Genomic DNA, 121,896 nt, shown 5'->3' on the forward strand with positions numbered 1-121,896 from the left:
AACAGTATTGGATGTATTTTATTATTTTTATGTTATGTGCTCTTGTTTATGTAATTTAAAAAGGTACTCAAAGGCACTTTACATGGTAAAAACACTACAATTACTACTATTAAAAATGATACAACACAAAATACATAAAACATTTCTGCTCATTCTTTTAAGTTACAGCGAGGTATCACATTTTTTTTCATAGGATGGATTTGAAAAAAATCATCCCTTATTTGATAAATATAGATAGATAAGATATTTCTTATTTAAAAATCTCATCCAGTCTGCATCATACACCGTGAGAATGATGCTATTAATGTTAATTGTAACATACATTACCCAGAATGATGACTCGGCAATTTATCAATTAATTTCCAAGAAAATCTGTTATGAGGTTTTCTTATCTGCTTTACACAAATAATTTGCTATCCCCCGACTGTGGCTCTGATAAACAAATCTGAAACCACATTTTTAAACAGGAGGACTGATGCTGCCAGCAGTCACCAGACCAAAACAGCAAGGGAGCTTGTGGATGATAATTTTAAAAACCCTTGAGGAACTAAGTCACCAGGGAAAGCCATGTGGTTTGTAAACAAGAGCAACAGGTAACACAGAGTTCGTCTTTAGTGCTGCCTTTACAGTTACTCTTTCTGTCTTTGCCTTCAAGCATAGTCAGGATGAACACACTGATCTCTGCAAAAATATTTCTGTCATGTGATTGACAGCCTCTGAAACCTTATTGCTTTTCATTTACTATGATGTGTCACCGTGTACGCAAGGAGCTCATGGTGAAAAAAACCCAGCAACAATGTGCCGTAAAGCCTCCGTCCAACACAAAGCTTTACTCACTCGGGGAGCGATGGAGGAGGGTGACGGCTGTGGTCGTCACCGTGAGTGATGGGATGAAAAACACTCAGGTGCATGCACAGCCTCATGTCTGAGTTTTGTAAGTGCGGTGGGATTCATTAACCCGGTCTAATAAGAACTAATAAAGTTGCTTCGCCGTTGTTCAGTATTGATTTCTTTTTTTTTGCCCTGCTTGATGACTGGGATGCCAGCCCTTGGAGAGGTGAGTGGATCCATATGTTGGTTCATATGTCTGATACAGCCGCAGCTTTCAGTGGTTTTTCATGGTGAGTTATTGAATGTGATGCACAAGGCTTTTATTAAGGCACCTGTGGTGTTTGGGGAGATCTCTTCTCAATTGACCTGTGGTAAGTTGAAGTTATTAAAACAGTCCCTTCACGCCTTTTCCTCACCAACCTTGTCCCTTCATTCCCATACCTCCCTCAGAGCCGCACACCTACTTGATCACTTTCTTTTCCGGTTTGACAGCTCCCTCCCACTTGCTGTCATTCATCATTATTACTCTTCTCGAGGTCTATCTCTCACCCTCTTTCTCTCCTGCAACCCACTACCCACACTCTCCCCAGGGGTGCTCTCCAACTCTCTGTAAACTGCTTTCAACTCATTCCCTTGCCACTGTCCTGTCAATTCACCGGTCTTTTGTTGCCTGAACTTGCCACCGCTTTGTAACAAGGGATCGTTTCCAAGGGCCCTGTGACAGCTAAAGTGAACACTTGTCATATTACTTTTGTGACAGAGTGACTTTTTCTGGCTCAGAGGTGTCGAGGGTTGCTCGTCTTTGTTCCGTTTCCCAGGGCGTTCCCTTCCGACTCTAAAGACTGCCCCCGAATTCACAAACACCTGTACAAAGACACAGAGTGTTCTCGAGAGTATCACTAGAGCGTTACCACACTTACATTACGCTCATTGTTTTTGCAGCAGAATCATCAGCATAACTGGATCGAGGAAGCAAAGATTGTCTATGCTTCAAGTGCAACACAATGAATTAAACTTAAGAGGCTTAGCAAGTCATCTGCAGAGACATGAATCAAGCGTTTTGGACTAGCTTTGTAAAGATGTCAGAGAAAACAAAAAAAACTACTTTCGGTGGTTTCAACTTTTTATGAAAGGTTACAGAAATAATCCAAAGTTTTCTGCTTGGGGAGGAAAACACTGCAGTCAAACCCGGGCAGTAAAAGCACTTACAAAGCACTAAACCTAATAGCTACATTAAGTAGCAAGAGTGCTATTAAATGGATCTAAATATAGTCGGAGGCATCATGTTCCCAAAATTATAAATGCTTCTCCATGTGTAAGCAGATATGTTAAGGAAACAGGGTGTAGTGCTGTTTTAGAGACTGGGAGCAATAAGATTACACTCACCATGTGTATTGTTCTGCTTAAGAGTGAGCTCTAGTGGCAACATGCTGAACCACAAAAGAAGTGCCAGGTTGTGTATTCCAGATATACATGGACAGTCAGATGCATCACACGACCAAATACAAAAATGGCGTCCCTTGTAGTCCACTTGGCTTACAGCATGGATCTCTTACTATTGATACCATTATATTGGTGGTGATTCTTTTTACAGATAATTGCACATTTGGTCAATTGGAGTGTTAACAGTAACAGAACATCCCTGCACTGTTTCCTGCCTGCAGCCTCAACACCCACTTGAATTTGGACGAGTAGGACCAAAAGACATAAACCCTTTCTGTATTCTTTGTGCATCTAAATTGTTTTATGAATAATATATGAATCTCTTTTGTATTCACCGTGCTCTTAAATTGTCTTAAATGACCTAGTATCCAGGGTTTATGTTTTTAACTCTGCGGCGAGGGCCGCACAAACTTTCTGGGTGATTTTATGCTGCTGTATGTTGCCTTGTCAGACTTAAATAAATGAAACTAACATCCATCCTTATTTTTTTTTCTCCTCCCGCTAGACTGCTGGATGCACTTTTCTAAAACTAGATTTATGTCTTAATAATTGTGTGTTAAAGTTGCTGGTGCAACCATTGCATGCATAAAGGAACATTTACAACCTTCCTCAACACCAAAACAAACACTTCATTCTCTGACAACAAGCATTAAAACATCCACTGACCAGAAAACACTCATTCAAAATGACTTGAAGAGGGATTCTGGTTAAGGAAATGGTACTTTAATGGCTCTCACAAAGTGCTTTGGAGAGCACAATCTTACAAAACAAAACAATAACCAGCAGTGTGGTAGCCTGGAGACTTTGCTAATGAGGAGAGATAGCGAGATAAACTATTTTACTTATATTACAGTCGCAGCTGAGAGCACTTTAACTGCTTTCACTTGGCGAAAATTGTGTATTCAATAACTATGTGTGACATAATTTATGATGTGAATGCTGCACTGTTGCCACTTTCTTTAAAGACAGACTCAGGAGCAATATTTGATAATCGACAAAAGTTAAATAAATCCACTTAGAACTGCAGTCTTGTCTGCTTAATGCGTTACATCTGGGTCTGACAAACAGAAAACGCTTTTCCTGATAAGTAATAAAGCAGAATTCAGCACGGACACCTTCACTTTGTCTCTCTGCCCACCCTTTTGGCGCAGAGAAACTCCGACTGAAGCAATTCAGCAACAGATCTCCTGCCGATACGACGCTGGACGCATCCTGATTGAAGCTTCAGAGGCCAGTCCCTCCCTACATACAAATCACTGTGGATGCTCGGCTCGCTCCTCTGCAAAAACCCTGTTTATTATTCATGTTTATCATCACACCAATTCTACTGTTTGCTACCAGTTTCATGGATGGACTGGCAGCAATTTAGAGTTGCTACATGAAACCCAGCTTTACCGTCAACACTGAAACGGATCCCACTTAGTACAACACAGCCAACCACATTGATGTGTGCTCGCGGAGAGGCTTGCACACACACACTGAGACCAACCACCCACCCACACACACACACACACACACACACACACCAAACATTCACAGACAAACACACTAACAGTTCTGGGAAATGCCTATCATAGCACCATTTGTGTTCATGTGTTTTCTCAACACCATGGGTTCTGGCTTCTCAGTCGCAGCCATCATTCAGCACAGAATGAGAAATGAGAGTAATAACGCAGCAAATCTACCGAGATGGTGGCTAATTACCTCACAATGACTTCCTGGCTTATTATAAATCTATTGAGGGCTTAATGCCATTTTCTTGGTGCTGATATACATGAAGAAATGAAACACACAAACAGGTGTGCACCATTACTCTGCACATTCCCACCTCGACTCAATGTTTCTGAACATCAGTTGAGCATCTGTTTTATGATTTTATAGCCGGCCATTCTGCAAACTTTCTGCAAAGTGTTCCACAGACTCTTGTGATTTAAAACATCCTAAATTTTGAGACAGGGCTCTAACTTTCCAATGAGACGCAATGCAACAGCAGGAAAAAGTCAAGGTCCTGTTCAGAATCCAGACGTAATCAAAAGTAGCCCTGATAACAAAAAGCCAAATGCAGAAGAGGAGACATATTTCATTTTGACATTGATTAAGAGAAGTCTGTACACAAAATGACTAACAGCATATGTCAACTGAATGAGATCATTAGATCTGATATTTTCAAATATAGACAAAGAAACAGTCTGAGGACTTTGACTAATGAAGGTCTGAAAATGTTATTATAATCCGTCTTCAATCAAATCTTTTCAAGGAGGATCGTGACTACGCTCAAAGCTTATCTTGTCCTTTCCCAACTTTGGGGTCAGGAGTTTAAAACTCATTGTTCCCTGGATTTAGTGCTCTTGCTGGTTCAAGCAGAATCAACATCACTCATGACATCACCCGTCGACTTTGGGCTGGATTACGACACGCAAAACCATCTTGTTAGACATCTTGAGTCCAAACGAGCATCAGTTACAACGTACTGCGCTTTATATCTCGTTTGTTTAATCCATCCAAAAAGTGTAAAAACAACAAGTTAGTGCAAGAGATTATGTACCAAAGGATTTCTTGGCCCGCGGTCAGTGAATTCCTGGAGTCTCCGATGGTTGCCTGAGTTTCTGAAGTGCTGGTAGGCCGAGTTTATTGTTGGCTAACGTGAAGTGCTAGCGTCAGCTAGTGTTAGCTAGCATTATGCGTTCGTTTACCATGTGATATTTGTGACGTTAGCCTGACTGTGATACTTCTTGCTACCCTCAACTTTGACTGAAATGGAACAAAAAAATATATTAAACTGTGTTTCAATTTGAATAGGCAGCAAGCCAAAACACAATGTTTATTAAAGATGTATGACTAATAAAAAAACACAGTGCTGAGCTGCATCTCAAATTAAATCCTCAGGATCAGAGCGTTCAGATGATTTATAACATTTCAATGTGGCATATACTGTTGACCTGCTATCTACCAAAAGATGTTTTGTCTCCTCTCTAAAAGACAAAATGGGTCCATGGCCGCGAGAGGGGGAGTGGACGAGCACAGGCTTAATGACTGAAGATCTTTTTTAGGGGTTGTAGAATATTAGGTAGGCCAGGACATATCTGAGAGAAGATCTGCATGCCAAAACAGTGCCTGGACTACAGGAATAAATGATTGGCAAGGACTGTCTAGAAAAATAAAAGAGCACAAACACACTCGCTCACATACCTGTTCGTTTATCTTTGGATAATGACCGCCGGACAATACATTATCCCTTACATATGGGGGGGGGCTCTCAGGGTTATTCTGCAGGGGGGCCTCATGTGTTTCCGTTACGGCACTGGTTCAGCCATTATGCATGAACACCGTCCAGCACAAGTCTGAACTTTAGCCACCAATCACCAATTCAATTCACATTGCAATAGAAATGGTGTCAGACTGGAGGAAAATATGCTGCTTACAGGCCTTGAAAACAGTGACAGGTTTGGTGGAGAGCAGTTGATCCATATTTACAGAAGTTTGAATAGAGATAGCGTTTTGATTTTAAGCAATCACATTCACATAAATGCTTGCAGGCTCACTGGGGATAAAATCTTCATCAAAACAAAAACACATTCGAGCTTGAGTGTCGCCACTACTCTCATCCACATAAACGTCATCATCATCATCACCAGAGAAGATGAAGTGGCAGTGATAACAGCATCACGCCTTTCAAAACTCAATAGGGCTGTCAAAGATATGGCTACATCTATAGCTGTAGCCCACGCTTGACCAATTGTGTCGCAGCCTGGGAGCTCAAAATAACCAGAGTAAATGAGTTGACCCTGTATGCAGCACGGTTTAATAATAATGCCACCTCTCACTATTCCCACTCAACAATAGGGAGCAGAATTGTACACACACACACACAGTTTTTGTCCAGCCTAAAGTAATTTCTTACTGGCAGGAATAAGGTTACTATATTCAGTAAAAAGCCAAATTAAAAGTGTTCAAGATAGGTCATGGTCTCTCTATGAAAGGGTGTTTTCGGAGTCTGAATAAATCCCGTTGTTGTTGTTGAATGGCGAAAGTTCTCCTGGAACAGGGCAGCAGCATCAGACTTTTAAATGATCCTCTGGGTGGGAGGAGAGATTTCATTTTCTATCACACATATTTATTTCATGATGCCCAAAGAGCTGGTGCGGATCTCCCCGGGCCCACAGCTCACATTTTTACCTGCAATCACCATTCACGGCACACCAGCCCACCCAGGACACACTGAGAGCCTGTAATTCCTGACAAGCAGTGTGTCTTACCAGCCGTCTCCTGAATCTGAGGACTTATCCACCCAACAATCCCTCACCCGTCTGTTACTTCCCCCTCTGTCTGGCTATCTAACGGCATCGCGGCTGCACCTCAAAGGCCCATGCCGCCGAATGCTCTCACTCCACCGAGGAGTATTTGATACGACCACTTTCCACCGCTCCGCGAGCAGGAAATGAGATGGTGTCATGATGAATGTGGTCGATGTCTATTTTACACTGATGAGCTCAAGGGTGACTGTGGCTTTACCGCTTCCCACATGTTGAGTATGATGATGTCTGAAACTTGAGCTCACAGCAAATAAAGTGCCAATCAAGGAGAGAGAAAGGGGTATTTAAATAGCACTTCCGACAATAGACATCACCGTCAAGGTTCAGCCTTTTCATCTGTTCACAATCTGTTCCTGTATCATCTGCGGTGTAACACACACACACACACACACACACACACGCACGCACACGCACACACACACACGGCTGTACTTTTTTACAAAATTGTCACTGGTGAATTAGCCCTCCTCAAGTACATTACATTACCCTTCCTTGCAAATCTTTGTTCCCATACAATTTATAACCCCAAAATAATAATTATGTATGTACCCAAAATGGCCTGCAACAGTATGAAGCTGTTTACAGTGGCGGACAAAAGGTATAGTAAACAAACAAGATGACTCACTACTCACAAAAAATGATTACTTTCACTATTAGTTCATCTTTTGGTTATTGTCTTCCTTAATCACGTCATTGTTTGGGTCAGAAAAGGTCACACAAGTGTATTCAGACTGACAGTATGAGAAGAATGTATTCTTTTTTAAATTTAAAGCACGTAAACAACTCAAAATACAAGTATGAACCTGAAAATGAGCAAAAGGTATTTCTCTATAACTGAATTTAGTAAATATACTTTTCATTCAGGCTGAATCATTCCAAATGTTACTCTTAAACTACTTTGTACCTTTAAGGTGAGTGATGAGATAGGTGAAAAAATAACTTTTCAGTACAAACACACAGCTATACACTCATGAGGTAGTGTGAATTATGATCTATAATATGCACCACGCTATTTAATGTAAGAGAGAGTGAGATGGTTTTGCAACACCACTGTCTATGAGAGGATTTCAAATAATAAATCTAAAGAGCCTTGTCCTCTCAGAAGTATATATTTCCCCTGCAGAGATGAGACAATCATATAATATAAAAGACAAACACACACCAGCACATTGTGATTATAAATTAGACAGTCACACATTGCATTGATGCGCTAATGCACACCCACATCTACACACTTACAGGCACAGAGATAGACACTCACAGAAGCCGTTTGAGACCTGCCTTAAAGTAAATCATTATATGATTAGAATTCTATTTAGCGAGTCAATATCTGTGAACTTGTTCCACATAATGAATTCATAATGGACAAAAATGTACAAACACATTAGTGCGAGCATCCTCTTTTGTTTCCCTTGCCAACAACTTGATTATCCGTTGGACGGTCATGGCACCAGAAATGCGTCGGTGAGCGTACCCCGCGGACCCATCCACCATGACACCACTGCTCCTCATCATTCTCAGCAAATTGGTTGCAATTGCATTAGGAATGTAAAGCAGCTTTCATTCAACCCATTATCCTTTTATCTCCTTGGTAATGATATGAACTAATCCTCACAGAACATGGTGGCAGGCTGGACAGGTTTCCAATGACCTGACAAAGTGAAGCAGGAACTTTTTAAGCGCCGATCCCCTTAATGCCGTTGTACTCTGTGGAGGAACATCTCTGCCATGTGCTTTGACTCCAACGACTGACTCAACTAACAAGAGAAGGAGGCCACCCTTTTCTTAATGTCAGCCGAAAAACCTTTCCCCAGAAACCAATTACTGGCGAGTGAGTTTGCCTAATTCGTCGCGACATGTCTGGCTGTGCAAAAACACAAGAAGCCAGAGACAGAGTTGTGATGAGGGATCAGAGGTTCGGGCCACTGTGAGATGAATTGTCTTTTTTTTTTCGTGCACCCCATTCCCATTTCTGTCACTGCGTTGTGACCTTAAGCTATAAGCCAACTGGGTCCGGTGCCTGACACCAGCAGCTTTAGTATTCTGCATTCAACCCGCTCATCCATCACATTTTTAAGGTCAGCTTCTATTTCTAGTCAATCTATCAAATGATACCACAGGCACACTTACACGTGCACAAAGCCAGTCACACACACACACACACACACACACACACACACACACACACACACACACACACACACACACACACACACACACACACACACACACACACACACACACGATAATAACATGCAAGCAGATCAGGATTAGGTGTAAACATCCACAGGCACACAAATGCTCAGATAAAGTGTGAAAATCCACACACTCAATACGACTCATAAGTGACGACGCAGCAAATGGTGCACAATAGGCTCTGGTTTAAATTGCATTCAATAGATGTCCAGTAAATGAGTAAATATTCCCATCACATATCGAGCACCTCCTCCTTGGACCTTTTTATGTGTTACTGAAATAATCATCAAAAAGAATATGTTTAATAAAAAAATATATTTTCAATTAAGTATTTTGATAAAGGAAATGCATAATTCAGATACATCTAATAAACTATCCACTGGCGTACTGTGGAGAATTAAAGATACAACATAATATGTTACGTTTCAAACGTAACTCTCCCGTAAGCACCTGCATTAATGGGGAAGTCTAGCACAATCTAACAGCGGCATTTTCCACATTCTTTTAAGGTGATAAAATTATATTATATATAATATATACTTCAATCAAAGCTCCCGAGTAAAATAATGATATCCGATGCAGCCCTAGTAATTACTAACAGCATGCGATGCGGGCTATTCTAGCAGGTTGATCATTTTTTTAATTAATTGATAGATTGATTGTTGATGCTAATTATATGGTAAAAGGTTTGTGAACTATTTGCAGATGACATGGTAAATACAGCCTACGCAAATAACCCATTTTTTTTGTTTTATTCCAGCTATTACGCCGGTAATTCCCTTAAATTTCTGTCAATTTCCAAAGAAAATTTCCACCATAAACATTGCCAGACTTTTGCAGCTCTACTCCTAACCTCTGAAAACTGAATTGCATGCAACATAACTGCTGTTAAGATAACTGATGTCGTTCAATCTGTCTGACAAATAGTGAAAAGTGTTACAGTTTCCCGTCTGTGTCATAGTAAAGAAATAAAAGTGTTATTTGCAGGACACAATCATTGGCAGATATCTTTTGAAAATTAGATGGTAGATGTTCTGCATTAAGGCGGAGAAAAAGGGGAAAAAAGTATTTTATGTCTCAATTTGATTCAGAATTGTGGGATATAAGCATAACTATGACATGTGTATTTGTGTGTGCACTACTTTATATACTTCATATAGACTGCAAACCATTTCCATACCTTACTGGGTTACTTGAGGTAGCAGCTGACGCTTCATCTTCCTCTGTCTCAATCTCACCTTGGGGTCGCCCCCGGGATATGCAACTAAAACAAGAAACCTGGATTCTTAGCTCCAGTGTGCTGCTGCTGGTGCTCCGTCAGTCAAAGCCAGCAAGTGTAGATGCAACAATGTAAAGTAGCTGTTAGGTAGTGAAGGAGACATTCAACAAACGTCTGCATGTTTGCAGAAAGGGTTTCTCCAATATGCCACGGATGAAGATTTGTTGTTTTGTTAATTTGTAATTATTTAGATTTGACTACATTGTGATATGCATCAATGTAGATTAAATCTGTGACAGAGGGAGGAGAAAGGGTATCGATGTGTCACAGCTGAGATGTTTCCTTGTTTAAAGCAAAGCAGGATAAGGGCATTAGCGACAAAGCAACATGATTGGAGGCGGATATGTCCGGATTAGTGTGGATATGAAGAAGGAGCGTGTGACACAGTGTTAGCATGCTCCATTAGAGAGCATTGTCATCCTGGTTATGTCCGTGTAATAAAGCTAGCTATTCAAACTGCTCGCCGTGTGTGTGTGTGTGTGTGTGTGTGTGTGTGTGTGTCTCCGTGTGACATAACAGGCGGTACACACAACTGCCATCCATCACCCACACACTGTCAGCAGGGGAGCAAAAGAGTACACACATATGCACACACACACACACACACACACACACACACACACACACACACACACACACACACACACACCGCCTGTGTGCTCCAGCTTGGACAAATACACAAACAGTCAGATGAAGAAAAAAAAGTTCTCATCATTTCTCAAGGAATGTTCCTCTCCTCATGGTCTCAGACATGCTATTTCTGTGATAAGTTAATACCCGCGACTGACTTCCAACTCTCAGGCCTAAGTTGTTTTAAGAATCAATTACAAAACGAATACGACTCTTGTAGCATTGGGAGTGTTGAATTAGGAAGAAAGTAACATTCTCTTGGTGAAAGTCTGGATCTCTGACATCAGGACACGAGGCAAAATTATTATTATTTTTTGTCACACTGAGCTGGCAAACCCAAAGATGAGGTCTGTATTTGTTATAAGCAGCGGTGAGTGTTGACTTCCCATTCAGCCATATCATGATCATTCCCCTACTTTTAATTGGATAAACTTTGTAACCTTCGGCTCGGACTGGCTGGTAATTTACTGCAAGTGAGATGTCTTTATTTAGAGGTTTGCTATTCCGTGCACAGAAAACGTTGCAATGGTGTCCTCAGAAAAGGGAAATAGATGGATAAATGAATAAATAGGTGGATTATTCATCTAAATATCACGCCGTGTCTGCAAAACGTCTCTTGGTATTTCACAGAGAAGCCATCGTGAGCACTTTTTTGGCTCTAATTAGACTCAAGAGTTCCTTTGTGGTTGTTGATTTCTAGGAAGCAGACAGGCATGAAAACAGGTAAAAGGTTGAAAAAAAGAAATGCTCTGTGTGGACTTTTCTGACGGCATGTTGTCGATGTCAAGCAAACAGATGAACATTTACTGATTATTAATATTGGCTATGCACATCAGGAAAAACACTGAAATGTCTCATGTGTAGTTTTATCTTATATGTTGGGAAGTCAGTCGTGTCAGTTGAGTCTTTCTTGGTTCACTAATCTCAATTTCACTGTGAGATATTATGATGCAGATCATCTTATTGATGAGGAAGTACTTGCTATATAGGAATATGTATTCTGTGGTGGTCTTCAAGCAATAACAACATCATGCAAGAAACTGAGGAGTAACACACTTGCACTGGGTGCAATACTCACACTTTTCACTTATAGGTCTCATTACCTTTCATGATCTCCTGTGCAATGCATTTCTTCAGATAAAGGTTGACTCTTGTTTCAGTGTCACAAGGTGGAACTTCACTTTTACACATATAAGTGAAGACAGTATCAACGTTTTTTACGGCGAAACAGTTATCCAGTAAAATATGTTTAATAATACATCTCAAAGATAACAAACAAGAATATCCACATATCTCAGTCCAGGATAAAAATAAAATAAAAACGTGTTAAATCAAAGCGATGCATAGTGAGAGTATATGGTGGATGCTTGCGTAATCAAGAGCATGAATTAATCCTGGAACTATTAATTCATGCTCTTGATTTAACACAATTTTTCAAATGAATTCAAAGGTTTTTATTTATTTTTTCATTACTTTTTTCATGGTTATTGTGTGATACGGTGGAATCAATGTTACAGTATGCAGAGCGAAAACAAAGTGTGTATTGTGTCTTTATTATCTGGCACCTGTTATCAGACATGCTCGAGCGTCACAAGGTGGAATTCTACTTTTAAGAGCAATGCCAATATTTCACCAATAAAAGAACTCTTAAATGTTCCCTTTCCTGCGCTAAATAAAACACATACCCCTCTTTAAAAATAAAAAAAGTGTCTTATCGCACTGGAAGGTAAAAGGAGTGCAGTGCATTGCCTGCTCCCAGGATGTATCTGGGCGCCCTGACACCTGTCAGAGTTTGGCCGTCTGACTTTTAGCCTTGCGGCAGCAATAGTCCCGTTTTTAATAAGCTCATTTGTGGCTAGCGATCTACACGGGGGTGGACTGTCAAGAGGCCATGGCAGGGCGTCAGAACATGGCCAAGCTTATCAAGACACAAAACCACAATCATATTCTTATTTGTCCTGGTCCCAGGTCCTTTTTAGATGTTTGTAAAATCCTCCAGGCTGTTCATTATCGACACATGACATCAATTGCTTCTGTCCGTCCGGGGAGAGGGATCCTCCTCTGTTGCTTTCCTGAAGGTTTCTTCCATTTTTCCCCGTGAAAGTTTTTCCTGATCCGATGTAAGGTCCCGGGACAGGAGTGTCGTATGTGTACAGATTGTAAAGCACTCCAAGGCAAATTTGTAATTTGTGATTTGGGGCTATACAAAATACACCGAATTGAATTGTTTTAATTCTGCTTACAGACATTTTGCAGCCGCCGCCAACAAAGAACTTGCTGGACATTTTTGTGAGGAGTTTCATTTAATCATCGTCATTTCATCATCTGACCACTGATCATGGGTTCTCCTTGCAATAGCAATCAGTAGTCATGACAACACCTCTGGTAGGCTGGATTCCAGCAGTGCATTCTGGTGGAATTATGATTGATGACAGGCCTCTCCTCTCTCCATCAGTTCTTCTTCAGTGTTTGATGTCTCCGCCCTGCCCCGGGCCCTTCCCCGAGCTCTCGCCTCGAGCAGATCATCTCATTGCCCGAGCAGGCTAAACTTAAGCCAGAGGGAGGCTGACATAGGAAGCACCAGATAAAATGCAAGCCACTGGCCATAACTAGTGTCCATGGTGTAACAGGAGATGTGATTAAACCAGTTGTGGGCAGAGCGGCGAGGTGCTTAAAGGATCAGAGCATAGGGGCGAGTGTTCGGAGGAAAATAAAAAAAATGGACTCATTTCACTGTTAAAGAGTGTGCTCTTTAATCTTTGCTTCCTGGAGGATGGAGAGAGTGCTCATCTACTGCCCTCATGCTGCTCAGCATGAGCAACAGTAGGTAATAAATTATGAAATATAACACTTATACAGTGCAGTAGCTGTTGAGTTGTCTTGTAAAAATGTAGAAATGTGCATCAGCTGGCAGTAGAAATATCTGAATTTGTCTCACCAGAAATTATACTTTTGGTTATCCAAACTTAAATCTACATCCAAGACCTTGGTTATATAAAACAAAATATGTTCTTGTGCTTTCAGGAAGACAGACAGACTGAGCTCTTAACATCCCGCTGAAAGAGTTGTGATTTGTTGAAGGTCAAGCCTTCTTGCCTTACAGGGAAGTCTTTGTCCCTGATTTCAATAGCAAAGTATTGATGTGACAACATGTGGTCCCCTATTCAGATGGAGGCGTGGATCATTTCTTTTCCTCTTAGTGGACCTGGCCAAATGAGAAGCAACAGCTTGTCCTATGAATAAACCCCAGTATGGTGCATGTGAGAATGTGTGATCACTTTATTTCTAAAACACACAACACACGTACCAACTCGCTTGCTTCTTCTTCTCCTCAGTATTTATTTATCTCTCCTCCACACCTTCTTCATTTTCTTCTCGTAGTTTATTCATATCATTATGTACACCTCGTGCATATATTAACATACTTCCACAAAACAAAGACATACTTGGCACTCAACAAATTAGGTTTTCGCTCTTGCCTTTGAGTTAATATAGGTGTATACTCTCGAGGGCCCTGAAACGGCAATACACATGAAATGTGAATTGTCATCATAGGTGGAAATGTTCTCGTACGCAATTGATCCGATTACTGCGATTCGTCCTCATGCCAAGACTGACATTTCATCATCCATTAGGGAAGATACAATTGTAGGGAAGCACTCTCATGGAATTTAATTAAAAGGCAACAAATATCACAATCCGTTATGTTTGGCTGAAGCTCAGAGTCCACGCAAAGGGAGTTGTCTTGTTGTTGAGAATCCATATAAAACCAGGAAAATAAAGCTTAATATATCATATTTCATTATTTGGAATATATATGTGCTACAATTAGTTGATTCATCAATGGGCATGAAATGTAATCAAATAATCGTCATGCATCGAGTACAAATACCAAGCCATACCTTTTCTCTGATTTATATTATTGTTCATTTAATACATTTAGGTTTTGGCTTGTTGACCAGACAAAAACAAGACATTTCAAGAAATCACGTTGGGCTTTGGGAACTTGAAATCAGCAATTTTACATCATTTTTGACAAAGATTAAAGGATACAGCTGCTGATATTCCCATTTTAAGCCGATGTCCAGCCAGGCGCAGTGGGCTTAATGTTGCCGCAGACAGGGTGCTGATTTCAGAGACCACTGGGAGACAGACTTGTTAGTTTTGGTCCTTTTATTTGATCACATAAAAAGAAATATCTAAAAACATCAGCCTCATCTTTTGAAGAAGTTTACTGATTAATGGTTACAAATGAAGTTACAACTCTATTGTATCTGCTGTCCAAGCACAAGTCCTTTGCGGTTGTGCTTGTATAATGTTTAGGCTGCCGGTATGCACTGTGAAGCGCGTCACGTTTTCAATATGTCTGAACGCCAATGTCACCAAGACAAACCTGTCCCTTATTCCCTCTCTGTGACTTAAGCACATCAATAAAAGGCAAAGGAATGAGAAGACACTGTAATCTGTGTCTGTACAGCATGTATGTGTTTGACACCTCCACAGCCAACTTCTCCTTTTAGATGAGCACCCACAGCTTCTTGGGGTTAGCCACGATCAGTGTGTAATTCGCATATGTGACACCTCTGACACATTCATAACAAAGAACAATGATCAACGTCTATGCCTGCCAGGTGAAAGCCCAGCAGGTCTGATATGATTGTTGACCTTTGGCTCTTTTAACCCTGCCTCAACGGGCACCTAATGCGGAGAGTGGAAGAAAGTTTCACAGGAAGATCAAACAAAAGTGGAAGATAAAATAATCTTTTTCTTCTTTCGTGCTTTTTGTTCGGCTCCAGTCGAGAAAGCAAACTCACCTCTGTGTGAGTGCGCCATTAAACTAGCAGAGATATTGGCATTTGAGCCAGCCAGCTCAATGAATCTCAGCATCAACCGACAAGTGTTCACAAAACAAACAAAGCCCGAGCTGCAGCCTTCAAGCTCTCTTGTCCCTTTTGGCTCACATCAACCTCTACTCAGACCCGAGAGCCGTGAGGGAGTCCGCTAATCAAGCTAGCCATAATGCTTTCAATCAGCCCTCTCACTCAGCACTTCGACTCATTTTCCTCTCTTCCCTCCCCCTCGTGGCTCCCACCGCTCAGTTTCTTTACTTGGCTCATTCTCTCCTGCCATCACTCCCACTTAAACCCAGTGCGCAGGAGGCATGACCGAGCGGATTGATTTCCAGTAAGGCGGTGTCTGGAGCGCATTCTGGAGCTTTCCGGATACGTTCATCCTCCTTTATTGCACTCTAATCTCAAGGGGCGACCGTGTCTGCTTCTTAGGCTTTGCTTAGACACACACACACACACACACACACACACACATACAATAAATAAAAACGTACACACATCCACGTGGATCCCACTGTACACTAATTTTAGTATTTGGCACTTCCCTCTAAAGGCCCCTGCTATTCTAAGCATTGTTATTGCCTTCTTTGTCTTAATGATTTCTATTGACCTTTCACAGTCGAGTCAGTCTTATTGAAGAATAAATAGGTATTTAATTTATAGAAATATATTACACCTACATCAGTATTAACGCTACAATACAGGAGGCTCATACTCAGGTCGAGTAGCCTAAGTGTGCGAGAGAGGATGCAGTCTCTTTTGACCCATGCACTGCATCCATGAACCCTCATCCCTCCGCCCTCCAGCTGTCGAGGATCCTCTCAACGAAAATCCCTCTCCCTCTCCCGGTGCAATCACCCACCAAGTCACGCCCAATTAACGCCGGGGTCAAAGCTTTAATACACCTGCCAAACGTAGTTGCTATTCAGTCCGGTACCCTGAGATCAGGAACCCAAGAAAATGAGATTTCATTGCACCTGGTGATTACACCGAGCAGCCAACCAGAAACAAAACCAGAGCAGGCCGGCAGGATATGTCCACTGATGGTTTTATTGCGTCAATCGACCCAAACAGCCTCGTTCTATTCTTAGCCGTGTTCTGTCTGCCCTTTCCTCCAGGTTCAGAGTTTTGGGGAAGTATCACAGAAGTTTTTTTACACACTCTGAACAACAATTATCAAGAATGCTAGAAAAAGAAGGAAAAAAAGGTTGACTACGCCTCATTTTCATTATTGAATCATTTTGATTGCTTTTCAGATTAATAAACTAATTAGGTGGTCAATACAAGATCACAAACGTTTTACGTCCGACTAACCATCCAAAGATATCCATCTGGAAGGGAATGTTTGGCAGTGTTGCATAATAAATTACTAAAACAATTAATAGTAGTAATATTGGTCTGGGATTTTTTTTGTTGGTTGAATGATTGAATAATTATTAGCTCATGTTTTCAGCACTTTAAACGTTAAAAAGCAGCAAAAATGGGGATCTTTCCTTTAAAATGTTATAGTAGTTACATAAGACCTCTTTGCAATAATGCAACACATCTTATACTAACAAAAAATGAGTGCTGCTTTCTAAAGTCCGAACCCGGGAGACACACCTCGCGATGGATTCCATACAGAAAGTGAAGAGGCTCTCTTCTATTGTCCTCGAGTGAAAATGCCTGCAGTGTGACTGATGGGATGGCGGTCTCAGCACCTCAATGATGAGATAGACGTATGACAGCCACTCACAGGAGAGTGTCAGCCTATTTGTCTCTCTGTCTCCGCAGAAAGATGGATGACCCTTCAACCCTGCACCGGTGGAAATATTCACAGTGCTGCCATGTCACAAGAAGCCCATCATCATCCCTCACCCGCACGGCAGTCGCCTCTCAAGAATTCACAACTTGTTAATACTGCATTAGTTGGTTTTGACGTCTGCTGTGAATTTAACCTGTGAGCTATACTGGCATTCAATGGATGGTGATCAATCATGTTGAACTAGTAAACCCAAACATAAAGACGAATGAAGTGATGTTTTAATGAAACCATTACATTTGACGATTTACATTACTTATTCTTTATGTTGTATATATTTTATGATATTGATTTATCGAACACAAAAAAAAAGCCTTTTTTTTTAAATCTTGGTTTGTTTGTCTATAATGCTTCTTTTTTATAATCCACATTGCACTAAAGAATACCTTACTGGACAACTTGAGGCCTCTGGTTTCTCCCTTATGAATTAAATGGAAAAATTAATAATTTGTCATTTAAAATAAATGTTTAAATGTACATTTTACTGTACATTTTACTGAATGTATACATTTGGTACAGTAACTTTTCCATATGAAATAATACACACGTAAAGTGTCATTTCTGACATTGTATTATTTTCAGTAACAGTATCATCTGCATGTGAATGTAATTCAGTAGCAATTAATTAGGATTATGTAGACACATCCTCTCTGTCACACACACACACACACACACACACACACATCCTCTCTCACACACACACACACACTAACACACACATCCTCGCGCACACACACACACACACACACACACACACACACACACACACACACACACACACACACACACAAGTCTCCGGGGATCAGAGGTCAGTCATAGATGGGACGCAGAGGACCAGGGCAGAGGGCCGGCCGGAAGATTGGAGGAAATAATTATCTCCATACATTTCAGCCCCTCATTTCCCTCGGGGAATGCATCACTCATGTTCCCTGCCCACGAGATCACATCAGCTGTATCGCCTTTCTACAGCGGGCGACCTCGTACACGTGAAATCCACCTTTGTTTAAAAGGACAATTCACTCCTTAACTTTCCACACGTGCAGCTTTTGTCACTCTGAGCAAAACACTCGGAGACGGTCATGTGATCGACTTCAAGGACGTGCAGCACGTTGTTTGGTTCAGACTCCTTTGGTGGCATTACACGCCGATGGCTCCCATGGTTACCTTGGTAACAGCAGGTTGTGCTGGGGAGTTCAGAGAAGGTGCGAATTGAGTTTGTTGATGCAACAGTTGTTAATGAGAAAATAAGTATGGGCGGGTGCGCTTCCTTGTCAAATCTATGGAGCCTTGGCAGGCTATCATGACATCCAGTACACCATATCCCACAAGGTCCCATAAGGATTACTTTCCATCGTTCCAGTTATATTTATTCTGTATATATATATATATATATATATATATATATATATATATATATATATAATTCAGTATTGTAGATTTTTACTGTTTTATTACTGTTTTATACCGTTTATTATTTATATTACTTGTTTAGATTTTTACTATGTCTCTTGTGTGCACTTTACCCTATTTGCTGCTGTAATCCTGCAAATGTCTCTACTGCAGGACTAATGAAGGAATATATAATCTAATCTAATCATTCTAAATCATCAAATATAGAATTATGCATAAAACGTATGCAGTTCATTCCATTACCTTAAAAAAAAAAGTATCCAAGCCATTTACATTTCAAAAGCATGAACAGTGACACTCTTAACCAAGACTTTCAGCACACAAGCCATTTAATCCACCTTGAAATTCACAATGCATTTCATCAGCCCACATTGAGCCCTTAAAGCTTGGGTAGGCAACGAGAAACTACCAGAAGAACGGTAGATCTTTTTTAATTATCCAAGAGAAAAAACCCATCCCAGTGTTGCCGACTCTTTTCCAATAAAAGTAGCAGCACGAAGCTCCGAAAGTTGCTAAATCCAGAGAGAAAGTCGGCAACTCTGCAACACTGACAGCACGTCCCTCCAGACCTTCCTTCAAAGCCACTCCCTCAAAATGATCATGATGAAAGTAAACAACAGAGATGGCTATTGTTAGTACTCACAGCCTAAGCAAGACTTCAGAAAAGCGCAATGAGCGCACGAGCAGAACACATGCAGTCGGTAAGGCAGACGGACTCACTAATCGTTCATTTTTATATTATGTTTGGATGATGTCCAATATATCCCAGAGATGTGTTTGTGTCTATACTGTGTTTTACAATTCAATGAAATGTAATCTTGTTATTGGTTACTGTGTGGTGAAAGTCCACTGAGTTACTGTTCTCCCCTTCAGCGACTTTTATAGACCACTGTGGGCTTGGAAAGATTTTGGTTTGGTTATGAGGCACATGTCGTCTCCTCCCCATCCTTACTTTTCAAGCCACTTCTAACGGTTGATTTTTTTTATCAATTTATTGGACTTTTGACTGAATTTTTAACACTTAGCGATACATAAATTACATTCATCGCAACCAGTAACAAAAAACTGTACATTTGATTTAATTTACTGTGACAGCCAAAGCGTACAAAAGCCCGTTCTGTGATTCCAGGGAACAGCAACCTCAGTGTTGTGTTTTAAAATGTTGCTGTATTTTCTTGTGGTGGATCCACTGAGGTATGCCCTTCACCATCCCCAGAGACAGCTTGATGGATGTGGGTTTACAACGGAATGGGATTTGCTTTACACTTCATGTGTGGTGTCACTGCCTGTGGAACAAGAGGATAAAGTTGTTGTTGAAACACACAACACTTTGGGAAACTGCCATGCAGGTCCTGATCAGAACCACAAGAAACAACTGTAGTTACCTTGTTTTTTTTACATTATTGTTGATGTTTGTATGGCTTCATACATTAACATTATTAACGAACTTTTGTGACAGAAAGTAGTCTCAAAATCTAACTTAGAGCAACACGCCTTTACATCAATAAAAAAAGTCAAGCTCTTATGCACAACGTTTTCCTGAAAAACCTGCACAAGATGACGAACTATATTGGCTGTGAGCTAATGTAGGTATCAGTGTTGGTTAGTTAGTTATCGAATAACATTTAGACAATAAAAATGGCATAATAGGACCTCTGGTGGCATCAGGCTTTAAGACACCTCCCATTAAATTCTCCCAAAACAAACAGAAACGTACTCACGATCGGACCCCCACCACTTCCACACTCTAAATGCTGTGGATAATGTAAGTTCATCAAAAGTCAGGACAAAATGACATGATTTAGAAAAAATATCCATGTCTTGTCGAGTTTTAGATTATTAAAAGCCATATCTTCATTTGACAAACGGAGTCAACATCACGTAACAAAGAGGTTGTTACTTACTTACCTCATAAACATAACATTCTCCAACTATTTAAGAATCTTTGTGCGGGTGAAAAATAGAATGTGTGAACCCTATTGCAAGGAACCAAATAACAGTGTCAATAGATTCTGCAAAAAACAACATTTTATATGTCCAAAGTTTTTAAAATAATCACTAATACAATATCTGTGTGTGGCAGCTGTGGTATGGTTCAGGTAACAGAAGGATGAAATCAAGTTAAATATGGTAAAAGTTTGGTTAGGGTTAGTAAACTTAAATACTTGGTTTTGGGAAGATGGTGATTATGTTGGCTAATAAACAGGCAAACGTCCACGTCATGGAGCTCCTGAGCTGGAATTTATTGATAAGAAAGCGACAAGTCACTGTTTGAATCTCTTGTCGGTATGAACAGAGTTCTGAAGCTTGGTCATCACAACATGACGGTCCATTTACACCAACATTAAACGTGGGTTTACCCTGGATCTCTGCTTTGGTCTGAGAGAGCCGCTGCTGCTTGTTTTTAATGAACGTAACATTTTCAAAGAGTAGTATTACTGACGTGGACTGGAGCTCCGGAGGATACACTGCTCATTTAAATACATAAAAACTAGCTTTTGCATAAGTGAAGAAATGAATCCTTCCATCCCAAACTCACTCTTATAAGCCATTGTACAAGTGTGAATCGTGGCAGTTCATTGTCTAGTAAACATTAAAGCTACATTTCGCATGAGAAATGAGTGCTTTGACAAATAGCTTCACAGTATTCAGCTACAACTCCAGAGACATTCAATTGTCACATGTCCACTTTCCTTCTCACAGTAATCAAAAGAAACCAGTGACACATGCAACAGAGTGATCGATCTGCTCTCAAGTATGCACCAAGGTACCTGGAACTAAAAATGTCTCAATGCTCTTGGTGATCATTTTAATTTTATGGCAGAGATTTAAAAGAATAAAAAGGAAGTGATGAAGTACTGATGTCACCTCATAATGGATCAAAGCACCAACAAACATTTCTTGTGTCACAGTATAGGTAAGAGCTGCTTCTCACACGAGTCACGGCAGCTTGTCATTTTCTGATGCCCGTCTTTCCATTAGAGATGCACCGATCGACCACAGGACGAAACTGATCTGTCTCGCACGTCCAAATTCTTGCTGGTTAAATTTACAAATATGCTTGCCGGTTTTACGTTGTGCAGACAGCGACACAGACAGTGACCTCACCGCATAGAATGGTGTGGAATAGCAATGCGCAGGTCGGGCCGGTTCTGGGTAGCGTGCTAGAAAATATCACAGGTTCGGACATTGTCTGCAATAATCCACTTTCCTTCTTCTCTCTCAAACACACACACACACACACACACACACACACACACACACACACACACACACACACACACCAAGTGCTCCTCCACAATATACTGTATATCTCCATATAAAAACTATTTTCCAAAAAAAATTGTTCTGGATAACGCCGTCCCATCTCTCTACTCTCTCTCTCTAGCGTTGCACAGCACCTAATCGTCCTGTGAGGGAATCTTTGGCATCCCTTCAGGCTGAACGTTGAACAAGACATCTATAAGGCTACAGTCAACCTTGTCTCATTTCTAAAGCCTGATAGATTTTTCTTCTACTATTTTTCTCGATACGATAAATAGATAAATGTCAGCCGAGGGACGCACTCTCTTCCCAAAGTATTTGATTCCAGGCTAACTGGGCAATTCAATAAAGGAGTTTGTCGCAGCTGGAGTCTTGCCAGACTTTTGTATTAAAATGCTATCCCTCTGAGTCAGAGGTGTTGCTGTCATTGCTGCTCCAATACCTTTCACATTTCCACAGCCCAAACAGCTAAACCAACCCTGCTGGAAGCTATGAAACTATTATTGGCAGCACTGTTGGCCAGAAAAGACATCAGTGATCAGAAAATGTATTTTACATTAACATTTACCAGCCATTGAATGGATCGTCACTCGTCAGAGGGAGGGCAAACACAGAAATAATTGGTTAGGTTGATTTAATAAAGTTTCTAAAAGTACAGCTTGGATCTGCTTGCAGACTCTGGGGAAATATTCTCTCATTATGCCGGCTGTGGGGGAGGTGGGATGCAGCAATAAGGTAGATTTCATCTGAGGCGCAGGAAAAAATTAAACCTTTCCGATGACAGTAGAGCATGTAATGTTTTCATTTGTTCCACCCATGGAGGAAAATTAAACGCAAATTACTGTTGCATGTTTGTTTCTTTCCTTTACTCACTCTACTCCGTGAGTGATTGTTTCCTTCACAACAGCGCAAATAAATGGTGATATGCTGTCTTTATCTTTATGGAACAAATATCTGTTGTGATTTTGAGCTATCCAATCTTCTTTGTGCACAGTTTGCTCCCATCATCACTGCAGTCTTTGTAAATAAGTCTGAGCTTTAGACAGCAAACTTAAGTGAGTAGCTAACATAGCTACCAGTGATTTCTCCAGGCTACTGCCAGTGAAATACTACATTTTAAAAGGAAGGTTGCAAAACTACGATATTATATTCACAATTGCTGACTGTTCAAATTAATCAGTAAACTGATTATTATTTTTTGGGGGGATTAATCAAATAACTGTTATGATATATAAGTGTCTGCAAGTAGGCACCAATGACCATCTCAAGCTCCTCAAAGTCACCCTAGGATGGTGTGAATAATAAAACTCCCTTTGCACATACATAAATCACATTAGAAAGTAATCTGCAGATGAAATCAATAATGAAAATAATATATAGTTGCAGACATAAAGTCATAAAGATCTCGGTTTTCCTTTTCTCTGGTGGCACCTCTGTCAATAAGCTTCAATTGCAGGTGAGTTTTTGGATCTCACTTCCCAGCGAGCGGCTGCTTGTGACCATAGATCAGTAATAATACTCAGTTCATAATACGGCACACACAAGGGCTTTCATCAGTGGGCCACAGGCTAACTCATTTGGCAATGGATAGTGACTTAGTTAGCAGACATTTCTTTAAATGAAAATCCGTGAGATTATTACTTTAAAAGTCAAACATTTCCAATTCAAAGAGATGCCAAACAAGCCAGTATACAACGTGTTATATTTGGTGTAGTTCATCGGAGAATGTATAATAGAAAACATCCTGGAAGAGAAATCAATTTGGTACAAAACTGAATGGAAGATTAATATTTTTCCTCCGTCTTAGAATGCGACGGAGTCCATAACTATTAGCATAATTTTATTCTGGCTTACACAAATCAAAGCAATCCATCCAAGGCCTCATCACACGGCTTCTACTGGCTCAAATGTATCCAGCCGATCCGACTGAGAGGCTTTTTTTAAAACATATTTTGCATATCAATATAGGCGTCCTCAAATTGAAATCCCTTTCTATTTCAGAAGATGGCTTTTTGACTGCGTCTCATTTCAGGGATGTTGGCTATGCCGTCAAATGGAAACGTCATCGCGGGCTGTTCCTCCCCGACACAGACAAACGTCCCTTTACAGTTTCACCTCCTCCCCGAGGAGAGGATGAATCATAGAACCCAGAGGACGAGGTGCACGGCGATGGGAGGGTGAACGAGAGTTTGACGAGGTGCCAGTCAACACGGTTGTGACAACCTTACACGCTTGCTGCGGTGTTGCTCACCAGCCAGAATCACTTTAGGTCAGAAGGTTACGCTCGGGCTCGTCATGCTTGCTTCTGTACAGGTTGCGTCCAATAAATGAAGGAAGATTGAGAGATACTTTGTTTCTTTGGCTAAGTGTAAAATGATTAGACGATTAATAATTGGGGGATTGAGAGAAAACATCAATGCAGAAAGTGAATCATTGAATCATTCAAATCATATACCAGCACAACATAAAACATTTCTGAAAAGGATCCCATACATTCATCTTTTAAAGAATGGTACAAAGCATTCACACTCGTTATACACTTCCATGTTGTACACTGTGTACTCTATTTACTTGTGTAGTTCGGGAATTTTGACAGGGTAGTTTTGTCTCAAATCGATCTTCTGAATAAAAGAAGCACTTTGATTCTGATCAATATTGATGGATCAATAGAATAAATTAACTGAAAACCGACAGTTGAATTGCATTATTGCAAATTATTATTATTACTTGCATACCTGAATAATAATAGGTAAACATAGCAGCTTCAATAAACAGCTGGAACCAGATAATACTATGGGTAGCACTTTATAATAACTACACACTATTTAGCATTAGTAAAGCATGAATAAACACTTCATTCATCATTCATAAAGCATCGTTCCAACATTAGTAACTTATTAGTATGCAATTCATAAACACAGTTATAAATGTTTCATTCTTGATTAATAAGCTTGACTATTATGCGTTTCATGATTGGGATTTCATACTTTATAAATGATGGAGTCCCTATTTGTAAATTAAGGACTTAAATGATTAATACGATCCTTTATAAAGTGTTAGTAAATGATAAAAAAAAAAGATTTAAATGTCATTTATTCAGGAATTTTTGAATTTAGTATTAAAACACGTTTATAAAGTGCATATCTAAATCATTATGTGTATAAATAAATTCATGAATAAATGACATTTACTAACACTTTATAAATGATCTTATTAATCATCTATCCAGGCACGTCAAAAACACAAAGCCCTGTCAGCTTGACTCTTTCTCAATCGGCTCGCTCGAGCTTCACACTTAGCTAAATCGGAGTCGAGGTTTAGAGTCAATACATTTCAGTGACTTCATCTGCGTCTCCGTGGAAACACATTGCTGTAACCTCAACATACACAGCTTCCTATTCCCATCCTGCTCAAGAACGCCAGTGTCTGTATCCTCCATGATATAGTGGAGACAGCTAAAAGCCACATTCAGACTTTATCACAAAAAAACACTAGTGCAGCCTAAAATGACTGATAACACTAATGAGTAAAAGTATGTAAAGTATGTAAAGTACAAGGTACAAAGAATTGAGTTTCTTTGCTGTAATAAAGCTGTCACATTTGGTCACATTTTCATTATCAAGCGGATGTATAACACAACATATAAAGATGAATCAAAATGGCCACTACATTTTGAGTTTAGGCAACCATCAAGTCAGTGTTGAGGCCTGAAAAATAAAAAAAAGTGAATATTGTCTTGATGAATCATTGCTTTGTCGTGTTCCTGTCATGATGGTGATGTTACATGAGAGCTAACAGAGCTTGGTGTTCACGCCGCAGCGGTTTAAGCCGCGGAAGGAGAGTTCGAGCAGTAACGAGCAACCTGTGGCGTCGCCTGAGTCTGCTTCTGGAGAGTCCATTCAGTAACAAGGTTTTATTCAGACAGAAGCCGCGTCGGGTGGACGTCGGCCCCTTTAGAGCGGACACACATCTTTCCGTCTCAATCTGTAAACCGTGTTTGTGTGTTTGTAACGATGAGCGGTCTTGGAAATGAGCCGGAGAGGAGGGGGTGTAATGAACAGGGAGCGATGCGGGGGCAGGAGTGTACTGTGTGTGCGTGGGTGGGTGGGTGGGCATTCAAAAGAGGAAGCGTGCAGTTGTTCCAATCACTCATTAATGAGATCATCGTACTTCTTGTGTGTCTGCGTGCGTGCGTGTGTGCGTGTGTGCGTGTATCTAGTATTTCTGTAGCTGAGGTCAGTGCTAGCGTGCTAATGCAGAAGAGGCATTAACCCCAATCTCTCTGGATGAGAGAGCGCTTGGTGAGCATCCGTCCCCAGAGACTGGTGGCATGCTTCTGTCTGCCTGCCAATCTTATTTCCCGGATAGCTTGCACACTTATTTCATTTTGGCCTGTTTCACAGCCCCGTATTGATTTTTAGAAACATCATGTTGGTGCGAGGATGAAAGGGCTCTGTAATAAGCTTGTTGTTGTTGTTGTTGTGTGTGTGTGTGTGTGTGTGTGTGTGTGTGTGTGTGTGTGTGTGTGTGTGTGTGTGTGTGTGTGTGTGTGTGTGTGTGTGTGTGTTTCTGTCTAGTAATCAATCGAACACATTTCTTTGTGTTAATGTTTGTATCATTATCACAAAGGGTCATGATATGCGGATATAAGGGAAATTCCTCATCAAAATCAGATTTTTTAACTTGTTTCTTTCCTGTTATTTCTTTGCTTTACCTTCTATAATATCTGTATGTTGTACTTCAGTGCTTTCAAACTCTTTTATCTCTATTTGTCTACCCATTCTCATCCCCAGCTTTTATTTCCCCTGTTGCTTTTCATACCTCGTGTGCTTGCTCTGTCTGGCTTTGTGTGTCGAAACCAGCGGATACGAGACGGCGGTTGGATATCGGAGACGTCACTGTCTGTCTGTCTGTCTGCCAGTCCCTGTGGTACATTAGCCGTCCCTTACCATGTATTATTGATTTCTCTCTCTCTAATCACCAGTCCAGTGTTTCAGATCAGCCATCACTGCCAGCAGTGCCTGAACTCTGAGGAGTTTCTGGCAGCAAAAATCCAAGCTGAGGTAAAACTCTGAAAGATACTGCGCTTTTCGAGTAGCAGTAGCCGCAACAACAAAAACAACAACAACAACAACAACAGGTGAGGTATCCTGAAATCACTTCTAATGCTGCGTTCACAACAAACGCGAAGCAAATTTTTGCGTTGCTACTACTCAAGGGCGTTTACCATGGAAACCGTTATCAACTAAGCCATTTAATTCCACCATCATCCATGGAAGAAATATCCACTATTTCTGCTTTATACATGTTGTGGAAGTGCCAGATATCCTGGGAAACTAAACGCCGTCTTGTCTGTGTTCATAACATCAAGCTGCATTCCCTGTATCTAGCAAGCCACATGTCGGCTGGTTTATTACAGCTATATGAACCCAAATTAAACTAATTTTGCCGTGATTTAGTTGCAATAAACGGATGAAAGAGATGAGTAAATATCTACATCATGATGCTGATTTGTGAAAAAAGTGTGAATTCATGTATTTTTATTCTCTCCCCAAGACAACAAGCAAATCACTTTTAAAATGCTTGCTTTCTCAATGGAGCTTTGATTGATTGGTGCTAGGTTTTGCTAACATTGCAGCAGCTCCATCAACACTCAAAATAACGCAATTTAGGCGTAAATACAGCAGCCTCGTAATAGTCTGTACCACATGGTTCATGCACATACATATACACATCTCCGGTCTCTATTAATATGAGGTATCATAGAGCTATGGCGACACAGAGTCACGCAAATTAGGCAAATTCCACATTTTCACGTAATTAGAGTTGCACCGTTCGCCTCAAACGCTCAACCCGGCACAATTTTGCGTCTACCTGTGTTCAATCAGGTCTTTTCATTGACTTTGTGTGTAACCTGTTCAATATCAAAGCCACCAGTCCGACTTTTACTCCGCAAATACTGATTCATCATTGCAGATCCAGGATCAGCTTTACACGGTCTGTATTGTAGACCACCTTTTGAATAGACAACCTTTTATGTTCGGGGGATCAATACGTGGAACTCCTAACATGCAAATCAGGTTTAACCAGGATATGGACCTATTAAACTCAAGTTAAAACTACTTGATTCAGTTGTGATCAAATATTTTCTAAAAAGTGTTTATTATTGTTAAGTATTTGTATTGTAACATGGTAATTGATATTATTCTGTACGTGTGTTCCTGTTTTCCTACTGCAAATAGCTCGCAATAGGCTATAAATGCTGGCATATGGGATGTTATCACTTAACTGATTCATGTTTATTGATGTCCCAATAAACATCAATTATTTACACAAAAGTTTCTCCAAAAGGACAGCTGTAACGAAGCCATGATAGACATAACACGGCCATGTGTGCTATGCTGCTATACTGTGCATTTGACAGGGATAAAACGGATATAGACAGAGCTGTGAGATAAAGCACAGATTGTCTCTGCCCTTGCAACTATTCAGTCAGCGTTTGTTCTGTGATTCTGAGAGACAGATTCCTCACAGCGGGAAATCAATTACATTCACACCAATATGGATAAGAGACCATTGGTGATCTGCATTACTCCCCCACCCCCTTCTTCTCTTCACTCCGTGTCTTACCGAAGAACAGAGAACTCGTAGTTTTTTTTTAAAGAGATGACTACTTTTGTGTGAATCCCTGCTGCGTGCTTTGGCTCAGAGTGAAACACTGCACACAACGGGGGTGTGCTACATGTGGGATGAAGAGTAGGGATACTGACGGAATATGTACAGTAAAAAGGGAGTGGTGATTGAACTCATCGAGATACAGGTCCCTTCTGACATCATGCTGACATCACCCCCCATGACCCCATCACTGGACACAAAAGAAGAGTCATACTGCGGCATTGAGTTGGAGATAAATACTCTTCTGATGTCACTCAGAATGATTTAGTTTCATATCGTAGCAACAACGTACACACTAAAGTTTGAGGTGAAATGAAACTTGAAAAAGTGCGTCAGATTTTTGGAAACCTGTATCCTTATCCAACAAACGCTGAGGCATTCAAGCCAAGGCTCAGGGTTACTTCTTTCTTCACACTTTGCACACAAAGAAAGCACAGACGGGGAAGTGTTTATTCAACAACAAAAGAGGGTTACATCACTTATATCTGATTCAGAGTAGTCCTTGACTAAATGATGTTACAATGGAGGCGACTGCTTGACACAGGAGTGAATAGAAAGATTACGACGTTTTAAAATGAAATGAAAGGGGAAAATCTAAAAGGGATGACACGTGGAAAGTTGAGATTGACTAATAAAGTGCTTCTTTGATTGATGAATAATGACCAAGAGAAAGATTTGATTTTACTGTGAAAGTTATTTGCAACATTTTAGTTGCCGAAAAAAACCCTCTGTTGTACTTAGCGCCACCCTCTTGCTCCACCCTATTTGCCAAAAAAAAGTTGGCAACTGCCAAAAACTAAGATAATGATTGCCAGAAATGGAAAACTCAAGGCTTCCAAACGGCTCTCCACAAACCAATGGGTGGACGGTGACTAGGTCCACTTCTTAAATACAGTATTGTTGAAATAAACCCATCGCTGAGTTTGTTAAAAAAAAGGAGCCGTTACATGCGCTCCTCAAAGCTGCATTGAAAGAAACATTGATTTTGCCTCATTGTAAAACACATTACATATTAACAAACATATGAAAACTCATCAAAACCCGTCTTTCTCTTACTCTGGTTTGAAAGTTTGAAAAAGAGACGGAATAAATACAAGATATACATTTAAAAAAAAAAGAAATACACGTAACATTTTTACTGTCTACTAACCTTATCTTCCAGTTTGTGACTTGACACACACCAGAAAAAAGACAAAGCCAATATTAGACTCATCTGGCAATGGGAAAATATAGTGCATCACCTACTTTTAGAAGGATTATAAATAATTTATCAATTTAAGAGTTGTCTTCTCTTCTGCTGATTGCATTCACGCTCCCCCAAAAAAATCATAAATGTGGTGTAAATTTGTGAAGATTATCTTAAGCTTTTGTTTGTCACAGAACTTTTTTTCTGCAACAATCCAAAATCCCATTAGCTATTTGTCGAGGGAACTAGCTTGAAGCTCACTTCCGGGGTCGGCCTAGAAAAACGCTTCATACCTGCAGCTCTCTGTTCGAATGGTGAAATAATATGTTGTATTAAGGGTTATGAAAGGTGTTGCTTTTTCTAATTATGTTAATCACACAAAAGTAAGAATATTGAGAGAGCTATTGTCCGTTGTTATCATACATGTACTTCAGTGGCGGGCCGTGCATTTTTTACCTAGACCCGCTGTCTGATATCGTATGCATAAATGACGGGATGCTGTTCGGCACGCAATTATAAAATAGCGATTACTTTGTGGCGGCCCACCACTGATGTACATACACCTGTGCATACTACCAGTAGTGTGCGCTGATCTTATGTCAGACTTCGGCCATCAGCAGCCAGCATGTGGCCATTTCCCCAACAAAGAGCCTTCAAATTCAACTACTGTGGGAAATTATACTATATCTGGTGAATGGAGTTGGATAGGTTCAAACACAACCATCCACCTGATAGGCAGTAACAGCCAAGGACATGTCAGCTATGCAGCAAATCATTCACTCACACACATCACACAAATCCACCCATCAGTACATGATGAAAGCCTAATGCTGCCACTGAGGGAAGCTGAGTGAGCTCAGCAGTTTAGATTTTTTTTTGAGTAAAGCGAAAGCAGCAAGGAGTCACACAGTCCCAATGCTTTGAGTGGAAACATTGCTGAAGCTGCTAGAGAAGTGTGTGAAATAAATGTGATCGTGATTTTGAGGTACAAAACACTCTCAAATTTGGGCTGCACACCATTTAAAAAATGAGCAGTACAATACTGTAATAACATTATGGTTACAAATAAACAGAATGAAAGCATAAAATGCCAAGAAGTAAGATCAGTCACTCCAAGGATTAAATCGTAACCCCGTATGATGATGATAAGTATCCTGATAAGTAGTTCAAAACAGCTCTAGCTGGACCAGCCACAACATTAATTATTACCAGGTAACTAGACTTCCCTCTCAGCAGGCACTTGGACTTTTCGAGCACAGGTGTATTTAATTCATAATTAACCGGCTCATGCACACCTGCATGGAAACGAGCGGTCGTTAATGTCACTGCATGAGCTTTTTCCACTGTGGCAAGTCAAAGCAGAGTTTTTTTTCCCTTCTTTTTTTTTCATTAAAGTTGCTAAAATAAAAGTCCCATTATCATTAAAGTGGCGGTGAAACCTCATTCTTTGGTGTTCAAGCTACCGTGCATGACCAATAATACCACAAGTTGCCCCACAGAACGCTACAGGAAGTCTGTACTACTCGTCTCTCAGTGCTGAACACCTCATTAATAATGATTTAAGAATAAATAACATGCACTATTATCATAAAGTTTTATATCTCATCTTAAATATAAAGGTAGGAGTTCTTTTTTCCATCAGTTTGAACAAGACGGAACAGATGTAGGCTGGGGGATAAAAATGGATTACATCCATCCCTCAATTTCACTATCTAACGGTTAATTCACACACATTCCTTAATTTAATTACTCTATGGCCCAATGGGCACGACCCATCTCAGGTGCCCCGTTTCTTATTAAAGCGTGTGTGGGTCTTGTGGATGCAGCTCATCTGTTGTATTTGCTCAGTAGTGCACCGAGACCTCTCAGACCCGACACAATCTCACCTCATTAACATTTTAGGTGACGAGTCTGTCGCGGCCTTAATTAACAATTCATGAGCGGGGGCTTATAGCTATATTAACATTTTACAACCAATAAATCAGCTCTAATCTGCTGTGTGTCTACACGCACAGGCCCATGTGTGTGTGCATGTGAGAGACTCAATGGGGGAGAGTGTGGGGGGTAGTTTTGAGTGAGTGGGAGGTTTGGTGTGTTATTTGTGTACATCCACAACGATAGCAAATCTCACTCGCCCTTTGTCTCCAAGCCTGTCTCCCCATCTGTCTCTGGCCACGACATTTCTTTGAACTTTCTCTTAATCTTATGTTCTGATCATGACAGTGTAGTGAATCATTCCCGTTGTGCTTTTTTTTACTTAAAAAAAAGAAGATAAATTCAATCTCCAATCTGATCCAGAGGAGGTCATTCACAGTGTTATGCCAATTAATGACCTAGTAAGATAAATCCGACTAAGCAAGTGTCACCCATAATGGAAAGGTCGACTAATTAGGGTGCTATTTTCGATCAGTCGGCTATTACAAAGCGACAGCACTACAAGTCAGTCTCTGTCAAGACTTTTTTTTTTCTGTGGGAAGGCGAAATAAATGAGAAGGAGAGACGGGGGAGTGTAGAGAGATAAATCCGAAATAATGGTTGAAGACAATCTGGTGGGGTCTATTCTCTGAGGTATCATCATTTCTGCTTTTCTTACGCCTAACACAAAAAGCCTCTGTGAGTGGGCGTAACAGCATGAAATGAGACCAAGGAGTCTTTAGCTGCTTCACCGTGCTATGAAATGCTATGAGTATGTGTGTGTTCCTATAGCATAGTATAGTATAGTATAGTATCTAAAAGGGACAAACAATTTCAGAAGCGTCACACCAGGAGTGATAGACAGGAATCCTAAATGTGTCGACGATAATTTAGGCCATGGGCCGTCGATTATTTTTTTCACTTCAGCTCAACTTCTTGCAATGACTGAATAAAGTGGAATATGTGATCAAAACACCACGTCTCATACTCATCTCTTTCAGTCTGTGGAACTAAAGGAGGGAGAGGTGAAACTGAAGTCACAATCCCACCACAGCACCCGTAGGCAGCCCCTTGACCCCACTTTGAAATCTACCTGTGTGTGGGCAGTGTGTGCGCGCCTTGGTTCCCCCACTGACTCATCAAGTGTAAGTGCAGCGCAGTCAAAAAGCCAGGTTTATTTTTCCCGGTGAGTTTACAAGAGCATGTTTACTGTAAGGAAGCCACAATACCGACAAAAATCCTCAGTGCACCCACATGAACAGCTAGCGATGGCTGAATTCGGTTTGATCCACATGATATGAAGCCGAGTGTACCGGGAAATGTGTAGCTTAATGACTCTTGAAACACAGAAACAGATCCTTTTAAAAGACCTCCTTTATTTTGCGTCAATAGCAACCTTGAACGCCCCTACCTCAAGGCACCTGCACATAAGTTAACATAAAGATCAGCGTCACTGCTTCAGGGGGAGCACATTGGATTCAAAAGCAGTCTTGGTGGGGGGTGGCCTTGCAAAGTTCATGTCTCAATGACAAATGCATTGTGTTCGGCAAAGGACCCACCCTGGTTCAGTGCAGGCTATTCCAATTTCACTCAATCCTCCAACTTCTGCAAAGTCGAGAAAGAAAAAAAGAAGAAAAAAAATCGATCCCACAGAGGTGAAATGAGGAAATGTCCCCTGGATTTATGGCAGAAATCAAAGGGAGTTTTTTTTGTTAAACTGAAAGATATTGCTGGGTATTTTCCTTCAGCCATGACTCATCTTACTCCCTATTCTGCATAAATATCAGGGCATATGTGAAGTTGATGTCTATTTTTAAATTGAGCAGGTGCCACAGGCGTCATGTCATCATGGAAAATAAGTACAGTGGAAGTAAAGAGCGAGGAGCTTGAATCCAGCTGCAGTGAAGAGCACTGAAAACAGATCGGGTGGCTTTGCTGGTGATTTTCCACACTGGTGACAATAATCACAAAATAATAATTGCAATGGTTCCAGTGACAAATAATGACAGAAATAGAGTTTGGGTGATGTTGATTTAGCCTGAGAGATAACATGATTCTAATTAAATGTGCTGTGCTTATCATAAGGGAGGATGAATTCAGGGTGCCATAACACATATAATTGACATGAGCAGAACATGGCAAGGTGATGGAGCTGTAGAATTTTGGGCGCTCATACTGCCTCAGTAATGAAATGTCCTTTTCTCACTCCAACAATTTTGGAAAGGAATTGCCATGACTACAAGAGACAGTTTTTTTTTTTTTGTTGCTTTCTTTACTGCTGCTGTGCTGCCCTCTTCTGGTGACTAAACAAGCAGCCGTTTACGCTCACAGATCTGGCTCCCAATAACCCCATTAACAACCAATTTTGGCCTTATGAATAGCCCGCAGACGTCTAGGTTTGCAGAATGTATAATATGAGAATTATGTGTAAATATAACGAAGTGAGAGGAAATGAACAAAAGGAAATCCATGGAATTGTCCCTAATCTCCTTAAAGGATCCTGTGGGTGGGAGGTATGGCTTGTATTAATGAAGTGTCAAGTTTATCTGATGCTCATGTTGATAAAACACTTGAAAATCAAATCCCAGTAGACATCATTCACTTCTATAACCAATTCCAGCATCTCTCATTTGGCCGGCCATCAATGCACGCTGCCTGAGGAAACAGTGCAGGCTTATTTTGGGAAGGGTTATCTCTGGTCTGACACCAGTTCAGATAAAGCTTGTTCAATGGTGAAATGGAGTTTCTTTTGGAGGAGGGTCCACATGTGTGTTTATACATCTCCTTCTCCCATAATGCTTTACAGCATCCCCTCTGATTCCCCCCCCCCCCCGTATTTATCTATAAAGTCTTGTTACGTTAACTGACAGAGTAAATCTGATCGGGAGAAAGTCATCCGGTATGCCCACAACGTGGGGGAACTGGAGAAAAATGGCTTAAGGCCATCTTACCAAGATAATTTCCTCAGCTCTACTGTGTGCTTGAGAACTCTCCCCTCCTTCTCTCACTGTCACACAGCTCTAAAGCACAGACAATAAATTCCTGCCTTGAGTGCTGTGAATTGAAGCTCTTGTGTAACTAATGTGCTACTTTCTGTCTCCCTTCACATTCAGATGTTGCTCAGCAAATTGTTCAGTTAGGCTTTGAAAAAAAAGTTATTTCTCAGGTCAAAAAAGAACAGACTGCACAATATATATATATATATATATATATATATATATATATATATATATATATATATATATATATATATATATATATATATACCTCCCATATCCCTATTCAGCAACAGAGCAGAATGCAAATCAAGACTGTTATCCCTCGGCATGAATATCATCAACACTACACACACCTCTTTCAACTCAGGAGGCTGCATCCAAAAGACATTATCCAGTCAAGCTCATCAGTGAGGTGTGAATTACTGGCTGTTGGCAGATAAAGAAGTAATCAATTCCCAAATCCTCTCTGAAGGCAGCATCCTCTACCACATTAATTACTGACTTATAAGCATAACTCGATTAAAGTCAAACATTACCACAAAGAAATGCCCTTTCTTTTTTTGTTTAAAGGTTAGGGGGAGTTTTTGGGAGAAGGGTGTTGGCCCCAAACGTCATTCCAAGGGAGTTGCAGTGAATGTGGACTTCCCCAAACTTGGAGTTTCATCAGTCACTGGGGGCAATCTGACTGTGGTTTCTGGGAACGTCGTGCATGATAATAACAGAGTAGTCTCTTTTTCAGTGTTAGGAGTATTTATTTGAAGGCGTTTGTTTAGTATGAAGTGCAGGAGTGGAGAGATGGACTGGCGATGGACGGTTTTCACGCTGTTTTTGAACTTTCAGTTCACTTACGGGGCTCCCTCCTCTTACGGCTTGTTCCAAGGGTCTGCTTACACTGGAGTGGTACAGAGACACAGAAACAGGTACGGGTCTTTATACTTATGTGGACAACCAGTTAGACTATTCTGTTTTTGTTTTTTTTGTTGAGAAAGTCATAACAACAAATTCAGCGCGGGCGTTTCTTTAATAATCCAACTTTTCCTGGAGGTTAAAGCTGCGTGGCTTTGTTGCGCAATTGCCAATAAAAACGCGATAAAGTCCAAATTGCTCGTTAATCGGACTGACCTCAGACCGGTGAAGATTTAGCCTCTTATGGTCATCTGTGGGCTGTTAACATCCACTGTGCTTATATCAGCCCGTGGCTAAATTTGGCTCGAGTTTGCTAAAAGGCGATAACATTTAGATAAACGCTGGAATGGCTGTGGATCACTCCAGTCTCTCGTTTAAAGGAGGCCATTAGTTCATGTGCAACTCTTACAGATAAACAAAAACAAAAAAAGTGTTAGGGAGAGCTCAGTAAAGCTATAAGAGCCGCATTTGTATGTTTTATTATGATCTAAAATCGCTCAAAACGCCATAACTCATATTCTATTTGCACAGTACTCCTCCAAAAAATGTTTTCTGACAGTTCTTGCTAAATGCATCTTATTTATTTCTGCCTCTCTCCTCAGGAACTGGTGTGCCTATGTGGTGCGCAGGAACGTGAGCTGCGCCGTGCAGGGGAGTGTGGAGAGCTTCCAGGAGCCCGTAGTGGCCCCCTGCCCAGACTACCAGACCGACTGCCAGCAACAAGTGACGTGAGCATCCGGGGGACGGGGCCATGGGGTCGAGGGTGCATGTTCAAGATGTATGAGATAGACTGGAGATCCGAGACAAAATGTTTCTCTTGAGGGAGACCTGGAGGCAGAAATAAGCACAGCATTTTATAGCAAGTTAAAAAGCCCACTGAAAAGGCAAAGGCTTGAACAGGAAATGGAGAGTAAAGCTAATGAGCACAATAACTCTCTCTATAAGCAGTTCAACTGGTTACCTGAAATAAGCTTCCAAGTTACACACTATAGTGTTAACAGACAATAGCAACCAGCGATCACCTGTGGACGGACACACTCCACCTTTGAACAACCCTCCTGCACTACTGCTATTTTCTTTCAACCATATGTTTCGACATGAAACTGTTCTCAACGAGGTCTGTGGATTATCTCGAGTAACAGGGCCATGATCGCTGGAGTTTTTCTAATTTATTTTTGGGCGCTTCGAGCACCACAGGCAGATTGCAGTTTTATAATATTGGAGAAAAGACAGCCATAGGGCTGATACCTCTCAAACTAGGAAACTCACATCAAAACAATCTAGATTGATAAAAGTCCCTGCAGCTAAGAGGAAAAATATGTATTATTTTTTCTTCTATTCATTTGGAAACCAGATCAAAAGGAATCTCATCCACATTGTATTCAGGAGCTGCAGAAACACAGTTGTGAGCAGTGCATGAGTTATTTATCAGGAAAATCTGAAACTGAAAACATAGTAATAACTTATAGAAAAGATCAGTTCCTCTGATGGAGTAATTATGTTTTGTAAATGGGAGTATCTACACCAGTAAGTGATCAGCAACAGATTATTTACTGGAACATGTTGTGTTGCAATTTAATACATTTAGCCTTGTGAATCATTCTTAGTTGTGAAACCACACATGCTATCTTTTGTTGAGCTTTGTGATCCAAACACATCCACAAGAGCCACTGCGTGGTGGAAAAGATTCCTGGAAACAGATCATTCTTAGGTCACGGGAAAAGGTTTCCAAGTTTCTGCTTCAAGCACGAAGAGCTGGCAGTGAGAAGAGACACCTCTGGATTTTTCCATTTCTCAGCGATCACATAATATATTGGCTTTATCTCATGTGCAGATTCGATTTAAAGTTGAAATGAAAAGAAAAATCCCTTTTTTACCCTTTTAGATCACATCCTGGGTCATATTGTGCACTTATTTAACAATGTATGCCAAAAGATGACGAAACATACATTTCTTTGTATTTTTATAACAAAATACAATCATCTTTTCTTCCAGTAAAACAAAATATGAGGTGGGCTTACGTAAACTTGTACCGTCTATATTCAACCAAAAATATCAAGACATAAATATTCCATTTCACTGAAGCTAAAGGCGCTTAAAGCTCGGTTTCATTGTGACTTTAAGCACACATAGTGGACAACAGCTCTGATGCCAAGGACTGTAGTTTCCTTTCTTCTAGAACAGTGTTATCAGTGAGGGTGTCAGTTAGGAAATGTGCAAAGATTATTGTATCAGTCATCAACTTTCCAGATGTTCTGCATGACATGACCCCTGCCTTCAGGGAGGCGATGTCATCTATTGTTTCTTTGGAAACTGTTGTCCTTGGCTATACAGTTGAAATGTTCATGTAATGGGGTAAAGTAGAGAAGCTCAAAAAGTGTTCCGAAAGGCAGATCTTTTGGTGATTGCAGGAGTTAACAGATCCCAAAAGAAATACACGGTATTGGAACAGTTTCTTTTTTTTTTGGAATGGCAGAGATGTAGAATAGCATCCCATAAATGGTCTGGATTTGATCTTGTTAGAGATTTATAAAAATTGGTTAATCTGCCCTGTTTTACAGATACCAAAATCGGTTTCGACCTACGTACAAGATTGCCTTCAAGACGCTTACAGAGTTGGAGTGGAGATGCTGTCCTGGTTACCACGGTCTGGACTGTAAAGATTTAAAACCAGCCCTAGACCGACAAACTGTTCAGGGAATACAGCCTTACCTCCAACCAAATCATGGATATACAACCAGACACACACAGAGTAAGACACAATTTCTATTTATCTTTGTTTTTCTGCAAAATTTCGATGTATTTCCAGATGTAATTAAGTACCACGAAACAACAATTTTAAGCTACCGTAGTGTATTTACCTTAAAACAGGAGAGAATGTCAATAAGAATAATCTAATAATTTATTTTCTGATCATAGGGCCAGAGCGGAGAGAGACAGGGCACCATGAGATGAGGCATGGTGGGACAGATAAAGTGCGTCTTCTCGAAGGGGAAGTTCAGCGCTTGTCTCAGACAGTCCTGGATCTCCAGTCTGCTATGACAGGGTTAACTGCCAACCTCCGCACAGATCTGCAGGAAGATACCAAGAAGATACTGGTGACACTTCTCAACAACATGCGTCCACCAGACAGTGCTACGGCTGCGGGCACAGAGGAGAGCCCTGCAGTGCTGGATGGTCATCAGGCTACCAGAGGTGGGATTGCTGGAGACAATGCTATAGAAACAATAGTGACCCGGTTGGATGATATCAACATTGAACTGAAAAGCAAGGACGAAGCTCTGGAAGACCTCAGAGGAACCATGACAAGTCATGAGGGGCAGATCCGCGTCCTGATGGATGCCTCTCAATCTCAGACTCCAGCCATAGCGGAGTTCGATGTTATACAGACTTATGTTGATGGAAAATTTGAGAAGCTGAAGAAGGCGCTGGACCAGAATGTGGAGGAACAGATGGCCAAGCTGCAAAGCTCATGCAACGACAAGATCAAGACCTGTGAAGACAGTCGCGATCAAGGTTTGGTCGGCCTGACCAAGCTGGTGCATACCAAGGAGGCTGATCTGAGAAAGGAGATCCGGGCACTACGTCTGGACATGGCTGCAGCAGATGGACCGATACGAACTCAAAGGCAGACTGATCCATCCAAAGCGGAAGAGGAGCGTAGTGACCACAAAGACCTGTGGCGTGAGATTGACCGCATTGCAGAGGCTCACCGCATCCTGAATGTACGCATTGACAACGAGCTGGCGCACCTGTCTGCACCTCAAGAGGACAATGATTTCAACCTGATGATTGAAGAGCTGGAGGGTCGTATTAACGTCACGGAGCGAAACGCTGAGACTCACTGTTTCTATGTCGAAGAGAAGCTGACCCAAACGATCTCGCTCGAAGTGGCGGCACTCCGGCAGCTTCTGGAGGAGCGTCTGAACAACATGGAGGACCAGTTTACGAACATGCTGGTGGAAATGAGCAACAGCTCCTTCCCTGGGATGTTTGGTGAATCCATGGATTCCATCCAGACAGAAGTCAACAACAATAAGTTCCTCCTCCAAGGTTTGGATGATAAGGTCAATGCTGTTGGAGAGTTGTGCTCTGCAGGATGTTCAGGCTCAGGAATTAGTGTCGGTGCATTGAGTTCCTCGTCCACACCTAAAGGCCTAGAAACCATTTTGAAGGACCTGAGTCGGTATAGGAATGATTTGGACGTTCTCCACACAGATGTCAATGCCAACGGGGACAAGCTCAGGCAACTGGGAGATCTGGTTGGTCGACAGTCAGTCGTAAATGAGAGACATGCGAAGATAATGGATGACTCCCAGAAGGGATTGATTAATCTCCAAGATAATGTGCTTGGTCTGTCTGGTGCTGTTACCGGGTTAAGTGACTCCATAAGCAAATACAACCAGGATATGCACACGATAAACTCAACATGTTGCCGCGCAGAGCAGAGCGGCTTTGGGAGTCCAGCACGGGACAACTGGGCATCAGGGATCGCAGTACCCGGAAGCCAGGCAGAGGACACCAGACACAGCGTGGAAGAGCTGAAGACCAGGCTTGATACGCTCAGTAGGCAGGTGTCATCGGAACTGAGTAAACAGAACACGCAGGGTGTTTCTGATGGCATTTCTGCTGTGGATGGACGTGTGTCCAGGCTTGAAAAGGTGTGCGGGAAGTTAGATGGGGTTTCTGACACCATCAAAGAGCTGAAAGAGGGACTGGAGAGACATGTTGGTGGTCTGCGGGACTGTGTGAACAGGATGAACGTCACCTGTGGAAATCACGGTGCGGACATCGTCGCCCTGCAGAATTCCCAGCAGAGGTTCCAGGCGCAGCTGTCTGCGATGGCCAAACATGTCTTGAAAGACGTCGCCGCCAAAGAGTCAGGTGAGTTTTGTGGTTTCGTGACGGTTTGATGACATCATTGGCTATCTGTGGTAATGTTTGCATGAAGGAAATGATCATTTGTCATTGTGTGGTTATATTTATCAATATTTCTTTGGAGCCAATATTCAGAGGCTTTATCACTACATAGCTTCAGGAGGTGGAGGAAATGTCTTCCAACCAAGGGGAATGTAGACCCAGAGCCTCCAGGTGGGGCAGCACGGGACAGCAGGTGCCCAGAGTGGCAGCAGGCATGGCGGCATAGTGAGAGAGCAGAGCGCTGCTTAAGTTCACGACAATGACAAAGAGTAAACTGCATGCACGCTGCAAGAAGAAGAGTATTTCATGAGAATGTAAAATGAAACTGACTACCTGCACCATGTTTCAGGCTTTGCATCATTAGTGAATTTAAAGGAAAAGTTCAACATTTTGACAAATAAGCTTATTTGCTTTTGTTGTCTTATTCACCATTCAGTTGTACGTAGCTCCACCCTCTCTTGTCACTTATGCTGGCAAAAAGCTGAGATAGCGAAGCCTAAAATTCCAAACTTAAGGCTTCAAAACGTGTTATGTGCTCGCCATTATAAATACATTTTGGAGACATGCTAGCTCTTTTCCCCCCAAATTCCAGTCTTTATACTAAGCTAAACTAACTTGGGGCTGTCTAGAACTTCATATTGAATTTCATTTCACTCCCAGCAAGAAAGCAAATGAGCACAATTCTTACTTTTACCTATTACATTTCAGTTTACTGTGTGACAGTAATTAGTTCTACATTATGGCACAGTTTCACGACTCAAAACCTCTATGGATTCTCCTATTAGCGCAGGCAGGCACTGAAATGACTAAATATACACACTCCTTTGTAGCTTCCTGCCTAATTTCCACCAGATGAGTTTATCAAGTGTGATTAACATCTGTGTAAACACAAACTTTTCCTGAAGATAATCCTCCATATAATGCATTTTGCTTGCTTGGCTTACATGGAGGCTTGGTGGGAAGGATCAGATCCCATGAATGGCCGCAGGGTATTTCCCGGAGAGGGAGGACACGGGTTCACTGGGCCTCCCGTGCTCGCCTTGAATATGTCATTCAATATGTCCCGGCACCAACAGGCAGAGGCCCACATTGGAAACTTCCTGTGACTTAGAGCCATGTTGCCCTAAGAATTCCCACGTTTTTATATAAGGAATTACATTTTTAGTAGCTGAGGTCAGCCCCTCCTAACGACTCTGATGATTTACTCGTACTGTTTCGTGCCTCAGTGCTCCCTCATATAAATGTCAGAACACCCGAGCAGACTGATGCGTGCACGTTGAGCTGCGAGGTCTTTTTTCTTAGACCATGATGTTGCTTTTTTTTAGTCATACCACAGAACTGTAGACCTCAATCTCAATTCCCAGTTTGTCAGTACACAATTAAACACACACACATGCTCATACACAATACACCCCACCACCCCCCACCCCTCCCTCTCATTCTCCTGACACATGTACACGTACCAACCTCCAGAGATTCCCGTAGGGTGACCTCAGCCTGATGTGCAGAGTCTGGTCCTCATTAAGGGCCCTGACTCACTGCTGGAGCCAGTCTTGATGGAGAGGGGAGAAGCAGGGCTCCACACCCAGGACCAGATGCTTCGACTACCCTCAGCTGTGATGTCATGACTGGGGCCCCATCACCGGTGCCTCCCTCTCTCAAACCATCCAAAACAATGGTATGATAGGGACCTGAGGAGAAAAGGAGGGCGGCTGGATTAGTGGTTGTGGTGGAGACACACTGAGAGAATGAAGGCATGTCCTATTCCAGTTCACTCTTTGCCAAATATGGGCAGTTAATTCCAAACTGTGATATTTGATTTCATTACTGTAGACGTAACAGTACACTGTACCGCTGCCCAGCATTAACTCAGACAGGGCTGTGCGTACTGTAACAAATTGTCAGGGCCTCTTAATTAGTTGTTTATCCCTAATCCCTGTATCTAGCTTTTATATATATATATATATATATGAGAGAGCATATTTAAAGTTTTAACTTTTGGGAAACACAACAGACTGTATATATGTAGTCACCATCATGTTACCCATTGGTTTGTGAACTACGGTTTTGAAGCCTCGGGTTCGGCATTTTGTCCGTCTTTATCTTGGTTTTTGGCTGCGTCACCTTGTAAAAATGAACATTGAAGAAGATATTGTCAGGTGACCGAAATGTTAAAGTTAACTTTCATAAAATAAAAACACACTGTGTAAGGGTAAACATTGTTAGTTCTGCATTGGCTTCACTTTTCAGATGCAAAGGTTGCGGCCTGGGAAATACGTATAATTACTGTCTTGCAGATCATCAGTTTAGAAGATTGATACAACTCATATTTCCGTTTGCTACACGTAAAGCTACTGCCAGGAGCTGGCTAACTTAGCTTTGCTTAAAGGCTGGAAACAGAGGGGAAACGCTAGCCTGGCTGTGTCTAAAGGAAACTAAATCCTCCTACCAACATAATGTTACAGATTAAACAAACAAGATACTTAATTTTGGTGAGCTTCAGAGTGCTAGTGGGCAGATTTGGTTACTTTGGGCACAGCAAGGCGAGCCGTTTCCTGCTTACAAGTCTTTGTGCTAAGCTACGTTAGCTTGTCGCTGGTGGTAGCTTCATATTTACTGAACAGACATGCGAGAGGTTTCATTCTCCTCTTTTAACTCTCGGCATGAAAGTGAATAAGTGTGTTCCCCAAAATGTCTCCCTCTCTGTGCTCATAGTCTGTATCCCACTAGAGAGGGAGTTGGACTGTGCGGCATGAGGATTGTATGTTTTCCTCAAATATGGGAAGGAGATAAATAGTCTAAATGGAGATAAAACATTTTCATGAAAAATCCCAGCTCTATGGGTGTGGTGGTGGTGGTGGTGGAGAGCCCGCTGAAATGTTTCCTCAGTCATATGAAGACCCCGAGGAGGCCGGGAACAGATGAGATGTTGTAATAGCAGAACTGAAAAATTAACTGCAATAGCTTTGCCTTTACTCAATGTGACTGCTGAATGGAATTGTGTGACTTTGGTTGCAAAATGTTGGCACTGCTTTGCCCACAGCAGCTGCTGAAGCAAATGTCTGCTGCTACGGCTTGTGTGTGTGTGTGTGTGTGTGTGTGTGTGTGTGTGTGTGTGTGTGTGTGTGTGTGTGTGTGTGTGTGTGTGTGTGTGTGTGTGTGTGTGTTTTTCTGGCAGTTTTCTTTTCCAATAGGGAGTCGAAGTTCAGCAGCAGTGACTCTGAATAGCGCAGGAGTATCAAAGTGACTCTGAAATTAGACGTGATGAAGCTTTTGTGTCTTAAAGGAAGCAGACTGTTTGATGTATAGGTTATTAGGAAATTTAGAAATTTGGGAAGAGCTTGAGCTTGCTGCTTCTCATTTAGACGGTGACTAATCAACTTTCTTGTTTTTTTCATTACGATACTTAAGATGTTTTTTTCCTCCTTTTTTTTTGGAGGGGATCCCAGGCTCGCTCAAATCCCTTCCCTGTTTATTTCTACCTCTCTTATCTCTGAACTACTCTCCCTTTACTCGATCATCGCTCTCTCCTTCTGTCCAGTTTCTTCCTTCTTTTCCTCTTCTCCATCCACGCTGTCCTGTGAGTGTTTCTATTGACAGGCGAGGCGAAAAGAAGAAGAAAAAACTGTTTTATTAAAGCAGGGATAAATTGAAGGCTTTGATTTCATGGATCAATGCTTTGCAATTGATCATTCTGACTTCATAGAGGAGAGACAGGCAGTACGATTAGATTAACTGTCTAACGTGATGAAGGAATACAAGAAAAACAAGATATCAAAGGCTTTTTGAAGTCAAAGGGTGTCTGCTGGGAAAGAATGAAAAATTTAACTTGACACCACAAACACACACACACTGTATATATTTAGTGTGCAGCAGAATTTTGAGGGTGGGGGGGCACGCTTTGACTGCAACAGTTTCCCCACAGAGATCTGTGCAGCCCCGACGTGAGGTGTTTCCATCTCTGACCAATGAGCCCATCTGGAAGTCTTCACAGGAGAATGGACACAGATACCCAGTGAGAGTCCCTGAGGTCTGCCAATGCAGTGCACAATGTGAACCTCTCATCATTAATACCACTGGAGAAAACTGGATGAAATTGTGTCCATGTGCATCGCAAGAAGAGAAAAATGTACGGTCAGAGTGAAAGGGATGCGTAGTTGTAATGCGTAACCACCCCTCCCTGCGCTGTGCCCCTTGACACTATTTTCCATCGCATGATCAGCTTGTCTGCTGCAATATTGCTCGACGCTTTCAGACACTTTTGAACACTCACGCACCGTCACACGAATCTGTGCACTGCAGCATTCCTCCCTTCGGGTTGTCTCAATCTGCTTGTGAGCAATAACATCTGCTTTTGCTGATGCTCTTCTTGGTTGCACCAGCACTGGTGTTTATATGTGTACGCCAGTCTGTGTTTTTTTTTTTTTGCTCAACTTTGTGGTTGCCCCCTTAGTGAGACACAGGCTGAGAGCTCATGGGAAATATGCACTCAGTCCTGAAGGAGGCACGGGGAGGAAATGAGGAAGTGATTTCTGATTATCGCAATGCAACATGATTGCTGGGTTTAATTTGTTTTTGATTATACATGTGGTTTCTGAGTAGCTTGTGGTATCACTTGCAGTAAGGAGGAGGAGGAGTTGAGATGCTTGCTGATGTTTTATTTGATAAGTGTGAGTGGATTTTATAATCCGGAGTAACAGGCAGACTTTTATGTAATACCATTGCTCTCAGGTACTCAGATTGATCGCTTTTCCTCAGTACAAGACTGGATATACAGTTGACTTCAGGTGATTCATCGTTCAAGCTCACAAGTGATTTAATGGTACCTTGTGGGTTTGAGCGTGAATGTTCATTCATGATTTATCTGCCTCGACTGTTTTGGTGTGAGAATCCTAGTTTCAGAGATATAGATTGTTTTAATTGTAGCCAGAAATTCTAGTTTCAAACGATACATTTGCTATCAAAACATGTTTTTTTGTTTGCGTAATAAAGACGCAAATCTACCTTCATAGTCAGCCTTCTCTCTAATATAATGGAACGAGATGACACTGCTCAAAGCGCCCCAAAAAATAGGAGCTATTTACTGTCAACCATAGTTCTCTACATGCAACTGCTCACAACAAGATCTGTGGATTATCTTGAATAATCAAGTTATGATTTCTAGAAAGAGACATTGCTGTCGAGTTTTTTAAATGTATTTGTTTCACGCTTTGAGCCCCATAAGCCAAGTGTCATATAGTCCCATCATATTGGAGAGAAGGCAGACATCTCTATGCCCGATATCTCCAAAACTATGGCAACTCACACCGAAACAATCTAGATTGCTAAAAATCACTACAGGTAAATAGAAGAAAAACATATTTAGATTTTAGGGTGAACTGTCCCTTCAAGGTTCACAAAGCAGCTTTTCTCCAGAGCTATCAACTCTATTTTGTGTTCGTCATCATCAGATGTAGTTAGAGCAGAACTCCGTCTGCTAATGAGGTGTGGTTGAAAGCTTTTAAGTGGCTCTTAAGATTAGTTTGTACCCAAGTAACCAGTGCAGTTCCCTTGTAATAGAACACTGTTACGTTTACATTAAGTATTTCTCACTGAAATACACGAGACATTATCCTTGAACGGCCAACAAAGTGGTTAAATGTATTTCATAGCTCATAAAACGGCAAAGCCAATTTTGGAAGAGGCACTTGTACCAGCTGATGGGCTATCAGCTGTTCGTTCTTGCTTCAGCATCTTTTGACCTACTCTTACGACAGCTGCTCATCTAACAGCTGACCAGTAGAATCAGATTATTAGCCTACTTATGTTTAATATAACATGAAAAGCTAGCGTGCATTCTGTTTAACTGATGAGAGAAAACAAAATGAAAGAGCACATTAATTCCACCTAAATACATTTATTTTCTCTCATTTATAGAATGTTAAAAATGTGTATATGTTTTCAATAACACATGCATAAAGTGAAGTTGCGATTTATCAAACGTATATCTCTTAGAAATGCCTGGTTTTACCTATTCAAGATAGTATGAAGGTGAAGCGGAAATGGCAGTAAAACAATGCTCAGGAACGTTTTTGAACGCTCAAATACGCTTTATCCCCTTCACTGAATCTTAAATACAGCTCGTCACAATCTTCCTGACACCTGGTTGTGAGACGGAGCTGACACAAAACAGGTACTGCAATTATTTCTAGTTATTTGTCCTCAGGACACTCTCACAGCGTCAATATGCCCACCTCAGAGGCCGAGCTGATGTCTGTGCCCTCAGGGGGTCTGGAGAGCAGTCAGCTAGTTTCCGTTCAGATGGTTCTCGTTGCCTAAAACTCACACCGACCGCCTGCTTTTATGAACGGTGATAATGGAACCGGTTGAAAAAAGAAAGAAAGAAAGCTCAGGGGTCCACTGAAAGCCAGGTCTAATTTGGCCTGTCAACAGAATTCAAGCCGTTAAAAAAAGAATTCACAAGAGAAGGGAGGGATGTGGTCTGAATCTGAGAGAGGAAGTGAGATTTATAAGCAAAAAAAGTCCTTTGGAGGCTTGTGCAGAGAAAATTCTCCATAACTTTCAGCTGTCGTGACCAGATGGCAACGCCTATGACTTGGTCAGAAAGGGAACTGTAATTTGATTTATTTACAATCTTCCCACTGTCTGTCTTTTTCTTTTTCTTTCTAAGGAATGAGCCGCAGTGTGACGACCTTAAGACCAGATTGGTCCGCTTCTTTTCCAGATTCCACCAGAACCAGAATCCAACAAATCCACATCCCTCTCATCCTCCCACCGCTGCCATCCAGCCCGAGGCAGCCGCACAATCCCAGCCAACCTCTGCAGCCCAACATGCACACGATTAAGGTCAGTCCGCCGAGCCAGCCGTCCAGTCCTCGGCAGACAGGCCACGCCCCTCCCCCGGGGGTTCCCGTAAGGCCGGTGGTGGAGACGGGCGAGGCGGGGCCTCCAGGGTACAGCCGCAGGGTCACTGTGCGGAGAGGCTCTGAGGACTCGTCCAGCACGCCCGTCAAAGGATTCGCTGGAGCACCAGGTGAGACGTGCTGATGGGGATGATCGCCGTCACACTGCGGCTCTAATTTGGATGTTTTTGTTAAGTGTTGTAAAACTGTGTGAACACCGTGGATTTATGGCACAAAAACCTGATTTGGTAATTATAGTCACAAATACAAATGATATATACATACTAGGTACCTCTTGGTATGTACAAGTTGACAAAGTCAATCAAACTGTATTTGTATAGCAGCCTTAATACAGTTTAATGTCATTTACAGATGACTGGCACACCAACAAATAAAATAGAACACGTGCAGATTGTGAAAACAAATACAAATTACAATTTAAAATGTTACAATTTGAAACTACTGCACACGAGACATTACAATGATAAAATGTAATGTAGCCCATTCATCTAATAAACTACTCACTCAGTGAATATAAAGTACAGACACCAGTGATCTTTGTTACCCATGTTGAAATCTAAAGCGTTAATCCAGATTTGGATGCACAGAGTCGACTCGTATGAATGAAACTGTCATCACAAGAAGAACATTTTATGACACCTTCTCATAATTCTGGCATCATGGAGAACAAGGCTGAGCGAGCATTACTACACGTGTGACATATTACATGCATGTTCTTCTTTTCAGAAGTGCTGTCAATTGCCATTTATTTTAGATCTACTCATCCAAACCACATTAGCATTGACACACTTTGAGCTTGGCTCCGTTTTGTTCTTTTCAGCCATTTTCATTTCACACATGGAACCCAGAACATAAGTTTAATTATCCATGGACTCTGTTTTCTTTTGTCATCCACACATAGGAATGCTGTACTTCAGAGGCTTTAAACTGAGGCCAACTCAAATAGGATTTAAGAGACAACAGATCGCCATAAAGCCAGTTCTGGGTTGAATTAATAATACTGCATATATATAGGATGATTAGAGGAAATATCCTCCCCATGGCATGTTTTGGCAGTAAAGTAATAGGGAACCGTTTTGAAATATGTCCTATAAATCCATGTTAGTCGAGATTCTTAACCCGATAATCAAACTCTGCATTCAAAATTCATGCAACTCTTCAGGCTTTAATAAAAAGCAGTAAAATCTTTTAATTACTTTGCACCATTGAAGGGTATGTTTTCACATCGTCATTACAGGGTTGTAAATCCTTGAGATTGGTTTGTTGTCCGTCTGTTTTATGATTATTGGTCTCATTTGGAACTGCAACAGCACAAATATCTCTAGATTTATATCCATATCAAGGCTCTGAGGAAACTGAACGCCTGAATCTACTTATAGATCCCATTGTCCTTTAACAGCTAAAACATCATCATACTCATGCGAAAAGTCACTTGGAAAACTAAAATAATGCAGATTACAACCTTCTCTGGGAAACGATCCCACAATGTGCAGATGGAAAACCAAACGACGGCCTCTGGCAAGAGCGTTCACTAACTCCTCTTTTCAGATGATGATAAAACATGATGTGTTTGTCATCCGTTTCTTTTGCAGGTTATCCTCCCGTGCAGCCCGTGTCTTTCAAGCCTCAATCAACCAGCCGTCAAGGTGCTATAGAAGTTCATTATTTAGTTACAACACATGCATCTGCAGGCTTCGCCATTCAACTACACCAGTGTCAAAAGAAAACAAATACACTGGAAAAGCTTTGAATAATTTGTGGCCCGAGAGTGCGAGGGAGTGGGAGCTGGATGCGTTTAGTTTAAGGAGATGTGGGCGGACTGTGGAAGGATTTTAGTTCATCTGAAGGCACTTAGCAGAAAGTTTGACCCCGGGCAGCATGGTGTTACCTTTGGTGACGTCGTAGAGACAATTACTGAAGTAGATAATATAGTCACTGAAACAAAGACCTACTTCTTACAAACCAAGAAAAGCCCACACTTCATAAGTTTATTCTGTATTTTGTTTTTAAACATATTAGAAACTCATATATAATGAAACATCTAAAATCAATGCGTCAACCCTTGAGCTCACAGCTGTGACTGTAGTAACAACTATGTTTTAACTAGGTTTTTATTTGCTTTACTATATATTGGCTTTGTGGCACTCTGAGATTCTTTTGAAAGAAAAGTGCGTTAAAAATTAAATGCATTATTATTATGAATACACAATTAACACTTTCTTCCTCTGTACCTTGTAGTTCCCGTAGCAGCGAAGATGCCCTGGAACCCGATGTATGGCGCTCCAGTTGAATCTCCAGGTAAAAGAAGCTCGTTCAATTTTAGTAACTGCATCGATAAAGAAAAACAAATAATTTGCTCAACTATAAGGATTTGTGAAGGCGTCAAGTTATGTCCAAGTGAGAAATGTAGTTTATCTTTGAAATGAGACACCGATCGACTTAGTATATGATCACACGTTATTGTTCCAGCTCCTGCCGACATCAGCGCAGATCCCTTCTCCTTCTCTGCTGGCCTCACACAGCAGCCGCTCTCTGGAGATTTTGGCTTCATCCGCTTCAACAGAGTTCTAGTCAATGACGGAGCTCACTACAATCCCCACACAGGTACATTAACAACAGATTTAATATGTGCGCTGCATGAACTTTTGCCATTGCATTATGGTCGTGCAAACAAACATTCAAGTTGCACAGTAACACCAGCTTGTTTTTCCCAGTCTTCAACGTTTGTGGTTTCTTTGGTTTATTGTTAGGGCTCCGCCCTTCAAATTAAAATAATATCTATTTGCTCATGTTCTTTATTTTGTGCATGAAATAAAACAAAAACAAGTCAAAAGAAGAGATATACAGTAGCATAAGAAGATGCACAGATGGGTTGGGAAAACAAAAGCCTGAGGGTTTGAACAATCCATATTTAGTTTGTGGTACCGCAAACTAAACACAAACTTTTAAATACATTTTTATACAGAATGAAGTAGGTGGATTCTGTCTCTTCCATTGAAAGGCACTTTAGGATTTGGTGGAATTATTACACAATACAAGAACTGTTCGCACCTCACTATTAATTTAATTTAAAGATTTATTTTACTTGTAATCTATCCTCAAACCTAATGGGCTATGGAAACAGGACCCACAGTAGGCGCAGCATCACGAGTGAACATGTGACTAGTCGTTGATCCTACCCGCTCGTTCCCTTTCTCTCCTCCTCAGGGATCCTCACCGTACCTCAGGACGGCCGATACCTGATTTCGGGACTGCTGACCGCTAAGCAGGGCGACCGTGTGGAGGCAGTCCTGTCCGTGTCCAACCGCAGCGTCCAGAGGCTGCAGAGCTCGGCGGGGCCGGCGGCCGGTCAGCACGGGGGCTCAGCCGGCGGCGACTGCGGCTGCGGAGGCTCGGTGTCCTTCAGTCTGATCCTGCCCCTGAGGAAAGGAGACCGCGTGGGCCTGGTGAGGACCGGAGGCCAGCTGGCCACCACCGGGGCCAGGGAGATCCTATCCACCTACAGCGCCATCTTCCTGTACGCACCACAGGACAAGAGATAGCTGGAGCTCAGCTGGGCGGTAACAGCATGGACCAGTTTGTTCCCAGAGAGTTGGACTGGAGGAGAAATGTTGGAGTTACCATAGTTTTCACTGTTTTGCTGTGATGCTGCTTCTTTGCCACTCAATGAAGATCCTCACTTATAAATCCAGTTAAGTCATTACATTGCAATGTGTAAGCCATTTGCCAATTATACCTGAATACAAGAAGCAGGATTTGTTTCTAATATATTTGATTATCAAGATGCCGTTTTGTACCCGTTGTGAATGTATTGTGTAAATAAGTGTTGATAAATTAACATACAAATTCATAAAATGTTATTTTAACAAACCAATACTCAGTAGTAATGTGTCCTTTCGTGTCGAGGCTTCGATGCGCGAGTCGAGTAATCCAGGTAGATTTTGGTGAAGCGCGTATCGAGGCTTGTGTCGATGACGTATGCGGTGACGTTCGAAGCCTCGTGAGCCGGCCGTACCACGTGACTGATTCAGAAAATGGTTCGTGGGTTTGCCGTGCGATTTGAAATATAAGAGGCAGCGAAACTCAATGGATTTCCCCCCTTCCTCTCTGTACTAGCTTCATGTGTGCCTGTGAAAGGGTATTTTATAAAGCAGGCGAAATAGTCTCAAAAAGCCCAGCACTGTGGAAAAGGTCTTATTTTTACTTTAACAAAATTGGACACATCAACATGGACTAGCGGGGCCGAGGCTCGAAACACCGATCCTCTGACTGGGCAATTGGATGGAAAGCTTCAATGCTTGAGGAAGCTTCATCTCACCATCACTAATACTCAGTATGGAAGAATGTGATATCGCTGGTTCGGCCATAAACCATGATAAATCAAAAGCATGAGCTCCTCTTACTGTGTAACCCACACTAGAAGCAGAGAATGATTAATTCATACACAGGAAGAGGTTTTGCAACACAAGATGCTTTTATTAATGTTAGACTTGTCTGGCTTCAGAAACTACACTGAGAAAAAGAAGGTTTGAAGGCAAAACACACATTTGTGTCTGTGGATGAAAAAATACATTTCCCCTCACCTTTCTCCTGAGACTTAAAATATCCAAGCAGCAAACTAAGAACCAGCAGGAGAATATTTAGCCTTCAGTTCAGCCTCTTAACCTTTGAAGAGGAGACAAATGCTGATTTATATTCACAGTAATTTAGTGGGCTGTTATTCAATAAAACAAATACAAATTTGGTATTTCCTGAGGCATTTTAACTGTATTCGTGTATCGATACTTCTCTAGCCTGTGGTTACCTTCCTAACTGAGACTGGAGAAAAGAACGGCACACAAATGTATTCAGTTAGAAACTTTATTCAATACAAATAGGACCACAAGCCACACTTTGTTAGCTTCATTAGGCCTGTATTTTCTTTTCTTGTTACAACTTAATTTGTTCTTTAAACATACTTTAAACAACATTTCTATACAAATCAAAACACAGCATACACTTATGGTATTTCTGTTGGTCAGACACAATCAAAGAGCAAAGCATTCCCTCCAGACTGAATGAAACCAACCCACAGAAGATCAGACACTTTATCAGAAATAATAAAACAATAAGGCATCGAAGACAGAAGAATGTGATGATCAGCACACACACGTGATCATTTTCCACAGCAGTCGAGTGAGAACAAACAATATTATATATGCATATATACACACACACCACGTATCCCACGATCAGAGGATGAAGTGTGATTCTTCCACACAAGATGCTTTACTTTCATAGAAAGAATGGAATTCATTTTGTTAATCATAAGATATAAATCTATTTGACTTCACCAAACTTTGTCGAGCACGAGCCATTAAATCAACGCAAAACTTTTAGATCACAAAAACAACAGCGCTACAGGGTGAATGCGGAAACACTGAAGCGAAACAATGACGATAACAGTGACAATCTGGATGAGCCAGGATCGTAAATTGTGCTTCTTCTATTGAATAGTTTGTCTATTAAGTCTCGGTCCGACTCTTTTCTGAATTTTCAATCCTCGAGAGCACACACGGTCATGATACTGTTACACTTGTGCTGGAAGTATGATCCATGTCAGTGGAGTCGCACATCCGTCCACGAGTCTTATCCTACAACAGGATCAGTCTTTTCACACGCGCACACACACACTTTATTGACATATTTTAGAATAGCTGCGTTGTTGTGGTGTCAGAAGGTCACTCACATAATAAAAACTAGAACTCTTCCACCCTGCATTGATTGCGTACTGTGGTCTACCGTTGATGGAGACCTTCAGTGAAAGTGCATGTGGGTGAGAGGTGTTCCAAGTTGCACCTGTGGGTGCAGCATAGACAAAGTGTGTTGGATAAGTCTTGGTAAAGCCACTGAGGGAACATAAGCAAAGGTCGAATGAGTCATGTCACCCCAGTAGCAGCACTCAGTGATTAGACGCACACACACACACACACCCTGCAGATTACTGCGCAAAAGGAAAATCCTTCATTTTAATCCCTCTCTCTAGATCTGCTCACTGCTCCAACTCAATCGTTACCTTTTACATTTGCACATATTTTAATACTAAATCTGCAGATGCTGAGGTTTACTGAAGGAATATGCATGTACCTTGCATGTCGAAGGTTTCACTGTAAAAAAAGGAATACAGATCGTTTTGAAATGGTGATACAGAACTGAAAAAGAAAAAGAAAAAAAAAAAAAAAAAAAAAAAAAAAAAAAAAATCGTACAAGGCCTAGTCGTTACTTTTAAGTGCATGTTAACTTATGACAAACCATACAAAATACCAACTGGAAGTATTTCCACATCGCATTGGTGATAAATTACTTTTTTCAGACAAGCAAAGGCATCACGATAGAAATCAATAACTTAAACATACCGATTATCATAAATAATGACTGCATTGTTAACAAAACACTTGATTCGCCAGAGCTCGTAGAACATAATAGTCAATTTAAAATAACAGCGAGACAATACTCTGCGACATTCCTTCATTTTGCTTTTAAGTCCCATCTAAATGTGCATCTTCTCATACTTATTGGCAATCCCTGGTATGACCGTGAACATTAATACCACATTAATACCAACATGTTCCAGCAGCAGTGCACGTATGACCAGTCAGTCATCCAGAGGCAAGAGTCCAGAACAAAACTGAGCACCTACAGTAGCTTTCTTAAACCTGCTGGGGATGGTTCATGGTACTTTAACAGATCAAAGACTGAATAACTGTGTGTAGGCAAACATAGCAGCCACAGCTAAATAATACCGGCATGAGACTCCTGGCCAGTGTTGATTTCCTACCCTGTGTGTCTTTTTTTCTTCTTTTTTTTTTTTAACCTTAGAAGGTTTCATTTCACTACTTCATAGCACTCAGGAAATGTAAAAAAAAAGAAGAAAAAAAAAGAAGAAGAACTTGATTCAAGAAAAAAAAAAATGTTTTCCTTCTGCACAGCTCGGACTCTGGTGCTAAAGGCTAATGCCTCGCACGGGGCTTCAAGCGATGCGTCCATGATGGCAAATGCAGACCAACCGGTTTGCTAGAAGTCAGAGAGAAAAGAGAAGTCTCAGATATCTCCCCCTTTACTTTAATGGGGACTACATAGTGCTCGTTGAGTTAAGGTGCCTTCACAGGCACGAGGAAAGATGATCATTTAGTTGGCGATTGGTCTCTCGTCTCACAGGGAAGAAAGTTTCTGGGGATTTACTGTTCTGGAGATAACGTCCAAAGACTGTTTGTGTTCATGGTCATAACCCTGTTACTGTGGGAGCATGTTTGAGTACTAAATAGGAAAGCTTGAGTTTCAGTCCATGTGTTTCCTGGAGATGCATTCAAGTGCACAGTCCAGCTGCATGTATACAAGCACCTGTGTATCCATATGTGCTGGATTAGACCATTTCATCAGGATTGATGTCTGGTATGGGCTGTCTCCAGTAACAGAAAGAGCTGTACTCCGGCAAGACGAAGGCCTCGTTCTGCTCTTTACTCAACAGAGGGAACACATGCTCCACCAGCTCGCTCAGCCTGCAGTAACTGTGGAGAAATAGTAGGGACAGACAGACAGACAGACAGACAGACAGACAGACAGACAGAGAGAGAGAATAGAAATATTTATAAAGAGTTCAATCATGATATTAACAATTATTTCCAGCGTGTTAGCAATCCAGCAAATTCCTAAGAATTATTATGAAGGTTTTAAAAGAGTTGTAGATTTTAATTCAAATGCGCAAATACAAGACTGTGCACAACGCTTAAGTTGACATCATGTTCCTGGAAAGCCGACAATAAATTGAAGTCCAATATTCACTCTCCTTTTAGCTCTGTGTTGGTCTACACCAACTCCAGAGGCAAGTATCTGTCTCTTTAGCTGCTAAATGCTCCACTATGTTCAACATCTAGTCAGTAAATCAGAGGAAGAGAGGTGCCTTCTGTTGTTGAAAAACCAGGAAACAAGGATTTGAAAGAAAGTTTGATGATTTTGCCTGATAATCCTCTGTGGGCTCGTCCCTACGACTGACCACTTTCACGTTACACAATGAATACAAAATTAGTAATTTTACCTTCTGTTCAAATAAAATAATGATTAGGGCAGCTTATTCCATCTCTTAACCCTTGTGTTGTCTTGGGGGTCAAAATGACCCGTGTACGAGTGTATATGTATGTGTGTTGATGGGTCATTTTGACCCCAAGACAACACAAGGGTTAAAATATCCAATTTGGTGAGTATTTTGTCAGATTCTGTCCGTGCCAGCGTCTACTCGTCCTCGCTATCGGGGGTCTCTACAGTGAGACAGACACAAACAGTCAGTTCATGAACTTACGAGGACTTGTTGCCCTTGGTCTGCTCCTGGATCAGCTCTCCCTTGGGGTTGACTGTGAAGATCCTACACACTGGAACTCCCACCTCCTTATAGGCAAACACATCCTGCATGGAGACGAATAATCAATTATGATTAGTTAAACACATTAAATGCTAATCTTCTTCTTAGATGAAAGCAGGAGACTGAACCTAATCTAAATACGATGACAAATTAGCAACTCGGCCTTTAAAAGCCATCTGAGATCATTTTCAGAAAGTAGCTCTCATTCATAATACACACTGGGAACAAACTGACATAAGAGCCTTAATAACATTAACCACAGATTTCCTGTTTGTGTTCCACCTAATGCACGTAATGGAAATATTTCTAAATGGCATGTTTGATGAGCAAGTGGAAGACTGTGTGTTTGTTACATTTTCTTTTCTTTGGCGAGCGTCAGAGACAGACGGAGGTTTGACGGCCGACCCAGTGCTTCATCTGGGTGTTGGTGTTTATGCAGCTGACGATGGGACGCTGTGCCCGGCTTGAGCTTTTTTTTCCTCTTTTGCTTCACAGACGATGTCACATGGGACCATACTCCGCCAGTGACCTCAGCTCAGGTTCAGCCCAGTACTGAGTTCATATGTTTGTGTCTGCTAATTGATAGCCAACGTGTCACGTTGATCTTGCAATACATCATGTCTGCATCGACTTTGGGAAAACACAGCTCTCCGACATGTAAAAAGAGAGCGCTTTAATGTCGGTGAGTCTGACATCTTCAAACATTCATTAACTCACATTAGCTCTATTCCCAAAGGCGGCATAGAATGGCTGCTTGTTATGCTGGAACAGGTTCTTGATATCGGTAAGGCATTCAATCTTGAAGATCTCTGGTTTCTTCTCAATGACCTCCCTGAAGCAAACAGACAGTTTGATTAGACACACACACGCCCTTACCAGAGGTCATTCTGAATGAGACTTCACTTTGTCAAATGCTTGTTATGTTTCTCACTTCTTTCTTGTTATCTCCTCAGATTAGATTCAGCTTTTAGACTTTGATAGCACTTTTCAAGTCTTCTAACCACTCAAAGCGCACTACGTCCTATAAATACAGTAGGTATACATGTGAAATACTATGCGAAGCATCTAAAAAACAACAATAAATATATCAGTTTAGTCTAGCTTTCCTCATGGACCTCCAAATGCAAGAGAGTTATCGGTGACATGCAAATTAAGTCAACAGGGCTATGTTAATACTGTAAATACTTTATGTGCGCCTTAAAAGACACGGCACAACAATCCACACGCTGAACTCGAGACTATACAGACTGGGTCTATTCCTTGGCATGTTCTAGGCAAACCAAACCACCAATATGTCTGATGCACTAGTAATCCATCTCTATGGGCTTTTTAAAATTAATTTGACATCGCAGACAGGGCAAGTTTACGAGCTTTGACGATCAACTGGAGATCAGAAAAAGGAGAAACCAAAGGAGAGCTGTTGTATTGATGATGGATTTTCCTGTCACATCCTTGTCAGGGATGCATTAACACTACAAAAGATAAGTAATCTGATGGCTCAAAGACGCATTTTAAAAGTGTAAACAGAGTCTATGATGTAGAGGGAAAGGTCACTGACGAATCCCATTGAAATGACATACGATTAGGATGAAAATACAGAGCAGCTTCTTCTCCTTCAACACAGCCAAGGTCAATAATATTAGCATCAATTACCAGCAAAATTGTGCAATGAATATAAAAATATTTTTCCCGAGGTCACTAAGTAAATTGCTTGGAATCTTTATGTCGATAATAATCCATCACAGCTCAGTGCTACCTGGAAAGCAACTAGTTGCATCATCTTATGTCTAACCATCTAATTAATAAACATGTCAATCGCCCATCAAAGCTTTGCCTTGGCAGCTGCCCCCGTCTGTGAAGACACCATTATCAACTGTTCAGAACCAACGGGAAATAAAGATGAAACAAAATAAGTGAAGAGACAGTAAGGAGATTAATGCAGAGTGTATTTCTAGTAGCTGATGGCAAGGCTACAAACAAAGTTAACGCCTTTTGAGTTAGACATTCACAAGTTTGAGTTTATCTGTAGCCTCTGCATAAGAAAGGCTTATAATGAAAATGAGGATTTAAAGTAGAGATATTTAATGTAAAATAAAGTTTTTAGACAAAAAGGATTAGACCTTGAGGGGCGACAGAAGAGAAGGTTTAACATTTGAATTATGATAAGCAAGGTTTAACGCGTGTGAAGACTTTGGGAATGCGTTTGGCTTTATGACACTGAAACGGGAAGACATTTATATCGTATGTTCTTGTACCTGTGGAAGGCAGAGAAGAGGCTGCTGGGAGACAGCATGAGAGGTCCTCGGGGTAGAATGGTGCCTCCATCATTGACCCACTGCAGGTAACCTCTTGTCATGTCCGCCATGCCAATCGCCCGCGCTGAGCAGTACAGGAACTTGTAGCCATTCCTGCCAGTGGAGAGCACGGTGCTCATTAACAGTTGTTCCAATACAGTTTAATATCACCACCATCATTAGCAATTAGTTAGAATAGCACTTTAATAAGGTTCACAATGTGCAGTTTTCATGCCATCCATCCATTAGCAATACCCACTTATCCTTCAGGATTTCCATATATTCCTCATCAATTTCCAGTCATTCCTATTCACAGGGGTGACTCATAGCCACTGGCAAGTCACGCTCACATTGATACCTACCTGTTATTAATTAAGTTAACCTGCATCAGGGTTCCCACTCTTTTCTACAGATACCTTTACAGGATATTTTCAGTGATGATGTAGCTAGTTTGACAGTCAGGGATTGTGTCATATAATAATGTTCCTATCTGTAGAAGTCTAATTTAAAAGACGTGAAGTCTATGGCTATAACGTCTATAAAATCATCCCTTACACGATAAGAAATTATGGCAAATTGATCATAGAGTAATGTAAACACACCATCAGATGTGCAGCACTTCACTTGATTGTGTAGCCATCGCTACAAAAGTGAAACATTTCATGTCCATTTCACATTAATAATGCAGCATGGCGTTTGTAGAGACAATGCCAGCAAAGTAGCGTGAGCCAGTATTCAGCCGGTGTGCAGTATTCAGCCTCACATACAGTTGGTGCTGCCATTCACTGAAGTTATGCCAATTCAATAAACAGTTTACTTTTATTTATTATGACAACTACTAAGCTCACTATGGAGTATTTATATTGTCTGCATGTTAAAGCAGAAAAGACAGGTCGAGATTAAAGTATCAAAACTCACCAAAAAAAAAAAAGAGCTACAATGAGAAATCCAGATTAACTTGGTCTTGATTTTTAGTCAAACTTCCTGAGTCATCAACCTCAAAGCCCCCTACGCAAACACTGCGGGAAAATATCAACTGCACAGAGAGACTATTGGGAATCAAACGCAGACAATGCTAACCACAGACCGACCATTCATCCTTCCTCTGTGATTAATCAGTGTAGTTGTGCACTTACTCAGCCACTGAGTGGTAGAGCTTGGCAATGCCCTGGTGGGTCCAGTCCTTCCCCAACTGTGGCAGGATCTGTCCAAATACATCTGACCTAAAATATTAAAACAAACACAAATGGATATTAGTGACGTAAAGACAGAATGTAGCAGTTGTAAAGTAACGGAGTCAAAGAAAACAAAGAAAAGTAGATATGTAGGACAGACCTAAGCACCATAAATACTCAACCAGTTCATCATGAACACAACATTATAGACTGATCTCCACGAATGAGGATGACGCAGGCACCATCTCAACCGCATCTTATAGCTGTGTGCTTACAGACTCAAATGTAAATGAGCTCATTATAGTCTGTGTGCTCTTTACTCTGTTGCTCAAAGAATACCACGTCACAGGTTGGCCTAAAGGGTCACAGAGATAATAAGCTTCAGTCACGTGGACCCGTTTGATGTTGACCACCTATGAACCACATGGAGCTGACAGCCGACTCGCATCAAAAGCTAGCCTTGAGATCATCTTTTTAAACTGAGTCTGCATTCACGTGGAGAATCTGGAGGCAACAGGACAGGATTTGGGCATCGGAAACCTTAAGGTTTCCGTTTGTATTCAAAGTAGTATTGACCAATTGTGTTTGAGCAGTGTTTGGTTGAAAGCGCTCTGTGTAGAGGGCAAAAGAGGTGGAACGTATTGGCAAAAAGGCAATCTCGGAACCCACGAGCTACCTTCCGACGAGGATTTAGCTTTTTTTATTGATTTAAAATGAGCTATATCTGCTGGCGACACTGGAACCCTAGTAATATAGCCCCTTGCAACCAGAGGCTTATCCGTCATTAGACCGATAGTTGATGGGATCCAAGATTGGCTTTATGCCAATTAAAAAGATTAAGAAAAATAAAGATGAATTATGGATGTAATATCTGCTATTTGAGGAGGACTTTAATTAGTCCATGTCAATGAAGTTGCAGAGAAAACCTCACAAAATGTTCAAGAAGGGAAATTAAATATGAAGTCATTATCATCTTTCTTTCAATAATCCAATGTTAACAATAACTCACAGGGGAGTTTGCATTTTGGAAGTGTGGTTGTATGAAGTACTTATCCGTAGTTAGTGTTTTAGCTGCAGCAGACGGCGCCCGACACACCCCCAGTTTGGAGAGACATTGAGTTGGAGCAACGCAACGTACTGCTGCTAACGGGGGCAGCAGCTAAACGTATTTTAGCCGCCTAAAGAATAATCTCCATCAGTTTAAAGTATACGCTATATTCAGAATATTTTCACTGCTATATCTTGCTGTCAGCCATTTCCATTTCACTTCGATGAATCCGAACCATCCCTTTAAAACTAAAAATCACACTATACAAGCAAACTAAAGGATCAAGGCAGCAGCAGATCAGCAACTCCAGTGTTCTGTGCTCTAAAATTACCGTTTTTGTTCACCGAGTCTTGTGCCGTGGATGAAAGCATAGACTTCAGTTCCCTGTCACAATGCTGTCTGATGACTAGGTAGAGCAATTAAAATGCTCCAAATATAGCGTACACTTAAACGGACTTTTTTTTCTTTTAAAAGGTGGCTCAAATATATTTTGCAGACATTCCCATCCACTTTGCTCCATTGCTGGTACTCTTGTCAGTTTCTGTGCCAAACTGTGTCTGTGCTGCCCACCATCTACAGTCGGTAAAACACTGATTATGGATAAGTACCTCACACAACCCTATTTTATACAAACCCAAAAAAACTATCCCTTTAAATCACTAGCGTGATCACTGCAGATGGAGGCCTTCATGTGAATGAACAGTCACCAAAAAAGGATTATTATTTCACAGTCTGTGGGCAATTTATAGACATGAGATCCAAAATAACATAGCACCTCTACAGATGCTGCCTCGCTAAAACAAAAAAGTTACTCTTGCAATACAAATGTTTACAGGTCATGATCGGAGACGAGCATGCGTACACAGGTCCTTTTGCATGATTTCACATTATATATTACAAAAAGGTTGCAAGAAGAGTGTGAGTAACACGTTACTTCACATGTGTATGCATGCATGCATGCATGCATGTATGTATGTATGTATGTATGTATGTATGTATGTATGTATGTATGTATGTATGTATGTATGTATGTATGTATGTATGTATATTATGAGCACAAGCAACTGATATAAGAAGAACTGTTTTCCTTACTTTCACAAAAAGCTGGACAAATTATTGTTATCTTATTTATGTGTACAATCATGTGCTATGTAGTGAGATAAAAGTTCAGCTCCGTTACTCTGATCAAAGGAGTTATGAGACTGTTGCAGCTTGAAGGCACGTACTTGGTGATGGTGCCATCAATGTCAGAGATAATGACTTTGTCGTCCCAGTTCCACAGGTAGATTGTGCCCTCGCAGCGGCACGTGCCCTGGTATTGGGTGGTGATGCTAAAGGTCACATCATTAGGGCCTTCCTTCAGTTTTAGACTGGCCTGGTAACACAAGGAATACAATCAAAACATCTGGGAGGTACAGGCAATTTCATTCACTGACATGTGTTCCAACACTATAGACATTACTCTCCAGTATGATTTGTTTGGCCACAGTACAAATGAACATATACTGGTCTTTAGCGCCCCCTAAAGACTGCAAGTGGGGAAAACACTTTAGAGTCCATAGCTAGCCAGCAGAGGGAGTGCTAATCTACAGCAAAAAAATGTTAAAACATAAATCTCATTGGGTGCTATCCACTCCAGGTTGTAATCTAATCAATCATCTTTTATGAAAATCAGCCATATTTTAACTGAAAATGTAACCATCAAATGAAAGTAAAGTTTAATAATATAAAAAGATTCAATGCCCTACTTTTAAGAAGTTGGCTGGATGATTTTGAGGAAGGAAAACACACGTGTAAGAATGTACTTACTATCTGATCAGAGGAGAGGCGTAGCGACTTCCTGTAGGAGTGTTGGCCTGGGTGGTGCTGACCATCTACTGGCTGCAGTCTCTCCTGACAAGATGCAGCGCTCACCTCCTTGGCCTCTTCATCACTGGATGAGTCTCCTGTTTTAGGACTACAGGGAGACAACAAGAATCAGTGGCATCTTCTACTGTATATAGATAAAATGTTTTAAAAATATATAATGTAATCGACTGCGAGGGAAATACAGGTTTATGACTACCGTTAACAAACATATGCTTGCATAGGTTTTGATCACATGATTATTTTGTGCAACTTCTAAACAGTATAAGATTTGAAGCTCATTAAATATATAAAATTAAACTCAAAATACTCAGTCTTTCATGATATGGCTTGTAACCCTGCCAAAAACACCTTTGTTTGTCGACTTCAATCTCCCACAATATATTGTGATCATGCTTTTACAATGTCTTTCCAGAGTTCAACAGGTCAATAAACTCACTTGAGTATTAATAAACCACTTACGGCATGGGCAGTTTCTCCTGAGACATGGAGGGTCCTTCCTCCTCCAGTTGACCCTCCTCCTTGGCTTCAAGCTTAGTCTCTGACTGGAAGAGTAAAGGGGGATATAAAAGTAAATATATACTCTAAATATCATACACATGGATGAGTATTACTAAAAAAATTAAACTGATTGATTTGCATGGCGTGTTTAATACTTCTAATAACGTGCACACCTGCTTGATTGTACTATCTGCCCTTTTTCGCCAGAACCACCAGCGGCCCGACTTCTTTGGCATTTTCTCCTTCACCCAGGCTTCCTCTGTAGCCTAGGAAAAACCAGTAATGACGAGCTAGTTAAAGATTACAATGATCCATATGTAATGACAACAAACTGAACCGAAAACCAAGATCAGTTACCTTTGGTAAATTCTTCTGAAATGCTTGTAGACTTAAAATCAAGGGTGCAGCTAGCGTCCAATTATAATATCTAAGGAAAAAAGGCAGAGATTATATTCCCACACGCTCTCTTGTTCATTTCAGGTGTGAAATACATTTTTAAAAGGCTTACCTATTTCCTATCTTTACTACCAGATTGGGGTTGTCTATAATTGCTGGATTTTCAGAAAATTCAAGATAGGTGATGATATGCTCCGTGAACCTTTCTGCAAAAACAGAAGAGTGGAACATGAATTAAAGTCAGCAGGCGAAAGGTCAGCGGCAGTGAGCCATATCATCTTACTTAAAGAAAACTTTTTTTCTTTCATTAGCTACATCAGCTAAGGGCTTCTGTAAAACACTTCCAGAAGAGTGTATGAGACACAAGAGAGGATTCATACCCACTAAGACTGACAATGTGCACACACACACACACACACACACACACACACACACACACACACACACGATTGGAGACCTTCTAATGTGGCCAATAAAGTACGGTAACTTTGCAGTTGCACAACGAATTTGGTACGTCTCCGCTGCTTGAGGTTAAAGTTTCTGTCCTGCATAAAAGTACTAAGTGCACTTTTGTCTACATTTTTTATGAGAGCCAGTCTAGTGTACCTTTGGATATTTCAGCATTTTCTGTGAGGCCTCCGCAGAGAGAAAGGGTGACATCGGGGAGGTCACAAGCTGAGTCAGAAAGACACTCTGTCCCGCTGTCAGCTGCTGCACTGCCCACCGACTGTGGAGACTGCGAACCAGAGTGCATCTCCGAATCCATCCAGTGCTTCGTCGCTGCCTCAGACTCACTGAAGCAACAAAAAGAGAACAAACGTCACGATGCTTCCTTTGGCTTTAAAATAGACAGATTATGAAAGAGGCACCTAATTATGTCACTGCCTGACCCGTTTTAATTAAAAATGGAAAGCTGACCTCTTCGGAAAATATCTTGCGGCAACATCAGGTTCAAGTACATTCAGGTCATCTAGGTAGATATCCTCGGGACCCTGATGCTGGCTACGCTTTGGGACACCTTCATTCAACAACAAAAAGGTATTTATCAGTACATTTGCGATCACAGCTAAAGATGACAGAAAAAGGGGCGATCCAACATACCCTTCTTCTTCGAAGGTGAATCGCTCAGTTGGCTGTTGCAAGGGGTGGAGGTTGCCACATTTGGTAGCAGGACATCCAGGTGCTCGGTGGGAGTTGGAGGACTCACAGAGGTTATGGTGCCGACCGATTTGAGAGGAATCAAAGGTGTTACAGCGGTCATAGGGGTGCGTGGCTCAGGCTTGACAATGGTACACACTGAGGAGGAGGAGGCGCCATCTCCCCTTTCAATCTCAGTCTCGTTCGCCATGGCCTCAGAGCTGAGGATTACACGGAAGTGGGTGCTCTCCGATGGGGTGATGGTCACCGTCTTCAGATGTTCTGGTTTCTCCTTTTTGGTGACCTGGATTTTGGATAACAGGGAGAAAAAAACGTTACTCACAGGAGAGGATACTGAGAAGTATCTGCCTCTCAATATTAGTGGAGAGAGGTGCTTACCCTGGTTGTTTCTGGAAACTCCCCCCACGTCCACTGCATGTGGGACTCCGCTCTGAGCAAACTCACCGAGGGCGGCCTGACCAGCAGTTCAGAGTCACTCTTTGGGGAAAAGGCCTGAGACAAGGCATGACTAAAGAGACAGTAGAACAAATGCAAACAGTCAATAAGACAGAGTCTATTTACATGTCTCTGCCACACCCTTGCTGTTGGCTCTGTGTTCTTGTCAATACATACCTGTCATTTGGCGGCCAGTCTCCATCAGAAAGTGGATAGCCATCGAGGCTGCGTCTGGCTGCGGGTAATTTAGGGTCAATGTCTCGCATCGTGGTTACGGAGGGTGACCTAAATCCAGGGTCAATCATATAAATAATAATTAACTCATCTCTATTCAAACATACCTCTGCTACAACAGTGAGCATTGACACTGGACCTACCTGGAGACATGTGCTGCAGCTTCCTCATCAGAGCTCATCTCCATCTCAAAGATCTCTTCATTTTGCCCAGAGCTGGACATAGCAGCAGGTGTGTTAGCAGCAATAGCATTACCAGTAGTGACGGACATTGGCGGGGTCAGCTCCTCCCTTCGGGGGTCCCCTTTGTGCTTCTTCCTCCGTTTCTTCTTCTTTTTCGTGGACATGGTGCTCGGAGCAGGAGGCTCAGGCGGGTCTTCTGGGTCGGCGGGGTCATCCTCCAGATCTTTTAGTGCCCTGTGCTCAACCTCTGACATCCAGAACAGGTGACTCTCGGTGGGGATTGGGGAGGTGGCCAGGTGGGCAGGAACAATCTGCTTGAGCATCAATGAGAATCAGGAGACGGAAGGAACTTGAGGCTTAAGAAACAAGTGCAAACCAAAGCAGCATTACTGACTCATAGCGTCTGTTCCTAGCCTCTGACGTAAATCCACGAGAACAGGGTTGTTGTCACTGCTTCGTTGTCACAATGAGAGTTTAGAAAGCTTGAGCAATAGGTCACCTGTCAAATGTAGCAACTACAGTCGAGTAAATAGTTCCTCACACAAACTCAGAGTCACCGTCTTTCTTGTGGAGTGTGTACAAAACCATGCTGAATTTGATATGATCATCCTTAGGCATGTAACATTCTCACTGAATAAACTCATGGCATTGCCATTGAATTCCATTGAGTAAATAAATATATATATTAAAAAAAGGATGATAAAATTGGTTGCTAGACACGAAACGTATCTATGTATTCTAAACTAGTCACTGCTTCACAAGCAACAACAAATCAGGAACATGGACAGATGCTGTTGTCGATATATGATATGCAGTCACTTAACTTTAGCTGCTTAACCCAGTACAAACAAATCAAAATTAGAGGTTGTGTAATTATTATCGTTATTTCAATTTAATTTTTCCAAAATAGCGGGCTTCATGAATCTGTAGTTAGTTGGGTACTCACATTCAACTGCTCCGCTTCCTGGACAAAAAAGGCCTCTCCATTGTCACCAAGCTTCATGTGCAGCTCTACTGGCTCTCCGTTCACTTCAATGTCAATCTGGAAGAGATAAGTGATACTTGTATTAGGAAATCAAAATCATAAAGAGGACACTGAAAATGCTGTTTGACTGATAATTAGCATGCATGCATCCATCTAAAATCTGATTACGCCATTTTATTTGCTAACAATTTGGGTCTTGTTTTATTATACTTTCATTAATGACATGTCAGGCCACACTTTAGCGACTTACAGCCCCATCTTTCTTCAAGGGCTTTACAAAATTTAACTGTATGGGTCCTCTGGGCTTGCATTCAGTCAGCCCTGCCAATAGAGCATCATTCATGATTGTCAGGCAGGCGAACCCCAGTGGACCTGAGGCTATTCAGAAACCTGACACCAGAAAGGCAGAAAACAGATCACGTCTGGCAGACACTACAGAGGAGAGAGGATTTGAAAAAAGTGCCTAGTTCGACAACCTGAAACCAAATCATTATTACTAATTCTCAACCAAATGGACACCAACATCGTCCACTTCTGCCGCCGCCGCCGCCACTCCTCCCCCACCTCTTGCGATCCATCATGTTGTAGTTTTTCCTTTCGCTGATGTCCTTTATTGCCGGTGTGGTTTATCAACAGCCTCAAGATTCAATTTCAACCCTTCAGGGTTGCTAAGGGCGATTTATGTATGGTGAGTGATGGCTGGGATTTTCAATGTCCAATTAATAACGAGCCAGAATAAATGAGATTCCTCTTCAACCTTTCACAGCCGGAGACAGGTTACATTCACTTAGCCGAGTTGTGGATTTACAAACACCATGCTGGATCTGCCTGCAGATGTTCAAAATTAGGGCACATAATTGGGTTGTTTCTCTGACAGCACTACCCAAAGTAACTTTAGTAAAGAAGTTTTTATTTACTTCTGACCACAAGAACGAAAGATCTACTTATGCATAACAGACTTATTTTCTTATTATTCCAAATGTTTTCAAGAATCAAACAGTACTTAAAAAACATTTCTGGTTGCCAATTAGAGTTACTAGTGTATGGGAACAGACACACCATCCACAGCCAAAAAATAATTAGCATTTGGCTGGCTACTACAGTTTCATTCCCACTCTGAATTGTAAAAAAAAAAAAAAGAACGAACACACACAGACATACTTGTGTTTTCAGCAGCAGCCCTAAAGAATCTGATAAGCGATCTCAGGGACACGTGCATAACTGTTACACAACAGCCCTTCACGTTGAGGCCTCCTTCATGTTTCTTCCACCTCCCACACATTCAAGTTGTAGAGCTGTTGCCATAGGAACCAGTCATTCAGTCCTAGTCCTCCCTACAAGCCCATCAGCATTCTGGGTAGGTGGTGAGACAGTGTCAATCCCCCACAAATCATCACCCACTATGATCCTCAAGCAAGTAAATAAGCATCATTACTGTTCTAAGAATAGAGGTCATGGACAAGTTCACCATTGATACTGATGTGGTTGGAAAACACATTCAATTATCATTTCCATCTCATTTTATCCATTACTAAACAGTAGCTGAATACCAAGGAATATTCAGAGGCGTTATACAAAATACGATAAACTCAAGTAACCTACATTTTGCACACAAGAAAGGTTGTTTTGACTCAATACTAAAGCAGGTTACAGACCTTTGAGTAGATATGTAGCTCCACATTTACTTACTATATCAAAAACAGACTTAGCTTGCTCTCCCAACCCATCAGCTAGGCTAACAAAAATGACTACAGAATCACTCTCTCAGAGACCACTTACAGTTTTTTATCATAAATAAAAGTACACACCCCAAATGTGTTGAAAAGAAGGATAATGTGACGGACACACGTTATGACTGATAAGACCCAGCACTCCTTTAAAAAATAAACAAAAAAAGAAGCTAACTTGGGTCTCTGAGTCATCTTTTTCGTCTCAATTTCCACCGTCTAGACTAAAACGTAAATCACTGGGTCAGGAGCATCAGAAATCTCTGTATGTACTTATGAGGTTTGCCTAGTGTGGATGCTAAATGTAGCAAAAGTTATGCTTTTTTTATTTTTTAAACAGCATATATTTAGTGTAGATAGTCTAAATGAACAGTTGGTTACCTACTTAAGAAAAGTACTTTGGCTTAGTTTGGACACCACCTCAAAAAAATTTTGTAGTTTATATACTCATTCCCTCAATTGCATCCTCTTGTAGATTAATTAGCTTTGACGTCTCTTAATATGGAGCATTTTAATATTGAACATGACTTAAAAATGTCAGTAACAGAACACAGAAAGAATAATCCAAAACCTTTTTCACACTTACCACTTTCTCTTTGGAGCGCAGTACACCCAGCTTGCCAAAGCGCACATGGAATGGTGAGCACTGGTAAGTGCCATCTCTGTGGCGGACCACCACAACATCAATACAGCCCGACAAGGTGGCCTGATTGATGCCCTTGTACAGTTCTTTGACGGTTACCAGCACCTGACCTGCCAGCTGGCCCACGTAGTTCATGGTGTTTGCCTGCATGGGGGAAAAGTACAACATATTAGCCGAGTTAGGGAGAAGACAGGATGAGGAAATACTGTTCAGCAAAGGATTGACAATTTTGGCTCATACAACTTGTGATATTGAATAAACTTGATTTAGCACACTCAGTCTATCCACTGTTCTCTCTTCTTTTAAGTATCTTCTTCTGGACAGTCCAATTTGTCTTTCGCCTTTATTTCTCAAATCTCTTTCTGCCTGCCCACCTGCCCTGTGGTGTCTGTTATCTCCTGACCTGTATACAGACTGCCAGAGTGCCACTGTTCCCCTGTCACTGGCCGCTGTCCCACATGAGCAACATCAGAGAAGGGGGGGGGGGGGGGGGGGGGGGGGGCGCTGAAACAATGGAGAGACAACCTCACAGAGTTCTCACTGCCCATCTGCAATGGAAGCAGCTGACTTCCTGTTGTCATATACAATACTAAAAGTCGTACTTCTATGGCTATAATTAGATGAACCGGGATTGACCCTGCATATTTACGCAAAGCACTTGTTGCTTGGGAGAAGCAGTTGCTGAGATTGTACACTCTTTAACAAGCAATCTGTGGAAGCTACTAAATCAAAAAGATAAAATTCCACACAGGCCTCAGCTAATCACACAAACTTTCCAGCCTTCCCGTGGCCTCATTACTGAACTAGATTATTTGCAGTCATTACTGAGTGCATATGACTATTAACTTAGCAAACATGATTTTGGTTTGTTCAGGTCAGGGTCTTGTTTAGCAAGGCGTGTAAACATGTTCCTCTGTTGACTTCATTAGGTTTATGCAACATGAAATGTTCCCATGTCACACTGACCTTTTGTTCAGAGTCTAGCCGTGGGGGGTGTTGTCGGGTAGAGAATAGAGAATAGGGGCATTTGTGCAAGGGTGGCATCATGCAATATGGGAAACTGGCATGATATGTTTACCAGAGTAAGCCAATGAAGAGATAACAATAAAATACAAATGTGTGGGCGAGTCAGAACTATTCCAATATGTCTAACCACACACAGGCAGGTAGTCATCAAATCAAAACAGCAATCACTAAAAGTTGACAGTTCAAAGGGTTGTAGGGCGGTTTAGATGATTCTCCTTGGTTGTACTTGTTTTATGAAGATCAATGCAGGGAGGACTGGTACACACAAAGTTACACAAAAGTCATCGACCAAGTAGATGTACTGTAATACACAGGTGAAGCCTTTAATCTCAGGGAGGGACCAGGGAACTCAAACAGCCTGGAGCATAAAAAAAGCAACGCACCTCAGCTGCAAAATGATTCCCTGTGCCAAATATCAGGGGTAAAGGGTTCACATGCGGCATGATGTTTGTCAATTATTTGCACTTTTTTTTTCTTCCCTTATCTGGACTTTCCGTATTTCTGAAAACCCCAAACAGTCTTCTTGCCATCAAACAAATAACCAATGATATAACTTTGGGGCGTTATGTAGTGAACTTTCACTTTTACGCCACAAAGTCACATTGTAGGTGCACCAAGTGCATACAGTAGCTCCTGTCCTCCACAATGTTAACGTCAAGAGCAGGAATGCATACATAAAAGAAGTTTGTCATATCCACAACAAGGCTTCAAAGACCTATAATTTTATAACAGGGAATATTCGACATTAAAACATAAACTGAATTTTATACATTCTATATTAAAATCAGACACTGATGACACAGCCTGTGTATAACAAAACACATTTAAACCCAGAATGCTTTGCGCTGGTTAGGGGGTACTTGGCTAGGGGGTACTCGGCTAATCCAACATGTTAATAAACCTCAAACCTGAATATTTCAGACAGTAAAAGTGAGGTTTTAACACAGAGAATATCTGTGTGCTCACAATTATTGGTCAACTATTAGTGTGTAGGCAAGTGTGCACACAATTCAAAATAATAATTTTCAAATTAAATAAACTGTAAATAACATTTAAATAAAGTGCAAATTAAAATATAGCCTTATGATGTGAATGATATGCTTCAGCAGTCATCATGTTTGCAGAACCAGAAGTTGCTCTTCATATCTGTGATAGCTGGCTTTCGCAGCACATTTGGAGTTGCCAGTGATACGACAGACCTTTTCTGCATCTGTAGCCCATCATCCTTTATCTGGAAAACTCCCACCGGCTTTCCAACGAGCGTTGGATGTTTGGTTTCTAGATACAGCTTTAGCTTTGTAGAGTTCAGTGCTGCGTTAGCTAGCGAGGCTAGCGTTAGCCCTCACTCCACACAGGCTCAGGGCTCCGCCTTGTTACCTCCTTTCACAAAGCCCTACATCGTGAAGTCAATTGATAACTTATGCGGTCCCACATCCCTTGTGGCCCACAGGTGAAAACGGAAAGTTTTTGGCGGCCCTCTAGATGGCGCTTAAGAACCACTGATCTAGACCACAGTCCCTCAGACAAACATGCTTTACCTGCTGCTACACATTGTCTTTTCCTTCTTTCAGTGTCAACTCATAAGTAGAAGCAGTATCTGCATGGTCAGCCCCCAAACAAATTGCACTGGACAGGTTTGCTATTTGGATAAGAAATACTAGCTGATGATTAGACAGATGATGCAGGCTTCATGACCCAGCAAGAATATTTGAGACCGTTTTAAATATGAAACACTTCAGTGTCCCAACCTCTTCTTTCAAAGACCAGAAGAAAAAAAAAAAAACAGGCATGAATGTCACCCTAAAACAATACCTGTGGTCAGGTATCAAGCCACTAAGCTTGGTCACGATAATAAGCCAATAAATCCAAGCGACCTGCCAAACCAAACAATACAGTACAGGATGTCGAACAGTATAGATTGCCCTCCAGCATCAGGCCAAAGCTATCAGCGCTGACTCACCAGGGACCAAGACAACTTCAGAGAGGACTCATCCTGTTCACTGTTGTCGTCTGTGTTGAATCCCAGGAGCCCCCCGTCCCCCCAGGACCTCTGTCTCTTCATCACAGTGAGTAGAGCACCCACTCTGACTTAACCCACCTCAGGATACTCCACTAGGAGTAATGTTTTCCTCCCTCAGATTATGATAATAGTGCCTTCCTGCCATCCTGAATCCAATCTCAACTGAGGCCCACCTAATCACGTTGGAACAACTCTCACACGGGTAAATACCGGTACACTGCTATCTGATGCGATTGTGCAACACTGTCATAAACTTTGTCATCCTTCATCTGGGCTATTCTTTGCAGGATCTGCATAACCCAGTCAACTGACAGGACACAAAGTGTTCAGCCAATGGGATGGCCTCTTTAAGATGGCGGTGTAATGCTGATAAGGGATAGCCAATTCCTGTGAACAGCCACTCAAATGTTTTTCCCTGATAAGAGTACATGCTCAGGGGAAAGAAAACAAGCAGTGCTCTGCTGCGTGACGTTCTTGCCGAGTCACATGTACAGTACGATCGCTGCTGCGTGTGCTTGTTATTGTGCATGAATAATCAAATGATATAGATTGGCTGCAGTAAACCACCAACCAATGGGATACATTGGACTTCAACATGTTGCTCATTACCCTTGAATTTTTTGACACTCGCAAAACTGGGAAAGTTATGTAAATACCAAAGTGATAATCTATGTTGGGAATAGCAGAAATTACATATCAATATAGCTTGATAAAATTAGCTCGTGTGCAAATGTATTGATATTCATTATATATTATGTAGGGCTGCAACAACGAATCGATAAAAATCGATTATCAAAAGTGTTGGCAACGAATGTCATTATCGATTCGTTGTGTCGCGCGACTATTACGCCGGGCAATAAGTCACGGAGAAGAGAAAGAAAAAAAAAAAAAAAAAAAAGAAAAAAAAAAGAGCAGAGCAACTGGCCGGCCAGCGTTTCTGAGATTGGAGTGAGACACGAGAAAAGCTGAGGTTGTGATGTTCTCAAAAATAGAAGATCTTTGACAAGTCGAGTCTAGGACAATCAGCATCTTCATGTTCCTCAAACTTGTTTTTAAATGGAAGCTAGTCAGCTTGCTATCGCATTAGCTAACGTGTTTGGGTTGTGTATTGTCGTTAAAGTTACGTTATGTTCCATTACAGTTCAGTCTTGCTTGTAAAAAAACGTAACGTGATGAAACATGTCGTCACCCCCCGGTCTGGTTCAGTTCACGCTGTCACTCGTTAACGTTAAATCGGCACACCGGTGGATCTGGCTGCAGGTTTTTTTTTATTTTTTTACTCAAAATAGAATGAAGCAAATCACGTAGTTGGGCTTAGCCAACAACGTGACGTCGTGGTCATAAGAGACCCAGAATGAAAGAGTTTAAGGAAGAGGACGCTCTATATGGAGCAGTACAGCTTCCCTCTGTCCCAGTATTTCATACATATTGATAAAGCAGGGTATGCTAAATGCAGCCTCTGGAGGGATCAATTACAGTAAAAAGGGCTCACATTTGGCAGATGTAAAGCATAGATGTGTATGTTTTTAGTGTTAGTCCATATTATTGTTTTAATTAACAGCTCAGGGATGTTCAAGGAGCAACCAGTTTGTGCACTTTCTGATGATGTTTTGCACTGTCACTTCTGTTTTTGAAGAAAGGGTTGGAAATGAACGCTTTTTTGATAAAAACATTTTCTTATCCGATTCATCAAAAAAATAATCAACCGATTAATCGATTATTAAAATAATCGTTAGTTGCAGCCCTAATATTATGGAATGGGTACGCTCATGAGACTGTAGTCGACACAGTGATGAATTCAAACATGTTTTTGTCATCAGGAGGTTGCCGCTGGTCTGTCTTCCAGCATCCGCTTGCCTGGTTTATCTTCTAAATGAATGCTAAGATGAACATAATGCATGAGGCTCTTCCAAAAAAGCCTCATCCCGACTGTCTCATCTGCTAAGCCTTTAGTAAATACTATCGAACAAAACACACAGGCCAACTGGGTGAAAGGTTGCTGGTTCATCCACCCCGCCCCTGTGCTAGGATCTGTTCTCTGTCCGAATATTTGAGCGCAACGAGCAAAAAGACAAATACTGTCCTTTTAGAGAGAACTCTCACCGAATAACCCAGTACATGCATACACACACTGTGCATGTACATTTAAGAATTACAAGACCGGGCATCTGAGTATTATGCTCCTAGCTACTTTCACAACATGATTTTGGTCATTATCTGAAATGATCAAGTGAACATTTGCTCCGACGATGTGAGAAAAGAGTCAGTCCTGCGACTGCGCAGGTCAACCAGACAACATAAGGTTCATGTTACACTCTCAAGTGTTAGGTTACACAAAACTGCGCCAAAATGAGCCTACATGTTATGTGTGTAACAGAAACCATGACGACAACCGCAGACAGACAGTGTTTGCTCTCATGTTAACATATTATGCAGTGCAGGAAAAACAAAGCTTTTTGGATCGAGGCTTCAGAGTAATAGCCAGATAGAAGGAGCCAGAAGCACTTTACAGAGCTTATTTTCCTTCATAGAAATAATAATGTTCAATCTTTGCTGGTCATTTTGGAGGCTGTTGGTGGTGATGATGTACTGTCATATGTTATACATATACTGTACACTTAAACTGAACAGTCATGAAAGACACAACCGGCCTTAGTTCAAGCTAGTAAACATAACACACAGAGTGCAAAAGAGTTTAAATGCACTGCTCATCAGGAGCTGTCATTGTATAATTATCTAACTGAGTCGAAGTATTTGGGTATTATGTAACCTAACTGTTACCTTAGACAAAAGGGTAGTGACAAACTAACGTGAACGTCCATAACTAGGGACAGTAACCGTTTGGGACTCTCTCACATTACACACCTAATAATAATAACAACAACTACAAATACTAATATTTACCTACTTGGAAAATACAGAGGTTTTAGTTAATTGTGTTTTTTGAATAACACCACCCACAGGCAGGTGCTTTATCTGGTGAGGTGACAGCGCTGCTGACGAGACGACAACACTACAACTACAACTACAAAACGTGAACCAACACAAGACAGACAGCTGCATTTGACAGTTTCTGCAGGCTAAAAATGCTCATTTCGGAGATTAAAGCTGCCATATGGCTCGAGTCGAGTGAAATGCCATCAGTGACATTAACGCTACACAAGCGTTATGACGTTTGATGCATGGAAAACGCGGAAACATAAACCACACATTTAATTTTAAATGAGGTTAACCGTGTAGTGCAATGCTTTGCCATTCGTGGAGTCAAAACAAAAAACACGGACGGTGGGGCAGAAAATGTCGCCAGGAATAAATGAATGGAGCCTCAGCTAGCTGCTTCAACGCGCAGCTAGCTTTAGCGTCAACGTTACCGTAGAGTTACCGTTAGTGGCGGACGGTGACACGGTAACGGGCGAGAGCCGCGGCTCACGAGAAGGTCGCTCGGTTTTTTTTAATGGTAAAAAGTGGTCACGTACATGTGTTCCCGTTACGTGGTGAATGGATATGGATGTCCCCGGGGTTAAATTAATCCACCGCAGCTACAGAGACGTTAGCCAGCTCACCAGGCTAGCTCACGTTAGCCGACGGAAACGTTGGCATCAAACGAGTTGAAACCGACACATCGACAACTGTTTACCTCTCGGTTTTCTCCAGCGGGATCCTGCCGGTGAATGACGCCGTCTTTAGTGAGTCCCCATGTTTTGTGAGCGAGCGTGAAACTCCTCGGAAGCCTCCTGACGTGTCCGTGTCCGTGCCCCGGGACCACCGTGGCTGACTGGTTTGAAACCAGCAAGGAGCTGAAGTTGATGGGACAGGGAGCATGCAGAGTGGCACGGCGCACTCACACAGCTGGTGTGGCGCTTTTTTCTTTTCTTTTTTCTTTTATATCCCGGGTTAAATTAGCTTCATGCCCGATGTAGTCGTTTTGTTTAGTAATAATTTGCCCAGGGACATTTATTGACAGATGTTATACACGACAGGATTACACACGTGGGTGAAATGCCGGATGCTCGGGCCTCTTGGCTCCCCTTTAACGACCCTATTGTGGGCCCGGCACCCCACTTTGGGAACTCCTGATGGATGGCACCAGCAATGAATGCAGGCACAAATGAGATGAGCAGCTGTTTTCTAATAGGCCATCATCAAGCCCCCAAACCCTTGAGCGTGCAAATTCAATGATTTAACTCGAATGAATGCATTTTTCTCAATAAGTGAACTTTTTAGTATGTGTAAAATGACGTAAGGACAAAGGGAAACCTCTCTAAAGCGTGTGCACCTTTATTGTAAGGAGTGACCTGAAGGAGAAACAGTCGTATGGTTAACTTGTCACTTAGACACAGAGCCCAACAATGCTGCAGAGCAGTTTATCTGTTTCATTGTACTTTACTTGAAATACAACATCCCCCCGCCCCCATCTTTGAAAACATTTCTGACGGCGTCTGACGCTCACAAGTTCTGTTGAAAGACATCGAAAGGCATGCAATGTATGCCTGTTCCACATGGAGGCCGTGTCTGAAACCTTAAATGAACCAGTTTCAACTGTGTTGTATTCTGCTCACCATCAGTGTTGACCTGCTCTGCCTCTCCTATATAATCATAGACGCTTCAAACAGGACATGAACAATAAATAACATGCATGCACACAGTCCTATTTAAACATAATACCTGTTTAAATAGACACCAAGAACTCGACACATGTAATCAGTGAAGCATCTGACACATCCACAAACACGTTTTTGCAATCTCTCACAACACAAAGCAAATAGCAGGTAGGAAGTTCATGACCTCAGTTTTTTTCCGCTTTTATTGTTTACATTACATAACTTGGTTTCAAAGGTCAAAAGGTTTTCCAAATGTAACACTGTAATAGTTTAATAAACTGTTTTGTTATGCAGGCTAAAACAATAACTTAATGATTCAACATTACATTTACTGCTGAACTCGGACAGGAGACAAGTCAAGCGCCTACTAAGCACACTATTACCTTCTGTTTCACATTCATTGTTTTCTTCCGCGACAAGCAATGCCCAAAGCTCTTTAGCCCAGCACATGAAAGAGGCACGAGGAAGCAGTTGTATTAATCACTTATTTAAACTGCTCAGTGCACCGGCATGTGCCGGGGTAAAAATGCTTTGGAGATAGCGCAGTCGTCCATCCTTTCCTGCTTTATTTCATTACACTGCATTCTCCTTTCGTTTATCATTTCTTCTCCTTGTTCTCCTCCTCCTCCGGGTTGTAGACGCTGACGGTGAACTCGCCAGCCTCTTTGCCGTACTTGTTCTTGACCAGGAGGGCGTATTTGCCAGAGTCAGCCGTGGTGACGGCTGCGATTGTGATGCTGGCAAACTTGCCGTGCTCGAACTTGAGCTGGTAGCGCTCGTTAGATACCAGCTCCTTTTCGTTCTTCGTCCAGCTCACCTCAGGCGCGGGCTCGCCCCAGACATTGCCAGTCAGGTTCAGGGACTAAGAGAACAAGAGGATTGCAGGGGTTTAATGTGTGTCATACAAATCTTTATTCCACAGAGTTCAGAGGGAAGAGATGCTGCAATTAATGAGACAATGAAAAAGAAAGAGGACGGTGGGACAGTGTGTGTATTAACACACTGAATATCTAATTTATTTACCTTGCCCTCTTGGATTGCAACCACATCGGGCAAGCCTCCAACAACACGAGCGCGATCTAAATAAGAAATACAAGAGTGAGCCAAGAAGCAAACGTCAACCATCCGTCAGTCAACCCGTGGACTGGTTGACAACTTAATATTAACAGACACTGACTGAACCATCCTTCATTAAGCGTTTTGTCATATTTTACCTTTACTGTATTCATTATTGATTTAAATAGGTTTTTGGCTAGATATGTCCTTTTGGTCAATCCAACATTGCAGAAATATATATATAAATAATTGAATCCCATGGAAAGCAATTTTGCTTGAATGGGATCTTGAAAATATGATGACCAAAGTATTCCACTGAACCCAAGTTTAAAATAATAGTAAAACTGAAATAGCTTCTACGCCCAAAGAAAGGTTACATCATGTCTCATGGGAAGAACCCAGAATAAAAAAACACTTACTTCTTTCCGCGATGGCTGCCAACCTGCGAAAGGAAGGAAGGAAGGGAGGCAAGAAAGAAGGAAGGAAGGAGACGGACATTGTCAGAAGCATCTTAAAATGACAATTCCAAGCAATGTATTTTTGAGTTCCTCTGAAAGAGCTCACAAAGTACATGTAGTCCATATAAGTTTGTGATGACTGCTCGCATTTATTTGTGTAAACATCCTCTCCAGAATTACACAACAGAAGAATTGAGTCAGATGAGTTTATTTACTTACTTGAGTCTTTGGAATTCTTCAAATGCCTCTTCCCATGCTGCTCCAGAAGAAAATCAACATATTATTAATAGTTATAGACAAAATTGCCAAAGTAGATGGGACTTTTTAGCACAACAACAAGTTATTTTCTTCCTTGTTTGACTTTAACAGTTTTCCTCACCCTTGCCAGTCAGCTCAAAGGCTCTCTTTACACCGTCCTTGCCATCAAAGATGTCCATGGAGTATTTGCCTTTGTCCTTCTCAGTGGGCTCATTGATCTTAAGCCAAAGCTGCTCTCCTGTGACTCCAGACTTAACTCTCTCTGAGGCGGCAATCTTAGTATCTCTAATGGAGAAATGGGGAACATCGAGATCAATTAAAGCTGATCTGTTTACTGAAAGTATCAATTACACTGAAATGCAAGATTCAGACAGGAGAGCAGCAATCGCAGTTAACGCTTAAAGTCTGCCCAGTCATCCTTGTATTATACCAAAATGAGAGATTTCATCCATGTGACCTGCATCACTAGCAGTTGGTGAGCTTTTGTCCCATCTGTGGATTGTTTTTATATAGCTTGTGAGAGTATTATGAGCTGAGGCTGATAATTATAGTCAAAATTGTTCAATTTAATCAATTTCTTACTCTGCGATATTAGTCAGAAGAATGGAAGTGGAATTTTTTTTTTATGAAGTCAATGATTCTCTCTCAACTACTTTACTAATTGGTCACAGACAAAACAGCCGAAAGCCTTTTTGAGATTTTACATATTTGAAGGTCTTTGACCAAAAGCCTTTTTTTTTTCGAGCATCACATGGCTGGAAAACACTACCAACTCATTTAAGAGAGACTTACACTTGAAGAAACAACTATACCAACATGATATTTGATATATTGTGCGCTTCACACTTCCTTAGTGAAAATACATATTTTTAGTCCTTTGTGATGTTTGGTGTGTTGTAAAGTTCTGACTGTCTATGTGTCTATTTTTTTATTTATTTATGAAGTTTTCTTTACAGTACATGTGCTTTGATGTTGTTCCGTCTGATCTTTGTACGTCTTTTTTTATTTGAATGCATAACATCAACCTACCCCAAAACTGTAGGGAGAAATCAATTTACATTGTGTTAATTTGTGTTGTCCCTGGTAAATAAATTAGGCAAGCAACTATTTTATAATACCGGTGAAAATATTTCACATTGTGTAAAAACAGGCATATTTGATTTATTTAATTAACTTCAAGATCCAAGTTTAGTCACACTTGATTAAGCTACACACTTCAAAATGGTTGTGTTTATACTTGTTTGTGCCTGTGTATTTCATGACAGCTTGCACGTGTTTATGCCAGACAGGAGATGAAAAGGGATGTTGTGAATGAGGTTGTTTTTACATACTTGTGCAGCCAACCGACACGCTGTTCCTCGTTGTAATACGTGACCTCGGAGTACAGGATGATGCCATGTTCAGTACTGATGACTTTGATATCAGTGGAGGAGTTGGCTGGAAAGAAGAGAGTAAAAGGGCAGGCGTTTATCTTCATGCCATGGAAACCATATGGATTCATGGTATATCATTTCATATTTATATATTTCATATCGTTAAATGTTTCAGTCTAGCTTTTAATACTTTATGCAGTGGAAGAATAGTTTAAATGTGCACATTATGCTGGTGTTTTTCTACTGCCTGGTGCTTCATTACTGCTTGAAGTGTGACATTTAATGACTCACCAATAACCCTGAACAGCTCATTCATTACAGCTTGGTATCCTGAGGATACAAAAGGATGCCAACAGCAATTAATCACCTTTTTGTCTGCAAGACTTTCAGCACCACTTTTTCACTCACAGAAATTCATGAAAGAGACTTTACCTGCGTCCGTCAGATTGAAGACGCTCTTATCTTTGCCTCTGTCGTCCCTCAGGTTGACCTCATAAGTACCTGCATCTGCCTTGGAGATCTAGAGTTTGAAGTAAAAGAAATGTTAGTATCCTCGAGGTCATGAATTCTCTTTTAAATCAAACAGAGGGAAATACAGTATAATTATTGGGACAGATAATAGACAGTAGAACATCCAGACAGAGACCGACTAGGCAGAAAAGGCAAGCTTTTCTTCTGCCCGGGATGCTGCAGGCGTTAAAAGGGAAACATGAAAACGGTGAGACGTGGCGGACACACAGAGAAATTAGAGAACTTATGGCAGCAATGATTATGTCCAGACTTTGGGTCTTGGTGGCGGTGGAACATCCTCTGCAGTTGGCTTTTTTCCTTCTTTTCCTTTTGGTTTGTCTTGCTTAATAACCCACTGTGAATTAGATGGATAAGCCAGTTAATGCAAGTGCGATGACAGGAGTGGCAATGGACGGGCCACCTCTCCTGAGCTCATGCGATGACACCAACCCTCTCTTTATGAGTGATGTTTATATAGTTTCAATGTACAGGTACCTTGAAACATCAATATAACTGCATTGGCCATGAAACTGACGGCCAGACTACATGAATACCATCGAATAAAAAACAGCTTTCCAGTTTAAAAATGTTGGAGTAAATTGGCCAGAGGAGTTAAATTGAATCGAGTGTTAGAAATGAAGTGTATATGAATGAATCACACAGATAAACCATATACTGTATTAACACTATATGGGCATAAATGTTGAAAAGCATGACCTATAAGTCTATAATATCAAAATGTACAATATTAGAAAAAGAATTAAAGGCAAAAGCTCCGAAATAGAGTCAGTTGTACCCAATACGTCTACTCTAACTCCCATGTCCGACATGCTTACTCCAGCCGGACTCGGGAATGTGAATATTTTTAAAAGTGTTTCATCATTTATAAATCTGTGTGTCAGAGAGGGATGGTTGGCAGCGTAGCATCTCGTCTAGGTCTACGATGGAAGTACAGCTGCATCAGAAGCGACGTTTCTAGCTCTTTGCTCATAAAGCTCACGGGTCCCCACAACGTACAGCTTCTGTCTAATGGGCTGACCTTTCCGATATTAAAGGTCAGGTCGGTGTCATTTCTCTCGATTTTCTTCGCGTCCTCGTCATCCTCTGCAATCTCAATGCTGTCCTTAGACCAGGTGATCTCAGTCTCTGGTCTGACATTTCCTATCTGTGGAGGGAAAGAAGAGCGATGTGATTAAGTTCTGTTGCGTGGAATGCATTTGTCATGCTCCTTTATAGTACAACTATTTACAATCATTTTTCTTACCTTGCACTTCAACAGCACGTTACATTCTTTAGTAACAGTGAACCCAAGGTACTCGACAAAGTGAGGACCTGTGGGGAGTTAAAGAAAACTGATTACGAAACATACTTGTGCAATTTGGTGTTGAGCTTGTGTCAAGAATAAGTAAGAACCCTTACCTTGTTTCCTGACCCATTCTGCTCTCTCAAACTCAGATTTCTTTTGAAGCTCCCTGAACTCTGGATATCGAGAAGTGCATCAGAAAATCAGCTGACAGACATGACAGGAAGAAAAGGTGGTCTGCTGCTGCCCCTCAATGGACACACACTTTAACTGCAGCAAATGCAACACACCCAGTAGATGAAGGCTTTGAGCTCGTCGCCTTCAAAAAGCAATCTGTCTCGTCCATTTCCACAGTTAAAACTAATATAAATGGAAAATCTGTGAACATCAACCTGGAAGTAAAAACTGCATTTGAGGACTCACCATCTCCAATGAGCACCAGACTGGTTGTGCCCTTAGCCTTTCCATCCACCAGGTTGAAGGTGAACGTTCCCTCATCGCTGACCTCCAAAGAGTCCATGAACATTTCAATGATGCCGGTGGACTTGTCGAAGTTCATCGTGTATTTCTGGAAGCAGAAACGTATAAACAAACCCCGGCGGATCAGTTAGTGGAAGACGATTTCCAACTAGAAGTGGACTCACGGGACGACATGGAAGCAAGGCATGATTCCTACCTTTCCCTGAGTAACGAGGACATCGTTAAAGACGTAATCCACTTGGCAGGCCGAAGTGCATTTCTCCACCTGAGTCCAGAAACGCACGCGACCCTTCTCCAACAGCTCCATGCCCATTTCACTCTTGAAGGGAATAACTGATAAAACATTTTTTTTTTTAATTATGTAAGTAACAAAGGCTTGGTAAATACAATTTCTGAGAGAAACCTATGTATCTGGAGCGCATTGATGGTATATCTAAAAACTGTATCTAAACTTGATGAATAAAATCTAACGCCTTGATAAGTGGTAAAATAAAACATACAAAAAGGTATTAGCAGTGTATGTGACGTGGAGGGATATTCACCAGGGAACTTGTGTTCATGGCTGATGTCCAGAAGACGCTTGAGACCTGTCAGGTGACAACAACAACAGCAGCAACAAAATGGGTGAATATCAAAACCATTCAGCATCAACTTCTCCACTACTAGTCTGACAGTATTTTATAAGAGTACATTATTAATGCCGGCAGAAATACTCAGTGTCAACTACAACCTTGGCTCTGACAACAACTTGAACAGAAACTCACTGATTCATTTGAAGCAACTTTCCAGACAAACACACACAGACACCAGAGTGTAACAGAGGTCAATTATAACAAAGACAGTCCTTCAAGACCGCCTGACACCTTGAGCACCGACGTCACCCAAACAAATAACAAGTGAATCAAGTTTCAAGCTCAAACGGAGCAGAGAGATGCCAACAGTGTTGGCGGACTCACCCTCCTCAGTGAGTGTGTAGCTGGAGGAGAAGCCATCAGTGTTAGTGACCACACAGGAAAAGATGCCCAGATCCTCCAGGGAGGGACTGTTGAAGATAGCTCTGGACCTGGAGATGAGGACACGCGGGGGACGACAAGGTATTAGGAAAACATTGCCTTTGCACACAAAGCCTGGAACAAGAGCGAGAGAGTCGATTGGGTCCCTGTGCGTCGCATCTTAAATAACACTTACCTGCCCCGTTCAGTGACAATAGTCAGACGAGAGGCGTCTGTTATAGTCTGGTAATTCTTGGACCAAACAAACTCGGAGCCCTCCTTCATCTCGGAGCACTCAAATATCATAGAGATCACACCATCATCATCAACGTCCACATAAATCTCTTTGGTGTCTGGGGAACGGAGAGCAAATGCTTACTGTGTGTGTGTGTGTGTGTGTGTGTGTGTGTGTGTGTGTGTGTGTGTGTGTGTGTGTGTGTGTGTGTGTGCGTGCGTGCGTGTGTGTGTGTATGTGTACCACTGGCATTACAGATTTCAGCTCTTAAAAACTCCCGATTACAGTCATTACAGGAGAAAATAAGAAAACATAAAGACATGAAAGTCTACTGAAAAACATCTACATGAAAGCTATACAAAAAGTTAATTCATCTATTAGCACTTTCCCAGACCTGCGTAGGAACACTATGCCACTGAATGTGTGAGTTACATAACAAATCACACTCACCAGGGCTAGTCTGGGCCAGGATTGGACCCAAGACTGCTGAGGGCTTTCCAACTCCGGCAAGATTTTGAGCACGAACACGGAAGACGTAGGATGTCCCCGACTTCAGCCCCGTCACCTGAATCGGCCCGAGAGGAGTCGATGGGATGGATAGTTAAAAGAACGCCGTCCTCATTATTTCACATCCGTATATCACAACTGCATTTGAGGAAGATCCAATCAAACAATCTATTCAGCATCCTCACCTTCATGTATTTCATCTTGTTGGCCTTTTCGTGAGCAGCCTTCCAGCCTTCCTCTCCGGCAGAGACCTCCTTGACGTCCATATAGTAGCCATTGACTGGAGTGCGGCCATTGAATGCGGGTGGCTCCCACAGGACCACGACGGAGGTGTCACGGACCTCCAGCACATGCAGACCAACAGGAGGACCTGGGAGCAGAAATAGAGATAATGTTCTCAAACATCTGTAATGATTTCCAGTACAGTGAGCTTTTCAAGAAATGAATACAAATCCATGTGTATTTTAGGATAAACATTTCAAATGTATTAAAAAAAGTATATTTTAATGTATTTATTTAAATTCAAATGTATTTATTGGAAGGGAATGCTGGTTAAATTATTTTCTAAAGTATATTATACATTTTAGCATTACACAAAATACATTTTTAAATGTTTTTTTTAATCCCAAATAGGCTGTTACTGTCTCTGAAAAGTGAGGTATCTGACTATTATTTCAAAACTTTTTCAGACCAGTCTCAGTTAATCTTGTTTAACTGCAACTAACAATGTTTTTCAAATGTTGATCATTAGACAATTGTTTTCTTGATTACAATCAACAATCACATAACTAATTGAAAAGCTAGAAACAGAAATGTTTGGCATTTTTACTTAGAAATAGCTTAAAAGATAAATTGATCATCAATAATTGCCAATTCATTTTCTGTCAATCCGCTAGTCAAATAATCGACTAATTCTTTCCCCTCTCATATCTAATGAGGCAACTGAGTATATTGTCCTTCATACCTGCCACAGTAATAGTCCACTCCTTGCACTCCAGAGCTGAAGTCGGCAGAGAGGCTTTACTCACACCTGCCATGTTCATAGCGCGCACCTGGAATTGGTAGAAGACGTTCTCCTTCAGGTTCTCAGCCTAAAAAAAAAAAAAAATACAGATAATGAGAAAGGATTCAAATACCTGTTTTGGGCTGGCAAATGTAAATGAGTCACCAAGTAGATAAACTCATTTGAGCTTCATTAAATACAAAGGTTCAAGCCCACTGAAAGCTTGACCAAATGCAGTGAATGATGACATTGCGTTTTCTTTCGTTCATAGAAAAGCCCAAAAATAATTTAATTGGAATTTTGATTCACTGGTGTTTGAAATAAGCAAACTTACTTTATAGGAGGTAGTAGTCAACGCCTTGAGGTTCAATTCATGCCATTTTCCAACTACGTCTCCCTTCACGGTCCTGTAGTCCACAAAGTATCCCCTGATATCTGCTCCTCCATTGCTAGCAGGCTTGGTCCAGGCCAGCATCATGTAGTCCTTCACAGCCTCCAGCAGGGTCACGCCAGTGGATTTTCCAGGCACGGCTGCGAAGAAAGGTTTTATTTATTGTAAGAGAAAAAAATTAAGACAATTTTTCAGCTATTCAGACCCTATTTGTTTGTTTTCCCTTTCATGATGATGATCGCATACAGATGACCTGGCATTACCCAAATATTGCATAGATCTTAGTTCTCATTAGTGGACAGTTGAACATGCGGCATGCTTTGAACACACAAGCAACACACTCTTTTAGGGTCATCGTAATGGATAAAGTACTTACACTCGAGGCCAGAAGCAGGATAACTTTCACGCTACGGAAATCTCCGAAAGCCAGACGAGTCTCTCATTAGGCTCATGCTCTTTAAGAACACAATGCTTTAGCCTTCACCTTGGCAAAAAGCAAAACAGAACTCAAGCAAAAACAAATCCAAACAGAAATCAATACCTGCATTAAGCATCGTAAAGCATTATCTTCTGTTTTTTTTTTACTTTGTCACTAATAAATGAAGGGATGAGGAACAGAAAACTGACAAAATCCAGTGTTAGTGATGAGTATGTGAGGCAGGCTCATGCAAATATATCAACCAGCAGTCACATATATAAACATGTGCCACCTGCATGAATTAATTAAACTATGGATATACAGGAAATAGAGAAGCTATTTGGGTGGCTAATCGATCAGAAGAGAATCTTACATAATATCTGTAAAGTAACCAACGGTGACACATTTTTGGTTAGGAAAAGGAAAACAATGGATGAAAGATATTTCATGAACAAAGATGAGGGCTGCAGGTCGTGTGTGTAAATGTGTTGAAGTGAAGACGAGTGTACATTCTCAGCGATCATTCCCTGGATAATTAAATGTTTAAAAATAGCTGGGAGGAAGGAGCAGACGGAGAGAGTATAGCTTGGCTGCTACAGGCAAAGTGAATAATGGAGATGAGTTGAGAGGACACTCACAGATGGCCGCCTGCACAACCACGGCATCAGAATTGGAGGAGCTCTGGCTGTATCCAGCAGCGTTGACTGCTTTGACCCTAAACACGCAGTTTGACCCCGTAGTCAGGCCGTGACACACAAACCTGAAAGTGTAAAGAGTCATATTATCTTCACACAAGAACTAATAGGAGTTGATCCTTGTGCCTCACTCTGATGTCCTTAGAGGACAGACCTATCTTTGTCAAAAAACTGCCATGAAATTAGAAATGAATATTCTTTTCAACTTTTACTGCATTAAATCTTTTAACCAACTCATGATCATCACTAGAAGATATTCATTCATTTTGTTTTGGATTATCTTCATTAAACTAAATCTGAGGGGGGTTGTTTTCAGTCTGGGATATGTCAATGATTTACTACAACATAGATTTTGATGCATTGGTATTTTTTGCAGCCAGGGCTCTAGATTGATAGCCTGATCTCAGAGAATACGTGATTTTACACAGTAACTATTGCAAGATTTTAGTGGATCTAAATGGGGACATTTGTGTTTTTACTACACAGTTTATTATAGAGCTGAGGTTTTGTCAAAGGCGTAAACCTTTGACAAAATGTATGTTATATGGCTAACACAGCCAATCCGATCAAAAACAAATAAATACATGACACAAATGTTCCTAGTGAGGAGTTGCATCCTTAACACAACTGCAAAACTAAAAAGACAATAAAAAAAGTCAGAGACATTGATCATTATTATTGTTATCATTACTATATACATTTTGTATTTAACCAATATTTCCTCTTTGCACCTCCAGTTTTAAGTTATCAAACCTGAACACCAATACAACCCATTATGTATTTCAACCACAGCAACAATACATGTTTAAATAACATTTTGGTTTACTACAACCAATAGTAAATTGTGGGAGTGTACTTTTTAATTCATATTTTTAAGCACTGAACTCATAAAACCAGAATTTTCTTTAACAGTACATACCTGGTCTGCTTGACCGGTTTGTTGTTGCACGGCATCCACTCTTCGGTGCCCACCACGCTGTATTCAATATAGTAGCCGACAAGGTGTTTCACATCCTTAGAGGCCGCCCAGAAGACCACCACCGAGGTGTCGGTGTTCCTGCAGGACACTGGATTGCCCGGAACTGAGGGCAGGTCTGTAAAGAATTGAAATTGGCGACATCATGGTATTGGGATCAGACAGAACATAATGCAGGAATGACCAGCAGTCTCTGGACAATACATCTGTGATATCATGAACTGTAACACCTGTACATAATATAGATACAGGTCTCGCCAGCTCACCCAGTTTATCTCCGACCGTAATCTCCCCTGTGCATACAGAGGACTCGCCCACACCAGCGGAGTTGCAGCAGCGCACGCGGAAGCTGTAGGAATTACCCTCTTCCAGGTCAAACAGGGCGAAGCGGGGAGACTTCACTGGCATGCCAGTGTTCACCCTCTGCCAGGAGTCTGTCCCTGACATACACTGTGGTGGGCAGAGACCCAGTATTAAAAAAAAAACTCACACCCTTGCCAAAATAAATATAACAACCATTAACACAGACAACTCCTCGTCACTGTTGACCTTTTCTACTCACCTTCTCAATGTAATACATGACTCCTTCGTGACCCCTCTGGACTGGAGGCTTCCAGGCGAGCACCACGTAGCTCTTGGTGGCCTCAGTAACCACAACATCAGAAGGTTCTCCGGGGACAATTCCCACTGAGGAGTCAAGAGGGAAGTCGCTTCAAACAGGTGACTGTACTTACAGTGGGCACAAGTCACTTATTTAGAGGAATATTATCTTTTTCTACAAAACCCATTTAACAAAATGTGCGAAGCTTTGAAATTAAACAGTGTTCAATGTTCTCTCACATGCAGAACTTTGCCTGAATAATATTTGATTTAGGTTAGTGAATATCTATTGAAAGAATCAGTGAACTAGATCAGCTCTAAATCAGAGCCCAGCCTCATTAGTCAGTATAAAATGTCATGTCACGTTTTAACTGCTGACACATCTGGAAATTAAAATATCTAACATTATGACACTATTTAGTTGAAATAACAGTTTAAAACTGTCGTACCAGTGGGATCCTCCTCTGTGAACTTGATCATCCCAGTCCAAGGAGCTGAGGGGCCGGCTGTAGGAAAAAAATACAAAATATATATATATAAAAAAGGACAATTTGTTGTTTTGTTGCAGTGTGTCGGCAGGACTCCGGTGTGTCTCTCACCTCTGAGGCGGGCTCGGTCGGAGGGATCCATGGCAACCACGGCCTCGGAGACACGGGATGGACGGCTGACTCCTTCCTTGTTCAAGGCCCGCACCCTGAAGACATAAGAACGCCCTTCCACCAGTCCTGTGACGGGGAAGCGGGCGTACTTCACTGGGGCGTCATTACACTGAGCCCAGTGGTGAGTGCCCACCTCGCACCTGCATAGAAAACACAGAGAAGATTATAGATTTGTGAACACCATGAGGAACATTGTAATTCACAGTGACTGACTGACAGCTGCAATAGACAGGTCGGTATTCAAGTGGGTGTTTTAGTTAAGTATCCTCGGAGATGCCAGTTTGGCGTAAATATAGGAGGAATTTGAAGTTGTGCCATGTGCCTGCAGAAATATCTAACCAACCAGTATCTGCATGTAGAAGTGTATCATAGCCAAAGTAACCCCATGAATATGTATAATAATGTCTCTGGCGATCAGTTTCCAACCTGTCGATGTAGTATCCCAGGATGGAGCTGCTGCCCTCCACCGCTGGCTGCTTCCAGGTTACCACCACATAGTCCTTGTTGGCATCATGACAGCGCACATCCAGAGGGGCCACGGGAACCCCCTCCACCTCCACATCGGAATCTGGCAGGACACACAGAAAGGCACACACACACACACACACACACACACACACACACACACACACACACATTGTGAGTAGTGCTGTTTCTAAATCAGGTTGATCTCCATTACATACTCAGTTTCCATTTTCTGACCTACTTACGCCTCTACAGTGCAACATGTGTGGCAGCAGTATGAACGATTAGCTTATATCTTGGTAACATTAAAAGGGGATTCTGAGGATTCCCTGATGTGCATAAACCTCCCGAATATCTTATCAGATCGACTTTTCTGACATGCAGAAAAAGAAAGAAAAAAAAAATATATATATATATACATAGAAGCCTTTCTCAGAGGAAACCAAATACCTCATAGAGAGCATTGGGTCAATTAAAGACACAGCAGAATTAAATGGTTCCTGACCAGGTCTGTGTGTGTGATGATGTGTAATACGTTACTTTACCTTGCACATAATGCTGTTGCTCAAAACTGCATAAATCAGCACAGACTTTAGGCTAAGTGGCGTCATAAATGAAATACATTTGAAATGAAATACGAAAACAAAAAAAGGCTCAATTTCAAGAGTCCCTCTTTTTTTTCCAGTGAAATCAAAAGCTTCAGTTGAAAGATCGATCAGGCACCTTACCTCTGACAAACACATAAGCAGAGTAAGTATCAAAGCCAGATTTGGTGTTGACGCGCAGGGTGTACATGCCCTCGTCTTCCTTGTTGAGGTGGACAAGTGTGAGGGTGGCTCGTTCCCCGGACCAGTGGGTGTGCACCCATTTAGAGGGCTTCAGGGGGACGGCTGATGGGAGAAGCCAAACACAAAAGATGTGTGACTGGCTACATCGAGTGGATTCATTTAAAACAGGTAAAATGTTAGTTCCATTATTCTTTGTCTACTTACAGTTTCTGGACCACACGACCTCAGGCTGGTATTTCTTCACAGTGGGATAAATGATGACAGTGCAGCCCAGACTCATCGTCTCGCCTTCAATGCCAAAGGCCACTTCGAATTTGTCAATAATGGTTGTTTCAAAGGTGACACCATGCTCAGCGCAGAAACCATCTGCAGGGGGGGAAATAAAAGAATGAAAAATACTGCTATTAAAACACTAAACATTGACATATTATTTCCTCATGGTAAACATGCTTTTTTGACATATCCAGCAGAGGTTTTTCTCCACCTGATGAAAGCAAGTCCAACATGTGCTCTTCTTTTAGCTCCGTTTTGGTCTCCACCAACTCCTAAGTAAAAAAATATCCGGCTCTATAGTTTTTTTAAGCTATAGAGCCAGAAATTCTTTTTTTAAACTGTGTTCAGCTGCTCGTCGCTAACTTCGTACATCCGCCATTTGATGTCGAGCAGGTGGTTAACAGTGGATTTTTAGAGCTTGTTCGCTAAAAAAGACGCAAAAACACTCGGACTGAGGCGGACTGGAGTTTGCAACTATGAGCAATTCCTTTTTTCCATTGTTTTGCATTAAAAAAATGTAGTGAACTAATCACGTGGACTCACGTGGTTTGGGATCGAGCGGGCCCGCTTCCTCGCCCTCCTGGAACCCTGCAGAGAAATATAGTGTTCATCAATCTTGTATCCGTAACAAGAGACTTCAGTGACACACATTTGACAAACATTTTTCCTTTGGGCACGGGGGAGCAGCTGCAGAGAAGACGAGACAAGAGAAAGCGTTACCTACTTTTGACAACGATAGTAGCCACAGAAGAAACTTCCCCTTTCACATTGAGGGCAGAGGCGTGATACTGAGCAGTGTCGATGAAATCACAGCTGAAAATTAAAACGTGGAAGACATGCTGAATTACCGGCATCTCATTAATTGCATTTATCACTCGTCAGATTATTTCCAACATCAAACATTCAGTTTGGGGAAATGTGCATTTTTGGGGAGCATCTCATTCATGCCATGTGAGCTTCATGATGACCTACTTCTTGATCTCCAGGGAGTGCATGTTGAAACTGCTCTCGACTGTGTACTTCTCAGGGTGGGCCTCGGCATCAATGAGCACATTGTTTTTGTACCTTGAAGACAGAAGAAAGACATCCTGTTTCTTTTTACCCTTGTTTTCAGCGTGGTGTCATTGCAGAGGAATGTGTGTGTGTTCACGTCGCGGCGGTGGAAAATAGATTTGGCCGATGACGAGAGCTTTGGGTGGAAACTTCTCGATGACACACACACACACACATGACTGATCGCCTCTCATCAGCCTCTTTTTCTTGTGACTCAGAGAAGGTGGGGACCAGGGAACTTGGAGCGTATCTTACCAGGCAATCCTGGGTTTCGGCCATCCAGCCACAGTGCAGTGCAGCTTGACGGTCTTGCCCTCCCAGACGGTCTGTCCGCGGGGCTTGATGATGAACTCTGGAGTGTGTGTCAGGCTGTCTGGGTTCATCTTCTTACGAAACTCTATCCACTCCTCCATCTATAGCAAGAGAGTGAAGCCAGAGTGTCATATAAAGCTCATGAGCGTTCTGCAGGCTTCATGTGAGAGACCTGATTATTTGGAAAACGTGATTATTTTGCAAATTCACAAAGAAATGAGAAGGATTTACTGTCTTGCTAAACTCCACACGTCCGGCAGTTTCTCTGATGTGCGTTGTTCTGGTTTTCTTCTCCACTTTAACGTCCACGGTCTCCCTGGCCTCCCTGACAAACAGGTTCCTCATGGCCACATAGTTAATGCCCTCCTCCGTAAACTCCTCCTTCGACTGGGCCTCCATCAGACCGCGAACAACCTCATGACTGGTGCACACACAAAAAACATCAACATGTGAGAACAGCTCAGACTTGTAGTGAGATTGGAAAATATCGTCATTTAGTGCCAATAACCTAAATAAAAACGTAAATCTTCAATGTTTAGCCCTAGAGGTGTTGATTACTTTGCATTTAAGGACATACAATCAGTTGTTTTGCGGCATCCCCACTCACTTGGCTCTAAATACGGGAATGACGTAGCCGATAACTTCCTCGTCCGTGTCCATTGCCAGGTAGGTGCGTTTGGCTCTCTTGGGTAGGGGGCTCAGTTTGACCACCTCTTTGCTCTTCTCTGTCTTCACAGTGCTCTTCTGGCTTCGAGGTGAGAGACAACAGTCACTTGCACTACAAACACCAACATACATCAAAAGGTATTTCCAAATGGTTAATGGTGTACTATTTTGTACATAAAGGCCAAATTGTATTTTAAAGCAGGGTTTATACACATTTTGACCAATGGATTTCCATGACTTTTCCATGACTTTTAACAAAATTTCCATGACCAAACATTTTGTGAAATCTCTGTGTATACATGAAAAAGTGAGAAAATGTAGTCTTTCTTTTAAAAGCATATTAATTATTTCAAACTCAGCGTAAATGAACGTCATGAACATATGAATATAACACATTTCTATGACTTTTCCAGGCCTGGAAATAACCATAAGAACCCTGTAAAAGGATAAGGCTAATGATATTCAGTGTTTTTCCTTGTTTTTATTAAATTGCCATCAATTAATTAATCCTACCATTAGTATTGTCTGTATAGCCAGTCTGATATAGCTTATACCTCTGCACTATAGACCTCCATTGTAGTCCACTGGGTGACACGTTTCATCGATGCCATTAACATGACCACTGTGGTTTATTTTCAGTCAATGTTACATCCATGGTTCTGCTGCTATAATACTAATGTGTATTAATCTGCAGTTAAAAACAGTACCCAATGAAATATACTATTTGTTCTTGTTTAGTTCACATTTGCTACAAACTACAATACCCAGCTGTCTTTCAAAAACGATACATTTGTTCCACATTTTCAAAGATGTATGTCATCAGTATTAAGAAGTAGGCTGAGTAGTGCTGAGGGGTCGTACTCAGGGATTGATATATTTTATGCTTTTTGTGGAAATTATAAATGTTGCCAGTGTTATGCTTTGATTGAATATATTACCTTCCTGTCACTAACTTTGTTTATTAATTAAACTTGTGCAGTCTAAGCAGATAAGTGCTCCTGATGACCATATATTTAACTGATTTTGTTTGAATCAATCAAAGACAGTATGCACCATGTTTGCTCATAATGGCAAAAAAAATGGTAAAAGACAAAAATACACAACATTGACATACTGCCTCTCTTTATTCATAGGACTTTAGCACTGATGTGTGCTGATTATATATAGACATGGTTCAGAAGTTACTCAGAAATAGAAGATGTATTTCTGTCCATCCTCGAAAGGACGCTGACCCATATTACACTCTGACTCATTTACTCATCAGCCCCTCAGGCCTCTCTATTGTCAGCTGGGTTTATAAGTGGAGCCGGAACTGGTAGATATGCAGCAGGGCGGAAAGGTTCATTTTAAAGCTCTGCTTTCATTCATAATCTCTTCCAAGTCTGCCCTAGTTTATCCATTGGGCCTCGAGGACTATAGTGGCATGAAGTGGCTTTGATTAACTCTATTCACACTGGTGAGGCCGGATCAAGATGATGGAAGGAGCACAGCAGAGGCAGACAGATGGAGAGAGTCTCATAACGGATCTCTGCCGTGTCAAACAGTTATTCATATACTGCTGACTCACCAGGTGTGTTGAAAGGTAGTCGTATAAGAAAGTCAAGAGGTATGAAAAGTTTTACTGCTGATAAAAGCAGTCTGAGAAGCTAAAGTATAGGTGTCAATCTTAAGATGTCATAGTTCAAGTGCCAATTGGAAACTTTCTAACAGACACAAGGTGTACTAGTGACAAATCTTTAAAAAGGGAATAACATTGACTCATCAAATTGACTCGTAAATGTGGATACTGGCCCAAGATTATGACTAAGATCAAGTCTTCCAAGAGTTATTAACTATTAAACGTCCGTGGAAGACGGAGTACGACCACTTGCAGTTTCATGACGTCCATACAGCGTCTTTATAGTTGGCCTAATGGCAACGTCTCATGTCCTGCCTACAGAAATAGCTTGGCTGGTCATGAGTATATCTGGCAGCCATTCACTACAGCTGACATTCCTTCCCTGACCCCTGTTTAGAAAGCTCTCATGGTTCCAACGTGGACAACGAGTTCTGCAGCTTGTAGGACAAAGAGACTCTGACAATATTACATGTTGATGCCACACAGAATGACTACTTTCTTTAATATCTTTTTTATATTGATCTTGTTTACTGTATATTGTGTGTGTAAAAGTACGAAGAGCAAAGTGAAACCGGAGTCAAATTCCATGTATGTGCAAACTTACATGGCCATTAAAGCTGATACTGATTCTGATCTAAAAGGTGCTGTGTTTGCTAGAGAGTCCCACTTATACGATACTTTACTTTGATCAAGCCTCATTTGATTCTCACACAATGTCAAAAAAAAGATGACTAAACATGAGATTCTATTATTTTCTTGGTTTTGCACGTTAATTCCTGCAGCCGACCAATAGTATAGCATGAAGGCAGGAAAGTGTAAATGAATCTACATGCGTATCTCTCTAATAATTATATATATATATATATTGTTTATTAATCTGACAACTACTTCTTCAATTACCTGATATGCTAGAATATGCTAAAGCAGTTCAAATGCATGGTGCATTTACGATGATGACGTCTTCAAATTGCTTATTTAGTCCAATCAACTGTACAAAAACCAAAGATATTTAATGTAATAGCATAGAAAACAAACAACCCCCAAAAAATCAACGATACTTATGATCAATTAATCATAAATAATAGTTACTGGTTAACGTTGTTGATCAACTTTCAATTTACTGACTAATTGTTTCAGATCAATTTTTTTCAGCCTTGACCACTTGGACGTTGTACTTACTTAAAACTTGATTCCCTAAAAACCGGAATTGATGCAAGTTTTGAAAGCAACACTCACAGGTCACAAGTTTTGACCTGGTGAAATCCTGGAACAATGAAAGTGTATAATTGAGTAACTGTATATTCAGTTATTCGGCATGAAGACAAGTAGAGAGTCAGCACCTGCTCTACATAAAAACACACTTTGAGCTGCATGTGATTTTTTTCTTCCTTTCTCATCTGCTGCTGAACACACTTTACATCAGATGCCAAAGTACAGTGTTGAATATTTGAAAGAGGTTTGCTTGAATGCGTTCATCACTTCAAAAGTTATGGAAGTGGCAGGTTGCTTTTAGCTAACCCCATTTTTGTAATCTTTCGCCTGCGTCACTCGCATCCTCTTACCGACGGCTGGTGGTCTTGTACGTGGAGAACGACTGTTGTTTAACAGACGACTTGGTGCTCAGGTAACAGCTGCTCTCATAGTGATGCTGCTGCTGCTGCTCCTGCAGCTTCTGCGTCACTTGTACTGATCCTGACATCCTGAGGGTCACTCCGCCAACTTATATGTTGACTGTTCTTTTACTTAACCAGCGCTGTAAATCAATCTCATTGTTATCATTACAAATTTATTTATTTTTGGGGGTTAGTTTAAGCCAGGAGATGGTGATTAAAGGTATTAGAGATGGCGAGGTGATGGTAAAGTTGTTAGGATGGAGTTATGATTGCTCTTCCGAGTGAGCAGTTAAAGCGTTGGTTAAGATCTACTTCTACTGTGTTAAGTGAAGAAGCAGCAAAGTCCCTCTTTGTGTTAAAGAGAACATGATCATTTAAAAAGGACAATCACCTCCAGAGGTGGAACTATAGAAGTAATGAAATTGAAATGATGATATGTTGTGTTTGGGAATATTTTAATCAAAGGCTTTGATCAATAGTCTAGACATACATTACCGTTCAAAAGTTTGGGGTCACCCAGACACATTTCCAGTTTCTTCGTAATTTCTGGCATGGAATAACCTTTATTTCTAAGAACAAGAACAGACTGGCGAGTTTCACATGAAAGTTCTCTTTTTCTGGCCATTTTGAGAGTATAATCAAACCCACAAATGTGATGCTCCAGATACTCAACTGGCTCAAAGGAAGGCCAGTTGTAAAGCTTCTCTCGCCAGCATAACTGTTTTAAGCTGTGCTAACATAATTGCACAAGGGTTTTCGAATCATCCATTAGTCTTCTATGCGATGAGCAAACACAATGTACCATAGAACACTGCAGTGATAGCTGCTGGAAATGGGCCTCTATACACCTATGTAGATATTTCATTAAAAACCAGACGTTTCCACCTAGATTAGTCATTTACCACATTAACAATGTATAGTGTATTTCTGATTAATTTAATGTTATCTTCATTGAAAAAACTGTGCTTTTCTTTGAAAAATAAGGAAATTTCTAAGTGACCCCAAACTTTTGAATGGTAGTGTATATGTAATATGTTTGGTTTGTAAGTAGTAAAATAAATGCCCCCCACACTTTCTAGAAGCCAGAGGTGACATATTCAAACAGCTTGTTTTGGTCCACCAAAAGTCCAAGGCCCAAAGGTAATCAGTTGAAATGAAGAACAAACAAATATTCACATTTGAGAGGGAATTTCTGGAACTATGACTTAATTTAGTTATCAAGATGGTTGCAGATACATTTTCTGGGGATCCACCAATCAATCGACGAATAAGTTTGACTCTATGCTGCTCAAGTTATACAGCTTGAAAACATGAGCAGGTCGTCAGACATGTCAACTCAGATCAATCAGGTAAGATCTGCTGTTTATGACAATATACTTATGTCATTGACTCTTACAACAGGCAGCATGTGGTGTGTGTGTGTGTGTGTGTGTGTGTGTGTGTGTGTGTGTGTGTGTGTGTGTGTGTGTGTGTGTGTGTGTGATTTGTAAAAAAGGTAAACTAGACTGTACTTGAGGGCACAGAGTGCACAATGAGAAGATCTGAGTCATGAAAGCATTTAAAGTTAAGTGAATGTTAATGGAAAAGTTTAGTAATACTTTTATAGGATTACATTTCACTTCAATGACACATGCAGTCTAAACTACAAGGACACTGTAGATATTAATGACCACAGCTCGGTTAGTATAATGGAAAACTAAATATCTGAATTAAATCACAATATTAAAACAAATAATAACAATAAAGATGTTAAAAGAAGGCCTCGCCCTTACTGATTCTGTATTTTAAAATAGGACCAAACGACAAACAATTTCTCAGAATTAGAGACACGTTAATACAAACAAAGAAACATATATATCACTCACCACAACTAAGAATCCACCAATCCACAGTCGTTGAAAATGAGAGAAAGGGTGTGCTATTCCAAAAAAGAGCTAAAGCAAGTTCAGATCCGGGGAAAGCAGCAGGGTGAGGGCAGTGGACAGGACGGGAGTCCACTGAACAAAAATAATGCTGCCACTCGGCAGAATGCTCAAGACACCGTCAGGACCTTTTAAGGCTGGGACAGCTTTAAATTTAGACCATGAGACGGCCCAGCAGAGGCTCCTCGGCTCGTCTGGCCCTCCGCTGCGAGCTGCAGCACATGTGGGGCTTTCTGCCGTGCAACCGGACAAGAAGAAGCTACTGAACTGCTGCTAACCTACCAGATGAAGTGTGATGAATAGGATTTGACGACTTGCAAAAGTCACTAAAGCCTCTGGTCACCTGTCTGAACCCCAAACCCTGCCAATTAACTGTCGCGTCCCCAACACTGTGTTCACGGGCCAATTCCAAAAGCAGTGACCTCAAAGTCTCTCTTTCCCTAAACTTACAGTTCAGTTTCTCAAAATGTACTTGTTTCTGTGTGTTCTGTGGTGTGGAGGTCACGCACACTAGTTGGTGTAATTTACACGACAATTGAATATTTAGATTAGAAAAATTACAGCAAAATAAACATTGAGGTGTATTAGTCAATGCTGCCACCTGGTGGTGGAACGTATAAACTACATCATTTAGTCGTGAAGACAAATATAAAGGTATTATATAAATAAAAGCTGTAAAAAAAAAAATCCCACCTTTTTATTTTGACTAGGGTTTCTCATAGCTATTTAATTATATAATCTGGTCCAAGGTAAAAACATAAACAAACAAGCAGAGGACAACATGGTACAGTCCGGGCCGTTGGCTCCGTCCAGCTCGGCTGTGATTGGTCGGTTCAGTAAAGAGGAAATTAAACATTAATGGTTGCTCTACATCGGGCTTAGGTGATCTGCTAGCTGTGTGTAACGCTTACAACCATTTGGCAATAACGCTTGTATTTTCTGAGGTGGGTGATTTTATTTGTGAACGGCCACATACAGTTAATGTTTTTCCTTTAACTTGATGTCGGTTAGCTCCCTTAAGATACTCTGGTCGGTGAGTTAATGAGGTCAACATTGGGCTAACTGTTAGCTAGCTAATCACTCAAATGTGTAGCTTAGCTATTTATCTGGTATTTTACGTTGTAGCTACGTGGGGAAGCACACATGTAACTATAACTAGTTGTAATAGGTTTACATCTACTGCCGTTGGCTAATGTGTGGTAGGGCCTCGCTGTCATCGTTTGTTGTGCAAACCTTATGACAGGTGACACTAAATACATGTCAACATTGTAGTTATTTTACCAACGTAAATTCCCGTTGCGCCGTTATTAATAAGTAGTTAACCTAGCTAGAAAGCCATGCAACTAAATTGACAAATATCAACTGATAGCCAACCATTGTTCAATCGAAAGTCCATTCCAGAGGTCCACATCTTTAAACTGGGCCCTGTTTTGTTCTACTTTGGCTTGACTTGACACAAACCGGTTTTTCCTGCTCAAAGCTGGTTTAAAAATGAACCATGAGCTGTGTACGTTCAAGCCTGTAAAAGTGCAGGCTCATTCATAATTAGATTTATGATGATGAAACATGTTCAATAAACTTGACAAGTCATACAGCTAGATTTGAGATGACAGCCTTCATATCACACACACACACACATATGTGTACAGATTGTAAAGCCCTCCGAGGCAAATTTGTAATTCTGAAAACACTACACAAAATAAACTGAATTTAATTTAATTGAAATATCGTTTGTATTACAGGAGGGGGGATACACTAACCGCCAACATGTCGAGCAAAAGGGCCAAAGGCAAGAACACCAAGAAGCGTCCTCAGCGGGCCACGTCCAATGTGTTTGCTATGTTTGACCAGTCTCAAATTCAGGAGTTCAAGGAGGCCTTCAACATGATCGACCAAAACAGGGATGGTTTTATTGACAAAGAAGACCTTCATGACATGCTGGCCTCATTAGGTAAACAATGTATTTACACACATGTTCAATAAACTTTTACAACAGTCACAATGCATGTAGACAGCAATAGGGAACGATGTCTAATTAATTTACCGAAGAAAAAATATGCTAACAGTAAATGTCCCGCGTTTTTGAAACAGTGCGAAATGCAATTTTTTCAAGTGAGATTAGAGATGGTGAAATGAAAGCTAGGAGGAAAAATGTATTAACATATTGTCATAAATCCTAATGGCAATGACCATTTTCAAGGTAAGAATCCCACAGAAGATTACCTGGAGACGATGATGAACGAAGCGCCGGGCCCAGTCAACTTTACTATGTTTCTGACCATGTTCGGCGAGAAGCTGAACGGCACGGACCCTGAGGATGTGATCCGTAATGCTTTTGCGTGCTTTGACGAGGAGGGCACAGGTGAGTTAATGTTTTTCAATACATTTTCTCATCCAGACCCAATGTTGTCAGGATATGTTTTGGTTTTATTATTTTTCTCTTTACTAAACTAACAAAAGGAATTGGATTTAAATAGTTTTGTCTACAAATGTCAAAAGGATGTGCAGGAGATATGTCTTCATTAACTTGTTATTCATTTAATTGTACAGATGTGCAGTTGGAGGGGTAATTGAGTTAAATAATAGATTGTGAAAATGATGAAAAAACTGCTGACAGATGAATGGACTCATCCCACAGGTATAATCCAAGAGGAGAACCTGCGGGAGCTGCTCACTACGATGGGCGACAGGTTTTCGGATGAAGACGTGGACGAGCTCTTCCGAGAGGCGCCCATTGACAAGAAAGGCAACTTCAACTATGTTGCATTCACACGCATCCTAAAGCACGGCGCAAAGGACAAAGATGACTAGTGACAGAAGACACTCTAATCAAGGTTTATTACCTACCATGTGTATAATTGTGGGTTTCCACTCAAGTTAGAACAGCTATGTCCTGTTATTTGGCTCATGGCAAGCTTCACCGTGGTATAGCTCACTGAAGGTCATTTGTTTAAGCTGCTTGTGGGACCATACTGTACCTCTGGACCTCCCTCCCTCCCTCCCTGTAACGCATCAACCCCTTCTCTCAAAGCTCATTTGCACGTCTGTGAAAATACTATAGGGTCTGTATAAGCTAGTTAAGATGTATGAAAAGACCCTCATGGATAAAGCTGGAAATAAAAAAGAAACAAGGAGGTTGTTGTCGTGACTTTTATTTTTAATGAATCATTTGTTGGAAATTAACGTTTCAAGATTAAATTGTGGTCTGAGCTGAATAATCAATGCTCCATTCATTTTGCTTTATTTTAAAACGAAGGGAAATAGACTTGATGGTTGAAAGCAAACACAATTCCACAGTTCACACTAACTTAAAAGATGCGTGGTACACTGGATCAGTCACTGGTGCTGGCTCGGTGTTAAATCTCATGTAGAATAATAAATACACAACATATGGCCAAATGTTTGTGGACAGCATTGTGTTCTTTTTTTTATGTATAATGGTGTGCTAGGGTAGCAGTTTTCATGATTCATTTATTTAATCCTTTGTAAGAAATGCCCTTCACATTCAGTGCAATTGCTTTAGCAAAGCAGCACATCTCTGACTAACCATTAAATGATTATTCAAATAGTTGCCAATTGTGCCGATTTCAATAGTTTTGGGGTAGGCCCCTTAGTTCTAATCATTGCAACGGTATATTAGACAATAGTTGACGAAGGACCCTTTCATGTTACAACATGAACATTCCTGTGTGCAAATCTGGGTCCATGCAAAAATATTTTTTGCCCCCAGGTTGGTGAGACCCTCTACCAACATCTTCGGGATGAACTGAAACGTTATTATTTCCGAGCATCAGTGCCTGACCTCCCTGATGATCTGGCAGCCGAGTTTAAGAGCAAATCCCTGCCGTCAGGTTCCACAATCCAGTGGAAAATCCTCCCCAGAGTAGAGTGAAGTGGTAGCGTAGCAGATTAATGCTTATGTCATCATACTTTTGGCCATATGTGTACAAACTACCGCATGTAACACGTCACACTGAGAAAAAAACGTGTTTTCTATGTTATTGTGCAATACTGGGTAATTAACCAGGGAATTTTAGTAAAAGTTGTAGGACATTGTTGTTGGTATTCTGAAATTTGAACTCTGCAGTTCTATTCAGCACTATTGTAGGATGCTTTAAGAGAGTTCTACATAATTTGCCACAAATCAAAGCACCTGTGATCCTTTCACAGAGTGACTGTGGTTACAATGTCTTGAGAAACACTTTCATATCTCTTTAACCCAGAGGATGTATCCCAGACATACACAGCATCAGCACCAATAACCAGCCTCCTTCTGTTCACAGGATTCTCTGTGATGAGGGCTCTCTCATACACATCAACCCAACAATAAATAGACAAAGATCGCATCCACACATGACACTTTCTGTACACTTTGTAGTTGCTCACAGAGCAATGTATAGCACAATTATGGGAAACTGTGTGACTACTCCGCCAGGGCAAGATTTTTCGACTGAATCTTTGATAGGTGGTCTGATATACAAGCCTCGATCTTGTCACACTGGGCCAGGAAGTCCTATTAACAGATAATAATCACACTTAGTAATATTCACAATGATTTTCAATTAAAACATGTTGATGACAAAAAAAAAAAGTGTTTACCTGCACAGTCTTTACAAGTCCCTTTTTCTTCATTTTGCAGTCATTGAAATTGTCTTGGATACTCTGATAAAAAGAAGAAACAATTATTTTATTTGTGATATATACACTTCTTTTTTTAAACATAAATAATAATAAAATAAACAACTGAAATTGCAATCAATGCTACATATGAAAAAGAAAGATCACCATGGAATCAATCTGCTCCAGGATCTTCATGAACTGTTCAGCTGCTATTTTCACTCTGTGGTCTAGTTTACCCAAAGCCTCTGCCTGCAGGTCTTTGGCAAGGAAGCCCTGTGGAATATATGGGTGATAATCAAAAATCTGAACAGAAATTTCTCCAAAATACATATTGGAGCAGAACAGATCATAACAATGAAGAACGATTATGAATCTTAAAAAACATAAATGACTGTTTACATTCTTGAGTCCAGTCAACTCCCCGTCAACCTTTTCCAGCTTTTTAGCAGTCTGTTCCACAGATTTCTCAATGTCTTTCAGCTTCTTCAGCTCAGCCTCTTCCTCGGGACTGTTCTGTTTGTAGATCGTTGGCAGTATTTGATTAAATATATAGTCACGCATTAGATAAATCACTCATGTAAAGAAAGGCCTTACCCGTTTCCCAATCAGCATGAGCTTGCAGCCTTCTTTTACTCCATAGCTGGACAGACTCTCCTCCACGTCTTTCAGCGATTTTCCTGCAATGTCAGGATGAATCAGGCATGGTTAATCCTGCATATATTATGATATTTAAGGTTGCCTGGATTTGAAAGAAACAAAGAGACCTGCAGCCTACCTTTAAAGATGAGTTTCTGTGAAGTTTGAGGAACTCCAGTAGCTTTGGTGAGAGCTTCTGAGAGGTCCTTGACAATGGGGCCCTTGCCTTCATCCTGACCAGTTAATGTGATGCTGTGCTTAGTAGATCCTGCAGTGGGAGATTTGGATGTATGCATGGCCATCATTATTTATCCTTGGCACTCGGGTAACCTCAAATTATGCTGAATGTTAGTAACGTTAACCAAAAACTGTGTTTAGTAGGTGAACTAGTAGTAGTCATTTGTTCAATGTCAATGTTTCGCCAAACCCTTGATTTAAAAAGATATTCTAATGAGACATACATCCTTTCTTGATAATCACGGCATGCAGCTATGAAACAACAAAAAGACTTCGAGGGCAACGTTTCATTCATTTGAAGCGAATCAAGGAATAACATACACTCAACTGCACCAAGTTAAAGCTAGCTTAGCTCTAGCTACACCAGCTAATCAATTCATTGATACTTAAACGTTTATATCAAACGTTATTTGTCATCTCGCAACAATCGTGTAGCATCGTGCAAAGTCGTATTACCGTATGCAACTGTCACTGTTATCGTTTGCTCTGACATTATTTTTTTTGAGCGTCCTTAAATCACAACATGAACCACACGGTTGGTGCTATAAGGCTATAAGCTAACTGTTGCTGGTCGCTAACTAACTACTTCCGGAACATACCGGAAACAGTTCTTATAAAGTCGGTCCGAAGTTCATTTAAAAAATATACTTTATCTGTTTGTTGTTCTCAACGAAACGGCCTGTTACATAAAAACAACATATATTACATATAGATCGTTCATTCAGAAAGTATTACGTGATGTGAACACTTCCGGTAATATATGTCAAACAAAAGTATTGTGATTTTTCCACGACTGTCGTTTTGTTGAACGTTGTCTGTGGGAGGGAATAATTCTCCGTTTCGCTGTTTAGAAAAAGTGTGTATAGTTCAGTAAATCCGCTCGGTCAAACCAGACTAATGTGATCAAAAATACGTGGGATGTACAGTTATAAGGCTTCAGCCTGGCTCTGTGGCGCAATGGATAGCGCATTGGACTTCTAGCATAAAATATGATGAGACATTCAAAGGCTGTGGGTTCGAGTCCCACCAGAGTCGGTTATTTTAATATTATTTTCTTGGGACGTCTAGCGTAATGACATGGAGAGACATTCAAAGGCTGTGGGTTCGAGTCCCACCCGAGTCGGTTCTTTTAATATTATTTTCTTGGGACGTCTAGCGTAATGACATGGAGAGACATTCAAAGGCTGTGGGTTCGAAACCCACCAGTTGGATTTTTAAATAATGTTTTCTTCTGACTATGAAAAAAAGTATTGAAATAAACAAATAACATGAAGAAATCAAGAAAACAGAAATGTCCAAACCTATTGTCTATTTTTACACAGTTGAAACAACACGATGATAATAAGAATAGTAATAATAAACAATGTATTAAAATAAACATAAATAACTACTTACTCTTCAGCCTTTAATCACTTCATCCACACGTAAAAACACAAACAAACACATACACACACACACAGCTCCAAACATATTAGGAAGATGCTGGAGGGTTTTCACTTTTTGGCTTTTCCCCTGTAGCCTGTTTTTTAACATAGGCGGCCATTCATGAAATGACTGAGTCTCAGTCTCTTTGCAGTACCAAATCACCTGTGAGGGTCCAGGGCACTATAGGAAGTCCAAATTAAGTGACGGGGAAGGAGACAGGTGGTACTGGTGCAATGAAGGGAAATCCCTGACAGGATATTGAAGCCTGGGAGATATCCTGAGGTTGCGGTCTTCTATTTAGTTTTGCTTCCCCTGCAGTGTTTGGTGGCAGGAGGAAAAGGTGGAGCTCAGCCAAACTGCCAGAATGCAGAGTTGACCTTTTGCATAGCTGCAAGGGGCTTCTTGGGGTCTGGAGCTCGGACACCCTGCTTTAAAATGTCTTGTTCCAGTGATCTGTGGCTGAAAAAACATAAAACAACCAATATTAATAAGCACATTGCAAGCAGCTGAATAAATTATATTTCATTTAGCTGACGCTTTTATCCAAAGCTACTTATATTTTTGCTCTATAACCCGTAGACACAGCAACGGGGAGCAATTAGGGGTTAAGTGCCTTGCTCAAGGACACATCAACATGGACTAGCAGAGCCGGGGCCACCAACCACCAACCCTCGCTCACTCTTCTTTTTCTTCTTCTTCTTCTTCTTCTGTGGTAACGTGAGCCGTGGAGTATTTTATTTCTACTAATATATCTAACAAAATGCTACACACAATGTACCTTTAAGCAATAATACACAAGTGGTCAATTGCTATTTGATCACATCTATGATGCAGCAGCATGACACAAGAGAAAACGTCCTTGCGGAGATGGAGCTTGCGAAAAGCCTGATAAAACTGTCCCTCGAGGAGAGAAAGAAGGAGCTCACAAGACAAATGTATATAGACCTCAAAGAAATGAAGATGGAGCGCATGCAAAGAGTTGCTCTGGAGATCATGGAGAAAAGCAAGAGGGACAGAGAGCAGAGGGAAAAAGTGTTTGAGAGTCGGAGGAGACAGATAGAAGAGAAGGAGAAGATGGGGCAAGAGAACCTGGAGAAAAGGAAACCAAGGCAACTAAAGAAAGAGAGGCGGAATGAGGTGATGATGGTGGAGAAAAATACATTTCTGCATGACAACTGGGTTGGAGAGGCGATAAAAACGGACAGTGACCCCGTCAAAGAAAACACCAGCACAAACAGCCCAATCCATCTCTTCAGTGTTGAAAAAGAGCACAAGTCTGAAGGTTTGTCTCACATTCATTCTATTCCTCATTTACCATGTGTATATTTCAAATGGTTTATCTTGTATTTAAATGTTATTAAACTTGTATCTTCTTCCGTCTCAAGAAAAAACAAAAACACAAGGACAGACTGGTCAGAGGTCAAGATGCAATGAGCCACCTTCAAAACTGAGGGCCAATAGGTGATGTTCATCTTATGTATTCAGCCATAATAAAATGGTGTTGAAGTGAAAACGTCAAGTTGTACTGGTTACTGTTTCGGGTTGGGGTGAGAGGTAAACATGTGTTTAAATATATTGAAGTGATTCTCTGATACCTTTCGGGATTTTGAAAAGCTTCAACACATTTCACAGAAATCCATCCAAGTCGTCAAGGGACTTAAGGACATCAATGCTCTGTGCAGAGAAACATAACTTACATAAAACCAGACCCTGTTTATTTTGTACATAGTAAAGGAAATAGGTAATAACGTGTTGATTTAGTTTCCCGTTTCTGGTCTTTATGCTGAGCTAAGCATCTTCTGGCCTTATATGAAATAGACACATATCAGAGTTGTATCACTCTTCTCTAACTCTCTCTACTTAGTAGAGGCCCCACAACTGAATGTCAGGTTGATCTGGTACCGGTTGAACCTTTGCAAATAATAATTACTCCAAAAATGTAAGGTTAAATTAAACCACATAATTTATTTTGCATGTATTAAATAACTTGCAGACATATGAACAGGCTCTCGGGGATTCATGTCCACAAAGTGACCGAACACACAAAACTAGAACACAAGACAAATAAAAAATAACTTAGTAATACTGGTGATGGACGAGACTGACAAGTGTGAAAGGGAAGGAAGGAGGAATAGTGTTTTAAAAAAGGTTCAGTATGTTACAAGGCCACATGCTAGCACAGTAGTGGTAACAGTACACAACCCAACACCAGCACGGCTTCAAAATCGTAGTGTTCTCAGGTCAAATGTATAAATGTTACTCTACATAAAAAAGTGTTTTCAGTTGAAGTGCAGTTGTTTCAATCCATTCCTTGTTTATGAGGCAGGAATCTGCGGCAGCCCAAACTCATCCACCAAAACACCATCCTGAAAACAAAAAGAGGAATGTTTAAGAAAACTCTTCAATGACTGCCTGACCTCTAAACACTCACATTTCGTGTACAAAGCTTGAGAGACCATGCCAACACATTTTAGCCTATTAACTGCTTCAGACCTCAATGGCAGTGGGAAGAGTATGATGAATTTAAGAGTTTTTTCTGTTGCGCAATCATTTTGCAAAGGTTCTGACGTCAGAAGACAACATTTTAAAAGAAAACACAGACTCCTGAATTTACATCCGTACCTTAAGAAGCAGCTGTGAAACAACAGCGCATGGAATTGTAAAATGGCAGGTGACAACCCATAAGCATCCACACATCATGAAAAAGGATAATGGGAATTTAAATCATCTTAAAAAGGTGTGTATAATTTAGTGCCATCTAGCTGTGAGCTCCCAGATTGCAACCAACCAAACATCCTGCTATTCCACCCGTCCCTTCCCAAGCGGTGATTATACACTAATGAAAACACAGCTATGGATATTATATTCCATTTCTGCCGATTACATCCCCCTCAATCCTACACACTGAACTTTTAAATCTCACCAACATTGCATGGACGCATGGCCTTGGATGTGTTTTCAGGACATGAACATGTGAGGATGAAGACTGTCACCTTATTTGTCTTGCTGTCACTGGGGATTCCCTCAGGGATGGACGGAGCAGATGAGGCCTCATCCAGGTAGGAGCTGTCATCGTCCAGCAGCAGCTCATCGCCCAGAGCGTCAAGCTCTGAAACCACAGTTACACTGTCACTGTCGTACTGGACTCACTTCATTTCCAAACATAAGTGGCAAAAAAGGTCTCTCTGAATGCAAAGGCTAATCATCAACCAAAACAACTGTCTTTTACTCATGTTTAGAAGACACAGCCTGTGTATCCAATCCATCATGTAATTCAGATACACAGATGTTATATTGAAGGATGTGCCATTAACCTGATTAATGACTGTTTGCCTTTTGTTCTTAATGTGTTTATTAAAAAGTCCTAAATTGTACTAAAATAGTAATTGTTTGGTCTCTCTGTTGAAAATGCACAAGCTCAGAAGATCATTGAGCCATCATGGGAACATAAAATGATGATATACAGTGGCTTGCAAAAGTATTCATACCCCTTGAACGTTTCCACATTTTGTCACATTACACACCACAAACATAAATATATTTTATTGGAATTGTATGTGAAAGACCAACACAAAGTGACACACAATTGTGAAGTACAAAGAAAATTATACATGATTTTAAATTTTTTTGACAAATAAAAAACTGAAAAGTGCAGTGTGCAAAATTATTCAGCCACCTTTTCTCTGAGTGCAACCAATTGCCTTCAGAAGTTGCCTGACGACTGCTGAATGATTGAATGTTGACCGAATGACTAAATAGAGTCCACCTGTGTGTAATCTAATCTCAGTACAAAGGCAGCTGTTCTGTGACGGCCTCAGAGGTTTGCTAAGAGAATATTGGGGAGCAAACAGGACCATGAAGTCCAAGGAACACACCAGACAGGTCAGAGATAAAGTTGTGGAGAAGTTTAAAGCAGGACATGTCACGGAGCACTGTTCAATCCATTATCCGGAAATGGAAAGAGTATGGCACAACTGCAAACCTACCAAGACACGGCCGTCCACCTAAATGTACAGGCCGAACAAGGAGAGCACTGACAAGAGATGCAGCCAAGAGGCCCATGGTGACTCTGGATGAACTGCAGAGATCCACAGCTCAGGTGGGGGAATCTGTCCACAGGACAACTATTGGGCGTGCACTCCACAAATCTGGCCTTTATGGAAGAGTGGCAAGAAGAAAGCCATTGTTAAAAGAAAACCATAAGAAGTCCCGTTTGCAGTTTGCCAGAAACCACTTGGGGGACACTGCAAACATGTGGAAGAAGGTGCTCTGGTCAGATGAGACCAAAATTGAACTTTTTGGCCTAAATGCAAAACGTTATGTGTGGCGGAAACCTAACACTGCACATTACCCTGAACACACCATCCCCACTGTCAAACATGGTGGTGGTAGCATGATGCTCTGGGGGTGCTTCTCTTCAGCAGGGACAGGGAAGTTGGTCAGAGTTGATGGGATGATGGATGGAGCCAAATACAGGGCAACCTTGGAAGAAAACCTGTTGGAGTCTGCAAAAGACTTGAGACTGGGGCGGAGGTTCATTTTCCAGCAGGACAACGACCCTAAACATAAAGCCAGGGCTACAATGGAATGGTTTAAAACAAAACATATTCATGTGTTAGAATGGTCCAGTCAAAGTCCAGACCTAAATCCCATCGAGAATCTGTGGCAAGATCTGAAAACCGCCGTTCACAAACGCTCTCCATTTAATCTGACTGACCTTGAGCTGTTTTGCAAAGAAGAATGGGCAAAAATCTCAGTCTCTAGATGTGCAAAGCTGGTAGAGACATACCCCAAAAGACTTGCAGCTGTAATTGCAGCAAAAGGCGGTTCCACAAAGTATTGGCTCAGGGGGGCTGAATAATTTTGCACACTGCACGTTTTTTTATTTGTGAAAAAAATTTAAAAACATGTTTAATTTTCTTTGTACTTCACAATTGTGTGACACTTTGTGTTGGTCTTTCACATAAAATTCCAATAAAATATATTTATGTTTGTGGCGTGTAATGTGACAAAATGTGGAAACCTTCAAGGGGTATGAATACTTTTGCAAGCCACTGTATATGATGTTCTAGCAGAGATTTGACCATCTCTGCTTAGAGCTTTATTATTTGCACTAACGTCTGTTTAAATGTTGGTGATTATGTACATTTTAAGCTGCTCTATCGATGAAGGTGTCTGCTCAGAAACTAAAAGCTAAATAAAGATGTCGGAGACAGTCAGGTATACCTGCTTCAAGATCCTCGTCGTCTATCTCTGGAGTGCCGTAGCTGCGGCTCAAGGCCTCCTGCACCTCCCCGGCGTCCTCCATCATGTCCTCCAGTTGGTCTTGCAAATCCTAAAAGTTCAAATACATGTTATTACTTTACTTTTTAAGTCTAAAATCTCTGACAGGAACAATTGGAATATTGATTTTGACTTAAGACCAACATCAAGATGCAAATAAATCTGTTTTATTTATTCTGTTTTCAATTGATTTACCATTTGGTGCCTAGCATTCGCAATAAATAATTTGTAAACATACGTCAATCTGATCAAGTTTGACGTCCTTGTAAGCCCTTTTCATTTCCTTCGCACCGATCTTCATGGCCTCCACCTGGGAACAGAAATGAAATTGCACATGGTATATTTTGTCACTGGTAACTAGAACTCTATCAGCACTGGAAAAATAATCGGTTTTGTGTCTTTTAAAAAGGTACAGACACATTAACGTGACTCGCCAGATGGTTTATAACACAGAAGCATCTGAGAAGCCGCTTTTGGAAACTGTTTGGACAAGGGCAAAAATGATGTGGCAGGTGATTGGATGAACCATCTGTCAATCTGGAGAGCAGTACTATGTCCAGATGTCTAGACTTGACAAAAATTCTAATAATAATAATAATAATAAAATATAATCCCTCTCAAAAGTAAACCCCAGGCAATGACAACGCGCAGGGTGTGCAGCCCTTTCAGGTCATCGGCCGCCTCTATATAGTTACTTCGGATACAAAACTGCTGTATATGACGGATGACAACGGGTTGTTATGTCTACTGTGCAGAGTGTGGGCGTGTTTATATACTAGAATGTAATGGCTGTGAAACAATCAGAAATCATGTTTTATTTCTCAATTTCACTGCTTTGTTCACGTTGCTCTCTCTCTCTCTTTATTCACTCTATAGCTTGCTCAACCACCATATCATACCTTTAAATTAAATCAACCCGAACTACTCCATGCTTTTATCAAGTTGTGTGGCTCTTACTGTTGTTTTGGTGTCCTTTAATGTCTGGATTGTGTAGTTTGCCTGCTCCATGTTAAAAGACTGCTGAGCCAACTGCTCTCTTTGACCTTCATACCTGTGTAAAAAAAATGCAGTTGGTTTTAAAACAATGTATTGTGCACATAATCTTTTTTTTTTTTTTAAAGCTCAGTTCTAATTACTATGTGACCAATACTGGAAACTTGAGGCTGATAGAGGTTGATATTTAAACATTTAAAATAAATCTGATAAGGATGCTCCCAATTAGATTAATTTTTTTCTTTCTGTTTGTGCTCTTTAATTGACGAGCTATTTAATGGTGATACAGTACATATGGGCCAACATATACCCTGATTGCGATAAACCTGTGAGAAGTTTAAATTAGTCGATCCGCCTGACTAACGTACCGGTCAGACCCTTTCGCTCATATCTCAGACTCTGTAAAACATAACAAAGAGTACAAATTGTACATTGTAGGACTCACATTCTCTTTTGCTTCAGGACTCTCATCGCCTTCTGCTTCACCATGTTCTGCGTTTAAACAGGGAATACATAAAGCGGGTGTTTTTTATATTCTCCAAAACAATCTCGCAACCTTCACAGTCCCTACAGCGGACGTGTTGATGTGAGCGTTACCTTCGAGGGCCCGTCTCTCATCTTCTTCATCTGATCCTTGTACTTCACAAGTTCAACGTCTAGTCTGCCAATCTTCTTTTCAATGGACTCTGATCTTGCATCAACCTGGGAAAGGAGGAGATTCATTATAGGAGTAATGCTTTTTCAGCATCCTGCCAAGACCAAACACAGGGATAAAATGTTCGGACTACATCTATGTTCCCCAGGGTCCCATGTTCCCCAGCTCAATATCCTCATGTCTCCTGAATAATATTCAGGAGACATTTCAAAGGCTTTTATGGACTCAGCCATGCTTTTTGTCAATGTATGTTCAGACCCATGATCAATGCATGTCCCTCTAGGTCAGTTATGTTGACATTACCCAGCATACTGATGTTATACTCCTTGAAACCTACGACCTGAAATGTACAGTCAAGACCCAGGGTTCATACACATGTTGACCAATGTATTTCCATGACTTTACCATAACTTTAAACCACATTTCCATGACCAAACATTTTGTGAAATATCGGTGTATACATGAAAAAGGGAAAAAATGTAGTATTTAAACTAACAATGAGAATTCCAAAGCATACAATATACCTTACTTACATGACACAAATTAATGAGACAATAGTTTGATTAAAAGAATAAACATTTATATAGATGCCTGTATGTATGCCTGCTTATATTTTGAGCGTCTTTCTTTTAAAAGCATATTCATTATTTCAAACTCAGCGTAAATGAACGACATGAACAAATAAATATAACACATTTCCATGACTTTTCCGAAACTTTTGGGATTTAATTTTTTTCAAGGACTTTTCCAGGCCTGGAAATAACTATTTTAAAATTCCAGGTTTTCCATGAACGTAAGAACCCTGCATTTAAACTGCATTTCCAACGGTGAACAAAATAACGTAACGCTACATCTGCCTTCTACGGTCTAAACCAGGAGGAAAGACACAAGAGAGGCGGTATTTATGTTTGCTACAGTGCTTAATGACTGTAGCATGTTAGCTAGCCAGCACTGTTTGCTGGTTGTGTGGCCACACTCGCGTTGTAACGGTAACGTTACCGTTAGGTCACGACGTAAACAACAATGCCTCTCAGCCTGATTAGCACTCACATTGCCGATGCAGTCCGATAGATTTGGGGAAGGCGCCTTCGGCTTTCCGCGTCCAAATATTCTGTTCATTCTCCAAACGTGTATTGACCACTGTAGCTTTTAGCTTTCTTTACAGTGTACACAGAAAGCATTAACGTTAGATGCAAAAGGATTTATTCAGTGAAGACACCCGGAAGCAACGGATCGGACGGAAACGGTTCCTATTGGTTGGCGTACACAGTTTTGACCAATGACGTTCTTTTTTTTCTTTAGGTACACGCCTGCCCCCGCGTGGCCGGAAGAATAATTGCAGCTGTCATGAAAATCCATTGTCCCTGTAACTCTGAATTAACCATCAGTCTTTGTTGCACCTCCACACTGCAAATATGATTAGAAGGGTGTTACATATGTATTAATATGACTGATCATGAAGTATATTATAATTAACACGAGTATTAGTGCTGTTCTAAAATTAGTGCTGTTCTAAAATCCAAAGTGGTTTGTGATTATACATAATTAAGAGTTGTACGTACAAGTTCCTGACATGGAAACGTCAATGTGTATCAAGGGGAAACCATATACGGAATGTATTAAATGGTCATTTCAAAAGATTATTCATATACTTGGTTGCAGAATTTCTTGAAAATAAGTGGACTATTTAATCACTTAAAACGTATACATTAGTAAAATAGTAAGAACAATTAGTGGGTAAATATTTAATTTCTTATTGTTTTAAATTATGACCCTTATTTTGTATGTCCTTGCTCATATACAGTATATGCCTATATTAAACTCCACACAGAAGGACTGCACAAACCAAACCGGAGATCGAACCGGGCCCCTTGCTGCGAGGTGACAGTGCACCACTACCCATGCGGGCCCTTCTTCAAGTTATCACAAGATACATTGGAAAGCTTGCAAGATGATTAATTGGGTAAGAAAGAAGGTCAAACGAGTTTTTGATTTATATTTTGGACAATTTTGAAAATCATTCGACAATTTGATCCCTTTGAACAGCTATTCAAATAAAACTAGGACTGCAACTAACAATTATTGAATGATTATTATTATGTTGTCAGGTTTGGGAAATCTCAGGTCATCATCACCCTCCTGCACGACACATGCTTCGTCTTTTTAGCCTTTTAATTCATCAAGAAGACCCTCCAATAATAAAGTGGTCTAAGGGTCCCTTAAACCACGTATGTTCTTGGAGCCAAATTATACTTATTAACATCTTATCAGCATTATAGCAGCAGACTTTTTCACTTATTATAAAGTGAAAAAACCCATAGCTGCATGTCTGCCAAATGGAAAAGTCATCAGCTAAAGATATCTTTAATAACAAGAAAACCCTTAGCTTGTTCCCATTCATATCTTTTAACAGCCATTAATACACCGAGTAGTAAAATAAATAAATAGCATATTCTTCACTTCTGCTTCTTTCTAGCACTGTCAGAGCAATAAGTGATGGGTTTTCCTGCGAACAATGAAGTCTATTAGAGCCTAAATAGATGCAAGAACCTATTACTGGCTTGCTAATGCACATGGATCTTGAAAGTCCTGCAGTAATCTTGGTCACTATGGCAGCTTAATCAATTCACGCAGGGACTGATTGATGTAATTGGCCTCTTAAATCTCTAAGTATCACAGGGCCCAACTAGAACTATCAGCTCCTCTAGTCTTTGGCAAACGCCAACTAGGAAACACATCTGTACTTTGTTATGTTTGTAGCCAACTGGTGAATGTAAGTCCAAGACTCTTTTGTCTCTGTTTTTGGTCTCCACCAACTCCTGAAGGAAATATCTGTCCCTTTAGCTGCAACATGCTCCAAATTGTTCACCTGGTGACTAACGTTGTCTGTCTAACTGTTACACACTCACAACTCGTCAAATACTGACGCTTGGTGCAGCTTAGGGCCACTGACCAAACGTCAACGACTTACGAGTCGGCTGAGCAGGATTTTCCAGCTTCTTCTCTGAAAACAGCTAACTGCTGTAGCCAAAAAACAAACAATAACAACGTGAGCAATGAGTAAAGATAGACAATGAGCTGAGGCTGGTGTAAACCACAGCAGGTGTTATATCTCTTTTTGGCATCTTTATTATATGCTGTTGTCATCAGAAGTACTTTGTATTGTTTCAGTGAGGATCACAGTCAGTTCAGTGGACATTAAGCTGCATGAAGAACATGTTAACAAAGGAGACACTTGTCCTTTGCTGGAACCTGTACATCCACCTTCAAAGATATTGGAGACACACACCAGGTCACACCTGAGCCATACAGCAAGTAGAACCACAACTTAGAGAGGCACAGCAGCAGCATCATGTCCATAAGAGGCTGGTGACAACACATTCCTCAGCAAGGCCGCCAGCACAACACGCCTCACTAACTAACTGACTTTATGTCAGAGTTGAAGAGAATTAAGACAGGATTGGAAAAATCCAGGAGGTGTGTCCTAATGTCTTGGCTGTTTCTCGTCATTGAAACCATCTTCATATCACGAAGGACAGAAATAAATTAAATCCAAATGATTTTAATTTCAAGCTTTATTGTGACTTTCTTGCACATGTGTGAAGCATGGTTTTACTTTCAAAGCTGAAACAAACGGCAAAATATCCAACCGATACAGTTAATTTACAATGCCGCAGCACACTATACACACGTATGCGGTGCTCAAACCGGGGCGGAATTCCATCAATTGTTTATGAATACAATCATTTCGATCGAATACATTACAGTATTATAGGAATAGTTAAAAAAAACACGTAGCGTGGGAAATCCTCAGTAAGACTTCAAGAAGAAGAAAGTATCCTTTATTAATCCCCTTGGGGAAATTCTTCTCTGCATTTGGCCATCCCTGGGTGGGGGGCAGTGGACAGCCTGGGGGGCACCCAGGGGGCCTTGCTCAGGGACACTTCAACATGTGAGCTATGGGGGGGACTGGGGATCGAGCCGGCTACCTTGTGGTTGCAGGACGACCACTCATCCCCCTGAGCTACAGCCACTTCAGTACATAATGCTACAATGTTTATACCAGGATATACTGCAATGATCTTAAAGGGGAGATAAAGTCAAGTCATCACAAACATGGATGTGGCTAATTGCTGATCTTTTAGAGCAAGCATACCAGCTAGAGGCCAAATAAGATAAGGCACACAAAACCAGGCACAAGAACACATTTTCTGCTATAACTACTGTATCATTATCAAATTTAGACGGATTAATGGGTTGCTCTACAAAAGCCTTTGATTTCACGACTCATATAAAAGCTACAATAATTAAGGAAACCAAGACAGTAAATCAGTCGCGTTTGTTTTTGCTGAGGGGAAACCTATTTTCCACGAGGATGAGCTCATAAATGCATTGTTATATTCCCTCAGATGAGCAGAGATTTACAGTTTAAACACTCAATTGCACTAAACACCAAAATACATGTTGTGTAGCTACAGGATGGTATTCTTATGGAGCCCTGTTACCCAGTTTTCCCATGTATTTCAAGGTTGGCAACACTATGTACACTATTTGACACCTCCTCGATGAGATGCAGCATCACGACTGTAGTTCTATAAAGGTGTAGAGCCATGTCAGATTTAATAATATAATAATAGTTTCTGAAAGCACTAAGAACGCACTGAGCACACTATCGACGCCGTAGCCTCATCAAAGACAGCCATCTTGTCAAAAAGGAAATACTTTGATTGAGTATTTTCTTGTGGTGAAATACAGAGGATGATCCCTGAGAGGTTATTAAATATTCTGCATTCTCCAATAATATAGACTATTCCGAAATGTACAATTCAACAAAGCACCAAACTACAATTCACATAAAACAGGTTGAAAACACTGCTCATCATGAAGTTCCAATAATAATAATAAATTACTTGTTTTCATGTTGTGCACAAAATACCAGTTGATCTTTTTATACATGTGATAATTTGACTGTATCAATCGCTTTTAATGAAAGCCTATAGGACACTTTAAAGGTCAGTTAAACAACTTGTGATCAAGCTACATAATTAAATACTTTTTGTTTGTCTAGACATCTTCAACATATTTTCATTGTTGATGTCAACAATGTGAGAAATAACATGAAAAATTATCGGTTTATGATTTAGTATAGCTGGGTTGTGTCTCATAGGCTTTTAATTTACCATAATTTCAAAAGATAAAGGTGTTATTCCATATTTTTCAAAATGACAACAAATCCCATGACATCTTTACCCTGTAGCACTCAGACCTTGAAAAACAGGCCACATATATAGATAGTTATATATATTTTTTTATTTAAAGTCATTTTCTAAATATATTACTCTTATATTACCCCATTTTTTGTGGAGTAAATCACCTTCCCAGTACTGACCCCTGAATACCCCCTATTTAAATAATTAGGTCCTACAAGTTGTAAAAGGCACTAATACCAGAATCTAATTATTTTCTTTCCTCAGTTCATATGAATGAGCTGAGAACGAGGCTGGACTGAGGGCTAGGAGGCAGAGTTAAAGAAAACGCTAGTGCGCTTGCCTTTTGGGCCCCATGGATGCTGAAGATTAGTAGTATTTTATACTAAATGAGGCGTAGCCTCCAACACGGTATCCAGTTCTCTTTATACATTCATGGGTTAATTCAGAATAGAATAGAGTTTTTAGATAAACCAGTAAAAGCAGCCTCACAGTCAATACTGGTTAGTAGGATCAATTATGTGGTGGTTTTGGTCTTTTCATGGGATTAGTTGACAATAAAAACACCAGATTATCTCCCAAGTGAATCTGCTTTTGGATTCTCTGACCAATAAATAAATACCAGCAAGCTCTTTCTTTCTCCTTTCCCTCAGATGCAGGTGGTGACTTGAGTCAATCCCAGGTCATTGGAGTCCTCCCAGCCCTGATAGGGCATGGAGGACGAGTCCATGGCTAGTCATACGGGCCTGACCTGCCTCATATCTCCTCGGGCTTCCGTGGGACACGAGTGGTCCCGCAGGGTGCTCCTCACCCGGCTCAACCCGTGAGAGTCTCTGTGTCCTTGGGCGCCGGGGCAGCAAAAATCCCTGAAGCACCTCTTGAAGTTTTCATCCAGAAAGGCGTAGAGGATGGGGTTGAGGCTGCTGTTTGTGTAGCCCAGCGCCACGCAGAAGAAGTAGGCAGCCATGACAGCGGTGGTCTCTGGCACGCTGCCAGACAGTGCCTTAACTAAGATGAAGATGTGGATGGGCGTCCAGCACACCACAAAGACGCCGACCACCACCATAACCAGGCGGGTGATCCGTCGCAGGTTGCGGTCCTTCTCGCGTGAGCCGGACAGCAGGCGCACGCTCTTCAGCCGCATGACCATCAGCGTGTAGCAGACGGTGATGATGATGACGGGTAGCACAAAGCCAAAGATGAAGACACAGATCTTCATCAGGGTGTCCCAGTAGCTGTAGGGTTCAGGGAACTGAAGAGCGCACTCTGTAGTCCCTGTTAGTTACAGAACAGAGTTGACCAGTCACATACATCCTATTGAATGAATGGTCACAATTTTGCCAGCAAGATATCGTACAATTTACAGTATCTCTACCAAAAGAATACAGCAATGGTAAATGGACTGTATTTGTAGCACTTTTCTAGTCTTCTGACCCATTCAAAGCACTTTAACACTACTTGTCATCATTCATCCATTCATACACTGATGGCAGGGTCGACCTGCCCACATCGACATAGACTAGCGGAGCCGGGGATCAACCCGCCGATCCTCTGGATGAAAGACGACCCTGCTCTAAGTGTACCGCACAATGCACTGTAATTAAAGCATACCGTTATTTGTCAGTGGTAAGCAGTACATTACTGTGAGAAGACACACAATATGAGGTCACTATTAGAATTGCACTGTAAATGTATATTGAAGTGTGACAGTAAAAGTACAGCTGAGGCTGATGGGAGTTGTATTTGGTCAAAAACCAAAGTATTGGAGATATTCATTCCAACATAAAAAGTTTACCTTTTTTTTTAAGTAAGCATTTACAAGTTGTATGTAAACATAACACACTAGTTGTATTCAATATAAAGGACATTTTAAAGTATGAATTCAAAATATTTGTTAGCAGCCAATTATAATGTCTCGCATGAAGACAGATTTTGTAAAATGACATGCTGTTATATTATATCCTCATTCATTATTTGTCATTATCAGCTGCCACTTATTGTGTGCAAACGTTTAATACTTTTGTATCAACTATTTATTAATGCTATACGTAAAGTAAAGCGTCAACCTCATAGTGATGCCATAGGATGTGATGCCAAATTTGATGTGATGCCAGAGGAAAAGTCAGCGGATCATCACATTAAGAAGAACTGCAGTTCTGTAATCACAAATATCTGTAATATATTTCATGACAATCCATCTAATATTTGTTGCGATGTTTCAGTCTAAACCAACATGTTGATTAAATGTGCATCCATTGGCCATGGTTAAAATCTATATATGCAGATCCCATGATGCAGTTACTTCAATACAGAGAGGTGAAGGCCAGCATCAGATTCATCAGCTATGCCTCTTGGTAAAGTGCAGTGTGCTTTATCATTGTGAACATAAATAATGTATTATACTGTCGCTGAAAGAATACATCGTTCTAACTCTCTTCTCAGTCTAAGGACCAATTATGGCTGTCTTTACTTCATCTAGTCAGATCTCTGTAAAAGGGTCTCATTCAACCGACGGATCATCCTCTTCAGGCCATTTGAAGGATGCTTCAGGCAGCTGATGGCAAAGGTTCAATTGAGAATTAATGGCAAGGATGTTGCAAATGAAGTGGGGCTTCAAGTTTGAAATTGCCTGGAAGAATTCCTTTGTCTCCATAGCAGACAGAGATGTAATAAATCAGAAAGATATGAGTAGAAAAACTGATTTACACTGTGTGAATAAATGTGATGTTAAGATACCGTTATTGGTGTTGGTGCTGCCGAGTATCATAGCCGGGATCCCAGCAGCGGACGACAGCACCCAGATGATCACGTTGATGATCTTGGCCTTGACGGGCGTGCGGAAATCCAGAGCCTTGATGGGGTGGCACACGGCCACGTAGCGGTCCACGCTCATCATGGTCAGGGTCAAGATGCTGGTGAACATGTTGTAGTAATCGATGGAGATGAAGACTTTGCATGCCACCTCACCAAATGGCCAGGAGCTGAGCAGGTAGTCGGTGCTCTGGAAGGGCATGGTGGTGGTGACCAGAGCGTCGGCCACAGCCAGGTTGAAGATATAGATGTTAGTGGCTGTTTTCATTTTGGTGTATCTGTTGTGGGGGGAAAGAAGGAAGAGGAGAGGTTGAATGGATTTGATTGTGATTTGTCTCAGGTTACCTTTTTTTTTGGTATCCTTTCAAAAAGGTACAAGGTAAATTAATTCACATTTTGTGATTAATTAATTATCACGGTGCTCTGCCCTTTTATTGAATAAACAGCCAAAACTCAAGTCGCCAAAATACTTGTACAACACAAAGGGAGGAAAATAACTGTGACCTTTCGTCATCTCTTTAAAAATGTCATGCTTTATCGAACATCCAACACTACAAATTCAAAAAACCTTAAGGAGGCTTGTAACAGATTCGTACACGAAACTGAGCATATGAGCTTTGAGAAGAAACATTGGCCAAGCCTGTTACAATCTACTGTATAATGTATTGTCGTCATTGGTGAAGAAAAGAAAGCTAAGGATTCTGGATTCACGAGTCAGAAGTAAAGAAAACACACATAAATACGTCACGCACGGGAAACATCGTAAACGTGTAAAAGGCAGTTTTACTTTGATTAATTAAGGACGTTCAAATATGAAGACGCTCTGAACTTCCTATATTGCTTTATGAGCCATGGGTGACATATCCGGCATTGCTTTTTGACATGATATGAATGACACATTTTAAAGCTGAAAACTCACCTAATGATGACAAACATCACCAAACAATTCCCCGCTAAGCCCACCACAAACACCACGGAGTACACGGCGACTATGATGGGGATGATGGGCGACATGGGCTCGGGTTCAGAGTCCCATGTGCCGTTGGGTGTGGTGTCGTTGAATATGTCCGATGAGCCGGGTTGCGAGGTGAAGTTTTGGAAACACTCCTCCAGCTGGCTCCAGGGACACCTGTCCTCTTTGTAGATGCGCACCACGCCGCTCTCCATGGTGCTGAACTCGGTCCGCACCGGCCGGGCTGCTGCTGCTTGGCGTAAAGTCCCCGCTTAAACTTCCACAGATATCGGTCCGAAACGAGCTGAATGTCTAGCTGACTGCTAGATGAAAGAAGAAGAAAAAAACACGAAGCAAATTAGCATATGTTATTGCTTCAGTGAAAGAGGAGCGCATGCAACAGCCCGCGCTCAAGGACATCATTACACAAGTGCAATAGCACCATACCTGTTTTTTTTTTTCTGCTTCCAGAAAAGTTCATGCAAATACAAAAACACCGATTACGAGTTACTTACAAGGACGCTCACCCACAGATTAAAATCCGTATGCTGGCAGAAACAAATGGTTTATGGGTAGTTGTGTGCGCGTGTTGACGAGCAGACAATCCTCTGCCTGTGGCTGCGTCCGCGACGCTGCGCACTGGAAGCCCGCAATGCATTCAGTGACATCAGAGGTTGAGCCAACAGATGTGGCAGTATCCAGCCAGCAGAACCGATCTAACCACATGCACCGCAGTCAGTTGGACATGTATGTTTAATCAGATTTGGTGCTTCTTTTTGTTGCACTATATCTGGTAAATTGCCTCACTAATGACGTCTCACTCTCCAAAGCTGTGATCAAAACATCTGCTTGCATAGTCAGCATTGTCAACCTTACATTTTATTTTACGTATGTTGACGCGTTCACGAGTTGCCGGTATATAAAGTAAAACTAAATGTGCTGCAATATCATGCGTACACCTTTTTTTAAATGTTTAAATTTCCATCAATGCTGGCCTAAGATGTTCCCTAGCTTGTGAGAGTAATGGATGCCATGCAAACATGTAGAGTCCTATCAGGTGTGGATGATGCATGAAGTCCAATGAAGGACAATTACAATGGAAAGACATTTTGTGGACCTTCAAATAAAAACTCATTATCTCATCATAATGTTTCGACTCCATTTGGTCCAAATCACTTTTGCTTCTTGTGTAATCTTCACAATGTCCTTTCAGCTCGCTCAAAACTTTTTTTTCTCTATTTTATCAACTCAATATATTCCCGTTGCATTAAAACATGAATCTGAGTACAGGAAGACAACATCTAACAGCACTGAGAGCTTATAACAAAAATACCATTGCGCTTTGAATAAAGAATGTCTTCGAACCAGCCTCTTTCTTTTCTCACCTCAACAGATAGGAGACAGATTTCATCCAGCAAGTAATTAAGTGGGTGCTGTTCCCTTTCCCTCGTCTTATGCACTAACGCTGGTTGCTTAGAGACCCATCATGGCCAGGTGTTGCTTGAGCAAGGGAGCCTTTTTGTAGGTTTCTATTGTTAAGAGCTGACAGCCTTGAATTTGTGAGATGGCTGCGTTTACAATATCTTGAGTTCACTGAGGTTCTCAGCCTTGAGCTGGCAGTAAAGGATGAATCACATCTTTCTTCATATCAGAGCTTCAATAGAGGAGGAAACAGTTACAGTATTTACCCGTAACCCTAATAATGCAGTGCTAAATGTCTGTTATCGCAAAGATACAATCCGCTGCACTTCCTGCGGCACTTGAACCAGGTCATTTCAGTTCAGTTCTAGAGGAGGAGAGGGAATGATTGATACGTACCCTTCAGAAGATAAGGTCAAGAATAAATTCCCTTTTGTATTTTCGGGCTTTTTTCACGATGACCTGAGGTGCTGTCTATTCAGTGAAATGCTTCAATTAACGGTTTAATGATGGTGAAAGGCATTCAGCATGAAAACGTCAGAGAAACATGGGTTACCATGGAGAAAAAGTGTTTTCATAAAAGCCCCAGGTTTTTCAAGTGTGCTTCATCAGTCGATCACTGTTTCATTTCGGTGTGTTTCATTCAGCCGCCACAATTTAGAAATTGCCGTGCATTGTTAGCTTTCTGTGAACTAAATGCCTGGAACATTCATGGCTATATTCTGTCAACAAGAGAGAGAGAGAGAGAGAGAGAGAGAGAGAGAGAGAGAGAGAGAGAGAGAGAGAGAGAGAGAGAGAGAGAGAGAGA

General features: G+C 41.1%; 7 protein-coding genes across 7 annotated transcripts; 2 read left to right on the forward strand and 5 right to left on the reverse strand.

Moving 5' to 3' along the window:
• Nucleotides 1–35,565: 35,565 nt before the first annotated feature.
• Nucleotides 35,566–51,414, forward strand: emilin2a (elastin microfibril interfacer 2a; the record flags this gene model as incomplete). Its single annotated transcript, XM_079219313.1, has 9 exons — nt 35,566–35,711; nt 36,300–36,425; nt 38,259–38,449; nt 38,617–40,585; nt 47,301–47,650; nt 49,133–49,186; nt 49,779–49,838; nt 50,010–50,144; nt 50,748–51,414. 9 exons carry the CDS (start codon nt 35,566–35,568, stop codon nt 51,080–51,082), a joined length of 3,366 nt encoding a protein of 1,121 aa, XP_079075439.1. The 3' UTR covers nt 51,083–51,414.
• Nucleotides 51,415–54,942: 3,528 nt separating this feature from the next.
• lpin2 (lipin 2) lies at nt 54,943–75,395 on the reverse strand (the record flags this gene model as incomplete). The annotated part of the gene is made up of 20 exons (XM_079237578.1): nt 75,263–75,395; nt 68,523–68,723; nt 66,171–66,266; nt 65,186–65,538; nt 64,986–65,093; nt 64,752–64,881; nt 64,317–64,656; nt 64,134–64,233; nt 63,822–64,009; nt 63,328–63,421; nt 63,177–63,246; nt 62,993–63,085; nt 62,781–62,863; nt 62,262–62,409; nt 61,679–61,827; nt 59,366–59,452; nt 58,191–58,343; nt 56,653–56,767; nt 55,876–55,979; nt 54,943–55,087 (listed from the first exon to the last, which is right to left on the reverse strand). Exons 2-20 carry the CDS (start codon nt 68,712–68,714, stop codon nt 54,943–54,945), a joined length of 2,748 nt encoding a protein of 915 aa, XP_079093704.1. The 5' UTR covers nt 68,715–68,723; nt 75,263–75,395.
• Nucleotides 75,396–75,879: 484 nt separating this feature from the next.
• On the reverse strand, nt 75,880–96,884 carry myom1a (myomesin 1a (skelemin)). The gene is made up of 37 exons (XM_079231959.1): nt 96,794–96,884; nt 94,878–95,068; nt 91,639–91,779; nt 91,263–91,452; nt 90,975–91,132; nt 90,639–90,731; nt 90,391–90,479; nt 90,210–90,254; nt 89,598–89,759; nt 89,334–89,495; nt 88,567–88,708; nt 88,081–88,280; nt 87,931–87,987; nt 87,444–87,568; nt 87,148–87,331; nt 86,825–86,999; nt 85,849–85,970; nt 84,736–84,932; nt 84,363–84,489; nt 83,584–83,768; nt 83,342–83,456; nt 82,853–83,009; nt 82,621–82,727; nt 82,207–82,251; nt 81,861–81,997; nt 81,608–81,752; nt 81,301–81,360; nt 81,146–81,213; nt 80,921–81,046; nt 79,804–79,891; nt 79,663–79,701; nt 79,330–79,435; nt 78,120–78,283; nt 77,960–77,996; nt 77,702–77,724; nt 77,250–77,305; nt 75,880–77,088 (listed from the first exon to the last, which is right to left on the reverse strand). The coding sequence occupies exons 2-37, from the start codon at nt 95,012–95,014 to the stop codon at nt 76,825–76,827; spliced, it is 4,428 nt and encodes a 1,475-aa protein (XP_079088085.1). The 5' UTR covers nt 95,015–95,068; nt 96,794–96,884; the 3' UTR covers nt 75,880–76,824.
• An 844-nt stretch (nt 96,885–97,728) lies between these two features.
• myl12.2 (myosin, light chain 12-2) lies at nt 97,729–101,239 on the forward strand. The gene is made up of 4 exons (XM_079228336.1): nt 97,729–97,794; nt 98,593–98,801; nt 99,051–99,212; nt 99,489–101,239. Exons 2-4 carry the CDS (start codon nt 98,618–98,620, stop codon nt 99,659–99,661), a joined length of 519 nt encoding a protein of 172 aa, XP_079084462.1. The 5' UTR covers nt 97,729–97,794; nt 98,593–98,617; the 3' UTR covers nt 99,662–101,239.
• bag1 (BCL2 associated athanogene 1) lies at nt 101,235–102,838 on the reverse strand. Its single transcript, XM_079228325.1, has 7 exons — nt 102,800–102,838; nt 102,246–102,374; nt 102,065–102,147; nt 101,870–101,983; nt 101,636–101,743; nt 101,450–101,512; nt 101,235–101,363 (listed from the first exon to the last, which is right to left on the reverse strand). Exons 1-7 carry the CDS (start codon nt 102,834–102,836, stop codon nt 101,274–101,276), a joined length of 624 nt encoding a protein of 207 aa, XP_079084451.1. The 5' UTR covers nt 102,837–102,838; the 3' UTR covers nt 101,235–101,273.
• Nucleotides 102,839–105,765: 2,927 nt separating this feature from the next.
• chmp5a (charged multivesicular body protein 5a) lies at nt 105,766–111,885 on the reverse strand. The gene is made up of 8 exons (XM_079215090.1): nt 111,750–111,885; nt 110,642–110,746; nt 110,490–110,536; nt 110,009–110,102; nt 109,290–109,361; nt 108,995–109,103; nt 106,762–106,877; nt 105,766–106,134 (listed from the first exon to the last, which is right to left on the reverse strand). Exons 1-8 carry the CDS (start codon nt 111,816–111,818, stop codon nt 106,084–106,086), a joined length of 663 nt encoding a protein of 220 aa, XP_079071216.1. The 5' UTR covers nt 111,819–111,885; the 3' UTR covers nt 105,766–106,083.
• A 4,757-nt stretch (nt 111,886–116,642) lies between these two features.
• On the reverse strand, nt 116,643–119,884 carry oprk1 (opioid receptor, kappa 1; the record flags this gene model as incomplete). Its single annotated transcript, XM_079214980.1, has 3 exons — nt 116,643–117,181; nt 118,643–118,995; nt 119,637–119,884. 3 exons carry the CDS (start codon nt 119,882–119,884, stop codon nt 116,643–116,645), a joined length of 1,140 nt encoding a protein of 379 aa, XP_079071106.1.
• Nucleotides 119,885–121,896: the final 2,012 nt, after the last annotated feature.

The sequence above is a fragment of the Taurulus bubalis genome, assembly GCF_910589615.1.
Source record: "Taurulus bubalis genome assembly, chromosome: 1".
NCBI lineage: Eukaryota > Metazoa > Chordata > Actinopteri > Perciformes > Cottidae > Taurulus > Taurulus bubalis.

Bases quoted from the DNA above. Each gene is read 5' to 3' on its own strand.
- myom1a (XM_079231959.1), bottom strand. From the start codon at position 95,014: ATGTCAGGATCAGTACAAGTGACGCAGAAGCTGCAGGAGCAGCAGCAG. The intron at 81,214-81,300 runs GTAAGGGTTCTT...AACTCCCCACAG, and splicing joins AGAATGGGTCAGGAAACAAG to GTCCTCACTTTGTCGAGTAC. The intron at 78,284-79,329 runs GTATGTAAAAAC...TTTCTCCATTAG, and splicing joins CGTGTCGGTTGGCTGCACAA to AGATACTAAGATTGCCGCCT.
- myl12.2 (XM_079228336.1), top strand. From the start codon at position 98,618: ATGTCGAGCAAAAGGGCCAAAGGCAAGAACACCAAGAAGCGTCCTCAG. The intron at 98,802-99,050 runs GTAAACAATGTA...ACCATTTTCAAG, and splicing joins TGACATGCTGGCCTCATTAG to GTAAGAATCCCACAGAAGAT. The intron at 99,213-99,488 runs GTGAGTTAATGT...CTCATCCCACAG, and splicing joins CTTTGACGAGGAGGGCACAG to GTATAATCCAAGAGGAGAAC.
- bag1 (XM_079228325.1), bottom strand. From the start codon at position 102,836: ATGTCAGAGCAAACGATAACAGTGACAGTTGCATACG. The intron at 102,148-102,245 runs GTAGGCTGCAGG...CTGACATTGCAG, and splicing joins ACAGAAACTCATCTTTAAAG to GAAAATCGCTGAAAGACGTG. The intron at 101,364-101,449 runs GTAAACACTTTT...ATCTGTTAATAG, and splicing joins GACTTGTAAAGACTGTGCAG to GACTTCCTGGCCCAGTGTGA.
- chmp5a (XM_079215090.1), bottom strand. From the start codon at position 111,818: ATGAACAGAATATTTGGACGCGGAAAGCCGAAGGCGCCTTCCCCAAAT. The intron at 110,103-110,489 runs GTGAGTCCTACA...TTTTTTACACAG, and splicing joins GTCCTGAAGCAAAAGAGAAT to GTATGAAGGTCAAAGAGAGC. The intron at 106,135-106,761 runs GTGACAGTCTTC...TTTTGTTTTCAG, and splicing joins GTGACAGCAAGACAAATAAG to GATGGTGTTTTGGTGGATGA.